The sequence below is a fragment of the Sycon ciliatum genome, chromosome 8, assembly GCF_964019385.1.
Source record: "Sycon ciliatum chromosome 8, ocSycCili1.1, whole genome shotgun sequence".
NCBI lineage: Eukaryota > Metazoa > Porifera > Calcarea > Leucosolenida > Sycettidae > Sycon > Sycon ciliatum.
The window spans coordinates 31,256,227-31,397,619 of NC_088650.1; the positions used below are offsets into that span (position 1 = coordinate 31,256,227).

General features: G+C 48.2%; 9 protein-coding genes and 1 long non-coding RNA gene across 11 annotated transcripts in view; 8 read left to right on the forward strand and 2 right to left on the reverse strand.

The window, feature by feature from the left end:
• Window positions 1-3,746: 3,746 nt before the first annotated feature.
• On the forward strand, window positions 3,747-12,937 carry LOC135822733 (uncharacterized). 2 transcript variants are annotated; one of them, XM_065335559.1, is made up of 5 exons: window positions 3,747-4,538; window positions 8,762-9,007; window positions 10,233-10,289; window positions 11,258-11,293; window positions 11,934-12,937. In XM_065335559.1, the coding sequence occupies exons 2-5, from the start codon at window positions 8,806-8,808 to the stop codon at window positions 11,954-11,956; spliced, it is 318 nt and encodes a 105-aa protein (XP_065191631.1). In that variant the 5' UTR covers window positions 3,747-4,538; window positions 8,762-8,805; the 3' UTR covers window positions 11,957-12,937. The 2 variants fall into 2 exon arrangements, with proteins under 2 accessions (XP_065191631.1, XP_065191633.1); XM_065335561.1 differs by lacking the exon at window positions 3,747-4,538 and adding an exon at window positions 8,468-8,552.
• Window positions 12,938-17,412: 4,475 nt separating this feature from the next.
• On the forward strand, window positions 17,413-24,288 carry LOC135822722 (uncharacterized). The gene is made up of 2 exons (XM_065335548.1): window positions 17,413-19,143; window positions 21,988-24,288. The coding sequence occupies exons 1-2, from the start codon at window positions 18,687-18,689 to the stop codon at window positions 24,243-24,245; spliced, it is 2,715 nt and encodes a 904-aa protein (XP_065191620.1). The 5' UTR covers window positions 17,413-18,686; the 3' UTR covers window positions 24,246-24,288.
• A 479-nt stretch (window positions 24,289-24,767) lies between these two features.
• On the reverse strand, window positions 24,768-29,305 carry LOC135822728 (vacuolar protein sorting-associated protein 26C-like). Its single transcript, XM_065335555.1, has 5 exons — window positions 28,958-29,305; window positions 28,110-28,307; window positions 27,249-27,413; window positions 26,252-26,485; window positions 24,768-25,511 (listed from the first exon to the last, which is right to left on the reverse strand). The coding sequence occupies exons 1-5, from the start codon at window positions 29,162-29,164 to the stop codon at window positions 25,425-25,427; spliced, it is 891 nt and encodes a 296-aa protein (XP_065191627.1). The 5' UTR covers window positions 29,165-29,305; the 3' UTR covers window positions 24,768-25,424.
• A 297-nt stretch (window positions 29,306-29,602) lies between these two features.
• On the forward strand, window positions 29,603-39,735 carry LOC135822719 (filaggrin-like). The gene is made up of 8 exons (XM_065335545.1): window positions 29,603-29,995; window positions 30,159-30,389; window positions 32,509-33,840; window positions 34,547-34,657; window positions 34,951-36,248; window positions 37,353-37,526; window positions 37,772-38,139; window positions 38,521-39,735. Exons 2-8 carry the CDS (start codon window positions 30,223-30,225, stop codon window positions 39,247-39,249), a joined length of 4,179 nt encoding a protein of 1,392 aa, XP_065191617.1. The 5' UTR covers window positions 29,603-29,995; window positions 30,159-30,222; the 3' UTR covers window positions 39,250-39,735.
• A 2,267-nt stretch (window positions 39,736-42,002) lies between these two features.
• Window positions 42,003-53,141, forward strand: LOC135822735 (uncharacterized). The gene is made up of 11 exons (XM_065335562.1): window positions 42,003-42,023; window positions 42,350-42,487; window positions 43,659-43,882; window positions 44,807-44,991; window positions 46,078-46,340; window positions 47,606-47,801; window positions 48,370-48,514; window positions 49,425-49,582; window positions 50,621-50,690; window positions 50,885-51,065; window positions 52,450-53,141. Exons 2-11 carry the CDS (start codon window positions 42,361-42,363, stop codon window positions 52,743-52,745), a joined length of 1,845 nt encoding a protein of 614 aa, XP_065191634.1. The 5' UTR covers window positions 42,003-42,023; window positions 42,350-42,360; the 3' UTR covers window positions 52,746-53,141.
• A 2,467-nt stretch (window positions 53,142-55,608) lies between these two features.
• LOC135822736 (mucin-2-like) lies at window positions 55,609-79,019 on the forward strand. Its single transcript, XM_065335563.1, has 17 exons — window positions 55,609-56,360; window positions 61,303-61,403; window positions 62,088-62,235; window positions 65,417-65,504; window positions 66,779-66,855; window positions 67,411-67,602; window positions 68,854-70,069; window positions 70,752-70,879; window positions 71,405-71,492; window positions 72,081-72,257; window positions 72,714-73,150; window positions 73,598-73,690; window positions 73,985-74,087; window positions 74,286-74,311; window positions 74,631-74,935; window positions 76,096-77,267; window positions 78,041-79,019. Exons 1-17 carry the CDS (start codon window positions 56,322-56,324, stop codon window positions 78,172-78,174), a joined length of 4,524 nt encoding a protein of 1,507 aa, XP_065191635.1. The 5' UTR covers window positions 55,609-56,321; the 3' UTR covers window positions 78,175-79,019.
• A 1,407-nt stretch (window positions 79,020-80,426) lies between these two features.
• On the reverse strand, window positions 80,427-82,625 carry LOC135822737 (transcription initiation factor TFIID subunit 5-like). Its single transcript, XM_065335564.1, has one exon. The coding sequence runs from the start codon at window positions 82,420-82,422 to the stop codon at window positions 80,854-80,856; it is 1,569 nt and encodes a 522-aa protein (XP_065191636.1). The 5' UTR covers window positions 82,423-82,625; the 3' UTR covers window positions 80,427-80,853.
• A 3,871-nt stretch (window positions 82,626-86,496) lies between these two features.
• LOC135822738 (uncharacterized) lies at window positions 86,497-88,022 on the forward strand. Its single transcript, XR_010554536.1, has 2 exons — window positions 86,497-86,849; window positions 87,465-88,022. It is a non-coding gene; the product is annotated as an uncharacterized LOC135822738 (long non-coding RNA).
• Window positions 88,023-90,119: 2,097 nt separating this feature from the next.
• LOC135822739 (D-threonine aldolase-like) lies at window positions 90,120-99,635 on the forward strand. The gene is made up of 4 exons (XM_065335565.1): window positions 90,120-90,438; window positions 93,943-94,319; window positions 98,106-98,292; window positions 98,529-99,635. The coding sequence occupies exons 1-4, from the start codon at window positions 90,216-90,218 to the stop codon at window positions 98,999-99,001; spliced, it is 1,260 nt and encodes a 419-aa protein (XP_065191637.1). The 5' UTR covers window positions 90,120-90,215; the 3' UTR covers window positions 99,002-99,635.
• A 25,752-nt stretch (window positions 99,636-125,387) lies between these two features.
• The window catches only part of LOC135822740 (phospholipid-transporting ATPase ABCA3-like), a gene marked incomplete at its 3' end in the record, with an annotated part of 60,521 nt that continues 44,515 nt past the window's right edge, over window positions 125,388-141,393 (forward strand). The window contains 7 exon segments of the mRNA XM_065335566.1: window positions 125,388-126,358; window positions 130,623-130,696; window positions 131,360-131,391; window positions 131,825-131,923; window positions 133,323-133,541; window positions 133,865-134,039; window positions 134,498-134,641. Of these exon segments, the coding sequence (XP_065191638.1) occupies window positions 126,305-126,358; window positions 130,623-130,696; window positions 131,360-131,391; window positions 131,825-131,923; window positions 133,323-133,541; window positions 133,865-134,039; window positions 134,498-134,641 (797 nt within the window).

A 141,393-nucleotide genomic window follows, 5' to 3' on the forward strand; every position in this document is an offset into this window, starting at 1 on the left:
CCAGAGGTCATATTCGCTGCTTGAATAACGACTTTCTGGGCTTTTGACAGCTATTTCAAGTACCTGTCACGTCAGTCAAGTACAATCATGTACATGTACATGTACATGTACCTGTCATGCAGAACGGTACCAGAACCTATGGTGATGGATATTATTTTTTAAAGGCACACATGCAAGAAAATGCAGCCAAGGGGGCTTTTTCTTCCTTTTTATTTTGCTTCAAAAGTGTTGGATTAACCAGCACACCTACATGCATGTAGTACATGATTGTACAGTAATCATCATACATGTACATGTCTCGGGCCCTGTAGATGGCTCAAAAAGGCATACTTTTCAATTGAATTTTTAGTTCCTTTCAACTGCAATATGAAAATAAAGTACACATTGACATAGAGCAAGAAAAGAGCTTGATTTTGATATGCATATCATACTATACAAAATATGGGTTCACATACATTCAAATGGGACTTCGGGTATAAGGACACTTCGCGAATAAGGACACTTTTCTGATGCCCCGCCGAATGTCGTTATTGGCGAAGTTGACTGTAGATCTACACTGTCTGTACTTGATATAAATGCATGGTGGCTATTTTGAAGTACAGTGTACATGTACAATTATATTAAATGTTTGTGCTTTTCCAGTGCGCGGCTGAGCGTCTCGTACTGCCGAACTAACACTGTGTTCGCTGTTGTGCTCTTGATACATGTAACTTAAGTCGCGCACCCGATCTTGAAGACGAAATTCGGTAGTGAGAAAAATAGCACAAGTGCTTGCCGGGAGGCAGGCACAGTGGGTTGGTCAAAGACCATGATTGAGATACGAGAGGTACCTGGTTCAAGTCCTGCCTGGGAGCGGTTTTTCCAGCCGTGCTGCTACCCACAGTCAACTGGGATAGGAACTTGTGCATGGATGCAGCTAATGGGGTCGTTTTCGGCACTTGTGCCAGTGGCTGTGAGACTTATCCACTCACCCCACCGTTAGGTGCTGCATCTGCCGCTAGGGTTTATCGGGTGTAAGCGGCCGTCGTGAGTTCCCTTTGGGAACGGACACGATAATTTACTTTTTTTTTTACTTGCCGGGAGAGGGAAAGAGAGGCATGCAGACGCGCTGGCAGCACAGTGGCTGGTTCTTCAAGTGTTCACCGGCAGTGCCATCGACAGGACGGACCGTCGGCGCTGAGGTGGCTCGTGAAAGGGCGTTGGTGATCGGCGACTGTCACGGTGTCGGACCAGTCCAAGGGTCATCTGGAACGTGGACCGGGATTCACTCCAACGACAGGAAAACTCACGCGGCAAGAGAGAATTTAGATGTTGAGACGTCCGTGGAGAGGATGGTCTTCACCCTCAGATGGCAGCAGACCAATCCTCAGGGCGTAAACTTGCCACAGACTGAGAATGAGCCAGCACCGGAAGTCAGAGCTGATAAGAAACTGCACATACGGAAGCTACTATGCCGCGTGCGCATCTGCGGTGATTTCACACGGCTCAACACTACAAAGCAGTCAAACAGGAACGGCACATTCTCCCCACCACGGACCATCTTCTCGCTCGCATCGGTGATGCCAAGGTGTTCTCCAAGTTGGACGCTAGCAGCGGGTTTCACCAAATTCCTTTGGCGCCCGAGTCGCAGCTTCTAACTACTAGTACCTTAGTCACGCCAATCTGCAGATTCTGCTATACACGGCTCCCCTTTGGCATCTCCTCGGGCCGGGATACCTGATGAAGGCTGATTCACTCGCATCTTCTGCTACATGTACTGTGTCAGTGTGAGAAAGAACTTTGAAGAAGACGAGTTCGAGCATACAATACTGTATTGCCATGATTTCTACCCTGCTTTTCATTGAAAACACTATCCGCATAACCTCCGAACCCTTTTAACCTTTACCATGCAGACCACCAGCACTGATCAGGTGCATTGTACACAATGGTATAGCCTACATACTAGAACTGTGGTATAATCGTGTAGTTATGCTCCTACCTCCTAGAGGATGCCAAATTATGCTCTACATTTTCAACCACCAAATTATGCCAATAATTATGCCGGCATAATCCGCCGGTGCCTACTCAGTACTCTTGTCAGTTGTGTGCCTAGTTATTGCACTTTCTGACTGTATAATTTTATTATAGTATCCAGTTACAGTGATGGAGAGTTACTCTTAACTCGTATCCTTATGTCCTTTTCCTTTCTAATAATAACCAACCAACCAACAATTACGTGTACATTACGTACAGTATAATGTACCTCGCCATGTTCTCCGATAATCTGGCACTCACAATGTCACATCGATATTCTTGGATGCATGCCTATTGTAGTGCTAGTAAGTAATAGTTGACTGCGTTGCATGGCTACATTTGCCACGGTTTGGGCTTTGGTATTTTGGGAATTATTGGATCCCCCGGGAGGATGGAGAGATGGTTGCGCAATGGCTTCCATGTACATGACTCATGTACATGTACATGGTCGGGGACAAGAGAACTGGCTCAGTGGCTGCAGTGCATGTGGTTGTACTCGTCTTGTAGGCTTGTAAGTTGTACTGTTGTAGTTGTACGTGCAATGCCACAGAGAGGTGAATAGGCATTTTTTCAAATACTTTTACGTACCGTTGCCGTGCATGGGCTTTGATGTGGCATTTATTCTTGAAGGCTTCACGTGCAGGACAAGGAGCATTCGCGAACGATTGGCCAACCGCTTGATATTGAGCTGATGTTACACGTAAAAGTCGTTGCAAGCGAAAACGTGCCGGCTGTCCAAGCAAGCTGTTAGTCCATGTCATTAGATAGTATTATACCGGTGCATGTGCCATTAATTTGGCAGCTGATTTTGACAGGACGAGTTGACCCGTACCCGTGTGGACATCATAGACTGATGATAGAGCACAATCGATTGGCAATGACTTTAACTTTGGAGCGTTTGGAGAGTTGGGGAAACATTAGTCTATGCTTCGTCGTAGATCAAGAAGTAATTAGTTGTACGTAGGGGAAGGATTGCGGTTTCTCCGTGAGAGCTGACGGATGGGACTGATCGACGGTCTACCGGACACAACCTACATGTACATGTACACATGATGTAGTACTGAAGTAGATCTACCTGCCGCGTAGAATGAGCGTTCACGTGGTGCAGAATGCACAAAATGCACGGTGGGCAAGTGCGTGTGCTAAGTTGGATAGAAAGAGAGGTGGAAAGGGCAGAACATTGTGAATGTCCTCTACTCTAGCTAGCTATGGGCAATGTCTAGCGGTAGATCTACATGATATCGTAGCGAGTGTTGTGGATCAACCGTCCAACACATGCCATCAAGTCCTGGATTTTCGTGGATCACAAAATCCACTATTCCTCTTACAGCGCAGGCAGGCACTTCAATCTTCATTCCAGGACCGGCGGCTGCCCACCGTCACATAGCTTAGCTTTCTGTTGCTCGAAATCACCTCACATACTACTACTAGTACTAGTATGCTTGCTTGTCCCGCTCTCCAGACTGTCTCAGTTCATTTCGAGAAGATAGCATGTACCGTTAGTACGTGTAGTCACTGTCTGTACTATAGTGTTCATGGTGTTTGGTATGACCTTTATCGTGACTGTCGACAGGTCATTGTCGGCATGATACATACCGTACGCGGTAGCCATTCCTCATTAGGTGCCTCCACCATTTTTTCCTGGGCAGTATTAACCGAACGCAGACCTTCTATTCCCGTAACCTACTCCACTGAACCGGACGGTAGACTACAGTCATAATAAAGTGTATCAGAATCAATAATATTATCATCAGACCCTGACCCTCAGCTCAGCCCCTGTGTCACTGTCAGGTCAGCAGCAGCATCAGTAAACAAGAACACTCTCCATTGACAGACTCAGTCAGTGGATTTGATCTAATCTGAGAGTAGAGTCTTGAAATAGACTAATGTTGAGTATAGCTTGCTGGACTGTTAAACTTACAGTCAGTGTAGCCACCCTTCGCATCACCCCTTTTACCTCTTACTCGAGTCTAGCCCCCAAATCCAAAGCAAGACTGGGTCACCCACACTTTTCTATTCCACTGGCACTGCTGAAGACGTGAAGTAGATCTACCAGCTAGCTGACGACGAGTGACGTGACTTGGTGCACTCGACTGGGCCGGCCACGAACGCTCTGCACCCAGATACCTAGGCTATAGTAGGCTATACTAGTACTAGCTGTTGCTCTTCACCCAGAACTGCATGTGTATTCCGTGCAAGTACTGGGTGCCCCTCGGCATCACACAGTTGTCAAGGTCGTTCACAGCTCACTGTGAGGTTCCCCGTACCGTCAGTCGAGGGAACTAGTGAAGCAGGAGTTGCACTGAAACCATCTTGTGAACGTCTTGCGCCCCACACTCCTGCCGTGCAGCCTCTAACGGAACAGGCAGGTTTCCACCCCAGGCGGGCTGCTGGAAAGACGACCCGACAATTGGATCGTTCCTGTCCCTGCCGTCCGGGTTTGCTCCGCATTCGCCACCTGGTGCGCGGTGACGACGAGGTTTGCAACGACGTAGATCTACGTGGATTGTGAGCGGTCTAAACAGGTAAGTACCACCTTAGGGATTGACATTCATGGTTTGCTTAGCTTTCCAAGACAAGATCGGGGGACCTTATTATGCAAGTTACTAATTAGTTTCTTTTGATTCTGAGTGAATCGGGCACCACGATGCATGATTGCACTGGAGGAAGCGCACCCTCCGCATTTTGATCCCGTGTCGTTGTTGCCGGATTCATGACACGACTGTTGGGTGGCTCAGGCATGGCGGTGTATCGGTAGTGGACACTACATAGCCCGTGTACAGTGGTGAATGTCTGCCTTGTGGGTCCTCCGAGTCCCGACTGGAGTGTTGAAACAGTACGACTACGTTGACGTTGACGGGTCGCGCGTTCCGAACAGCATTACTTGCGGCAGTTCTCCAAAAGGTCCTGTACTGCTGTAGTGCAGGTTTGCCGGCTCCTTGTGCACCATCCGCTCAGGAAACGGAAATGGAGACTATCGCCGTATCGGTGCCGCCCGCCGACTGTCCCGAGTGTACAGTGTACTACTACTAGCATTACATGTGCTGCAAGACGGTGTCGGTTTGTGGAAACCTTGCTCTAGAGTCTAGTGCCGTAGTGGTGTTGGCAGCAGTAGTAGTGCAGTGCCTGTTGGCCTGTGATAGCATTGTGTGCGCCAGATTGGGTATCGCCTTGCGTGTCGATGGTAGCAAAGCTACACATCACTATCACTATTACGTTGTACTTCCTACCATTACAAGTCCTCCCTCGACGTTAGTAGATAATCTCTGGGCCATGAAAAAAGTTGTCTTGTAACGAGACTTATCTTGTAACACTAACAGGACTTGAAGCTAAGCCTAAAGGTGAAATAGGTACTAATTCGTACTTACCTTGGCTACCCTGGATACAACATTATAATTATTGTCGACACTTCAACTCGTTATAAGGTAATCTCCAACAAAGCTCTTTCTTGGAAGCAAAAGATGGTGAGATGGTGAGATGGTGCATATCTACGACTACATGGATATAATAAGTTGTGTCTTTCTGTTTTCTGCTATGTGTTTTGGCCTTGGTCCTGAATGGTCAATATTATCTTATACTGAGGGTTTGGCACTCCGGGGGGGGGGGGGGTCCTGAGCAAAGGGTCGTTATAACGAATTTGATGTACTATTAGTACTACTACAGTACTAACGGATTATGTTGTAACCTGACCTGTAAACAGTTGTATACTAGTAGACCAGGGGATTTCCGATTTCTATTTACTATCGGGTTTTACTATCGGTGTTTATGTGCTATTAAACCGTACTCGTTATAATGAGGGAGGACTTGTACATTGTCCACATGCGGATACTAACACACTTTAATTTCTGTGTAATTTTAATTTCGGTAACTTCGGTAGAGAAACCAGGCACCTAATTATTTTAGATTATGCCTAAAAGGCGCTAGAGTATGCACTGTATATGAACGGTAGGCTGGTCACCTAATTCTACATTACACCTGAAACCTGGCAGGTCTCTGACACCGACATTTTAGTACACCTAAAAATTACATGTCATACACTAGTAGTAGCACAAAGTGACTTTAGCCGTGTACATACATGTAGTTGTGTACTTCAGTAACAGGAATGCATGGTTGTGATGAGAACGATAGAGGATAATAAAGCCTTTCAAGGGTGATCTGTGGAAAATCCCAGAGAAGGATGCATTGCTGCCCTTTGGCTCCAGTGTTGACTAGCTTTTAGGGTGAAAGATAGCCATTGGAGAGCTGGACAAACACTTGAAAACTCAAGCTACTTATAAAACTGGGACTTCCTCATCAAGCAGCATTTTACAGAAGTAAAGAGCAAAATATCAGCAGATATAGATGTACAGTCATGTACATGTAGATGTGCCCTGTCTTATTGGCAGTTAGTAGAACATGGTGTATGGAGAGGAAGCAAGGTGGCAGTGTTGTTCAGAGTGCTAGAATGCCTAGAGGGTGGGGTGTTGCAGAATACAGCACAACGGTGGACCAAGGTTGTGTTGGTGCAACTCTGTGTGTTATCAGGGGCGTTGGAACCGGTGCGGCAGGTGTCCAAAGCCGTACCAGTAAAATCATATTGTGATTTTGAAGCAATAAAATACGGGCTATTTGGGTCTAGTTTTCCAATTTTTTTCGGGGGGGGGGTGTGGCGGAGCCCCCCCCCCCCTCCATTCCCGCCACACACACACCTGCCACTTCATGACCCACAATGTCGAATACCTTCTGACGCCCCTCTTTATGCTCATAATGCAGTCTGAGGTTTAGTACCAAAGTACGTGCAATGTAAATTATAGCATTAGGTAATGGAGCATTTATGCACAGAGGGCTAGGCTGCAGTTCTGGCATTCCGGATCTTTGATGCGCCCAGTTTCAATTATGTCCAAAGGAAGGAGCAGGTGTTTATGTAATAGTAAAAGATGATCTTTGCAGAATGACGTTTAGCATGCCATTGCATGAATGCGGCCTTGTACTTTATCCGTTTCAAGTGTCTGCATGATCATAATCTCCCTAAGCTACTTCCACGTCTAAGTGCCAGTGTTCCAGATCAATGGTGGACATTTTCTTAGTTAGGGATCATTCACAACCGAATCCACAACTGAATGCCAATATTTTCTAGAGAAGATATGATTGGCTCATTGGCTGTGGGCACTGTGCAAGCATGGCGTTGATGACCTACATGTACATGAAGTGAAGGGCGCCCTCCTGAGTATGCCCCAGCAAAGGTTGTGCGACCCTAGCATTACTCTAAACTCTAAAGCATAGCTTAGTTTCTAGGGTATTGCTCTAGCAGCAGGCCTGTCTCCCAACCACATTCCAGATCATAGCCCTAGGGTACTATAGCCTAATAAGGCATACACTCAACTCAACTCACTGATGCATGGGCACTTGACTTGAGCTTTCAACATTGACTTGTTGAATCCATGGTCTTGTCCAAGGAGACTGAGTGAATTCTCAGTTTACAACGTTGACTGGGATAACCAGGCCGGCATCAGAGTGGATCATGGTTGAAGTTTGTTTAGAAGGTACGGTACTGAGAGCACAGACGGAGAGCACATTAATAACACAAGTAGTCTGAGTACTCACGCTCCAGTATGCTTTGGCTATAGTACAATGCAGTAGTAAGTGTTGCAAGAACTGCACAGCAGGATGTCCTGACAACTTAGTTATTAGTTTGTGTGTTTGCTGGTATGGTATGGCATCATTCATGAGAGGTCTGGGAGGGCTTGGCGCTGTTTCGCCACTTCTGCCAAGAGACTCGGTGATTGTTCTTTGATGGGCAGTTCATTGCATCACCTTGTGTCCACATGTCCACACACACACGCATACACACACACACACATTATCATACCATGGCATGTTGTGCTGCACCATGCTGGTAGCACAGAGCAGGTGTGGACTGTGATGTAAGCCAGCACTAGCTGGCAAGCAATGCTATGGATCCATCACAGGCTTCACTGTTTGCCATTCACAGGATGCATTACTGTAATAGAACACTTCCATTGGTGCAGTCTGGTTTGCACTGGTCTTGCCCAGCATTAGTCTTGACACTCCAATCTACAACAGAAAGTGCTGGAATGCCTAGCTTCCTTGAGCTTGAGGTGGATGGAGGGGGGGATATGCAAGTACTGGAATACCAAAGCTTGGTAGTGATGTAACAATAGCTTTTGATCATTACACCAAGAGCCGATTCATACAGCTCACTTGTATTTCGGTGTTGCAAAGGTTAAGAAACCCATTCAGACGTTGACAGTCCCCGGACGACACGGTCAATAAGACCATTAGAGGAAATGCAGCCAGATGGCCTCACTGACATCATTACGGTTACCGCACAGCATGGCACACTACGAGTACAGTCCTGAATTGCATCCCATCATGACGGAGTCTTAATACCAACATGTTGACAGGTCTAGTCTAGGGGTCTGGAACGGTTCGGTGGCTATTAGTCAGGCTAAGATATAATCTATTGGCACCAGGTCATGCAGTGACAGTCCACAAAGCCACCAAGGAAGACCACACTGGCGAATTGTTTGCCTGACCGAGTAAGCTGGACCATAACAATACTTGCTGCATATTGTGTATAGTACGGTACATGCATATACACGGTGTTGACTTTCTCTTGTGCTGTATTTGCCATATGCAGGAATTAATTGTTTAGAAGGCTCGATGAGAGCATCCAGCCGCAGTGCTTCTACGTGATATTCACTGTGTTGTGTTGTGTGTGTCCATTCTCTTTACTTGCTCCTTGCAGACAAACAGCAGCGTGTTGGTACGGGCAAGCTATTGACGAAGAGGATGGCACTCACGTTTGGATTTGTCCCGGCCTCGGTGCACCGCAACGCCCTGGAGCAGCAGTCGCGCCGGCAGCAGGAGAAGATGCGAATGTCGGCGGACATCAACTCTTCCGTTACCATGTCCTCGTCCGATGCAGAGCGGAAGAGACATGCCAAGGTCAACCCCAGCACCCCAGGCTACAACGTGTCGAATGTTGTCGGAGGTACGGGCACTACTAGGCAGCAGACCAAACAGAACCTGAGAATGCCACATGAATCTTTCACAATACACAACAGGACCGCCAGAAACGGTTTTTGATTGGTCCGGTAGTCACATGACAGTTCATACTTTGTGTATGAGATGACGGGCACACATGACCTCCTCAGTAGAAACATGTGCTGGTGGCCGAATAGTTGGTCCGTCAATAACCTGACCAACCGGACCGGTTCCGGCGGGACAGTACAGTAGAACAGAGTGGTAGACCAGGGTTATAGTTTGTTGCAACTCTCAGCAACACCTCCGCTGGCTGGGCCCTCTGTTCCTTGTACATACACCAGCATGATCAACACCATCTACCATGTCAGCAGCGGATCCAGCCATCTCTACTGGGGGGGGGGGGGGGGGGGGGTTCCAGTTTAGTCAAAACTGAATATCTGATACATGTACACGGTCACGCGTATGGTTGCCAGTAGTACATTTACGAAATTTAGGGCGTTCTACGGAACCCCTGGAACTCCTCCTGGATCCGCCCCTGCATGTCTGATGTTGATTTATGACTACGCTAGGAGCATGTTACTCAGAGTCACCCTGTCTGAACAGCAAGATAACCCTGGTAGTGTACACTGTAGTACTGTGTGCGATGCTCCTCTGCCTTTGCCATGGCATTGAGCACTCTCAGCACGCCACCGTGACTGGGAACATCCTGTGTGTCTTTTCCAATACTTCCTCCGCTCGGAAAAATTAACCCTTGCCATTTTTGTATTCACGTTCTAAGAAGCCGCAATGCTCAAGAGATTCGGTTCAGTGGAACAAAAACACTTCGGGACAAAGAGTTGATGCACTTCTTTGAAGTTTGTTCACTATTGTACCCCAAAATTTACACCGCTTGAGTCTCACTCAGATTCTTCATTGCTTGATTCCTCAGAGCTTGATTCACCAGAACTGACAGGTCGATCAAAGTCATGAAGTTGCTGTTTCCGAAGAAAGTACATGTATGCTCGTTCTCTTGACATCTAGCTGTTTGAACTTCATCGGACCTCAGAGTGATTGGCCGAATATGTGCAATAGCCCACTACTTCAGAGCATGATTGTGGCTGTTTGTGCATGTGTGTGTGTGTGTGTGTGTATGTGTGTGTGTGTGTGTGTGTGTGTGTGTGTGTATGTGTGTGTGTGTGTGTGTGTGTGTGTGTGTATGTCCTCCCTGTACTGTCCCGTTTTGCTCTGTATAGCTGCTGTGGTATCTGGTGTGCGTGCAATCGCCAAAGACAAGCCGCTGAAGGGACCGGGTACGTATCTCCAACCGGCACCATCCGGTAGTTGTGTATGCTATGGTACTCTGATATGGTACTCTGATGCATTGCATCTCACTGAGTTGTGTGTACCGTAGCAGCAAGAGTCCACTATCCCCGCACTGTGCAGGGGGCGTCGGAAGGTATTTCGACATTGGTGCGGTCATATAAAGAGGCAGGGGGTCCGGGGGCTATCCCCAGGATTGTTTTGAAAATTGGGCCCAAATAGCCCATATTCGATTGTTTCAAAAGTCCGAAGATGAAATTATAGGTGCGGCTTTGGCCGCACCTGCCGCACCAGTTCCGACAGCCCTGCTGTGCAAGGGGGTATCCCTACCATCTGCAATGGGGTTCTCTCTCTCTCTCTCTCTCTCTCTCTCTCTCTCTCTCTCTCTCTCTCTCTCTCTCTCTCTCTCAGAGTCTCTCTCTCCCTCTCCCCTCCCTCTTTTTCTTGCAAGCTCTAAGAAGATGTGGTCCTAGGAAGGTTTTGTACAGCCACCTACCTGTGCCTATATATTTGGCATAGTGTACCCATATGTAATTTGACCCCGCTTCCTATTTCACACCTTCGCGTACGCACATGCACCTCGTATGCACCAGCGGTAACTGTTGCGTGCCTGTGCTGTTTACATGCCTACTCTGTCCCTGTGTTCTCGACTTCTCCTTCTGTCTTCATCAAGTATAGTTTGTAATTCCTACCCGGGAGTGTGATGGTTGTGTTGGACTGAGAGAGTGTGCATGGGCATTTATCCTTAGTGCTGTTGCAGTAACGCAACGCTTGGTGTCAGAAGTGTGATTGAAACCCACGCCCACCTACGTGGACCAGAGGTTGTAACTCCTCCCCTCCTGCCCCATTTGCTTCAAGCGGTATTTGTGCTAATCATAGCGGGTCTGAACAGTCCCTTGCAGCAAACCCAGTCATGCTAACATAGTATTTGTCTTTGTTTTATTCTGTGTGTGTGCAGATGTAGGCTCGGATGGTTTCATAATCGTTTCCAATCGTAAGTCAAGTCAGCTATTGTGCTGCCAGTACCAGTGCTTCTGTCCATCCATGTGTTTAGTAGTTACACTTGAGTAGTACTACTAGCAGTATCTTGTAACACTGCTTGAACTCCTACAAGGTTGTGTATGTTCAGTGTTGCTCCACTACATCCGATAAGCAGAGGTCTTCAAGGATGCTCCCTCTGTTCATCCGTGGTGTACCAGGCGCGTGCGCCGGTGCCCTTCAAGGGGGGTTTCCGGGGGACCTCCCCCGGGAAAATTTTCAAAAAATGAAGCAAAATCCTGCATTTTGAGCGAAAAAAGGGAGGTTCCGGGCACCCAGGAACCCATACGGGGCGCGCGCCTGTGTACACCGTACCGTTACTGAGACTGCACACAGCTATTTGTTGCTGTTACACACTGGGAGAAATAGAGGCTAAGCTTTCTTGGAACTCTGATCCTTACGTTACCTCGTGACCATCAGGCAACTCAGCTTCCTCTCTTTCTCTCATGTGGAAGACTCCGTCTGCCCTGGGGTATTGAGCACTCTTCGAGCAGTGGAGCCCTCTACTAGGGTATGTCTGTTGCTGCTTTGCGTGTGGTAGTGATACAGTAATCAATCACACTGCTCTCTCGTTGTTTTCTTCATTTTTGATGCAGCGTTCTTCGACGATGATGACTAATCAGGATGTGACTGCTAATCTCCTGCTCACGACCAATGCACTTGCCCAGGCTCCCTGTATGCACTCCAATCTGTAGGCCGGGAAGATCAGTTGACAGGTAACCTGCAATCCATGTGGGGTAAGCTGGTAAGATGACGTCATAGCTGATCCGCCTTCAGTTGAGTCCCTCGCGTGGTGACAACTAAGCGTCTTCATTGGCGGGCGCAAGAGGATCACTCTTCACAATGCTGCTCATGATATCTGCACTCGTATACTTTTCACCGGGATAGAAAAGCATCCGAGAGAAGACGCGCTGGTACAATCCACAGATTTACTAGATTGGGTAGTATGGTGGCTAGCCATACCTCAATTTTTGAACTCATAGATAGATGCGTCTCTTCACAGTTGCTGGTCATTATGAAAGTAGTGCTACCAACAGATGCCGTCCTTTAGACATGTGGACAGCTAGGACATCCACCCTGGGTCCCACGTGCAGTAGTACTAGTCGTGTAGCAAGCTGTTGAGTTTGATAACTTGGTTAAACGTGCTCTGATTCTAAAATTGATATTTTCTTGACGCAGTTCTAATTCTAATTTCTAATTTGTAACATTATAATTCATTCCTTGCCGCCAGTCAAAGATAAAAATTTCATAACTTAAATGCTGTGTACTTAGATCTGAAATACTCATTTCCAGGTTGATAGCTTTTTAACACACTACGTAGCACATGCTGCTACTGAAGGTAATGCTCATACAGCACTGCTCGCCTACTCCAGGTACTGCCGTCTTGGGGGCACCTCTTTGATGCCTCTTAGGTCACACAAATGACTTCAACGAGAAGCGATACCAATTATTTTTAATTGTCGTAAAACATGTTAACTTCCATGCAAACAGTATGTGTTTTAAATTCGGGCAGCTTCCATTCACAACGTCCCGGGTTATGGGACATTGAAGTTCTACCGTAATACGTCACCGAGGTGCCTCTATCCTAAGTTACACCCTGCTTGATCTTTGTCACTGAAATAGGACTGCATCGCCAGGAGAACTGGGAGATGGTTGGCGGTGTTGCAGTTCAGGGTATACCTGGTGCTTGCAGCGGCATGGCACAGTGTGTTTACACAAACTAAGCAACATGATACTGAGCACCTGGGGTTCTGTTGAAAGGTAAATTTTAGCGGGGAGAAATTTCAAATTTTAGTGCTTTCTGCATCTGAATCAATTCGCGATGAACTATTTAAGCGATCCGAGCTTCAGACTTAGTGCGAGTTTCAGACTTAGTGCGAGTTTCAGACTTAGTGCGAGTTTCAGAGTTTAAAAAAAATATGACCAGAACTGTACTGTTCATGCAAAAATTTAAGCGAGAACACTCCATTCACTAAAACCGCTAAAATATCACTGGCGCTAAAATTTGCCGTTTCACGTAATGTAGAGTGTATTGTGTTGAGACTGCGGTAGCTGGATGATTGTGATCTAACGTGAAACTCAGAGTCGCAACATGGCTTCCTCTCTCTCTCAGTACCGTGTGGGACTAGCAAATTGTGTTTGAGTTGCTGAGGGGCCCCGGTTAACTGCTGCCCGTGATGGCTGAACTGTAGGGAATAGAATACTACACCGTCTTTGAAGAGCGGTCTTACCAACCAGGTTGTAACTTGGCTGATACTTCCTGCAAATCACAGTCCCCAGTGGTTGGTGCCTTGGTGGTAGTTGTCTCAAATATTCTGGTTAAAATTCACTGCATCCATGTTTTCCTTGTGCCAGGCCACGAGTTCCCAATTAACTGTGGGTCGCAGCACGGCTGGAAAAAATCCTTCCGCTTCCAAACAGGACTTGAACCTGGTACCCGTTGTTTCTCAATCATGGTCTTAGACCATCCCACTATGCCTGCCTGAATGGGATTTTCGGTCTTTGACCACTTTGCTGGTGGGTCTGATCTACTCACCTCCCACGAGGGTGGTGTCGTTCCTGGGGATGTGGAAAACTCGGCATTTGGCCGAGTCTCACGCGAACCGTGAAATGTTTTAATTTTTTCTGGTTATAATAGGGACGTGCAGTAGCGTACTGCCAAGACAAGAGCATACTGAGCTCTCAGCTGCTAGCTGTGAGTTTATAGTACTTTCAATACTGCTTGGAAGTAGGATGTAGTATTGAATACAGTGGGACACCATACCCAGCCACACCTAGTACCTCCGCTGGTCCAACTGGTACTAGAACTACGGCATTTTCAGCACCAAGTCCTTGACACTGTGTGACACATGGGTTTGCCCTTGACTCTTTTAAAAAATATTATTATGTTGACATAAGAGGCTATGTACGTGCAGCTCCTAGATCCTGCTGAGGCTCGGCTTTTGTGCTGAGTTCTTTGTTTTGGTAATCAATACTTCAAGTTGATATTAGGTACTGTGACATGTGCACGGAAATCAGTACCATGAGGTATTGCATGTGCTAAACTAGCCATGCTCTGTAGTCCTGTGGCAGCAAGTCAAAGGCCACCGCACTCAGTGCTCGGGATGTGCCTGCTACTTCTAGAAGTTCTACACACGTGTAAGAATCAGGGAAATTATTCTTGGACGCACTGTACCACCTTGTGTGGACTAACTCTGCTACCTTGGGGATTTGCCGGGAAACCTATCTACCGTGGACCAGTGCAGCCTGTGCTTTTGCCTATTGGGAATAGTAATGGCGTTATCTCTTGCGGAATGGGTGTGCAGCTATATCTATGTGGCATGGAGTATGCTCTAATCAATGATCAACCATCATAGTAGTCACTGATGCAGTGATGGGACTGAGGCATGCAGGGTAACTCAGGGGCACAGTTATAACTGACTCAGTCACTCAGCTGGCTTTTGTCTTCTTCTGTGTCAGTTGCATGTACGTACATGTTACAAGTACATGATTGTGTTACATTGTACATCATTCAGATAGAATACCCATACTATACTATATAAGTGAAGCAACTTTATAACGCGTATGTGTTCATATATTGTGATGCTCAGCAGCTGACTTGGTGTTATCTTTAACCCTTACTCACACAGCATGGATTTCAGGCTAAACCCTCTCTACTCCGAAGTGGCATGCAAACGATCCAATCATCAGCGGACTAAGCTTGACTATAAAAAGTATTAAAGAACAAATGAGAACAAAGGAAATAATAATTATAGCAATCAAGGTAGGGTCCGCAGGTTGAGTACAATGACAGCACTAAAATACCAAGGTGTGATTTCTCACAAAAGTGTGCACAACACAAGGGTATGAGAACTAAGCGTGGCATGAATCTTCTACAGTTGAGGGAAGAGAATAATCATTGCGAACATATTCATTATTTACGCTGCAGACAGACAGGTACTAGCAACTTGTTTCGGGGCCAATGGGGCCTCATCAGTGCAGCTGGGAGCTGAAATGGAGCTGAATTACCAGCCATGACGCCGGGCTGTAGTGCTAGAGCCAGGTTCAGTGTGTGTAGTACATGTACATGTACATGTACATGTATATCGTATGATTTTAAGAGTGGACTGCAAGTTCAACTGCAACTCAACTAAATTACTTCGAAGTACTTAGATTAGAGTATCTCGAGTCGCCACTGGCACTCATGCACTACACAGTCAGAGCGTCTCAGCCGTCACGATTCGCGGCCTGTGCCCATGACTAACATTCTGTATGAAACAATCACAACAATACATGTATCTGTTTTTAGAGGTTTGCAATGGAGGGGCAAAGGTTTCCTCGAAATACTACTGCGATGGTGTCTCTAGTGTACAGCTGACTGTATAGTGTTGCAATCATCCCGGGACTCAGCCTGCGTGGCAATCATCCCGGAGCTCAGTCTGCGTGGCAATCATCCCGGGACTCAGTCTGCGTGGCTTGCAGACCCAACACAACAGTGTCTTCACATAAGCCAGGAATATTCCCTCCTCCGCCATGCAGACGGTGGCCCACGCATGTATGCACTTGGTATGATATAACCTAACATTGGGTAAAAACCAGTATCAGGAGTAGTCTCCTAACCCCCTAGCATAATGAGGGTCAGAACCGGGTGCGATACCCATATGGTTCAAATGGTCCGCAGGGACAGGGGCTCTGCCAACCATGGAAGGTTAATGTATGCACTTGCTTGCTGTGATAATTATGTCAATTGTATTGGGCAAGCAATCAATTGATGGTTCGTGTTTTGCTCCCTGGGCATCATGGTTTCCATGAACTTACTTGGCTAGCCCGGCTACGTTTTCACGGTTTGGTGAACCCCCTCTGACTGTTGTCTTATATTCTAGCCCCCCCCCCCCCCCCCCAACACACACCACACTGGGACACACACACACACCTCACACACACACACACACACACACGCACACACACACACACACACACACACACACACACACACACACACACACATGTCACCCACTGTCAGTAATAATAATAGGGCGTCATTGCAGCAACTAGGGCTGAGCCGGGTAGCATTTTCTTCGGGTATTGGGTAATTTTACACGGGTAGCATGGGTACCCGATCGGGTAATGTTTCCATGGTAACACCACAATGTCCCCCTTCCCTTACACACTGGGTGGACATGCAGAGTATTACATGAATTATTTGTACACGTGCACTGTACATAATGTCATCTAGGACTTCGGGTTTTCGGCCCTACCCGTCTACCCCGAGGTCCTCATATCACGGGTAGCACGACCAGGTACCCGTGCACACTAGCAGCAACCATTGCACTACCCAGTAACATAGCAGCTAGTAAGTACATGCAGTAATATTAATACATCATGGTCTACCATGGTCTACATACAGGCCCCACCATCTGGCACTTACACATTCACTTCTATTAAAACTACAACTAGTAGTAGTACAAGTACAACAGAGTCAGTGATTATGACAAACAGCCATGTGCAATTATTATGGTGGCCTTTCAGCACACCGGCCAGGGTGCATTCTTTGCCTAGATCAGAACTTTTTCAAATAATTAATTCCCTCACTACATAGACAACTACTCCCTGCTACATACATGTACATTCACTGCTTGTAGGAGACGGAGTAGATCTACCGACAAGGCGACAGTCTGTTGCAGTGTTGGTGGAAACTGAAAAGGCAACCTGTCAACAACCCATGGCATTGGTATGCAGCGAGTCACTGCACTGTGATCCAGTCAACGATTCCACGCGTGTGATAATCCAATAAGGCAATAATTATGGCAATAAAATGCCGTGACTGCATAGCTAGCTACAGTGCTGGCAACTGAAATCCGACCCCCTTGGTGGGGCGGTGCGCCGCCAAGGGGGTCGGATTTCAGTTGCCTGCACTGTAGTTGGTGCCTCACAACGGCGTGCGTGCGTGCGTATTGAAAACAACGCAGGCGGTGCATGTCTGGATCAACAATGCGCAGTTCCATTTTATCCAACTGCAAGAGTGCAACACTCACTCACCAGGTCGACTCTGACTTCAGACTTCAGTTCAGCGCTAGCGGAGTTCACACACACTCTCTCGACGAGAGGAGCACACTTTCTATTTTTGCCCAGCATATCTGCATACACACTCGGCTCGCGTGAGCGAGTTCAAGCGTGAACGACGTCCTCATCCGCAGGATCCGCAGCTTGTTCAGGTTGATGTGTGGCAGGAAACGCTTCTCCAGTACAACACATAGGAATTCTACGGCAAATGAGTGCCGGTTCATAGAAAATCATGGCAAACGGTGTCAGTTTATCCTATCGCACCATGCCTACGTACGTTGTCGCATACTCTTTACCCTGCCATGCCACCCTCACACACTCACATTATGCACAATCTATTTCCTCGGCAAGCTGCAAGGCACGGACGGCCCTAGCTAGCGCACTTTGCACTTGCACCGTTGCGAGGACATGTGCCAGAGGAACGAGGTGCTAAGCGCCGTCGTCACTGCAGGCGTAGATTCTGAACCTGGTCGAGATAGAGTGGGTTATTGCACTTCGCACCCATACCACGCGCCGATGAAAATAGTCACAATTGCCATTTTCGTGAAAATTCCGCTCCGCTCGCGCCGTGGTGTGCCAAGAAGTGCATGGTGTTTGTTGGAGTTGGAGACAAGCTCGCTAGCCTTTACTTAGGCATACTACTGGAAGTCATGATAGCGGCCGAGAATAGTGTGCTGGTATCTGCCATGTAAATGTCAGCGTGGCATGCAATTGTGGATGTCAATATTCGTGTCCATACGAAACCAGTGTCATTTGGCGGTCAACAGAGACTTCAGGCAGGGACAGATGGAAAATATGTGCTAAGCCCCTGGCCTGCCGAGCTGATGTTGGATTGATAACCGCCGTGGTCCCAACGTCGGTAGATCCTGAGCTAAATGGAGCAACGACTGATGTAATACTGCAATACTAACATCAGCAAGACGATGTGTACTCGCTTCATGTAACGTTGGTAAAGTGGCTGTCAGGGCGCAGGTCACCCTGAACTCTGTGAACAGTGCGGAGGACGCCCGGGCTGCTGCTGCGGCACATCGTCCGCGTGAAAACCTGGAGTGAGTGTTGGACTACGCTAGGCCAGTGATCTGACCCGAACGCTATGCGCGGAATGATCGTCAATCTCAGACGAAATTCCGCCCATCAACAAAAATAATTGTCCAGACTCTTCTGCGCAGTAGTTTCTGGGAGTTGTTGGCAAATGGATATGGATTTGGCGGTTGTTTGCCAAGCAGTACGGAAGCAGCTCTGCTGATTATAATAATTATTAGTGCTATGTGACGCTGAGGCGCCTGAAGTCTGTCATCTATCTGGATATGCTTTTGGTATTCCAGCACGGAGCTGTGAACTCCTTTCTCTGCTGCTGCTGCTGCCGACATCAGTTGACCTCTGTGTGCACCCTTCTCTTAGTGTTTGTGCTAGCCGACGGAATGCTGAATCTTGGAGCAATGAGCGTGGACGCTGCGCCGGTGTTGTCGAACGATGCAGGAGTTGATGGCTGGGATGTTAACCGGCTTGCAGACATGTTACACCTCCTGAGAAGAATACACGACAGTGGTGCTGTAGCGCCTACCGTGTCCACTGCTAGCCACCAGAGTCATACAGAACTGCTGCCGGTAATAGTTGAAGCATTCGGCGTAAGGTCTGCAGGCATCGAGCGTAGTTCAGACGCCAATGGACTGTTCGATACACTGAGCAGCGTGGTGAAAGCGTTTGGCGCGGCGGGCGTGAAGCGGGTTGGCGCCCACCACAGACGTATGGTCAGGGCTGCAGGTATGTGACAGCTTGTGCAATATGTGAATTATCTACTGTATGCAATCATGTGCTATGCCTTAGTTGTCTCAGGTACATGTTTTGCTTTTAACCCGCAAAGGAGTTAAATTCCATTGCATGGGGCCCAAGTCGACCTTTAAATCCTTTCAACTCTACACCAACTGTTACACTTCTTTTTGCACCAATAGTGCTTTCTGTTAAAGACGCGTAGTTCCATACAAAGTGAAGTTCGCTACATCCCTCGCCTACTCAACAATGTACATGTAATACATCTAGTGGACTGGTTTTGTTGTTGTAAGGATTTTTTGTAAATGGAAGGCACCATACCGGTAGAAGTTTTGAAGAACAAATGAAACGGGTGGTGTCGAGTTCGGGGATGTCACAGACTGAGTTATTTAGGGAACTGCTGTAAGCGGAATGCACCATAGGAGTGAGTGATCTGCAATGGCTGGTATCGAGTTGAGGATGTTACAAACGCACTGTATTGTGTAAGGAAGTATTTGCTGTATGCGGAAGGCACTACAAATGTACAGGCGTGGAGTTCACATACAAACAGGCGCAGTCTTGGGTGCACATACAGTTATTTGGGATACGGTGGATTCGGGCGTGATTTTCCTGAGACCAGTCTATTATTAGGCTGTGGTGCTGTCATGCTCTGACATCTCAGATTTTAAGAATGCACTGCGTGATGTGAAATAGGCTGACCACGGTCTCGTTGTAGTCAACTGTTATCTCTCTTTTCTTTTCTTTTTCTTCTTCTTCTTTTTCTCCCTGTGGTTGGTTCGTCACGCTCACATCCTTATACTGGCCATGTTATGTGCCATGAAATGATGAAATATAGTGATAATGATCACGTTGTATCAGCGTAGTGCAGTGCTGTGGAGCTCCACTCCGGCACTGGTGTTCATACAACTGACTGGGTGGGACTTACATGACTGCAGTCCTGGTCAACCGTACATGACTACGGTAGTTACTCGCGTAGAGAACATGTAGGCAAACAGTGATACCGGGAAAACATTAGCTAGCATCAGAACTGATACCTACGATAAGGCTGAAAATGCACACACACACACACACACACTACAATATACACTAAAACACACACACACATACACAGATACACACCAGTGTGTGTGTGTGTGCGCGCGCACAGGTGTGCGTTTGCGTGTGTGAACTTGAGCCGTCAGCTCCGCTATATATCAAGAAAAATGTAGGAAGCAGTATAGAGCAGACCTGAACATGATACAAGTAGTACATGTACTTTCAGTTTGTATGCAGGACACTGGTCACAAGTTTTGTCTGCAGCAAGGAAAAGGATGTAACCATCCTGCCACTCCTGCTCAGTCCTGTAGGACTAGGTAGGTTGCAAGTTCCGTGTGACATGTGCGGGGGACTAACGGTTATCCTGTGTGCAGAAAGTCATGGCATTGTTGCTGTAGTGTAGTAGTAGTAGTAGTATTAGTAGTAGTAGTAGTAGTAGTACATGTGTACCTAGTTCAACACTGCCCTGTGCCACTGCAGTCCATGCATACGTAGCTCCAGGGCACTGGCTGCATGGGGCGGCTGGCGACCCGACCTCCGTGTTGCAACCCGGGGACTTCCTTTAGTGTTGCACAGCATTGCCTGGACAACTACATATGTACTACAGTGTAGTAGTAGTATGACTTCCTTGGGAGATTATAATAATTATTATTGCAAATAATGCTGAGTAATTACACTAAAAACCAGCATTTGCCAAATGGAAGGAAGAATGAGGAACGAGCGGGAATGAGGTTGGGAGATGCTTGATAAAAATCTAATCATGACTCGTGACTCCACACAAAGCTAGTGCTCATGATCAAGGATGGCATTGGGGACGTAGTCAGCAGTACCGGAACGGCCCCCGGCAAATAAACTGTCAACTGGGTTGGACTTCTGTCCATTGGTTTTGAACACAAGCATGTTGTTTGGCCTCTAGCTCTGTCGTGGTAGGGAATTCCACTCCCGCTATAACCGGAAGATAGCGATCGGTTGGGTAAATACCCGGCAATTGCCCCTTTTATTGTTGTCCTGAGTTTGTCCTCATGGACTTGCAGAGGTGTGAAGTTGGTTTCAATAGAGTCATTGGCTACACTTCCAACCTAGTAGTTCCCATGAACCGAGGGGTGTGTGAAGTTAGGAGGCACATGTTTCCCGACAGCTGCATTGCATGATGCAGGAACTACTGTAAGAGTTGAAAGTGATGCGAGTAAATGTAGCTCTCACAATTTAAAGTTTAGCTATTTGCTACTTTTTCGGGCATAAAGTTTACAAACCCTGCCGGCACATGTCCATCTTTTAGGTCTAGTACGAGGAGAGAAGAAGTGGTGTACTGGTACCGTTTCTTGAGCTATCGATGGATTTTTTTCTCAGTGCCACGTAAGAGACGTATCCATCTCGCCTGTTTAGGGAAGACAAAGCAGCAAGGTCATCCAGACAGGTGGCACAATGTGTACCCGAATGTGAAGTACTTACTCTCACAGTACAATGTACACTCAAACAAGGCCTTTGAAATATAACAAGGCACTGCAAGTCCACAAATCGTCAGCGCGTGTAAATGTCAGCCTTTACTCCCTCTGTATGTATACTGTGTCACGCTGTACCATGCATACTAATAATTCAGCCGCGCTGAATTTTAGACCCCGAAGGCTGAGGCCGGAAAGAGCCGAAAATAAATAGGCGCCGAATATAAGATTATGTTGATTTACAGTATGGAGTGGGATAAGCACTGGGAGTGTAACTCTCCTTGCGTATGGTTCAGTGTATTCGGTAAGAACTAACACAACAGTATGTACGTGCTTGCGGTGTGTGTTTTGTGCACTCCAGAAGCACCAGCCAGCGGAGCTGTGCTCAACGACGGGACAAACGTAGACAGTGAGAACGTCACAACTACTGACGTAGACACTCCAACAGAGCCGTACCTATCCAACACCACCACCGATGACATCACTACCCGTCACCTGCCCAGCAACTCCATGGCAACTGCCAAGCCGATTTCGACCGTCGTCACGGCAACCACGGTTGTGGTGAGGAGCGAGGGTGCAGGAGGCGTCAATTTGAAGGTCTTCCACCTGCTGGTCATTGTCTGTGCCGTGTTCCTCTCCGGTTTCATTGTCGGTGGTCTCTCCGTGTGGCTGATGGCGGCGAGGAGGCGCAAACGAGGCACCCGCGCTGCCAACAGTGAGGTGGTGGCCAATCCGATATTCGAGCAGTCTGCCGACGGATCACTGCAGCCACGGCACCCGTCCCTTCGAGCCCTGCCATCAACGATATCCGCAATCACGCACCGCTTCCATCGGCCCGGCTTCGAGGAAGGATACTTTGTGCCCGACGAGGGTTGGGCTGTGATCACTGCCAATATCAATGTTGAGGACATGAACATTCCCATTGGCAGTGCAGGTAGCACGACAGTTGCCGGTGCTCTCGAGCCAACGCGCGGCAGATACAGCCATCAGGGTCAGGGTATCGGGGGCAACATGATGGAGGTCGCGTCCCCCGCTCGCCGTTCGCCGGAGCCCAGTGATCGAAGCCTTCCGGCCATTGAGTACAGCGAGTCGCTACAGCGTTTGGCAGCTGCTGGCAATGTGCTGGACACACGACAATCACATTTTGTTCTGGAACCTACGCCAAGACAGTCGTTCGAGGACACGTCGTCGTTGTCCGTAGTGGAGAGGGTGACCGCGCGCAAAAGCCAAGTCTCAGTGGGCGGCCATAGAAGGTCAGCTCAAGGAAGATCCTGTAGCCTACCAGACGCCAATATTCCCGAACAGAATCTCAGCGTGCCGCTGCAAGACTTGGCATTGCCCGGTGACAACGTGGAGGCGGATGCAAGGCGGCACAGTGTGTTTAAGTCGTGCACACTACGACGGGTTTCCTCCGACAATGGCATAGCACTGGACGATCTCTACCGAGACGCCACGGGCATGGCTGGCGGACACGAGGTGGAAGTTGTGCCCCCGTCCGCGCGAGCCTCGCGCGACGCCATGGAAAGCCAATCCGAGCCGGGCAGTCCTGCAGCCGCTGCCACGGCGGCTGCAGGACGTGACATGCAACGCCAGCGCATGGACGTACACCGCACACTGGCGCCCGATCGGCAACGCCGCTGGCGCACTCGTCTCGACAGCGGCTCTGCGGGCGGTGCCTGTGTGAAGACAGCCAGCGACTGGCAGGCGGCGGATACAAACGCTGCCACTGCGGCGTACGCTCGGCCGGCTGACATGGCCGCGAAATCGCACGTGTCAGCACCTCCTGGCCTCGGCCGCGCTGCTAGTGATCACGCCATTGTGGGTTACAATGAGTTTAGCTCAGTGGCGGCAGCGCGACGGGACCAGTTCCGCTTGAGTCCAATGAACAAAGACCGCGTTCTTAGCTGGATCGAGAGCCAGGAGAACATTCTCCAGAGCGACTTTGACTTCCATCCATCGTCACCTATATCTCAATCCCAGGTCACGCCTCAACCGCACGAGCCGGCGGCCGCTAATACCGAAGACGCAGAAGTGCCGCCAAAGCGTGTCGGAGATGCCAGCACAGCGCGCTCCAAACTAGCCGAACCCGGTGTGCACTATCACAGATCGCTCGACGAGACGGTGGTAGTTGGCGAAGGTGGAGGTGCCAGAGGAGCCCCTCTCGGCGAGGAACAGCCTGGAACAACTCGGCAGCAGCCCCTACGAGAACCACTGCTCGCCAGCCAGACAGCCCAGATAATGTACTCCACGTCAACCGGGGTGATGTTCCCCGCTGCCACGCAGACACTAGAATCGATCATTGCACCGCACCCCCTCGCGTCCCCTCCAGATGAGCACGACCAGCCGCCGACTGCAGTGTCTAGTTACGAGCCACGGATACGACAACGCCAACACCAGCATAGTGATGCGCCGGCAGCAGTAGAAACAGCAGCAGCAGCAACAACAACAACAGTAGCACAGTCTGTGAGTCCCAGTCAGCGGCGCACCTCCCTTCGGCCCAGCGTCACGCGCACGGACACCAAGACAGCGCAGCGCTTGAGCATGCACCCTGTTGACGTCATGGAGCTTGATCATGGAGTTAATTATCCCACGGAAGGACCTCCAGGCACACTCGAATAGGATGGAAGGTGCAGAACGTAGGAAGTCCTGCTGCCACCGCCTCTTTGAATCCCAACCATTTGAGCGTTGATCTTTGTCCCATAGTAAATTTGCTGTGCCACGCGTACGCATAGACCTACATATACGCACACTGCTTACCACCTATGTAGACATACAAGTCAAGAGAGAGAGAGAGACACTTAGCAACAAACCTTGCTCCCCTCACACATCCAACAACACCGTGCTACTACCTGTTGAGACATGCTGCAGCGAGACAATGATTTCTTCCTTGAATGCAGAAATTTTCTATTTGCTTTTGCATACATCCCCATCCAGATCACACTGTACGATGATCTAAGCAGTCTGAAAAATATAAATTATACCGTGCGTAGGATTTTAGGATTTATGAAACGCGGCAATATCAACAATCCGGGTCTGTTGACCCTGTGCTAGGCATATCCAGATGAACAAATATTTTCTACTTTTTAGTCTTACGATGTTCTCAAAACTGAAACCCTTTTCGAGACGCGGAACAAACGGAAAAACAAGAAAAATCTTTTTTTTAAATATTTGGCAATATAGTCAAGGTATTTGCAACAGAACAACAGTACTTGTCCACTATTGAAATCGTTACCTTCTGACCAGAGCATTTGCTGTCATGGAAACATGTGGTAATGTGTGTGCGTGTGTGAGAACGGAAGTGGGGCAGAACCGTGCGTAGACGGCGTTAGAATGAGTTCACTAAAGAGTAACGATAGACTCTCTCACGAATTTCCATAGCAGCGAATAATGATTGTGAGGATTTTTGAAGAACGTTTCATCCTTGCAAGAAATCACCAGCAGGCATGAAGAAGACGGGACTGCTTCCGTAAAATTAACGTTGCATGCAGAGAATGTTTCGAATATGAAGAATAATTTCATGAAGGGAATCTCTCATTGGCTTGGGTCCGACATGCTCAGGAACGTGTTTAGCTGGGTCACTAAAGAATTGATTCTAAACGTATATCAAAAAAAGGCGGCCTTTTACACAATGCAATACAAGCCATTAGTATGAGTAGAAACTGCTAATCACTCACTTCACTGTACACACACACACCACTTGCCAGCAAGTGGATGGGTCACAGCTTCTTTCTTTCTTTCTCTCTTCCTCCAGTGCTGCATGCCCATGCCGAGCACCCAGTGCAGGCCAGGCGTGGGTTTCTAGAAGCGCAGCAGCTTGATTGGGAAGTTCTCCGTGATAAGATGGTCGTCTTGCAGAACAATGACGACGTTGGCCTCAAACTCAACCTGAACAACAGTCATACAGTCATTGAGAACAAGACAACACACTGAATGCATTCCTACTCAGCCATTACATCATCACAAATTCCTAGCAAATGGCATCATATCCTGCATGTTCAATTGAAGAGTGACATCACACAGTACAACGACCCTGGTCAGACTCAGTTGTCAAGTAGGTGCATGAAGGGATGATGGTCATGCCAGCAAGCGCTAAGCAGTCATTCAGCCAAGTGTGCACTTGAACTACAAGACCAGGATACCTGGGTAACCCCTAAGCCTAAAACGGATGCATGTAGTTCACGGGGCATTCAATAGAAAAATTCTCTCTGTTACACCAACATGATTGTATTGTTATCAGATAGTACATTTATTTATAGTGTTCAATTGCTCGCAAATTCCAGCGCAGGCATTTGCACAGCATTCGTGACTCTCCGAGCCTCTCAGTTTCTCTGTCTCTGTCTCTCTGTCTCTCTCTCTCTGTCTCTCTGTCTCTGTCTCTGTCTCTGTCTCTGTCTCTGTCTCTGTCTCTGTCTCTGTCTCTGTCTCTCTCTCTCTCTCTCTCTCTCTCTCTCTCTCTCTCTGTCTGACTGTCTGTCTGTCTGTCTCTCTGTCTGACTGTCTGTCTCTCCAGTACATGTACATGTACAATACAGCCCTAGTACTAAATCAAGACTAGCAGACTCAGCTGTACCCAGTCCAGAACATGTACGGCAACTTAGAGAATAATGACAAGAACAGTCACTGACCTTGAATGTGTTTGTTGCAATTGTCGGGCACGTGAACAGACGCGGGAAGCTCATGAAGACGGGAATTGAAACACCGCGTGCCACGTCACCGTCTGCAATCTGGATGTTCTGAATTTCAGTAGCGTCCTTTGCGTAGCCTTCAGCACATCCGCAGGTCTCGACGCGAACAAGCTGCAGCTCAATGGACTTGATTGGAATGTCGGAGTTCTCCACTCTCACATTGCCTGTCAGCGCCTGCACATCGACCACATGTGCACAGGTAGATACATAAGTGTGTGTGTGTGTGTGTGTGTGTGTGTGTGTGTGTGTGTGTGTGTGTGAGTGAGTGAGTGAGAGAGTGAGTGAGTGAGTGAGTGAGTGAGTGAGTGAGTGAGTGAGTGAGTGAGAGAGAGAGAGAGAGAGAGAGAGAGAGAGAGAGAGAGAGAGAGAGAGAGAGAGAGAGAGAGAGAGAGAGAGAGAGAGAGAGAGAGAGAGAGAGAGAGAGAGAGAGAGAGAGAGAGAGAGAGAGAGAGAGAGGAGTGTCCCACCACCCTGTACTGTACTAGTAATGGTCAGTTGCTGCCATTACTAGCACTACAGTATATACATAAACACTAAAGGCACAGTAAAATACAACCTCTCCAGATAACAGAACAAACTACAACAAGCTGAAGCTGTGTTCAGAGCTGGCGTGCGTACAAGGGAACCTGACGTTATGCGTATTTCGCAGGCTTTGGAGGCATCATGCAAACGGAAACAATTCAAACATACTGCAATGAAAATTCCAACGTTCGTATTTATGAGCGCATGTCAGGCGCACACAGAAGTACATACCAGTCACTTTCATTGGTGGGGTAAACGATTTAGAAAGCCAGAACACAGTTTTCGGCACGCATGTACTGCAAACGCACCACGTACATGTAGATGCGCCAGTTGAGAACACAGCTAAAGTCTCATGTTTCTATTGCAGGTCGAACACTTTCACAGGAAGTGGTAACCTGTATAATCAAGGTCTTACGTCCATGATCTTGCACGATACAGAATCTAGCGTTCCCTTCACGAGGAACTTGGGCACGTTGGCTCTCTCCTTGACGTTTGTCAATGAGTCTGGCGAGACAGAGAAATCCACTGGCGACACGGTTACCTTCTCCTTCTGATCACGGTACTCAAGAATGAACTCAGTCTACACAGGAAGTAGCAGCAATATCAAAATGCAAACGCACACGGGTACACACACACACAAACAACGCACGAGCAGACACAGACACAGACACACACGCACACAGAGGCTCAGATGTGCAAATTAGAGCTGATGATGATAAAAGCCCGGAAAACAGCTATACAGAAAGCAGAGACGTACGGAAGAGAACAGCATAAGCCAGAGAGCAGGAAATAATCCTGCACCGTGTCAGACAAAGTGGCAAAAGCACTGGATCAACAGCAGGGTAAGACATAGAGTTGACAGAATGCATGACAACATGCACTGTAAGGCCTACTCGGACACTAGAGACCCATTCCTACTCGTGCTGAAACAAACCCCGAGATACGAGACGAGGGCAGGACATGCATTCGTACACACGCGGCTTTCCGCAGAGACATCGAGTAGGAGCGTTTTAGTCGCACTTGTATGGGCATGCGCAAGGTCTGCATTGTCACACCTTTTAGATCAACCCACGTCTACACTGGCCTCCATCTACTAGTTTATACATCTACCAGTTTATAGCATTAAAGACACACACACACCACACACACACACGCACACACACACACACATATGCACGCACCATACACACACGGACACACTATACACACACACACTACACACTACACACACACACACACACACACACACACACACACACACACACACGATAAGTACCTGCTTGGTGAGGTCCTTAGCGAGCAATGTCCGCTTCATTTCACATTTGAGCAGGTACTGGATGTTGACAAATACGCCATGATACGTTTCATAGAGTGTTCGGTTCGGCTTAGCCTTAAGTGGTATTTCGAACGGGATCTCCGTTTTACCAGCCGGTAGCTTACCCGGCTTAGCCATTACCATACTATTGTCGACGAGCTGCAGGCAGGAGTGCACACACACACACACACACACACACACACATGTGCACAAACAGCAATACATTTAAGTATCCGCTGACCCTCCCCATGTCCTGTCCGCTCCACCTCAGGCTCATTACTTCATTGGTATTTCGTGTTTCCGCAGCACACTGTAAACAACATCTCTATATGTATTAGGATGCAACGACTTGAGCATCAATATCTGGCCATTGGCCCTCCATTTGTCACGGATCTGAAACGTTCCCGTCATGCCTGCCTCGCTTCATTTTATTCCTGTCCAACTGCATGTGGCCAATGTGGTCCAATATTGGTGTGCTGTGAGCGATCTCTGTGACTATTCTTGCAATCAGTGTTTCAGTAAAAACTGAAAAACTGAAACACAAGTACCAAACCTGTGCTTGCAATATGCATCAAAACCGCTTCAACTGTACAAGGGAAAAGCAAGTGATTAGAAGACTTGCTAAACGAACAGGTTCAGTCGAGAGCCAGACCATAACTTGGTACACGACCTTGCCACTCCATGTGAGCAAATGAACAGAAAATGAAACAGTAAAGAAATTTGATAGTCACCTGGTTGAGGAAGAATGGAAAGGGGACATCTGACAGTTCATATCAGAATTTTGAAAATGAATAATGAAGGCAACTTACTGTTATCGGCTTTAGCGAATTATAGAAAGCCTCGAAGAGTCCCACACTTCGTGCACTGAGCTGTAAGGTGACTGTGCCCTCCATGCTAAGATTGATGCCATTATGAGCTATTTCACTTTTGCTGTTTATTACCAGGACGCCAGCAATAATTTCGCCTTCTTTGAAGGTCTTGTTTGCACGCTTTATCCGAATTTCAAGAGTCGCCATTTCGCGTTCAAGGCAGCTTCTCCGCCGAGGACAATCCGAGTAAAGCAAACAACAAAGGAAAGAAAGAGATGGTCTTCTACATTCCAAAAGCAAACTGAGAATGATCGTCTTCAACAGCACTTGATCTTGAATTGAACACGACTTCTCATGGAAAAATATTTGAAGTCCAGACGATCATGTCATCGGCAGGGAGTAGTAAAATACCGGTATCTTACTACTCCCTGATCATCGCAGAAGGCCTCCTACAAAAATTGTAGAGGTTTGAGCTGGGGGTATTGACGAATTGACACGAGTTTTGTTTGATCTGAGTATTACAGAGTATTACAGCATCCGATTTTGTTGACGACATTGCAAACCGGCTACAATTTGTGGTGTTTTTCGAAACGAATTTTCAGTCAACCGAAGAAAAAGAAAGCAACCAACAAAACAAGCGTGCAAAGCAGGGAGTCGTAAAGTATTTTACGACTCCCTGGTGCAAAGAATTTTCAGTGCTGCAAGTGACCGTGGAAAGAAGTGTTTGCCAGGAAAGCAGGGGAGAGAGAGAGGGGAAGCCGAACTCTTGCATGCAACTATTACTTGAGGAGCTTGGTTTGGTAGCTGATAAAACTGTCGGTGGATTCAACCGTTGCTGTTGCTGGAGTTTGGACTGTGACCCTCAACGCGCGCACTGCTACCGGGAGGCATAAAAATATTTTTGTAAGTTTTCTGGAGCAGTTGCCCATGTGGAAACAACAGAAGCATCGTGAAGCAGGGAAGTTTTTGTGTGTCGCCAACCATCACCGAGCTTCGTTCTCCGGCTGAAAGGGGCTGGAATTTCCGTGGCTAATACGAGTAAGTGTGCAGAAGTCTGCAGTGGCGAACAGCGGTGTTTCCAGATCCATACTCACCATGTGTGCCTCTGCTAACCTCTCGCGACCGGAGTGGCGAGATTTTAGTAGGAAAGAAACGAAGATCTGTTCCCCTACTCTGCTGTCTTCTTACTTACTATCTGCAGCCAAGACCAGATCAGGTAAATTGGGTGTTCCTTGGCGGGGAAAACTTCCGCCGCTTGTCTAGCAATGGAAGCGCCGCAAGACGAGACGGAAAATACAACGAAAGGTGGCCTTCTCGATGATGATGAGGAAGAACAGCTATTGTACGAGTCGGAGACTGGAGAAGATTTACTGGACGACGGCATGGGCTTAGAGCTTCATCCAGAGAATGATTTAGATCTGCAGCCGGATGTGTAAGTGATGGTGGCCTTTGTCCTGCTAGCTATTGTCTGCTGTCAGTGGCACACCTGTAAAAATTCTCATCCCTGAGTGCTGGCTAATGAGTGTCCATGCACCTTGAGCCGTCGGTGTGGGCTAGGCGCATTACCCCAGTCGCCCTTTTTGCAGTGTGACGCAGCTCGCGGTCACCCTGCAGACAGAGTACTGCGGCAAAGGTGCGGCACGAGGAGGCAGCTGTATCAGGTTCTCAGCGCATGCTTGGGCAGTTGAAAGCGACCGAATTCAGTAATTGGCTCTACCGAGTAGCTCGCACGGGTGCAAACATCCCCACGAGAGCGAGGAAAATGGCGGAAACGATGGAAAATGACCAGATGGGTGGAACACCATGACGACTAGCGGCTCAACTCTCGATCAGTTGCTGGTGAAATGGCCGTATCAAACCAGCTGTTGGTTACTCTGCTCTGAAGTGTTATTTGTCTGTGTGTTGCACGCGTGTCCTGGGCGTTTTGCAAAGGTAAGGCTAAGCAATGGGTTGTTGGCAAGTTACAGTCAACTTCGCTTATAACGACATTCGGCGGGGCATCAAAAAGGTGTCCTTATTCGCGAAGTGTCGTTATACCCGAAGTCTCATTATAATGTATTACAGTGGTATGGGACTTTGCTCTGGGCATGGAAATTCTGTCGTTATTCGCGAATTGTCGTTATATCCGAAGTCGTTATTAGCGAAGTTGACTGTAGTTAGAGACTTATCACGGTACACTTCTCACACTCTGGTATCAATGGTTCCTTAGGCTGCCACGTGCCATGCGTTTTCAATATTGACAAAACATACAATTATACTATTTATAGCATGGCTTGGATGATGCATGGCTTGTTGCTTCAAACCTAAGGCCAGACTTGGATACTTGCCCTATGGTACAACTGTGAAATGTTTGAATTTGAACCACTCTTGGCTTGTACAAGTTTTGTGAAGATTTATTAGTCCAGGCGGAAGGCACATGCAAAAGTCTGGATTTACAATGAGGATTAGATAGCCAAGTAGCATTCTTGAGATGTTAAAAATGATGATACCCAACTCAATTATGTTGGCCCTTGGTATCCTAGAAGTCAATGGTATTCCACCCAGCTGGTCCAGCGCCATTTTTCTCGTTCCGTTCCGCTCCCTGCACGATCTGTGTGTCGCTCAAAAATACATTCGTGTCAGCCCTGTGAGGGGACGTAGAGGGCTCTAAGGGTGCCTAGAAACTCAGGGCTTCTTGTCTTTGTGTGCATCTAATCTTCTATCAAACATTGTGTCGACGTGCGCTTGCTCCAGTCTCTGGTTGTTGATAGGAGCTGGGGAATGGAGCTTGTTGCAGGACCGCGCAGCTAGCAGCGCCTTGTAGATCACGTCTGCGTGAACTGCTTGGTGCATGTACATGTAGCCTGACGTGACTTTACTTCCCTGTGTACTTGTTTATGTGACATTGTGCTAATGTGTAAGGAAATGCTGATATGGGGAGATTGTTTGCAAGGAGACAAACTCGCAATGAGACGAAGTAATCTCGCAAGCTTCAGGCTCTTTACAAGCACCATTCCAAAGTGTGCACTGGTACTTTCCTTGCCTTCTCTTCGGCTGGATACAGGCAGAAGCAGGTGTCCAGCGCATCTGTGGTGTTGTTCATCGCTAAGCACCATGAGTGTCACCTGCTTGTGTAACGTATATGTTTGAAAGCCTGTGTCCACCTGAAGAGAAAGCAATGAAAGTACTGGTGGAAACCTTGGAATGCTGACTTTAAAGAGCCTCGAGCCTGTGCTATTCCTTTGTCTGATGAGGAAATTGTGTGAACTTTTGCAAAGTAAGGAGCAGTCTCAAACCTTTCTCCCAGATCAAGTGTCTTATGCTATGGTATCGATGGTCATTCCAGACACGGAAAAAAATTCCTCATAGAGGATGATGATATTGGGGTCGCCGCAAAGGTTTATCCCATGAAGATAATTCCCTTTACGGTATCGATTTTTTTAATGATGGCAGTGACAGCACGTGCTGTATAACGCCAGCTGCCGTGGCGATTGCTATTTTCGGGTTAGGACGATTCTTTGCTGTGTGCTGATGCGATGGACTGGTGTTTTGTAATTCGTTCACTTGTCTAGGTCTAGCTCGTCATTGCCGGTCGACGAGGAGAGTGCAGATGAGAAGAGACCAGCGGCAGGTGCCACAGCAACTACAGCACCTTCCGCACCAGCAGCAGCGGCGGCGGCCGTGGATGAGGAGGATGACACGGACGGTGAGCTCCCAGACTCGGATACTGAGCAAGATTCGGCCATTCCCACGACTCCTGCTGCCGAGGAGACGGCGTTCCTGTCTCAGCGCTCCTCGCCTGGCTCCCGTCAGTCGTCCACAGATTCGAGTAGTAGCTCCAGATCGAGGGATGCAAAACCCACAACCGAAACACGCTCGCCTGACAAACGCAGACATGATGATGTCCGTGCTGGAGATCGGTCCCATCGCCGACAGCCGGAATCCAGTAGTAGCAGCGCGGTTGGTGGCAGCAAGTCAAGAAGGTATGATGAGGCTGATGTGTCGTCACGCCAAGGAAGCGTGGCAGACAGACACCGCTCGTCCAGGCATGCAGAGTCTCATTCAGAAACATCGTCCTCGTCACGCACGCGCCATTATCAGGACAAGCCACCATCGCGGCATTCCGAGGCGTCCCTCAAGCACTCGGAGGGCGGGCGCAACAGTCCCCTGCCCGACTCCAGGCGCCAGCTGAAGCCCGGCCGCAATGTTGTGATTGTTCCGAACGAGACAGCTGGTCCGTCTCGCTCCCGGGATCGCCGTGACCAGCCGACCACCGATGGCAGCTCAGCAGAGGTTCGCGCTCAACCGGATAGTCGCCATCATTCGCAAAGTAGCAGCAGCAGCAGCACTCACAAACACTCTTCTATGTCGGCCGCCAAGTCTCGCAGCACTCGCGAGCACACTAGCCGATCGCCTTCGCCGGTGGCTCGCTCCTCCGTGTCTCATCCGTCACGCGAGTCTGAACGCAGCCGCTCCTCTCATCAATCACACAACCTGGACCCGGGAAGACGCCACGAAGTCGCCGGAGCTCGATCAGGTGCTGCCGACCGTTCACCACGCCACCCTCACGAGTCGTCGAGTAGTAAAAGTCGAGTCGACGCCGGTGAAAAGTCTTCCCGGAGCTCTGGCTCGGCCGCCAATAGCCGTTCGGAGCCGTCGTCGCGGAGCTCAAAGGACGACACGGCTGCTCGCCAGTCTTCAGGTGCTTCCGGTGTTGACTCCCGTCAGCAGTCGTCTCGTCGTTCTGGTGACGATCATCGCCAGTCGTCTGGCTCCGGGCGCTCCTCCCGACCGGACGCTAGCTCATCTAGCTCAACGTCTCGCTCTGGTGAGAAGCACGCCAGCAGTCATCATCACTCTGACAAACATGCAGTCACTACTTCTAGTACTACTACTAGTTCCAGGTAAGTCTTGAAGGGAAGCTTTTTCTTTACCGTATTTAAATAATCAGTGAGGAGACAACAATTTTAGTATCGCAACAAGGTGGACTAGGACCTTATTTCTGCTGGTATCAGACCAGCCTGTCAGCTTAACAAGCAACCTTACCCCGCTAGTCTTGCATTTGGGAACTGTCCTTTATTTACCGGTATGTTATTCAAACCAGTGTTGTGTGAAATTTTGAAAATGAACATATGGGAGTGAGTAAAGAGCCTGCCTGTTATGGCTTGCCAGTGTTCAGTGATTGTTTCCCTGCAAAATCTGCAAAGGAAATGTAGTGCTGGTTTAGTGCATGCCTTGCCCGCTAGTTATCAAATTCCAGTAGCATGTTTGTGTGTGTACTGTGTGTGTGTGTGTGTGTGTGTGTGTGTGTGTGTGTGTGTGTGTGTGTGTGTGTGTGTGTGTGTGTGTGTGTGTGTGTGTGTGTGTGTGTGTTCATAATACTTTGAAGTAGAAGCCCACTGCCCTACCCTTTGGTTAAAGTGACAAAGCCTGCATAAGAGAGGAGATGAGCACTGCTCTCATCATGTCGAGTTCTATGAGACATAATGTCTCTTACACACTTCCTGGCCCGGATGACCAGAAACGTATGAACCAGCTGCACCTTTACCTCACATTGGCCCGACCCTGTTCGCTGTCGTGTTTCTCCTTCTATTTGCCCTATACACGTAGGTCTGAGCACTCATCATCAAAACATGGGACGACTACCTCTTTTGGTTCTGGTTCTGGTTCTGGTTCTGGTTCTTCAAGCAGCCGACATCGTCCAGTAGCTGAAGTAGCAACGTTAGTGCTAGCATGTCTTTGTGTAGGATCACTGTTATGTTGTATGTACTTGGTGCAGGCTACTGCGCAGCTCATGCACAGGCTCAATGTGTGCGGGGGGGGGGGGGGGGGGTATGTGTGTAACTTACGTAGGTTTGTCATCCGCCGTTCAGGTATACTATACAGAGCGAGACATCTTATCATTTGCCCTTACAGGGTTACATGTTTGGCTTGTGCACATGCTTGGTGCGTCGTGTAGGCTGTGAGTGACATAGTGTTTCTCGTCACCTTCACTTTTTTTTGTCGTGCCACAGAAGCAACAGCAGCGGTAGCTCTTCTTCACGAAAGGTTGAGTCACGGAGCTCCAGGGATGCTGATCGGCAGTCTCGCAAGTCCCAGAGTCCGCCACGGAGAGATGGCACTCACAGCAGCTCCAGTGCTAAAGGCCATACTAATCCTATCCAGAGCCGTTTATCGGCCATTGCTGGCGGTGCTACACAGCATCAAGACGATGCACACCATCAGCAGCAGCACGGCAGTCAGTCCTCACGGAAGCGACATGCCCGTAGCCGATCGCCGCCAGACACAGAACGCCCTGCAGCAGCGGCCACCGCTGGCTCTGCCGGCGCCTCGAAGCGCACCAGAGACGACACGTCGTCGCGTGCTGAGCAGGAAGAGCGTGCCCTGTCATCTGCATCGAAGAAGCAGGACAGGCGCTCCAGGGATGCTGGGCATGACCACCACGGCGGCAGTAGGCACTCGGCTGAACGACGTGCCTCCAGTCCCGAGCCCAGCCGTCAGCAAGAGCCCTCTGGTAAGACATCTAGCCTTGCCAGGAGTCCACTGCCGCCGAGCAAGAAATCCAGGACCAGAGAGACAGCGGCCGAAGAATCGCCACCTCCACCCCCGCCGCCACCTCCGCCGGCAGCAGCAGGAGGTGAACCGCGCTCATCTGCCACTGCTCCAGGCTTGCCTGCTGCTGCGGATGATTTCCGATCGCAGCGACCAGCGCCACGCAGCGTGAAGGCGGCGCGTGCAGCTGCTCGTTCATTGGACTTGCCCCCACCTCCGCCGCCCAGTGAGCCACCGCCTCCCAAGAAAAGGAAGCGCACAGTCGCCGCCTCCGCCAGCAGTCGCTCTGATGCTCCTTCGGAGGAGAAGAAGGCTGTTCCAGCCACGATGTCATCTCAATCGACATCTGGCGAGAATGGCGCAGGACAGTCGCAAGTATCCAATTCCTCGTCTCAGTCAGCGGCGGAAGTTTCGGGCAATTCTACCAGAAAGAGCTCGTCTAGCAAGAGAAGTCATTCTCCGCCGCCAAGTGTCCTTCATGCTGTGAGTATGGATGATAAGAATGAAGCTTCGGCTGATACTGATATTGTACCTGCATCTTCAGCTGCTGATCAATCCTTGCCATCTCATGCCGATGACGCAAGCAAGCAGACGGCAGAGTCTCCAGCGCCTGCCTCTGCTGACAATCAATCTGCCGATGAGAGCTTTGCATCCATGGATGATGCTGAGCTGGAGGAGGAGGTGCGGAAACGTAACCTGGACCTCGCCAACTTTGAGGGCAGTGGTGAGAGCGACGTTGACAGCGATAGCGACAGTGACCGTAAGTTGCTTCTGCTTGCATCTGTATGTGGCTTTTCAGAAACGTTTTCACACTCTGCTGATGTTAGCTTGTGAATTGATCATCTTTCTTGAAACCTGATTTTCTTTATCAGGATAACTCGGAATAGTGCCATTCGGCTGTTTCTTTTTAAATACATAAAACTCTCCTCCTCCATGGGCTCCAAAGCCGACCATTGCTACCCTCGTTAGCATTACTCACACCAATAATTTCAAACAACGAAGGGGTCACGGGTAAAACATTTCCTTCTGACAGCTGTTTCGCCTATCAACGGCTCTTCAGAGAAGGTGATGCTGGATATGGTGATTGACATGGCAAAATTACTAGTAATATTTATAAAGTATATTATGGACGCAAGAAACTAGGCAAGGTGTAACACTGAGAACGTAAACGAATATTCTCCAAGCAGCACGCAGTGCCCAGGGTTCTAGGAAAGATAGCAGGTGAGAAACTGTATTCGTCCAATCACAAGCTGCTAACATTTTGCATGGCTCGATAATGCACAGTGGTGGTGACAACGTTCTCAGTGGTACACCTTGCCTAGTTTCTTGCGCCCATAATATACCTTATAAATATTACTAGTAATTTTGCCATGTCAATTACAATATCCAGCATCACCTTCTCTGAAGAGCCTTTGATAGGCGAAACAGCTGTCAGAAGGAAGTGTTTCACCCGTGACCCCCTCGTTGTTTGAAACTATTGGTGTGAGTAATGGCTACCGAGCGCAGCAATGGTCGGCTTTAGAGCGCATGGAGGAGGAGAGTTTTTTATGTATCTGATTTTCTGTTCTGGTGCTGTTGTTGCTGCTGCTGTTGTTGCTGCTGCTGTTGTTGCTGCTGCTGTTGTTGCTGCTGCTGCTGTTGCTGCTGCTGCTGTTGTTTGAAATGTTTTATTCTCACGGTGGCCTGTGTCCACCAAGAGAAGTTGTTGTTGTTTGTTTGTTTGAATTCTTCATTCTGACGATGGCACCATTGCCAATAAGCAGTAATAACTGCAGCTCTGAAGCTGAATGATTTGTCTACATGGTAACTCCACTGTTTGATCATGTCCTTGTGTTGTTGGATAACGTTACTGTTTGATTGGCAGGAGGAGGGCGCCGCGGTGCTAATGCTGATGACGGTAGTGATGCCAGCTTCTTCTCTGAAGATGATATGGATATCCTTGAATGTGGCAAGGGCGGAAACTCTTGTAGTTCTTTCTCGTCCTCTTCGACTTCGTCGTCATCGTCGTCGTCGTCATCTTCAGGGTCCTCGTCCGAAGGTAAGACACAACATATCATTTCAATTGGCAGCGTATTGTAATGCTAGTAGTTCCTGTCAGGCAGGTGTATTCCTTTGTGTGTGTGTTTGTGCTGGCAGTTCCTACGACCCATGTGTGTTCTTTTGTATATCGTCCGGGACACGGTTTACTGATTGTCAACAGTTATGCTGTCAACAACAGCCAAGTGCCGGCTGTGTTGTGACAACACTTCATCTTAATCCTCTCTCCCTCTCTCTCTTTTTCAGATGACAGCTCATCTCGCTTCAACAGCCCACTGAGAATGGGATCGGAGTCCCGTGACAAGCAGCCTGGCTATGGTAGTGATGAGCAGCAGCATGTTAGTGGCAGTGGTAACGGTGGACGCCGGCGTTCTTCAAGTCACGCCGCTCCCGCTCGCCACACTGGTGAACGTGACAGCGAACAGGAGCGTCGTCACATGCAACGAGAGCGCAGCTGGGAACGTCGCCGCCAGCTGATTGCAGATTCTCGCCATGATGGCGGCGGTAGTGGTGGCAGGCATGAGCGCCGTAGACGCACCCCGCCGCAGCAACCTAGTCCACAGCGGTTTGCCGGCGAACACAGCCGACCCAACAAGAACGCACAGATTATGGAGGTTAGATTTTGTGCGGGGGGGGGGGGGGGGTCGTGTATATGCATACGTGTGGGTGTGGGTCGTGTATATGCATACGTGTGGGTGTGGGCGCCCTTTCCACCCTCTCTCTCGATCTCTCTCTCACACACACACACATTAACACACACACACACACACACACTCTCTCTCTCTCTCTCTCTCTCTCTCTCTCTCTCTCTCTCTCTCTCTCTTTATCTAACATCTATCCATCTCTCCGTGACTTTAAAAGTATTGGATTGCAAATGGGTATTCATGATTGGCTCGTATCCGCCGGCTGTACGCGCCATTCTTCACTTTCCTCTCAAAAGCTGGCGCACTCACCTCGTCCTGCTGCTGTCCTGTTTTTTGTACTGGTGTTTGCAGAGGCTCTACGAGGAGTATGGTGTGCAGCTGGATGAGTACCTGAACCGGGCACGGTCGCTAGAAGGTATGCACCGGCAGACACCTCGCGAGCGTACTCGCATGGTCGGGCGCCTGTGGTCGCGGCGCGCATCACGCCTACAGCTGCTCGACGAGCTCTCGCACTTGTACAAACTGGATCGCCAGGGGCGCCTGCGACCGAACAGTGGTCACCGTCCTTCGCCGAGTAGAATGCCTGGCAACAGGAGAGGACGGATGTTTGACAGCGGCGGTCCTCGACCGAGCAGAAACCGACATGACCCTCCGCGTCGATCAGGTGGATTCCATGACGGAGGTGGTGGTGGCGGTAACAGGCATGGTGCTGGTCCTCGGCATGGTGCTGGTCCTCCGCCTGGCGCTGACTTTAGGCGCGGCGGTCGTGATTCCTACGCTCACGGCTTTGATCGACGCTCACCGCCTCCGCTGCACCAGTCACCGGCGCATTTCAGGCGCGACTTTGGCCGTTCGCCACACGACAACGTACCTATGTCGCCGAGTAGGTCCGTGCGAACTGTACGCCGTGTGCAGCTGACGCCCACCAACTCTTCCGCTGGCAACGCGCGACACGGCAGAGATATGCCCAGGCACGATGCTCCTCCTCCTCCACATCATCATGATCGACGTCATTATAGATCTCCATCTCCGTCGCCACGTTCTCGCCACAAGATTGCGCCGTACGACAGGCGTCGCTAGCTTTTCATGTAAACTCTCGCCATATACTCACGTTTCTTCTGGCACGTAAAATTTCCTGCCACGTTTGGCTTGTTTTGTCTTATTTTAAAGTTTGTGAAATTTCTACTCTATATCTGTGTTATTGCTGTCCGTGAGTCCCTGCCAGGCTGACTTTTTTCTTCTTTTTTTGCTACCAGGATCTGGCTGGCGCTGCTGTTGCAGTGTTCAGATGTCCCCATGCATCGAGTGTGTGCATGTGCGAAGCCATCTGTCTGACGGCTCACTCCTTGTTTGTATGATTGTACACTCGTTTATTTTACCCTGTCCGTTTTCCAGCTTTAGATTTACGCAGTTGCCCTTCTTTTCTGACAGGGGCTTTCCTGACTTGCTTCGTGCATACATACTTGCATGTACTGAAGTATTACAATGCACTAAGTCTTGTACCTAGCACGTATTGTTTACATGTGTCAGGTCAAGTGCTCTTCGAGAATATTTTGCGTTCCACTATTTCTGGTATTAAAGACGTGCTTGCCCTACGGCCTACTAACGTTACAACGATTGTGTAACACCGAATTCCTTGTTAGCTTCTCTGCTGATGGGTGTTATAGGTGGTGTCAAGAGTCCATAACACAGTTGTTGACTCTTGGTAGTGGTTGACTGGGTCGCAGGCACCGTACATGTGTGCGCTTGTACATTGTCAAGTGCAATGCTGCTGAATGAAATCCGATCGACTGAGGTGCTAGTACGAGTGCGGAGCTGCACGCCACTGCACTCCTAGACCTGCGGACACGCAGCTGCTTACTGTTGCTGCTTGCAGAGCGCTGGCGTTAAGTCGGATTTCATTGAACAACACTGTATGGCTCAGTCTTACTCTAGTCTTAGATCTACATGACCTCTCAACTCTCAAACTACCTTATTGTGGGACCGAATTCACACATCGCTCACATAATGCATACACAACCTCCGGACAGCTGAGTACAATGTAGTATTTTTCAGGGGAGTTTTTGCAAGGAAAGAAAGTATTAGTTTGCTATTTTGCATGTGTCTGCAAACGTACACACTATCATCAAGAGTGCATAAACATTAAAGGGGAAGTATACCCTAAAATCAAATTTTCACCAGTTGTAGTCTTCGGGGTGCTGAGTCGAATGGTCTTGGTCCGAGGAAGCTGAGACGCTCCCTTCCTACTTGAATCCCAATCGAACTCACGCACTTCCACCGAAACTGGGTGACTGCGCCCTACTAGATGGGGATTTGTATGCAAAATCTCACTAAAAGCGCCATTTCGTTCTTATAAAAGCACGGATGACCGCGATTGGCCCATATGTTGTAGTCTTTTGGACGCTGAGTCGACTGGTTTTGGTCCGAAAAGGCTGCGATGTAGCGTTCCTCCTTTATTCCCAATCGAACATGGTTGAAGAAGCGGTCACGTGCTCCTGCGTACACCAGTCACCTGGTCACCGTGCCTGCAGGGTACAACTTACTAGCCTGTTTGACCTTTTTTGGGTGCACTCCTGTCACTCGAGTTGAACTCGAGTTGAACCTTGGTGTGAAAGTTGTCGCCTGCTGGCGCGGTGACCAGGTGATTTGGGCACCCAGGAGCACGTGACCGCGTGTTCAACCATGTTCGATTGGGAATAAAGGAGGAACGCTGCATCGCAGCCTTTTCGGACCAAAACCAGTCGACTCAGCGTCCAAAAGACTACAACATATGGGCCAATCGCGGTCATCCGTGCTTTTATAAGAACGAAATGGCGCTTTTAGTGAGATTTTGCATACAAATCCCCATCTAGTAGGGCGCAGTCACCCAGTTTCGGTGGAAGTGCGCGAGTTCGATTGGGATTCAAGTAGGAAGGGAGCGTCGCAGCTTCCTCGGACCAAGACCATTCGACTCAGCACCCCGAAGACTACAACTGGTGAAAATTTGATTTTAGGGTATACTTCCCCTTTAATTGTTTATGGACTCTTGCTATCATCAGTGCATGCTATTTTTTTGTTTGAAATTTGACAGGTAATAGTAGTACTATAGTAGATCTACTAGGTGCAGAAAACAAAAATAAATAATTGCATGATTTTTCAGACAGTACATGACAAGTACGAGGACTTCAAAGCAAGAAGTAATTATGTAGTTAGCCAAGTCCGGTTCTTGGCAAGCACGTAGATCTCCAGTGCTTCTTTCTACCGATCCGATCCCATCAACTTTTCAAGTACTTGTAGTAGATCTACGTACTTAGTAGTTGAACTGTTGAGTGTTCTTGCCATTCATCTAACGGGCGATACTCGCGGTGGTTATCGTTGTGGACGGGTCAGCGGCTAGGCTTTGAGAGTCACAAGACGCCAGGTACTACAAAGTAGGTACTAGGTAAGAGGATCCGGGGAGTGCGGTCGCTTGAAAACGCTGAGCGTGTGGAACATTTACGGGCATGAGCGGATATTATTTTTTGTGAGAAGTGCACATTTCGAAGTCATGGCATGCCGGCAGTGCCCATGTCCAGGACCGCCCGGATACGTGAGATATGAGTGCACATAGGAACAACAGCAAATAACGGCCCTCCAACGTCGAGGTTCCGAAATGTCAGCAATTATTTGCTGCACATTGTACTTTTGCCAGTTTGGAGATGCAGGATATTATGAGATTCCATAATCAGTTGAGATTCTTTGGCGAAGTCGCAGACTCGCGGCACAACGCTACACTTGCATTAGCGACTCACGCTGGTGACTTAGCGACTCATTTGCACATAGTGTGGCACTGCCCCCGCCATGCACGGTTTCGTGGCGGACTTCTAATGGGCACCGTAAGTATACAGCATGAGTCAGCGGATTTTCTAATGGTCGCTACGTCTGTAGCATGAGTCGCTAGTGCAAGTGCAGCGCTGTGCCGCGACTTCGCCAAAGCATCTCAAGTTCTAAACTGAATATGTAACCGCATAACCTCAATGGCCTAGTGTGTACTCGTGTATGCCCAACTTTGTGCATGGTTACTGACGTCAATAATTGATGATACAAATACTCAAATAGCGAACAATTTTAACTGATTAACGTTGTTCCTTCTGTTCTACAGTGGACCTCGCGTGATATTTGCGTGACCATAGCTGCTTGGCTTGTTGCTCATTGCATCCAGGTGACGAGAGCATGACTTGCTGGAGTGGAACGGTTCTCGCAGTACTGCTCCTGTACTGCTGTCTGTCCCAGCACACATCCCTGCTGTGCTCGGCTCGCCTGTATCAAGGAACTCCGCCGCGGGGCTGGAACAGCTATGGTAGGTTTAATATTGGCATGCATACATGCATGGGGTGGGGGAGGGGGGGGGGGGGGCACCTGCACCCCCCCCCACCCTAAAAATTTCAACCTAGGTTCAACATGGGTTCAGCACACACACAATGACCTTGAACTCATGACATGCACCAGCCATCATGCGCATAAGCGGCCGTGCACCCCCCCCCCCCCCCCCCCCCCCCCTCTCCTGTAAAAGGGGGACCAGCTACGCACCTGGCCCACCAGGCCAAGCAAAGCCTTTCAAAGTTCTGCATGAAATGGTGCAGCTATTCATTCACACACTACAAAAGAACCCACCACGAATTGCGTTGTCTTGTGCTGAAGACTTGATCCGTGCTAGCCACTGGTATCTTGCAAGCCATACACCATGTACACAGCAACACAGTAGTTCACTGTAGGCCACTGTAGACCCTATCTGTGGTAAACAGAGCCTATGGTAGTCATGGATCAGGAAGTCGTGCATGCATACAGAAGTCAGGGAGAGTATCAGAGCACGTGCAGTGTGTCTTGGCCGAGTTACGGATATTTCAAAGTTATGAGCACTGCCCGGTCCCGGACAGCACGGATACACGAGGTGTGAGCGTACTCTGTTAGCATGTACGGAATGCGTCCAGTCAGTTTGTTACAATGGTGTATGCGGATTGCTTGGAAGCGGACCCTTGGCCTAGGTACCAAGATGAAACCAGTCGCTACAACCATGATAGCCTACAGCTGTTAAGCCTGGTCGTGCGTGTCTCTGGCACTGCAAGACTAAACAACAGGATGCTGTCAGCCCTAGCTGCCCCAATTGCGACAGGAGCAGGCAGTCTGGGGAGGGAAACCCGTAATATTGGTTCACGTTCCTCTTGCCCATGCCTGTTCCTTGCTACGACCACTTGGCTTGCACTTGTCGATGCAGCATTTGTGACCTGCAGTCTACATTTACATGTAAGCAACGTTATTCATTTTCCAGCCGTGAGGGAAGCATGGATGCAGCAAATGGGATTTTTGGGTGACCACTTTGTGGTGGGTCTGATCTACTCACCTCCCACCACTTTAGGAGCTGCATTTCCGCCTTGATCAGCTTGAGGGTGTTCCTACGGATGCGGAAAACTCGGTCTCTAGTCGAGTCTCACGTGAACCACGATCTATTTCTTAAATATTCTTATTTACAGATGCTTTCACATGCACGGTGACAGAGGCTGAGGTGAAGGCGAATGCGGACATCATGCACGACGAGCTGGCCAAGTACGGTTACGAGTACGTCACCATCGACTACGAGTGGTTTCGGCCGGGCACTGGGCAGTTTTCATGCTGCGGCCGCAACCCATGGCAGGACCTGGTCGTGGACAAGTATGGCCGTGCCCTGCCATCGCCCGATCGTTATCCTTCAGCAAAGGTATATCGTCAGTCAGCCGCATATATATAATTATGAAGTACTATCTCAGCAAAAATGCACTGTAGTTTGATTGGTAAGATGCATAGTGTAGGTGTAGGTGATATGGAGTATGTGCAGTACAGGATTCACTGCATCACACAGGGTTCTAGAGTGGGAAAAATAGCGGGTGGGGAAATAGGTGGTTAACCCATTTTTTCCATTATCCAATATTGCCTTGTAAAACGAAATGCTACGCACAAGCGCAGAGCCTACCCGGAATGGTCGATATGCTGAATGCTTATGCTGAAATGTCAAGTGTGTACAAACCTGCCTTGGAGAGCAGAGTGGATGCTTGCAGCATTACAGATATGTACAGCAGATGCAGTGCATAGTAACATCAGTTCATCCAGCAGGATGTGTGCGGACATCATCACGTCCCGACAACATTTTTCACACGGTCTTTTCACAACAGAGAGGCTTAGTCGCTGCCGCTGTCGTGTGGAAAACCCAAGGTTACCGACCGGTCTGGGGTTGAGTCCCATCTGCGTCTCCTGACATGCTTTGCGCCGATGAAATAATACGGTAGACCATAGTCTGTGCCGTTTGTCCGCCAAGTGCAATGCGAGCATGGGTCCCATGATCCCATGCCGTACATGCGTTGTCCGCAGTTTGAGTGCTTTCCACAATGTACGGTGAAGAATTGTGATGGGTGACTAAACCCCTCACTCCTCCCTTTCCCAGAGACGAGGTTCTTTAACGGACGGAATAGAACATGTTACGCTTGCCTTCAGACGGCTTCAGATGTGCCGGTGATTGAGCCTCTCCGTTACCTCATCGAAACAGACACCTATCAGTGGAACGAGGCACGCGGGCAAAATCTGATAGCCTTCGAGAAAGGGACAATGCATTTATGTTAGCTTCAGCACATGTGTGTTCATTGTTCAGGACTCCACCGACACTGGCTTGCCCGGTTTCAAGCCCCTGGCTGATTTCGTTCACGGCCTGGACCAGAAGTTTGGCATACACATCATGCGCGGCATACCGCGTGTTGCCGTGGAAAAGAACATGCCCATATTTGGCAGCAGCTACACAGCGCGGGACGCGGCGGACAACAAGACCTATTGCAGCTGGTAAGGTTATGAAGTCTACTGGGTACATGTACAGGGTTCTAGCCATGCCAAAATAGTAGGCGGGCGGGCAGGGGAAACAATTACCTTGTTACCCATTTTTTTCCATTTTCCAAAATTGTCTGAAAAAGGGCAGAGGCTTCCTGCCAAAATAGTAGGCGGGCGGGCAGGGGAAACAAATGTGCCTTTGTGAAACCTCTAGTAGTAACTATCAACTGCATTTTTTGTTGAATGGCATGAAAAACATAATAATCAACGACTGAGTAGGCGATCAGCACTTTTTCACTAGGGGGGGGGGGGGGGGCGCTCAATCAGAGTGTGTGTGTGTGGGGGGGGGGGGGGGGTGTTGTCATATCCTTTGGCTAGAACCCTGATGTACATTGGTGATCAAACATGTGGTACTCACATAGATAGGCTAGAACCCTGATGTACATTGGTGATCGAACATGTGGTACTCACATAGATAGGCTATCTCGTCTGGGTACGTTCTCAACTTCTCTTGTCCACATGGATTTAGGGGAGCTGATCAAGTGCTGCTCATCACTGACTCCTGACTCCTGGTGTCCACACTGAGCTTGTCGACATACATGTACCTTGAAAACTCCTCCACCAGCTGCATGTAAACTCAGCGCCTCAGTGCAGCAGACAATACTGTTTTTTTCCCTTTAGAACTCGCCGGCGCAGCACAGAAAAATGAGGCTGAACCTAGTGATGACGTAGAATATTATTTTGAAATTCTGCTGGACCTCCAACTGTTTATAGGACAACGACTGCCTACTGAGTCCAAAGCAAGAATTTTAACCTGGCCTGAATGTAAATGGCCAGTGTTCCATCCCCAAAGGTTGAAGAGATTCATAAGTAAAGTCATCTCCCTTTGGTTTAGCTGCTGCTGCTACGGCTACTGGTATACCCACATCTTGCCCCCCCCCCCTTTCACCAATCCCCCCCCCTTCACCCATCCCCCCCCCCCCCCTTCACCAATCCCCCCCCCCCCCTTCACCCATCCCCCTTCCCCACCCCCACCTACACATACATGAACAAACATCACTCTTTCTTGTGTATGATCATCAACACCCTTATCATCATCAGGTGTGACGACATGAGCGGAATAGCCGACAATGCCGCTGGCCAGGCCTACTACGATTCGCTGATCAAGTTGTACGCCGAGTGGGGAGTGGACTTCATCAAGATGGACTGTGCCTACAGCAGCGCAACCAAATCTGAGATCCTACAGATCAGCAAGAGTATCCAAGAGTCGGAGAGGGAATTTGTCCTCAGCATGTCCCCGACGGACCGAGATACAAGCTTTGCCATGGAAATACGCGGAAATGTGTCAATGTACCGAGTTAATGGTAAGCATTGACTGACTTGTATGGTGACATCATTCTGCATGCCATTTAGTAATGATGACATCGTGCCTGGCATTATGCTGCCCGTTAGGCCTTTCCTGCTTATGCGATTGCATTTTGTCGGCACACCACTTGGCAATGATGATGTCATGCCTTACGCATGGCACTCTTTGATGTATTGCTGGCAGCTGCTGCCCGTTGTGTGAATGCCCAAATGCCTTCCCCCCGAGCTACACCTGATGTACTGGGTCTGGTAATCTGGACCATGCATCCTCCAATAAGACTTGCTGTTGAAAAGCAGAAATTTTCGGTGGTGTTTTATTTTCGGTAACTTCAGTGCCGAAATTTTTACCGAAAATAGAACGCACCGAAAACGGGTTTACCGAAAAACTTCCCTCCGCCGAACCGCCGATTTTGGAGAATACCGAAAAAATTACAGCACCGAAAATGTCTGCTTTTACAGCACGGTAGAGTGCCGATTATGTGCACCCCTAGGGGCGCGGGTTGTCTCCAGGGGGTTTGGATGAGAAGATTGTTCGGATAAGGGAGCAGTCACACGTTTATCTAAACCATGCATATGCCTGCACGTTTTCATCATTGTTCTTTCTCTTCGGCAGTACAACAGGGACTAGGCGCACGCCAGCTCCTCAAAATGACACTATCGTTATACATTTTGACTCCGACCTGTTGTAATACATCTTGTGCATCGCTTCAATGGTGCTGAAAATCAGCAAAAGCCTCGAAAAGCTGCTATGATCCAGCCTGACCTGGCGATCCGGATAATCGATCGTCCGGATAGTTGACATCCGGACAAGCGACGTACTACTGTAGCAGCAAGGAGTAGTGTTTTTATTACGACCATGCTGTCTTGGTGTCCTTAAAGTTTAATGTGCTCTAACTACCCTGGCTGGTTAGACGGATGATTGACATTGTGTTCTGCTTGCTCTTTTCTTTGCGTTGTTTTCATCACTATTGACTTCACGATCTATTTATTTTTGCCCGTACAAGTTAGTTTTTTTACTACTGATTAAACTTGAAAAAGTGGGAGTGAGTGCATGTGCTAAAATAGTAATTCTACATAACCGCTAAGCCTATGACGTAAAATAGCCGCTATGTCGTAATGTGTACAAAATACATGTACCGCATGGGTTCCCTGTCATGAATATTACCCGCGCCCTCCCCTCAGCTGAACTCTGGATCCGCCGCTGGATTTTCAAAGTATTTGCGTGTACTAGTATGTTGTTGTGTCTATGTGTACGTACTCACAGGCGATGTGTGGGACAACTGGGGCAACATCGAGTCAGCATTCTCCACCGCCGCCACCTTCCCGACCCTGATCGGCAATCCCTCGTACCCAGACCTGGACATGCTTCCTCTTGGCAAGCTGAGCGTGCGCGGCGGCCACGGCCCGGAGCGTGTAACGGCACTCACGGAAGTCGAGCAGCGCACAATGATGAATCTGTGGTAGGGTTTGGCTGCATGTTGCGCTGCTTAAAGACTACAGTATTTCTACGAATTAAGTCACACCTTTTTTACACTAAACTTCATTCCCAACAAAGGGTTGCAACTTACAATCGAGCATGACTTACTACTGAAGTGAATAATGTATTGAAACAATATGACATGGACCTGGAAGCGGGGGTGCGACTTACGATCGAGAGCGACTTACAAACAAGGAAATGCGGTACACAACTTGATGATAAATTCGTGGTACCACTTTGACACGCGAGCTTTCCACTGCACCCAGTTCGCAAACAACGGACAATGGGCCGTTTTCATCAAAGTCACCCACCCTGGAGATCGTTTCACACGCGATATCGGCGGTGTAACTGCAATCATGCACAAACTAACTGCTGTTGTAGTGGAACTCAGATATGCATCAATTCACTGCCGATGGAAGTAACTGCGTCTCCCATATGGTCTAGTGGTTAGGGTTCGGCGCTCTCACCGCCGCGACCCGAGTTTGATTCCCGGTGTGGGAACATTCCTTTTTCCTGTTTTGCTGCATACCTTTTTTCTGTTGTATGTACAGGGGCATGTTTCGTAATCCCTTGGTTATGGGTGGGGATTTGCGTTCCCTCGACGACGCCACCACGGCATTGCTGACGAATGAGGAGCTCCTGAAGGTCCAGAGCAGCTCCACTAACAACCGACCAATCACGTCCACAGCGTTCCGGGTAAGGACTGCGACTTGCTCTCGTTTTGTCTTTGTTTGTAGCTTAACATTGACAGTTCATTCATCGAGTCAAGGATTGTCTAAACGGGTAAGGGCCTGGTCAGACTGCGGCAAATTTTGGTTGCCTGACGAAAAAAGAACAGCGTCCAGAATTTGAATCGCGATCACACTACACATGTGGGGAGAGTGAAAATTCAAACTTCATTTCGAGCGTCAAGTGGTAATCTCCACGAACGACGTCAAATTCCTTCACCTTGGGGATCGCCAACACCTTCAGTGCAATCCTTGCAACCATCCTTATGAGTTTTGTTGTCCGTGGCCAATTAGCTCCTCGATATCGAGATGAAAAAATTAGTGATTATCAGCGTCAATGGCGTATCAGCGTCAAATCCTGTTTGGAGCGGAAAAGCGTGGTCCGTTCTTGCTTTTTTTTTGGAGCGTCAACTCTCGCTTTTGCCGCTCTGGCGGCAAGTTACTATGGAGTTTTGGATTATAATCCTAGGATTATTTCGATTTTGCCGCAGTCTGACCAGGCCCTAAATGAGTGACAACTAACAAACAAAAACTATGGCTGCTCGTGTGTATGTGTATTCTCCAGCCGTTTGAGACTGGTAACATGGATGCAGCTAATGGGATTTCGGTCTTTGACCACTTGGTGGTGGGTCTGATCTACTCACCTCCCACCGTTCAGGCGCTGCATCTGCGCCTTTGATCCTAGAGGGTGGTGGCGTTCCCACGGCGGATGCGGAAAACTCGGCTTCCAGCCGAGTCTCACGCGAACCGTGACATTTATTTATTTTATTTGAGACTGGTATACAGTGTAGCCTGGTGATGTAGCATTCTATGCTGCTTGGCCCTCGCTGCCGCTATCCTACTCACTATTATCGTCTTTGATCCTTTACCTGTTGCAGGTCGTATCCGAGCAAGCTATTCAGGAGGTGATCAACGTTGAGAAGTGTCGTGTGCCCACCGACCCACACCAGCAGTGGGGACACGTGTCGGCAACGACCGATGGCTCTCTACCGAATCACGCCACGTTTGGTTGCCTGACGTTGATCAACTGCTCATTGTGAGTATACTGACCACAAGTAATTCATTTCCAACAGATCACCTACATTCTGTTATTGATCCGCATGTAACAGGGATGGGCCCAGTATGCATGTATCAAGAAATCCAACCCGTACGTACCCACACATTGCGTAACCATGAGACCAAGTGTGCACTTGTTAGTCACACATTTCACCGCCCTGTCTCCTAAGTAGAGCCGGGGTGTATGTGTGTGTGTGTGTATGTGTGTGTGTGTGTGTGTGTGTGTGTGTGTGTGTGTGTGTGTGAGGGGGGGGGGGGGGGGGGAGGATAATAATGTGGCAGATCGCGTACAATATGCATTGACATTGCGCAACACATGGTTCCGCTGCTGTTCCTCGGCTAGAGATCGCCCGTACTATGCCGCGTGAATAAAGCCTCTCCAAGCTGCTCGGCCCTGGTCCATTGCGGAGAGTTTGTCAAGATGGCGCAGAGAGGAAAGGTCTGGTACATTCCTGCACGACACATCACTGTGCAGAACACCTGGCAGTGTTGCTCGAGATCGCCCTATTATTCTGCACTGGTTGATGGTGAAATAGCCACACGCGGGGGGGGGGGGGGGGAGGACTGTAGTTTATTTTCAACTGCTCGCCATGGCAACATGTGCTAGTATTACCCTCACTACTTGATGATGTCATCATCCTACTGGGTCACCATGTATGGCAATGTAGCTCTTGGAAAAAGAAAACTTACGCGTTGACACATTTTGAAAAAGACAACATCTCAACAAGACCCTGCGCAGGCATGTTCCCTGTGACTGTGTACATACAGCATGTCTTGATCTTACACATACAGGCATGTACATGTCTCTGTTGTTGTTGGTGGTGGTGGTGGTGGTGGTGATGGTGCTGCTGCTGTTGTTATTCCTGTTTCTGTTGCTGTTGTTGTTTGAAATCTTTTACTCTCACGATGGTCTGTAGCCAACTTGAATAAGAGTTGTTGTTGTTGTTGCTGCTGCTGCTGCTGTTGTTATTGTTGTTGTTGTTTGTTGTTGTTGTTGTTGTCGTTGTTGTTGTCCCAGCGTCAAGAACGCTACCCTTGGTGCGGAGAGATGTCATGTCGGCTCAGGCTGTGATGATGGTGTTAATCAGGTATGGTGCTGTTGGAACAATGTTCAATGAAAGACATGTTACTACATTTTTAAGACTAGTTGCAAACTTAACGAAGTATTCTAAATCACCATGATGAACAAATTGGCTCCTAATCGAATTATACTACATGTATGTACAGCTAACGCTGACCCCGGCCGCTCATTGCCCGTGTCCTCATTACCTATATCCTATAGGTGTGGGAAGTAGGCCGGGATGGATACATCGACACTCCCATGAACCAAGCTGTGCTGACCACCACATCCGCCACCTCACTGCCCTGCAATGTCACCGCCATGGCCAAGGACTCCAACTTGACAAAGCTGCAGCTGTGGATGAGGAACGAGACTGACAACACCCTACACCATCTAGCCACAGGTGAGACCGTCAGCTACAGTGAACTTCGCTAGGACTACAGTATTGTCGGCGCCGAAGAACGGAGTGCCGAAGAACGACCAGCCTTGAATTTCATCAAGTACAGCATACCAATGTATACACGGTGATTCAACTGTGCATAGACTGTAATACATGAAAATAAGAAGGGTCTAGGCTAGGAGGCTGACCCCCCAGTTCTTCGGCGACCAACAGTACTGTACAGTGCATTTCAAAACTATAGACGCGTAGGGTTTTTGAAATATTTCAAATTTGGCTGGAACTTTTTGAGAATAGTTTTCGGAATATTGCTCAGGATCGCTCCACAATTACTCTCATATAGTTTCTAAAGGATTGGATAACAGACGCCCAATTTGGAAAAATTTATGCACAAAGTGATCACAGATTTTATGTGGTATAGATGCTGGCATAACGGTTTTTGCCTAGGTACGCGTCTATAGTTTTGAAATGGACTGTAGTTGTGATTCTTATCCCCTCACCCCCATCGCTAGGGACTGCATTTGACGCTGGATTTACCGGGTGTTAGTGGCAGTCGTGACTTCCCTCTGTCGAACGGAGACGAACATTTACTCATGCTTTACTGTGGAGTTTTTGCATGACACAATGGGGCAAGCTACAGTTTTCTGTTGTGCAGAGCTGTAACTTGGCGTAGACTTTGCAGTGTCCATTGCCGGGCGTCCTGACATGATCACATCTGTCGCCGTGCGACTACCCTGATCTAATCATACTCATGCCAGTTGCACTACAAACAATCCACTCATGGCATCTTGCTCTAAAAGGCGAGCTGCCTGCAAGCTTGGATTCACACAAGAACCATAAGAACACGAGGTCAATCTTGGTGATCAGAAAAAAGAGAGGCTGATTAGGAACGCGCATGCCTAATTTATACGGGCCAAGATCGCGCATGCCTAATATGCGCGCGTACCATACTGCGCATGCCTATAGCCATTCAGAATATGGAAGGAGCGCGGCAAGGTCAGAAAAAGTAGGCTCTAGCACTACAAATTTATGTCTAAGTGATAATTATGGAAATTACGATCGCGTTCGCGACATCATAGCTGGGTGATGGTTGGAGTCATGCCTCGGTACTGGCACGGATGTCTACACATGGCTTTTCTCTTTCATTGGAGCTAACTGTTACTCATTCACGAGTGGACTGCACCGTACGTTTTACTGACCATTTGGGCATATCCTCAGGGCATCGTTCAGAGCAGGGAGTCGTAAAATACCGGTATTTTACGACTTCCTGCTTCAGATTGTACTAGTAGTGCATGATCCTAACATACAAGTGACTTTCCCCGACTGTGTGCTGAATCTGCTGATAGCCAATCTGCAGGTTCTTGTTTGCCCTATTTTTTTTATGCCATAGGTGGCTGCCTTACGTCCACCCTCATAGGTGGGCCAGAGGTGTTGGGCAATGACGAGGTCAGTGCTGTGGCTTGGGCAGCCAATCTAGACTCCATGGTCTACGTGGGCCTGTTCAACTTGGACGCCCAGGACACTGCGAAGGTGTCCGTGAAGTTCGCCGACATCGGCATCCGCGCAAGTATGTGCGAGCTGCGGAACATCTGGAGCAAAGAGGTGCTGCACACGCAGACCGAGATCAGTGACTACGTCGCACCGCATGGCTCGGTAGTGTACGCCATCGACCCTGCATCGTGCTAAGCTTAAATTAAGCCAACATGGTACATTGCATGTGATCAACAGTGAAAATCTACGCACAATACCGCACAGCGGCTATGCAGGTCACTCTGGCCTGGAAGATCTTACGATGACTGCCAAGGACAATGATTTGTGTGCCCACTTTCTAGTACATAGCTTGTCATAATGTGCCTTTCGATTGGCGCAAGTAGGCTTAGTTTCCCCATGCCCTGCGGCAATATGAAAGAGTTGATTTCCTTCGAAGCAAATTTTAATTTTTATGGTGCTGTGCGCCAACATACAGAGAATTTTACTATCTGAATTTTTGGGGAATTTGAATGATTTCAATTTACCCCGATAGCCTTGCTAATTTTACATAGGGCCTTCCCTATCAAAATAATAAATAATTCTACTACTACATGATGTATTGTCCTGACTCCTGAGCATGGTTGGCGGATTGCATGCTTATTTGAATTGCTAATGCCTGGGGTAGAGAGCTGGGCTCCATCCACCGCGTGCCGGCCATGTATGCAGCAGGTATCTACCAGGGAGTAGTACTCCCTGGTATCTACCTTGATCTACGGGGACCGTAAGCGACTACATGTAGCCTTTAACCAGGGAGTAGTACAATACGGTATTGTAGCGCTATGGGAAAAATAGTGTTCCTGACTGCAACCGTAACGGAGCACTATTTTCCATGCAGTGTGTCCTCTGCCTTGTAACATACTGTCACCGTGAAACATGTTCATACGGTATTGTGATGTTACTACCCCCTGCCCTGAACCAGCAGATTTGGCCTGTACAGTTGTCATAGCAATAGAGATGATTGTACAATATGTACATGGAGTGTACAGTACACATGGTAAACCGTGATTTGAATTCACTCATTATCACTCACTGAGTGAGAGTGGCAAGTGATAAACTACGTTGGCCAATGGTTTCTAAAGCGAAAAATGGCGCGACACTGCTCCAACCAGGTGTCTTGAGGTAGACAATCTCTGTGTCAGCTGACCCATGCCCAACTGTCAACTGCTCACCAAATTTTGTCACCTAGGCTACAGTTGGCATCAATGCCAAGGCCTGAGCAGAAACCCAAGGCGCGGCTACAACATGATTGCAGTGCAGCCACGTGCTTGCTAAACCGCATATTTTTTGATAATGCTGCATGAAAGGAATGCACGACTTGTACTTGTAGGTGTGATACGGTCTGCCTGGGGACAGTGAATGAAGGCTCCTGTGTGCATATGGATAGCGTGTGTGTGTGTGTGTGTGTGTGTGTGTGTGTGCGTGTGTGTGTGCATGCGGGTGTGTTTTTTAAACTCTTTAGTTTAAAAAAAAGGTCAATTCTTCAGCCTTCCAAGCTGTTGAATGGGGTAATCCCAGCACAAGTTGCTATGGCTTCTGCTGTAGCATGGGCATCAGAAGGTCAACGGTGTGTGTGTGTGTGTGTGAGTGTGTGTGTGTGTACGGTTCCTGAGCCATGGGTATTTTTTGCGGGCACCGACTCCAACCACGTTGTACAATATACTAGTACATACAGATGCACAAGTGCGACACTGCAGTGTTATAGGCTGGATTGCACCATACCGGCAATCCATGCAGCCATCACATGTTGTTCTGCATAGCGGTAGTAATGCTCCGTCAGTTCTGCTCCCTCCGGAGCTGCAGACTCACGCTTTGCGGCAGCAGGCTGTTCCTTCCTTCCCCTATAAACTATGCAGCCGGGCCTCGCCATGGTATTAGAATGGGCATAAGCAATTCAGGAGTGTGCATGGTGCCGTGTCTGCCAGCATGCAAACACGCGACAGGACACTGCATCAGTGTCCGGCCAGCGCCCCCAGGAACACGCAGCCAGCCTGAACCGGCGCAGGGTCATTGCATAATGGTATTAGCGAGGTACGTATGACGATAAGCAGTGCACACGTCAAAATGGTGCACTTCGCTTGCTGATTACAACTGTACCGCTCATAATGATCCAGTTTGATCAACTCGTACAGAAATGCATCTACAGTCCCGGCCAGAGAAATCCAACCTCACACATGCTCATGAATATAATAGTGACAGGGGGATACATGGCGCTAGCAGCACCACACACCCAATCACTGAGTCTGCGCATCAGGGTAGGTAGTATATAGCTGCATTGTACATAATTGTACTGTCATGATAATAATTATATTTATGGACGGCCCCTTACATGTACCAGTACAAATGCACTCCTGCAGTGCATGCACCATCACAGCACAGCATGACCCCACCAGTTGTTTCCACTCCAGTCCATGATCCAGCTGCGTATCAGCATTTTGGTCTTGCCTTGGCTTTCCCAGAAAGTGGTCAAATCAGAGCATAATGAATCTACCAAAATTATTTATACCTGTAATGGATTTACTTCAGAGTACCGTAGTCTGTAGCCTATAGCATAGCGTAGCTGCGTAGGTCTAGGATCAGGAGCATGGCCAGGGATAACTAATTTATTACTTCAACCGATAAGGTCTTAGTCTTATGGAGTCGACTTCCTGATCTTCATCTCTCACCGAAATCTGAAGTAACCACACTGTACAGTCTGTAGTTGAGTTACACAGACTGAGTCACTCACGAGCTCATGTCATGAGCTCAGTACGACAGTCAGTCAGTAGACCTTGCGGAGTTGCGCTACTGTACTGTATCAGATCAGATGCAGTAAATCTACACTGATGACTGTGTGTGCTGTAGTCTACTCAGACTGTAGTCTAGTACCATGCATGGTCTACATCACTTCAGTACATGCACTGCACTGAGTCTTTGCCGCGCGAGAGGTCCTCGCGCATTGACCAAACTGGGCAAAGCCTTGGGGGCCGGGATGCCGACTCCTGTACAAACTCCAGTCCAGTACAAGAGTTGCCCCATGCACGACCACCTCGTACCTCCTCAAACCTCATCCTTCCATGTTTTCAGGCACAAAGTCTGTGTTGGACATGCCGTGTTTCACAACGCGACCGATACGAGTTGTGCACATCTACCTCAGCCAGAGGAGCTAATCTGTTGTTGGCAGAGAGCTCCGAATTGGTTGTGGCTGCGCGTGTGCCGAGGGAGCTTTTGTGGAGCGATCGCGATCTCTCTTTTGTCGGGGTCAGATCACGCCATCTGAGATACAAAACGTTGATCACTACAGAACATCTATCTGCGAGCAAAGCAAGCTGCTTCTTCACCTATGACTATTGTATCTACTGTAGTGGTGTGAGCCAGTAAAGTACTGTTACTCCCTGCGTCTTCTGCACTTCGGTGTTTCAAAACTTATCGTAGTCTCTGCAGTGGAACTCACACTGTTATGGTGCAACGCCAAGGCTGCGTTCGTCACGAGATCATAAGAGGACTTGAGGTGACACAGTGTTGGTGAACTCGCGCCCAAGTGCGGCGCACTGTCGAGTTTCTTGCTCGTGTAGTTGAGGTCGTGCTTGAAGGAAGATCTGGCACTCGAGCACCCTCAGGAGTGTGTGGTTTGCCGTTCGTGGTGTTTGTGATCTTGGAAAACAGTGTGTGGTGAATTTGGAAGAGTGCCATCTTGTTGCCGTAGTACTCAGGGAGTACAATGACCTGGCAGTTCTTGGACGAACTCTGTTCGAGATGACCCCGGCTACTAGCCACGACCGGCAGCAAGAACAGGTAAGAGTTACGTCTTGCACTTCATCTTTCTTCTTGCGAGCAATGTATGCCAAGTTTGGTCAAAGTAGCACAGCACAAGTCCAGAAAAAACTTTGTGGAATCTACATGATTGCATTGCTACCGTACCTTATCAGTCGCATTTGTTTGGCGTGGTTTCGCAACACTGATCAGTCTTCAACGAACTCCACGTGTTGTTGAATTTTTTGTTTTGTGGTGGTGTTGTCGTCGCCGTGCGGGGGAGAAGTAGCAGTCATGCTGCCCGCGTTTGGTTGTCCCGCTGTGCAGAAAAGCTTGCATTGTAGCACTTCGAGCTAGAACTCTTCTCGTGCTCTCCGGAAGCATGCAATCACGTTGTATTATAATCCCTCTGGCTTCATCGTTATTTCTTGGGGTTGGAAAAATTCTTTGCCAACATTTGCGCGTGACTGACCTTCCTCGGCGGATGTGGATACCGCTTGCGCTACTAGTTTGATGAAAAGAGTCAGAGACGCGGAACGGTGTGCTGGCACTTGACCTTGTCCTTGCCAGTATGTGTGAGCGGCTGCATCATTATGACTACAATACTCACCATCTGAGTGTGTTTGGGCTCATCTTCGAAATCGTAGATCACGAGTTACTCTGGGGTATCAACTAATACTTGTCATCCCCTGGCCCTGAACCGCTAGATTTTGTTTCCTGGCAATATTCCATTTCCGTCCCTCCTTCACAATGGCATATTACCAGCAGTGAGCATTTCATTTATTAATGCTGAACCAGACTAGAGAAAAAACGCTACTTATAATTATTGTGCAAGATAGCCCTCCCAGAAAGCGACACTAGACTTAGTTTTTATATTATTATTTCATTACTAATGGGTCTGTAGTAGTATCCATAAGGCACAGTTGGGTGGCAGGGTTGGCCCTGCTTCCCATCATTATCCTCTTTGCTTTACTCCTATCCTGGTCCTCCGGCTGCGTGTTGAGTCACAGTGATAAATGGATTCGTATTAGAATGAACTGTGTCACTGTGTGATCTTCACCAAAAGCTGTCCTAGATCAACTACTTTGTAAGCTGACATTCACCTAAGTGAAGACTGGCGTAACTGGGGATGTCCACTTAGAGGTTGTGAGAGCTGCAGTATATGGTTTGCCGGAGAAGTGCTCCCCTCAGGTCTTTGAAGTTTGATGGGAATGGCGTGATGGTTCTGTGCGAGGCGTTGGCGGTGGCACAGTGTTTCACCCAGCCAGTCAGTGAAGGACATACTGCATGTGTGTGTAGATACACCAGTAATAGTCTAGTACTACAGCCAAGCAGATTTGTTTTGTAATTCGTACCTAAAGATTCTCCACAGGCCTTGACCTAAATCAAAGGAGTCCCCATAGATTAATTAACTAGTCGTGATCAGAATACAGCATGAAAGTTACTTCAGTATAAAATACTAGTCCATGTACTCTAATTTCAGAAATTTTAGTTGCTCAAAGTTGTCAGTATGAGAGCCAAAGGCTAGGCTAGGTGAACAGAAATTTAGATACAGAGAAGCAGTCCCCTATTGGACTGTGTGAGTTAGTGTTTGTTCGGTTATTGAAATTTTAGGTATGAAACGGATGCACCGAAATTAAAAGTACGCTGAAATTTTTTGAAATAGCTAGGGCTCAAACGGTCACGGTTTTACCCCTAACGGTTAACTGCTAAGCTAACGTTCGGTTTAACGGTTATAACCTATAAGCCACGGCAATCCTGCGGACTCGTTTTTAACCGTATATTTGACTATAGGGCTTGAAAGTGCTACGTCACAGCATAGCAACAATTTCAAAAATTCAAAAATTGGATCCACTTGGATCCAGTTTTTGTATGGATCCAAGCACATTTCAAGCCGTCTTACTCTCAGCAAGGTGATGTTACCAGTGAAACTGACTGATTTGACTACTGGGGGTGGGGTTACAACTGGTGGCGAAGTAAAAGTCACACCTGCATACGACATGAGTGGGTTGCTATGCACCTACATACTGAGGCAATAGCAAAGTCACACCTTAGTGGATCCAAAAATAGAAATCTGATGTCAACTTAGTACTCCCTGGCCGTTTTTGACGTCATCACTTTCAAGCCCTATACTCATTCAAAAAATGTACCCTATTCAGTACAACGCACACATGTACATTCTCTTGCATGCTCATTCATACATACTCTCACACCAAGAGACCAGATATGACCAAGTTGACAGCCCAGAAATTGCGTAGACGTGCGACAGCCTGCGAAAGTGCATACTTTGCAACGACCTGATACTTGAAATTTGACTGAAAGGTTACTGCGTAACCGTTATCTTTATCGGTTAACCGTTAATTCTTCGTAACCGGTCTGCAACCAGTTAATCGGACTAATCGTTTGAGCCCTAGAAATAACGGTATCTTGGATAGAACAGTAGTTCTATTTGTACACATGTATGATTTGCTACATGTAGTGCATGTAGTGCTACTAACACAAGGCACATCGCACCAAGCAATTTTATGGCAGTGCAGACTTTTTTCCTGGATCTATGATGTAGAGAATGGCGTATGAAACTAGTGCTCGTACTTTCCGATACTTTATGAAACGCCTACCTAGTATGTGGAATTCACATGACTAATTATTGCACTTGCTTGTGGTGTACGAGTGCATGTTGATCTATGTCCAATGGTGGAAGTTATTTCTGTTGGGTGGTTTTAATCGTGGGTCTTTGAAGTCACATGGCTACTTTCAATGGATACCAAATTGGGTGACTTGGCACAATGATTACTGCAGCACAAGTGGCCCTGTGGCACTCTATAACAGGCATATTCAGCTTGCTGGTGCCATGGCTCTTTTTAGGTTTATCAACACATGCAACAATTCTGTCATGTAGCTTATCAAGTCAGCTTGGCTGAAATTTCACATCTTGGTGGACTTGGAGAGTCTTCAGATTCTAATTTAAGAAAACCAAAAAAACCCGTTACTCTTCCACTGGTACTTTCATGGCCTTGTCATCAGGTGGAATACAGGCAGAGGGAAACTGACCAAGCGCAATGAGTTTAAAAAATCAGTGTCATGGAGCGACAGAATGCGCAGTATAGCTGTGGAGCCGGCAGCATGCTTGGGTTCTGTTGGGTCTGGTTTGTGACCGTCCTGAAGTGTTGTTATGTCTTGTGGCGCGGGCTGTCTCCAGGGGGGTTTGGATGAGGAGAATGTTCGGATAAGGGAGCAGTATCACATCCATCTAAGACATGCACATTCCCTCATGTTTCCATCATTTCTCATTCGCTTCAGCAGTTCCACGGGAACAAGACGCACTCCAGCTCCTCAAAATGACACTACGGTGATACGTTGTCACTCCAACCTGTCGCAAAATGTCTTGTGCACCGCTTGAATTGTGCTTCGGGTGGGGAAAATGAGCAAAACAATGGGTCTCTTCAAATCAATGCAAACATGCATTTTGGATCATTGATCGTTCGGATAGTTGACTTTCGGATAGTCAACATCCTACTGTATCCCATGTGAAGTCCTGGTGAGGGAGAAATGTGCTCAGGGTGTTTGTCGTGTTGTCTCTTTCGCTTTATTTTTATTGTTTGGGACCGTTTAGGGGTGAAACAATTATACCGAGTACTCGAGTACTCGCTCGGTTTTTTCAAAAATAATCGTACTCGGAATAAATCAGAGTACTCGTTCATACATGGTACATGCATTTACTACAGAAATCTGCAGTTTCAGGGCAGCAGTCGGCAGATGGAGATGTGCAGGCTGTGTGGTGAACATTTGTTCACGAGTAGAGAGAGCCCAAATGACCCACCAACCAATATACCCGAGAAAAATGACTGCTACTCGGTTCAATCAGGGTCGTATCATGTTATTTTAAAGCCCTTGGTGTGCAATTTTTGGAGGCGAAAAATACTCGAATATTCGATCGGAGAAAATCAGAGTACTCGAACTCGGGATCTCAGTGCCAACTTTCACCCCTAGGCCCCGGGTAGATACGTTTGTTTGCTAGGCCGGAATCAGCTCTTTCGGGAATTCTCGAACCTGTGTCCAGAACGTGGAGTTGAACGCATTCAGTTTGTATGAGTGTCATCCTTCCCTGGGTGCTGGTTTTCCTTGTATGGGTGTTCACGTCATGTGACCGCAAACCACAGACAGCTAAGGCCTGTGTGGAGAATCCATAATACAAATACAAAAATACAAAACCACCCATAACGTTCATACATGTACGTCACGGAGACATGGCATCTAGGGAGACAACACCGAATATCCAAAGCGGTCTGTGTGTTTGACCTCAGATGTGGAAGTTCCACTTGATCGTGGCCTATGTCTTGTATTAGCATTTGGTGTTGTTAGAGAACCTTGGTGAGTTGTGAAGTCAGTGCGTCACTGATGTGACTGGGCGAAGCGCTGCCCAACACTTTCTAAACGCTCTGTGCTCCCCGTTCGGGTAGGCCCCGCCTGTGATGCCTTAGTGAGGCAGCCCACTCGTGACATACTTGTTTTGTAGCTCGCTCGAATTCTGGTGTCTTGGAAGTGCGGGTTTGTTCGTGTTTCTTTCCTGATGTACTATTTCGTCGTGTGTCTACAATCTATGAAACATTACTCCAACACCCCAGTATTACTGGGTTACTGGGACAGTAACGGTCTCTTCACTGCGAATCGAATCGATTTGGTGGACCCTCCCCACCACCACCAGCAACTAAATTTTCAGGCCTGGTGGTACATGCAAGTGATATTGATTTGATTCACTGTGACGAGACCGTTGCTGGAATCTTGGAGTGGGGTTTCGTAAATATGTGTAAGTGGCGCGTTGGGTTTGCGGCCATTTTATGCCTTTTATCTCCTCGACGTTTGTTCACGATCTGCTTGCATCAATATAGACAAAGGTGTGTGTGTGGTGAAAAACCCGTACACAGAACACGATTTCCGTCAACTCACTTTTCTATCTTACTTTATTGCTTTGCGTCCTGGATAGGCCTTTCCATTATCACAGCACACTGTGACACGGCGCAAGGCTGTTGGCCGCAACTTCCGGGTCGGCGACAAGATCGAAGCCGAGGACAGCCAGAAGAAATGGTAAGGAGATTTAGCTGCCACCCTACCCATGGTGCATGTAAATCTAGTCTCTAAGTCTTTCTGTGCACATGCTGGATGTGTGTGTTTTATGTAGGTTGCATTGCGGCCGGTCTCTAGGAGCAGGTGCTCCCTTATTGCAGTGTTGGCTGGGCTTACAGGGTTTACCCTGCTTGTGCACAGTGTAACCTGTGTAGGCTGGCTGCACTCCCCCCCCCCCCCCCCCCCCAGCCCAGCCGTGCTCCTGGTGTATAGGTCACCCCCTATGCCATCACATATTACTAGTCATTGTAGTACTGGCCCGGCGGAACTGGTCCGATTGGCCCGGCGGAACCGGTCTGATTGGCCCGGCGGAACCGGTCCGGTTGGTCAGGCCGTGGCCGGACCAACATTTTCACCACCAACATGGCACACTGCGTTTACTGCTGAGGTCATGTATACCCTCTTTATCATACACAAACTGTAGGAAAGGCTAGGGTATGGCCGGACCAATCAAAAACTGCTTCCGCCTGTCCTGTACTATTAGTGGAAGTGGTACTCATTAGTCTTGGCTCGGACGATCCACTATGGTCGATCGTTTCCTTATCAGACTGGTCCCCTGGATGAGTTCCTTATCAGACTGGTCCCCTGGATGAGTTCACTCTAGTCTTTTGCTCGTCTGCTCGTGTTTTCTCACCTATGCTCCAGGTACCCAGCTCGTATCCTGCAAGTAGATGAGGAGGATAGCTGCGTTCTGATTCACTTTGACGGCTTCAGTGCACGCTACGATGAGTGGATCGAAATGGCCTCTCCGAAGCTGCGCATGCCGATACGGCGAGGCCGAGACAAGACGGCGGTGAGTGCTGTGGTGTGAAAATCTATGCTGTTGTGTTTTGTTTTGTTGCCACCTCGTCTTTGTTTGGGATGTGGATTAGTATTGTGTGAATTGTAGAAGAGCCAGCACTCGAGCAGTGCAAGTACACGCTGGGTTGTGTATGATGTGTGCTGTGTGTGTAATCGGGAGTACACAACCCTGCAGGACAGCCTCTACTTCACACCACGTGACTTGGTTTATAGGTTACACTGGGATACAGTGCTGAGTGGCCGCCAGAGAATTGAACCCAAAGCAGGATTGCGTGCAACCAAGAGTGCTGTCGTGGACACTGAAGTCCGATGGGATGTCCGGGGCTGGCGCCCTTACTGCTTTTAGCGCGTACGTGCACTGTAAAATGGACCAGCAGTGCGCGTAGCTGTAAGGCCAGCGCCCCATGCCCGCTAGACTTCTCAACGGATTTCTATGGCCACGACTACATACCCCCCCCCCCCCCCCCCCCAGAATGTGCATTCCACTATGGGTGCTGTCTCGACAGCATTTCAAGTTGACAGCATTGTTATGATGCAATGTGCATGGTACACGTATTAGCATACTTATCCCTGGTCCTGCTGTGGACAAATCCCCATTTGATCTTGTACAACGTAGTGCAAGGAAACATGTGTGATGCGTTGATACCTCGTACAAACGTCGTAAATCACACACACGAGGAGTGTTGCATTTTTTTTTAAATGATGGCAACTTGAAATTCTGTCGGGACACCACTCACTGTATGCGGGAGTTGCACATCCTTGGATGTTATGTACTCTTGGTACAAGTACGGTGCTGCTCAATGAAGTCCGGTCGCGTGAGCCAAGTTTGCGCCTCGCACTATTTCGCGGCCCAGTATTCGCGGGTCTAGGGCTGCGCAACGCCCGGCACGGCGCGTACTTGAGTGACTCGCAGGATTTCATTGAGCAGCACTGTACTACATATACAATCCTGCTATCTATCATGCGCAGGGTGTGAACAATGTGTATGGTTTTGTCACCGTGTCACGTGTTCTTCCGTCGCAAGCTCCATAGACTAGAGTTGAACTTGGCTGTTACTGTGTTTTAAAGTACTCTTGATCTAATACGTGAGCTGTTAGATTTCCCTAAACATATCATTATTGAATTAATTGTTCATCAGGTGTATGTGTTGTCTGAGTGCAAGTAGTTGTGGCGTTTCTGTTCGCGGCATTTGTTCATTTGTGTTTATTTGGGGGGGGGTCTATGTGTTTGTTCCTTTTAGCTTTGGTGCTTGTTGTTGAATGTTGTACCTGCTGGCCACCATTGCATTTATGGCTATCTTATCTCCTGCTTCACTTGTAGTGCACTGGTGGTGTTGTCTGGCTGTGGTGTCTTGTACGTTTTTCTCAATGCCAAACTGTGGAGTATGGTCGTCGTGATTGTGGCATGTAACGGTGTGCGTGACAATGGGGGTGATGATGTGGGTTGCGTTTTTGCTTCCCATTTTTTGCGCGTGGCCACATGCTCTTTTTTCGCATCCTCACGCCATGCCAACGTCATTGGGCTACTGAATGATGTAGCTGCTCTTTTTGCAAGCCTGCAGTGCAAGCCAAGAGTGCAAGTGCACGTTCGCTTGGCACTTGTACTTGCCTGTTTTGCGCCTTGAATGACCATGATCCACAGCACTTCTTCTTGACTTGAAGAATGGTACAACACCGTCTACGTGGACTCCGTGTTCGTTTGCCACTGACTGTGCTGTCCACGCAACTCTGTGAATTTTCTTCGGAGCACCAAGGACTCGGTGCCTACGCGGCGAGGAGAAGCACCTGTCCTTCTCCTTCCTGTCCTTGAATGCCTCCGTAGCTGGACGCGTGTAGTGTTATGCCAGCTGGCCACCAAATGCTCTCTTGCTGGCGTCGTCGTCCTCGCTTGTCTCTGCTTCGTTTGAAGCGGTAAGCGTCCCTTTTTTGAAAAGGCAAAGAAATCCGTCCAAGAACGAGTGCACGACGTGTTTTAGTTGCGTTGTAGTTTCTGTCAGTAAATTTAGTGTTCCCAAGAGCGGGGAGTATTGTCCTGAGCGTAAGCGTGTTACGTACCTCGCTGCTGATTGAGTGTCTGGGCAAAAGACACGTCGTGACTGCAAACGTTTGCTCATCACCTGTCGTTGTACAGAATGTTTGAAATCTTTCCCACAAGGAAGCAGTTCGTAGGTGTGTGTGTGTGTGTGTGTGGTGTATGTGTGCGTGTGTGATAAAGCTTCGTGCATCATCGTTTTTCGTGTGGGAGCTGCTAGCACTTGAGAATATTAATTTTACTGTTGAAATAATTAATTGGTTTTTAGTTCAGGTGCGCGTCCTATGTCACAAGTATGTGTGAAGATTCAGTGTAATGGGCGTCTGGTATCGTTTCTGTCCTAGCACATGTGTAGCGTTGTCCATTATACAATGTCAGTACTTAGTAGTTCAGTCCTGGAGATGGCCTGGATAGGACATCCGTCTGGGCATAATCATAACGCTTGTATAATTATAATTTAAAAGAATTCTGCACAGTGGTGTGAGCTAGCTATCTGGTGACTTGTCACAGTGACCTGGATATTGCAGTGGGATCTAGCCAGTTCCATTGCCTGGGCTTTGCATTGGTGTACTGTCTACTGAGTACACTAGTGTCAATGGCCTGTTCCCAGAGACTTGTGTGTTTGCTTGTACATGTACCGTTTTTAGGGGTGAAACGAGTACAGTACCGTATTTCCCCAAATATAAGTAGCACCTTTTTACACTAAAATTCAAGGGGAAAACAGGGGATGCGGATTACAATCGAGCATGACGTACTACTGAAGTCAATACATGTATATGAAATCAATATTGTTCAAACCTGAAAATGGGGGTGCGACTTATAACCGAGTTCGGCTTATAATCGGGGAAATACAGTATATCGAATACTGGAGCGAAACTAGCGAGTACTCGTTTCGCAAACTCTAAGTATCCTATATACAGTGTACAGTATGCATGTACATCAACCACTTCTGTTACTCTGACCGGTACTGATAGCCCATGCAAGCGTGAAATTATTGCTTGTCCCTACTTACCAGCAAAAGACGGCAGTTGCGACTTAGAATCGAGTGTGACTACATGTAATAAGCAGGGAAATGCGGTACTTGTAGTCTTGCTTTTGCGACGTCACTAGCTTGTGTTTTTCTCATTTGTGTATTCCTGTAGCTTCAGCATCTTCGAGTCGGAGAGTCAGTATTGGCTCGGTGGACAGATGGGAAGTTTTATCCAGCGCGTATCACGGAGATATCAGAGGGTGAGTACATTTTGAAAACCTGTAAAGGCGACCACCTGTCCTACAATGTAGAGGACCACTACAACTAGAAACAAGAGTATATACCCCCCCCCCCCCCCCCCCAGAGTGTGCAACTCCACTATGGGTGCTGTCCCGACAGAATTTCAAGTTGACGTTATTTTGATGATGCAATGCGCATTGTACACACATATTGAGATGTATCCTGGACCTGTGGTGGACAAGTCCGGCTTGATCTTGTGACAAGGAAACACATGTGATGCGTTTACACCCCGCACAAACATCGTAAATCACTCGTGCGAAGACCATTGCATCGTAAAAAAAAAATGACGTCAAGTTGAAATTCTGTGGGGACAGCAGGGTATGTGGGAGTTGCACACTTTTGGGGATTATGTACTCTTGCTAGAAACCCAGAGTGTGCGACTCGGGGTAACTCCAGTTATGGTGTCTGTGATGGCAGAACTTCACATCACGTGACAAGCCCGTGCACATTATTTGCACCCTGTGCTTGATTGACCCTGCTTTGGGTTCAACACTCTGCTGGTCGTTTCCCACTGTTTACCGGCATAAACGTTTGAACCATGTCACCTGATCAGAAGTTCTGCCATCGCCGCACTGTATAGGTTGTGCAGGCAGTTGCACACTCTTGGGGGTTATGTACTCTAGCTAGAGCCAACTGGTGTCATTTCCAGTCAAATGACCCTAGATAAGAAGACCACCTGTACACGGGGACCACATTTGTAAGGTCCCTTGAGCGGTCGGTTTACATAGGTCTCTCTGTACTGTAACGGTATGTGTTACTATATTATCACAGTAATGTTGGCATAGCACGGCATGCGTTACCGTGTTTTCTGCTTGTTGGATGGTTCTTATACCATTGGCACTGGCTGGAGCCTATAGCACAAATATTGGTTATATCCATAGATGTGATCCTTGCTGTGTGTGGAGGGTGGATCTCTCTTCTGCTCTCTCTCTCTCTCTCTCTCTCTCTCTCTCTCTCTCTCTCTCTCTCTCTCTCTCTCTCTCTCTCTCTCTCTCTCTCTCTCTCTCTCTCTCTCTCTCTCTCTCTGCACGCGTACGCGAGTGCCGCACGCACACACACACACACACACACACACACACACACACACACACACACACACACACACACACACACAAAGTGTACATTATTTAGTCAGAGTTCCTTTGGCTGCTATTTTTGAGGCGGCGTGCAGCAAACAAGAAAGACGGTGGTCGAATTGTTTATTTTTTTATTGTTTGTCACGCTTACTATCTAGAGTCGTATCGTGTGGAATTCTACGACGGCTATTCACGCACGCTGTCCCCGAATCACATTCGCCCTGCTGATCCAACAGTAAGTATTGTTATTTTTTTAACTTGGTAGTGTGCGTGTGTGTGTGTACTTGTGTGTGTGTGCGTATGTATGTATGTGCGTATGTATGTATGCTGTAGGCATTGCCTTGTTAATGACTGGCTGAATCTTCTTTGTCGCTTTCATTTTTTTTGGTTTGTAAAACTGTGTATATCAGTCACAATGCTGTGCCTTGATAGTGTGTAGAACTGTGCATCTTATGCACTTGCAAGTGTTGTGTGCACTATGTCTTGTTGGTGGGTTCTAGTGTGCCTGTGTGATCATTGTCAGTTCGATTACAGTACTGTCGGTCGCCGATGAACTGGGGGGTCAGCCTCCTAGCCTAGACCGTTCTTATTGTCATGTATTACAGTCTATGCACAGTTGAATCACCGTGTATACATTGGTATGCTGTACTTGGTAACAATTCTAGCCTGGTCGTTCTTCGGCGCTACCCGACGACGGTACTGTAGTTTGTTTGACCTTCTTTGTTTTGCACCCTCCCCTGGTCTCAAGCTGGACTGTTCCTGTGTGTCTTGTTGTACTTTGCCGTTGCAGCAACAGCAGCGAAGCCGTGCTCACTCCCGCTCCGGGTCCAGCGGACGGTCTTCAGGTGATACAGCCAACACACCGACCGCTGGCTGCGCAAAGCAGCTGGTGAATTCGCGCCGGCGATCGCGCAACTCGTCGGCCGTGTCATCTGCAGCAACTACCCCTGCAAATTCTTACCCAGTGTCGCCTGCTGGCAACGTAAGCTATCATTAAACCGGCACTTTGGGAAGTTGGCGGTCAGGGCATTGACAAAATAGCACTTTTAAAGATAGCGCTAGTAACTACATATTTGGCGGTCAGAGCATTTACCAATTAGCACTTTAAAAGATAGCGCTCGTGGCTCCAACTACATAGTGAAACCATGAGTATAACTAGTAAGTGAAGTCTTTAACATGGCACTCATTCTCACTTCACCATTCAAGCGTGTGCGTGAAACAAATCTCACCTTGGTGTGCTGGAGGCTGTGTACATTGCCAAGCTGAAGTCTGAACTGTGTGTGCAAAAAGAAGTTCATGTATGTGTGAAAGTTGTCACTGTTTTGACATTGTAGTACCGTGGTCCCCACTGTTGCTTGATACTAGTAATATTCAATTTATTATTCGTTGAGTTCTTTGTCCATTGTTGTTCTCCCATTTTGCTGATTGTAATAAAAACATTGTGTCGAGTAGTGTTCATTAGAGAGGTTCCGGAGTACGGTTTTCCGTGCCAAAATTCATATGGGCGCTACGGATTTTTCCAGGCGTGCTCCATACGATTTTTCGGCATGGAGAATCCGTGTGGACTGGCTTTCATGCGAACCATGTTTCGTATGGAGATTTTGCGTTCGCGTACAAATTTGGTACGAGAAACATCGATTTTCCGCGGGAAGTTTTGATTTCGGTACAAATTTTCAAAATAAAAACGCATAGCGCGGGAATGTGACGTGTTTGCGATCGTAACCTAGGCAATGACGGCAAACACATAAGTTCCGTACTCCGGAACATTTCACTGCTCGAAAACGACGTATAAAAAATCCGTAGCGCCTCTGCGGATTTTGGCACGAAAAATCGTACTCTGGAACCTCTCTATTGTTTCCCTATGTAGGTGGTGCCACTAGCGCTATCTTTAATCTTTTAAAGTGCTATTTGGTCAATGCTCTGACTGCCAAATATGTAGTTGGCGCCACTAGCATTATCTTTTAAAGTGCTATTTTGTCAATGCTCTTACAGCCAAAGAGCGGTTATAAGGACATGCTTGCTACCTTGTTAATCACCATTGCATTCGACTTGAAAAGTAATGGTACGAAAGGCCTAGTCTAAACTATATGGCTTCTGTGCTTCGTGTGCTGATTTCCTTTCCTCCAACCAGGAATCTATTCCTGCTTGTCCAAGCGCACCCCTTTCTTCTGGGCGCATCCCAATCTCTGCACATGTATACTGATGTGCACTCCTGTTTGTCTGTTACACCCAGGGCGAGCACACTCCTACCAACGGTCTTTCTCAGATTTCTGTCTCTCACCAGTCTCTCAAGTTGTCGACGAGGGTGTCGTTTGTGGCGGAGCAGCAATTGCCGGCAGACTTGCCATTGTGCTCGACTATCCTCAGCGAGTGTGTAATGTCATCGCCGCCTTTGCTGGCTGCTCAGGACCCTGAACCTCTTGGCAACAACAGCAGCAGCAAGCATAGTGGCAACGGAGGCAGTGACCGTCCAAGGCACGTTAACGGGAACGGTTCAACCAGTCACGCAATAGTTACGAGCACTTCCCCTGGCACTGGCTTTGCTGTACCGCCGCACACAACAGTTGAAGCCAACGGCAAAACGTTTGGTTCAATTATTTTGAGCTCAGCGTCCATTCTCGAGCGGCCGCCAGCATCAACAGCAGTATTTTCAACAGCATCTCCAGCTGTGGCACAGCAAACGGCGGGTACTACGACTGTCGCTAGTTTGTCATCGTTGACAAGGCAGCACAGTTCCAGTGGTACTCAGAACGGATTTCATCTCGACTCCTCGTTGTCCACAGGTGATCGCTCTGCTGCAACAACAGCAGCAGCAGCGCCGACGGCCTCATCTGACATGTGTCGCGGTGCCAGCCCAGCCGTGAGGAGCGAGTTCTCCCCTGATATGACAGTCGTCACGCCGCCAAGACTGCCTGAGTTCACGCCCCTGTCGCCCAACCACTCACCGCACCATCACGCTGCTCCTTCCTCGCACCCCGCCGCCACCATATCGCCGCTGGTCGGGTGTGCCCCAGCGACGACAACACACTCTACGTCGTGCGGTCTTGTCGGTACTGGTGTTGATATCGGTGCTGCTGTTGGTGTCAACTGTGCGTCTGTAGCCAATTGCCCGTCGCCAACATCCGACGGCGTTGTTGCATGTGAACCGCTCGTGTGTCCAATGGATACAAGTATGGCATCCCCCACGTGCACTGCGCCCACGTCTGTTGTTACACCCAACGACTCGCCAATCGTTGCTTCCGCGGTTGCAGTCTGCCCGGTAACGGTCAGCACTGCGTCTTTCGTGCAGTCTTCCCCTGCCACGGAAGATGTGTCCATGGCTATGGAGTGTGCGAGAAGGCACGAAGAGGCGCCTGCCCCGGACGCTCAACCACCTGTGCCTGTACGGCACCGCACAGACTCCGAGACATCCAACTCGGGCAGATCCAAGCGGAAGAAACTGGACGGAGGTAAGCTAATCAGGGTGATAGGCCGTGCATGATGGCTGCGCTATCAGTGTGTGAGCATTGGCATTTGCTCTCAGCTTGTCGGGCATTGCTTTTATTATCGTTTCTAGTTGGTGACTTGGTCCTGATGATGTTTCTGCATGTGCTCGATGTTTTTTTTTGCATGGGCACACACTCACAAAGTCACCCACTCTGTAATTGCAGGTGCAGACGTTAAGATCGTGTGCCCAATTCTATCTGGACCCAGAGGAGAATCCATAATTATCACCTTTGTGGTATAAAGTTTCCTCGGAGACAAACGTGCTATTACCGTAAAGTACCACCAGAACGTCGTATTGTGGAGTGGGTCTCCTGTCTGTAGGTCATACGGCACGAACTTGTACACATATTGCACGTTCTGCAGACAATCTGTGCCTTCGAGCGCACACGAGCTCCACACTAAAACCTCTCCCCCCCCCCCCCCCGTACATTTAGAAGTAATGACAAAAAGGTGCAAATGTGAAGATATCTAACAGGCATGACATAGACTGTGTCAAAATTAGTAATAATGTGAAAGTCTGAAATTAGCTTACGTGACCGCAAGCACTGCTTTTTGCAGGTGACGGATGGGTATTTCCCTTTTCCTGCTGTATCATGATTTTGTGTCTAATTTTTATTTGGAACATATCTCTGTGCTTTGCTGCAGTCCTTGCTCCTCCACCGGCTAGGATTGCGCCGAAAGAGGTGATTGCAGTTCAAGATCACAATCCGTACAAATGCAAAGTGTGCGAAAAGACCTTCCGAAAGTGGCCTTTACTGGAGTCCCACTACAAGGTACTGTGATGTCACAATTGTTTTGCACTTTTATTTTCAGTACTTTTCGGTGCATCTGTTTCATACCTAAATTTTCAACACACCGAACAAACACTGACACACGTAATCCAATAGGGAACTGCTTCCCTGTACCTAAAATTTCTGTTCACCTAACTTGCCTTTTGCCCTCGTACCGAAAATAATGAGCACCTAAACTTTCTGAAATCAGGGTACCGGTATGCTCCATTCGGAAACTTGTTTCTGGACATTTTGTCCTTGATTGTGTGCGTGTACATTCAGACAACACCTGATTGGATAGGGAACTGGAGACGCTTTTAAAACCTGTCGCCTGTACGCTGATGGTGCTCGTCTGTCGGCTGTGATTTTGAATGTGTCTAGCTAGGTATTGATGCTTGTGTGTTCCTTGTTGCTGTGCGTGTGAGTGTCTTTGGTGTGTGTGTGTGTGTGTGTGTGTGTGTGTGTGTGTGTATGCTGCTGCTGCTGCTGCTGCTGCTGCTGCTGCTGCTATCTTTCCCTGTTGCTTAGCACTACCATCCTGATAACCAAAGAGACTTGCAGCAGGCTAAGAAAGAAAGCGACAAGCGGCCGTCACTACCGGCTGTAACTGGCAATGGTCAGTCTTATCATATGCTGCGATATGTAACATCAAGCGTCCGTAATCCCCCAGAGTGTGCACCTTCACTGATCAGATCTGGGACGGCGAAATCCGTGGTGGACCGCGTCGACAGAGTGGCGCGAGTCCGACCCAAAAAACGACGTACATCACGAATTACGCCGTCCACAACCCCATCCCAGTTGTGCACTCTGGGGGGATTGTGGACTCTTAGTAACATGCTGAGTTCTTGTTGTTTTACAACTGCGCTGATGCTCATGTTTGTTTTACTGCTGGTAAAGGCTATGTTTCTGACTACTCTGGGGTTCTGCTCGTGTGGTGTTGCTCCTATCGCTCCTAGTTACCATGGAAGACATGACAACCGCCATAAAGAGGAAATTTCTGTTTGGGATAGTGGTGCCGGCAGACCTCAACTCGAGATGGCTATTTAGTCCCTTGAAGCCTCATCACTGGAGATAGATTTGGTTGAAGAGAGTGAATCTCCTGTAGGATACGCCGGCATTGGCGTGAATTGTAAGCGCTGTCTACCAAAAAGCGTTGTACCTTGGCATCACAGAAGTCTGCTATATGTGTGTGCTTTGCTTACAGATGCTGATCGAATGCTGAAGTTAGCACAAAAGAAGCGCAATACATCAAGTAAGTCTGTGTCCGCAACAGCGATGTCCAGCAGCACAGCAGATGTACCGCAGCCCAGTGTCACGCGCCAGCGCTCTACGTCCGCAACCACTGCTTCTGCTCCTCACAGCAAGAGAAAGGATGCACCTGGTAGGCATTTTGTGCCTTGATTGTTTCCTATGCTACTGAGCTGGTTATGGTCCGTGTGTATGTGTGTTTGAGTCTCTCTCCCCTCTCCCGGGGAGACCCACGAAACTAATTTTGGCAGTGAGCAAGGACAAGTGTTGTCGTGTGTGCATGCGTGTGTGCATGCGTGCACTGCGTGGGCATGTTCTGGTTTCTCCGTTATTTGGATTGCGGTTTGTTCCTTTTCTGCACTCTGTGGTAGATTTTAATTTGGATTGCTATTTGTTCTGTCTGTACTCTGGTAGATTTTTCTCATGTTTTTCTGGTGGTTGTAGTGTGGGGCAGGGTTCTTCTGGACACTTCCGTTGCCACTCATCTTTGCTCTGCGAAAAGTTCTCTAAGTAGTGTACATTCTCCTGTGATGCGTGTATGTGTCTATGTGTACGTGTGTGTCTGTCTGTGTGTCCTTGCATTTTTCAGATGTGGTAACGCAGCGCCAGTCCTCTGCGCCGGCGTCACTCAACTTTGACTCTTTGAGCTCGCCGATGACACCGGACATACCTACGTTCACCACTTCGCTAAGTAGTCCTGCGGGCGACTCTGCTGCTGCTGTGGCCTCTGCCTCCACGCAGTCGCTCCTGCCCAGCAGCCGAGGCAAACGGAAGTCGAGTGGCACCGACGGGGTCCCGGCCAAACGTGGCCGTCCGCCGTCATCATCGCTATCCACGGAGAGCACTCCGCGTCTTCCCATGGCACTTGGCAAGGGGGGCAGCTTGGCCAGCAACACTGGTAGCGAGAAGTCAAAGTCAAGTAGGGACAGTGCGCCAGTGCGAGTTCCCAAGTCCAGCAGGCGCAGCCTGAGTTTCTCGTCTGATTCCGTCTTTGTTGAATTGAGTCCGGAGGCGGATTCTCCCAAGGTGGGTTGGTGACCGACGCGGTAGACTTCACAAGTTTGGCTTCTTGCTGTGTTTCTCTGTTGTGTTTGGGTCTTGGAAATCGCCTGCAGTTGCAGTAGCAGCTAAGCTGCTCTTGCAGACACCTGTCATGGTTAGACCCCACTGCGCTTACACACACGCACGTGCTGGATTTGTTTAGTCTTGGCGGTGCCTGGCTGTTCATGCATGGCATTGGTGCTTGTCCGTTTTATCTCCCTTTTTTTGTGTGTATCCAGCAATAGTTAGCTGTTCACTGCTGTGAAACGTGAACTGTGTTTGTTAATTGCTGCACTTCGTAACAACATAACATGGTCTATAGAGGGTTGGTGCAGGTCATGTCTGGTGATTGTTACTGGTCTGTGTGTGTGTGTGTTTGGCTATTGACTGCCTTGTGCTAACTGTGTTCTATATCTCCCGCTGTCCTGGCAGGTGAAGACGGACGTGGGGTGTGTTGAGGTGCCGGCGGACGCCGTGATCTGCTGCCCGTGTCGAGACCTGTCGTTCCGAGGCACTCTTGTTCGGGTTAGTGCCTCCTGGTGTGTGTGCGTGCGTGTGTGTGTGTGCGTGTGCATATGTGTGGTGTGTGCATGATCAAATGTGCCGCTTCCCATTTTGGTTGGCTGCACTACTTCTGTAGCTGTCGTCATTCTGTGCAGATAACTTGTGCTGCTGTTGTCTTCTGTTGTACTATTTCAGCTGCTGCTGCTGGTGGTGGTGGTGGTGCTGCTGCGGTTGGTGCTGCTGCTGGTGCTGGTGGTTTTTGCTACGTTCTTTTGACTATCCTGTGTGGTTGGTGCTTCTTGTGTTGTTGCACAGTGTACGGGTTGCAGGACGTACCAACATCTGATCTGTCTCCCAGTTGCTACGATGCAGCAGTCCTGGTTGAGATATCAGTGCCGGGCATGTACGCACCCATCTGGTGAGTTCTTTCGCTGGCTATTCTTTTGTCTGTATGTTTGCTTTGCTTCTGCTTTGGTTTTCCTTGCAAGTGTCTAGTCTTTATTCTCGTGATAGCCAGTGGCCAATAGGAGGTTATCATCCATAGCAGCCAATAGGAGGTTATCATCCATGTTGTAATTGACCAGGCTCTACTGTGTTGTTTTGCTGTTTCCCGTAGGCAAACGGAGAGGTGCTCGCGACAAGGTAATTATTTCCTTGTCCTCTTGCTGAACGTAGATCACTGTTGTATAGGCGCTCAGACCTTCATTATCAGTATAGGTCGAGTCTTGCTACTAATAACAACTTCCGCCCAGAATGTGCTGCTCTCACTCCTGCTCTGTGTACATCTAAATTCCTGATCTACCTCATTACTTCCTGTTGGATATCAAAAGCTCTAAGTCTGTAACCGTGTTTGCTTGCTGTCCTGTGGAATGCGATTTTTGGCCTTTGGGGAACACTATGTTTGCATATGGCCAACATTGGTGTGGTGTGCTTGCTTTTGACATGATTTCTTGCTTTGTAGCTCCCAGCTGACTGGTTCTGTTCACAATCGCTGTGCCGAAACCCTGCACCTCTGCTATCGCAACTTGAGACAGCATTGCCGGCAGATGTGAAGCCGTTCACAGGTTCTGCTCCTGTCGCCACTGCTGCGCCGAGAGTGTTATCGTCACCACCGGCAGCACCGCCACGAACGAAACGGATTCTCTCCAGCGAGCGAGAATGCTTGCTGGCCGCAAAGTTTGTCGACCTGCAGCATGCGGCCAGCCAGGACATTCTCTCTGTGGGAGAGGTCTTGTCGGCGACGAAGAAGCAGCTCGATGTTATCAAGTAAGAGAATGCATGCAATGTACTACTAGCTTTTCGTCGTTGCTACATATACTGCCTGTATGCCATGTATCACAGTACGCAGGTGTGTGGTATGAAGCTGCGTGCTCTTTGCTGTAACAATGCAACTGCCTGTATGCCATGTATTGCAGTATGCGGGTGTACTGTATGAAGCTGCCTGGCTCGCCTGCTGGTACATGTGTGCAAGACTCCAATCCAGTCATGTCCAGTTGCTTGTGCATTGTACAGCTACCAAGTGGTAACATGTGACCGGGCTGCTTTGCCATTAACTTGCCAATTAGAGAGGGGGGCAATCAACGGTACTTTTACGGTTCCAGTATCCAATGTGTTTCGGGGAAACCCTATAACAGGGCTGTGTTTACGTGAGAATTTTCAACCCGGGTTGAAAGTCTGTACAATGGAAAACAATAGGTGGGTGTTTACAATGCGCCTTGATCCTTGAAGGGTGGTGGCGTTCGTACGGATGCGGAAAACTCGGTCTCCAGCCGAGTCTCACGCGAACCATGAATTTTTTGTTTTTTTGTTTCACATGAAGACTGTTGACCCGGGTCAATTACTGATTTGCAGCCGAAAGTCTATTTCTAGAGTCCTGTATGGTCACGTGAATGCTTTCGCGCGAAATTTGCCTGTACAGTGCTGTTCAAACCTGGCACGAGATACGCACAGGAGTACGGTAGGACGATTTCTCGCTTTCAAGCCTGGTCAAGTCGTACTGATATTTGGCTAAAATGGCATGGCAATACTGTTTTAGACGGACATTCAATCAAGAGTACATAACCCCCAAGAGTGTGCAACTCCAGCTATGGGGTCTGCGACGGCAGAACCTCACATCACGTGATGAACCCTTACACATTATTTGCACTCTGTGCATTATAGATACAGGGTTGTACACAGCCCAGCTTTGGGTACAACTCTCTTGTGGTCACTTTGCACTGTTTGCCAGCATAACCTTTTGAACCATGTCACGTGATGTGAAGTTCTGCCGTCGCAGCACAGCATGGAGGTTGTGCAGGCATTTGCACACTCTTTGGGGTTATGTACTCTTGATTCAATGCACAATTTCCCTGTCTGGTGGCCACCTATTATCTGTCAAAGCTGATCCCAATTGGTCTGTCTGTCTGCTCCTTTCTCATGTTATGTAGGCACCCCGAGAAGCCGTTCAACTGCTCTGCTATCAACCGCCTTCTCCCGCCGATGCCCAAGACTGATGCGAGTCTAGTGTCACCGATCAGCATTAATACGGAGCAGATTGGAGGCACCAAGTTGAAGCACCCGGCGCATACACCCAGTCGAGAAGCAAGGGCAATGGCGGCAAGTGGCTTGTCGTTTGCTAATCATCTGCGCTCACCCGGCATTTCGCCAGATACAGACGTCAACAGCATGGCTGCCGTTGCGCCACTGCATGCCGCGCTACCACCATCGCTGCATAGAAGTGCCTCTGACGGTGCCAGGCCGATGACTGGCATGGCGTCTGCACGCAATTCCATGCCACTCGGCGGTGCGGCAATGCGCTATCGTTCCCACAGTCATGGTTCACCTGTGGCGGGTGGCGGTGGCTCGGTCGTACCAAGTATACAGCAGCTTGTGGACGGTCCTGGCTTGTCACACTTACCTTCCACCACGGCACCCGTGACGACAACTAAGCCATTGTCACCATCATTAGTGTCCGGATCCAGTACTGTAATATCTCCACAGTCCACCGCCTCGTCGTCTGTAATGCCTTCGCCAACAACCGCAAGGAGTTGTGAGTCGCCTCTACCGGCCACCTTCAATGTCTCACCGCATTCTGAGTTTGGCGCACGACCCGCAACTCTGCTCTCATCGAGATCTGTGCCGTCCTCTCCATCACTGAGCCGCAAGCACAAACAGCACCCTGCTGCTGCTGCTATCTTCGCTTCAGGCCAGTATCCTGCAGCCACGGCCGGATCTCCCATGTCTGTGCATACGCCAACGCTGAGCAAAGCAGCTGCTGAGCAGATGTTCTTCAACGGTGCACTCCTACCCAGGTCTACTAGTGCCTCGCCCATGTCCAGACCTGTTGATGATATGCATCTAGCCGACACTTGCCAAACGTTGTCGTCCGCCACTAAGTCTCTCTCGTCGGCACCATTTGCACGTCCTGGCTCTGTCAAGCAGAAGTCCGCCGGTCTAACAGCGGACTCTGGTAAAGGCAACAGGCGCTCATCTGCCGTGGAGTCTGAAGCAGAGCGGAACCTGCGCGTCCAGGCTGCACAGACTGAGATGCTATCCCGTGTTCGCGAAATACATTCGTCGGTTGGACGGCGCCTCAATCTTCTCGAGGAGCTGGTTTTCGGTAAGTGTTGATTACTAACCACCTGTCAAACACATGTTAACGTGTATTTGCAGTATCTTTTTTTGTAGGGCTGCAACAGGTAGGGGTTTGGTCGGGTAACGAGTTCAGGTATTTCTGTCCTGGTTGCACGGGCACCCTATCGGGTATTTTTCATAGTTTGTACAGTGAGTGTGCACTTGCGCTTCGTAGAAAGTGTACAGTAAGCACATTGCTGTGCTTTTTGCGTGCACCGTTGCAAAAACACCATACTCCAACTACCAGATCGGGTTGGCAGGAGCAAATTGCTACCTTGCTACCCCATCTAATGACGTGTAGCACGGGTACCCTACTACCAGTTGACACCCCGTATTTTTGTCCCTCGCCCTGGGCATATCTTTGACTCGACTTAGTGGATTTCTGCAGTCTATGACAACCATTTTACTCTCCTTCATCGCAGAACGCTGTTAAAACTTGTGGACTTGTGACGGCTGAAAGTCGACTCGTCCCAGCACAAAACTCTTTTGTAAACACACCACAGCTTCATCTTGGGGAGAGGCGACAATACTTGGTGCAACTTGGAGAAGTCTATGGCGCAGATTGAGCACTTCTGACTTTCCCCCGTGTATTGTGCTGACGATATCGTTGCTGTCTTCTGCGTACCTCTCTTGTATGATACTACGAGTGAGTCACTGAGCCCACAGCACGAACTACTGCAATGTAGGTGTTGTGCCAGATGCCATTAAATAATTATATTTGTTTGCTCTTTTGCTTTGTTCTGTGTACTGCCTTTGTAGATTTAGAGTCAATGGAGGCAAGCTTTCGATCTGAAGGTCCACTCAGTAGTGACTTTGCAACGCAGCAACAACTGGTCCTTTTCCAAAGTTTGTTCCATGCAGTCGACAAATTAGAACATGTCACACCGCCGTAGATGTTGGCAAGCCTGTGTGCTCGTAGCTTGGTTGCTGCTCTTTTGTACGTACGTTACCAGCGCTTTGCGTGTGTGTGTGTGTGCGTGCATGTGTGTGGGTGTGGGTGTGTGTGTATGTGTATGTGTGTGTGCGTGACATTATAATATTCCTTATTCCAGGTGTGTGCGTGTGTGTGTATGTGTATGAGTGTACATTAGCCTGTCTGCGTTTGTGAAGTTGGCCATTGTCCGAATGTTTCCATGCTGCGTCCAGAGGTTTGTGTGACCTGCTGTCGAGTCATTATTTCGATCCTCCTGTATTTCTCCTCTTTTTGATTTGACAAGAATCCTTGCTGAGCTCCTGCTGTTGCTAACCATGTGCTGTATCGTACCATTCTCTTTCTCCTCTGATCGCTGACCCACGGGTCTGTGGCTCGATGGGCTGTGGACTGGTCATTCTGCTGTTCTATACGACGATGCATGACAGTTCGATGTATCTACATGCGCTACTACTACATCTTACCAGCGTTCTGTTCTGTAGTGTCATTGTGCATCGCCAGTAGACCTATCCTGCTTTCTCTCTCTTCCAGACTCTTTCCGGTCGTCCCGCTGTCTCGCATATTCCTTTTCTAGCCTGCGTTGCTCCTGCTGCCTTGATGCCCTGTTGTTCCCGCCTCCCTTCGCCAATTGAAACGATGATGCTTTTGACATCCTGACAAACGACGTGTTCTCTGCGTTGTCTTACTGCTTGCTGCGACGCTGTCTAATTCCCTGCGTGCTGTGTACAAATTGACATTCTGTATGTTCGCTCTCAGTATGCTTATGCAACCTCACTGAAAAGAAGAAAAAGTATAGTGAAAAAATAACCCAACTATGAAACAGAAACGAACAGCGATTCCGTCGATTCTCTTGATTACATGTACAGTGTACATTGAATAGCGGTGTACAGGGATCCCTTTATAATCCGCCACCATTTGTGCTTCGGAAATTCTGCTGGATTACGGAGCGTGCTGGATTGACAAATCTGATTTCTGCTGCAATATGCATGAAAAGGTCATTTTCAAATTTTGGTTGCTGAAAATTATGCTGGCTTTTAGAGGGTGCTGGTTAATAAAGTGCTGGATTAAAGATGGCCGACTGTACTGAGAAAGTGTTATAATCATCGGATAGCCACAATGCACATCTACAAGACTACAAAGTAGGTCCTCAGTAGGACGTATTATGCCTATAGTGTCCGTAGACAGTATTAAAACACAATAACTTCAATACAACTGCCCTGACCAGGACGTCCCTAATCTGGTCACGTCCGTCTGCCTGGCGTGCACCTTTCTGACCCATCTAGTCTAGAGTCACAGAAAATGGCTTTTCGATGAAAAACAGCCCCAGCAGTCATATCAAAAAATATTTTCTAGCATGCAGTAAGTATACGTACGAGGTAAGTTAGTTCTGAGTTACGGGCAGTGCTCGGTCCCAACCTGCAGCCCGGATCTGGGCAGGTTTACTGTACAATCAAGAGTATGATTATAACCTCCCATATATTATGTGATTTATGTCCAAAACAAAAACAAATAAAAAAGTGTTCCATTTGATAAGACTAGAATGGCATTTATTGGAAGAAGTCAGAGACACCCATTCCTCCAGTATGACCACACTCACGCATTCTTCATCATTTGTGAGAACTAGACCTGGTCTAGTGAGAATGCATTCCCCCGCCTGTTATTCTGGTCAATCTGGTGAAGTTAAATAACAACAACGCATGCACCCCAGCCGTATAGCCCTGTTGAGAACGGGACGAACACGTACAGTCAACTTCGCTTATAACGACAATCTGCGAATAACGACAGAATTTCCATGCCCAGAGCAAAGTCCCATCCCACTGTAATAATGAGACTTCGGGTATAACGACACTTCGCGAATAAGGACACTTTTTCTGATGCCTGCCGAGTGTCGTTATAAGTGAAGTTGACTGTATACGTTTCATCAGGCATTTGTACGTGACAATATCCGGCCGCCGTCTGTCTGCACTATGCACCCTCCCTTGACATGTGCAAACATGCATGAACCCAGGCGAATCTCCATAGTCTGAGAGTCCCAGAGCTAAAAAAAGGCCATACCAACCAGCCGCGAAGGTCTGAGAGAAAACTACATCGAAACCATGCAACGCTCACGCATAGAGAAGTTCACAGGCCTACACCGCTCAGTGCTTGCCCATGTTAGTGTATGGAGCACGGACTGCGGCCACCAGCACAGTGAACAAAACCCATACCGCCAAGCAGAGGAGAAGAATGATGTATTACAGGGTCTTCCATTTCCAGTAGAGTAAAGATAACATCACCAGAAGGCAGAGCACAGAGAGACAGACCGAAGAAGAAGAGGAAGAAGAGACCGAAGCGGGCCGGTACCACAACACCGAAGACTTGTGGTGGTTGATGGTTCGTGGTTGATGATTGATGATGATGATAATGATACGGTCTAATTTTACTATAACTTAAAGCCATCACTGCTCGTGTAAAGGGCAGTGGGGAGAGACACTGGCACAGCCAGAAGGTTGCGTATGAGAGGGTGTTTCGACTCTCGTCCTTTTTAAGAATATAAAAACGGATGAATAAAAAAAATATCTCTGATAGACACCGAGCACCTATATTTCTAAAATAATTAAGCCCAGCGGGAAAGAGTTCAGTTGCTGAGCTGTCCAAAGTTCTAGCTAGTCCCTATGGATACACCATGTACTGCTATCGTGTCCGTGCGCCAAAACGTAGCACCTAAGAGTCGCACGCCGTCCGGGCAGTGGACGTCGGAGAGGCGCGGGCGAAAGTCCGCCACGTTTGCGCGGTACTGTCGCCAAATGCCCCCGGTCGCCGCGTCGCCCACTAGCCGAGGCTGCGCAGGTGGTGCGACTGCGGGTGGTGGTGTTGCTCGTGCAGTAAGCACGGACCGTTGCACGCTTGCCAGTGGTGCTGAGTCCGGGGTAGAGTTGAGCAGCAGGGGGAAGTCCCACAGGCGAACGTCATTGTCGGCGCCCGTCGACAGCAAGTACTTGCCATCGTCGCAGAACAACAGTGACCATAGTCTGCCGCGATGTGCATGTGCCACCGACACCACCAGCTGACCGGAGCCGACCTCAAACACGCTCAGCACATGCTCACGATCGCCGGCCGACGCTAGATAGCAACCGCACGGCGAGAACGCCAAGCAGTCCACTGACGCGCGCGGCGCTGGCAGGAGTGTCCGCGACGCCTTGCCGCGCGTGTCGTGCAGCATGACCATGCCGTCCGCCGAGCCAGTCGCCACGTAGGTCAGCGATGGGTGGAACCTAGCACGGTTGACGTCGGCCGAATGCCCGGCGTATAGCCGAATCTGCCGCAGCTCCGTGGAGCCTTCGCTGATCTGCCACAGCTGGGCAGTGCTATTGGCCGAGGCGGTGAGCAGCACGGCGGGCGCGTTGACCTGATCCGGACATGTTACGTCCCACACGGGACTATTCATGGAGGGCGACGTGGACTTGAGCGCTCCACTCGCCAAATCCCAGAGACGCACAGTACCATCGTGTGAGCACGTTGCCAGTAGCTCGTCATCCGGGCAGAAGCACAGTCCCGAGACGGGGCCGGAGTGGCCACGCAATCGCGAAATACAGTCCGCCGCCGTGCCTTGCCAATCACCGGCCGATGGCGGTAACGGCGCATCACACGTGCCACTGGCACCTTCACCCTGCTGCAAATCGGGCGGCAGCGTCACACGCTGAACGCGTATCGAAGAGTCCGAACAGCCCACTGCCATACACTGCATATTGGGTGATAGCGCTGATGCCAGTGGCTTGGCATCCCCAGGCGTTTCAACTTGAAATAGAGCCATGGATGGTATCCGAGGCAACGCGGCCATGCACTGAGCGGCATGTTCTAGGATATGTATGCCGTCGTAGCAATCTGCACTATCACCGTCCTCCTCTTCTTCTAGCTTGCACTGACCCTCTCCATTAGTGTGTGCTGGCCACGGCCGAGCATGACGTAACGACTGTGCGTCCGCTGAGCTAAGTCCAGAATGGTTAACAGTGGAGCTGCTATTCGAATGAAGTGAAGGGCCTAAAGGTGAAACCGGTACTTCTGCAGGAGCTGGTGGTGGTCTGGCACGAGCATGAACATGTTCACTGCAAGGCAGCACTTTAGTTTCAGTTTGTTTGCTAGCTTGACAGTTGGTATGCCGATCGAAAGGAGAAGCCAAGTTACACTTATTAGTGATGGTGCCTACTGGACAGCAAGCAAAGCCTGCCATTGCGATGAATGTCCTCAATTCACCTTTTTCAACAGCGAGACTAACTGTTCCATGCCAAATAACTCCACCAGGAGCGCGACCAAACAACACACAGCTCTCTACCAATAGTATGCACTAGCATGTATTTATCGAAGGAGCAATTCGCCCAATTTCAGAACTATAATGCAATGAGCAAATAAAGCAATACGTACATGTGCATACAATCTAAAATGGAATAATTGAAAAGAATGAAGTGAGCAAAATTTCGCCGACACACACACACACGTGTACATGTACTTGATGTACGTGCATAGCGCATATGCTGCTGCGCTGCATTGTAAAAAAGCACCGGATGGACCGGCCGGACGTAGACCAAATCTATCTGGCCTGGACGTGTGCATTGTGTTCTACGGTACGGGTACGCGGGTGCATGTATGAGCGCTGAAGCTGGAGTCGTCAAATACCGACTCCCGTGCGCGCTCATCCCGAGCCTCGATCTCTACTCGACCTCCACAGGCACAGGCTCCAGTCCCGGCCCGCATCCCTATAAATAGCACATGTACTACAGAGGATTACTTATTATTTTTTAAAATTATAATGACATCTGGCCCATGTCCATGGATTGCCAAACCCTCAGTATAACTATAAGATCATGCTGTCCATGCAGGACCAAGGTCAAAGCACACATAATAAAGCAGAAAGACGCAACGACAACGCGTTTTGAGTGTGTACGTGTGTGTGTGTGTTCGCCAGTTGTGTGGATTAGACAGTTATCTGGCGCAAGTCTTGATCTGTCTCATTCAGATCTTGTTCGCAATAGTTGCTATAAGAGAAAATCTGGGGGTGCACATCCATTGCATTTGCAGATTTGCGTGCTTCTCTTGCGACGGGCGTATACATGGTACATGGCGTGTGTGTAGAAATATACGATCTTTTGCATCTGAGGAATAGCCGACATAGCACAGCCGTGTTGGGGATTTTTCAATTATCTATTAAAGTTTGTTGTAATAACGAATTGAAATGCTGATAATTTATGTTTGTTTTGAGGGTACCCCAGAATCATAAGTACGAATCAACGCTTCTTTCACCTTCAGTTGCAAGACCTGTTGCAAGGTAAGTCTCGTTAGATTATCTACTAACGAGGGAATAGTAAATGATAATTAAATAGGCGGCGAGGCGGCAATAGTTTCGGAACCGCAATCAATAGGATCAGCTGGGTGGACATGACAGTTACACGGGTGCATTATTGAGCTAAGAACAGAGAGATGAGGAACTCCGGATATGACGGACAAGAAAAGTACTAAGTCGGGAGGAGATGCATTATATCATTGGAGTACACAACAGAACAACAAGGACAATCAAGGCTTGTTTGCTGCTACTTTAAGTTTCATGCTCACGCAATCATCAGGCAACTATCATTGGAGTAAGTAATCGAGTAAGGACAAAGATAATAATCAACTATATTTGGATGACCCAAAGGCTGGTCGCATAGCAAGTGGCTAGTCTCATTGCAGGATAAGTATGTGTTCAAATTAGTAAAGTATATAGCTACAAGAAAATAGGAGAGCACGAGATAGCGCTGTTGCACACTCGGAGGGGGATATGGGCGCTTGTGTCAAGGTAGTTGTGAGATAAGCTAAAATATCTCACTTGCACAGCGCTGCGGTTAAACTAAACACACGTGTGTCGAAAGCAAATACTGTTCACAGAATTCGGAGAAGATTCTGAAAGAAAAGAAACGAGTAACAAGTCATGAAATACGTCAGAGAAGGGATGGCTGGCAAGCCGTACTAAGCAAATATTGTCGGTATTGTTGTCAACAACAGCCATGCACATGTTGTTGTGTAAGTCAGTTGCATGGTGTCCAGAAACCAAGGGGCTAGCTCACCTCAAGTTCGGGCCGCCGGGTTCATTGGACATTTGCATGATGCTTCACGGAAGCAGTAAAACTGCCTATCATCTGTGTCCTCTCTACCCAGGTCGAGTACACTGTGTTATTCTGCTGCATGTACACACTTATATCAGTGCTCGCGCACACAGTGTGCAGTACTTAGGTAGAGCCACAGTTATCCAGTACACTAGCGGTAGAAAACGACACCAGAGGCGCGCGTTGCTTCATCCCATGTCGGTGACTGTAGAGACGTTACAAGTAGGATCCATGCCAAGTTGCTCAGATATCTAACGAACAGGCGGTAGAAAACGACACCAGAGGCGCGCGTTGCTTCATCCCATGTCGGTGACTGTAGAGACGTTACAAGTAGGATCCATGCCAAGTTGCTCAGATATCCAACACACAGGCGGTAGAAAACGACACCAGAGGCGCGCGTTGCTTCATCCCATGTCGGTGCCTGTAGAGTCGTTGCACGTAGGGTCCATTCCACTGGCACCGGAGTCGCGTTCTGATCGTGCCGGAGAGACGGGTGATGGCACAGCGCATGCGTACGCCTTAGCAAAGGCACTGCTGTCCTGGCCGACCGTCGGATACGGCATGCTACCGGTATGAGAACAGCGGCACGGTGTCTGCTCGCCGTTGATAGTACTCGTATCGTCATCTGGCGCGTCCCCGTTATTGTAGCTATGGCAACAGTCAAACGACTCGCTCGCTTCCATAGCATGCGGCGGGGTACAGTACTGGTGGTGTGATGACCTAGCATGTGCGTCTCCCGGTGCCGAACACACCCGACTTTGCGCACACCCAGTGCAGCAGGGCTGTTCAGTACCGTCTACGTGGTCTCCACATTGAAACAGATGTGACGGATTGCATGCACACCGCGAGTTATAGACCAGGGATTCGTACAGAGCTAGTCCGCCGCCGCCATTGCACGCAAAGTAAGCGCACAGCTGCGCTACGGCGGAAATCGGCAACGACAAGCGCCACGGGATGTGCCGGTGGAGTGGACCTCTATTGCTTTGCGACTCGGCCGTTCCGGCGGTGAGAGCTGCATGAAGGTGAACCATCTCCTCTAGGTCATCCACCGTCACATCCTCAGCATGCAGGACGAAGAATTCACTGGCGTCTGCAATGCGCGGCGATCGTGTTAGTTCAGTAAACGTGAAAGCAAACGCATGTCGGACCAGTTCAGCCTTCAAGCGTTGATACCCTTCGAAGGTGGTTGAAACGAAGTCCCGAAAGTCATAGTACTGCCCCACGCACAACTTCAGGTCTCTGTTAGCTGTGCAAATTGTGCTCAGGCTCACACTTTGTGCTTCGTTCATGAGCATTTGCCTGAGGGCGTGCTGGGGAAAACTCACTGATGACGAAAACTTGATACGTCCTTGCGTAGGGCCAGAGTGACATTCGCCCCCTGCGATTGGTGTCTCACTGCGAATCCTTTCCTCTGGGGTAAGAGGGTTATGCTGGTTATTACTATTCAATGTACAGTCAATAGTGGGAGTTGCTGTTCTACTAATTGAATCAACCGAGCAGACATTCGCAACCCCTCTATCTACACAGTCCATCGCAAAGCGCGCAAGTGCTGACACCAGAAAATGAATGAGCAAGAAAGGTCACAAAGACTTTTAAGTAATCATCACCTTGTCGCACGACAACCATTCCGCTTCTCAACTGCATTCGATCCAAACACAGGTCAGGGTCAACATTGCGGAAATCAATACGTGATCCCAAGACTGGCAAGAGTTCATCTCTTGGGTTCTCTTGGTGATCCTCGTTTACGTACCGGGGTCACTTGGAGGTGTGTGTCGTACGAGATCCTGCACTTCTCTTCCTTTGCCGACTGACCCAAGCCAAGGCAGGTGGAAGGTGCAGTGGAGCACGGTCAAGTGGCAACCCGGCAAGAGTACATGAAAACCGGTTTTCATGTACTCTTGAACCCGGTAACCCCTCGATCGAGGCCTGCGACATTCCGGGCCCGTGATCGGGTATCGGTGCGCGGTACAGGGTTGCCGCGCCGGTACGGTACCAGTACTGCAGTAGACCCACGTCCACGCGATAACGCAAGTGCGACACGTACACCTCGAGCCGGCCAGGGATCCGGGAGGTGATTCGGCTTTTTTTAACATTTTAAAATTAATTAATTTTGGCATTTTTTAACAAAAATTAATGTGTAAAATTTGCTTTTCTTCTGGCTGTTTCTCTGCCAGGCGAAGCGCCAGCACCCCAAATCAAGACTTTTTTATTTTCCGTGGCGGGAAATCGAGCTTTTCCAGGTATCTACAGCCTGTAGAAATTCAACGCTGAGAATTTCCAACTATTGTCCGGCTTTGGTCCTCTGCCACCGACCTATCCTTTGAAGGAGAATGCTGAAACCAGTTGGTTGCTCTTCAGTAGTTCTTTCTCTATCGTATACATATTTTTGTATGTCGACACATGCCGTGTGCGACGACGTAGACACTTCTCAACACTTGAGTGACTTGAATTTGGCCATGATGACCGAATGTCATTGGACCGTGGAGTCGAGTAGAGGGCTCAGGCTCGATCGGCACAACGGGTACGTATAGCACAAGGGTAGGGCTAATGATATATCAAGTTGTTTGCTGTGCACAACCTTGGGGCGGAATTCGGCACGAAATTCTCTGCTCACCAACTGTTGTCTTGAGTATACCATGCAATACGTAGGTTTAAACTCATATTACAGTGCTATCACGGTTGCAACCCTCTTTCAAATGGTGACATAGCCAACAACCACATAATCCATATCAAAGCTTGCCCCTTGTTTTCTTTCTAAGTGTGAATAATAGAAATAATACCAGTCCTAATCATTGGAAAATGCAAATCACGGTCTATTATCGACACATCGTACTGTCGCGGACATGGAAATCCAGTCGATTGACCGGGGCCGGCGCCCTCAGCGCGTACAGAACGTTGCATGCAGTGCACATGTTGATCCAATGCGACCATCAGCAGCGCATGATAAACCGTGCTACGGCTACATGGCCAGCGCCCTGGGGCCGCTATCCGTGCGACCTGATTTCCATGTCCACGACAGTAGTACCATGCAGCCTGGTAGTGCATTTGGAGCAGGAAAGTGAATGGTAGCACTGCGGTGGTGAACACATGAGCTGATGACAACCATCGTCGTCTTGTTGGTTTGTGTTGTCTCCAGTTCATTGCAGGTTGAAGGAGGAATGAACGTCTACTCTTTCTTTCCAAAACTGGCTGGGCACACGCCAATGAGACGGAAGCTAGTGCCAAACCAGTCCTTGGAAGTTTTGTTGTGCTGCTGGACTTTCAATCATCATGTAAAGTATATTCCGGTTTCTGAGTCTTCGTGTGCGCCTGAAGAGCTACACTGTGTAGAGATGTTGGAAGTTTATCCTGCTCACGACACTGCACCAAGTACAAGCACTTCCTCGGCACTGCCTGAGCCCTGTTCTGTGTTTCCTGTGACCAGGAGAAGCAACTAGAAATTGGAGCTTGAGCTGGAACGCTGGTGCTCTCTCTCTCTCTCTCTCTCTCTCTCTCTCTCTCTCTCTCTCTCTCTCTCTCTCTCTCTCTCTCTCTCTCTCTCTCTCTCTCTCCGTCACGTTCTGCCACTGTCCGAAACCGGTGCATGTGCTAGCATGTCGAAGCGCATTGTGTCTGAGTCACGTACTCACTCTCCTGCTCCTCCCTCATATGCCCAAGACAGTATGACCAACTGTGAATACAGTTCATGCCCACATGTGAACGTGTGTGATTCTCTTGTAGTAAGCTGCCACGTGTGTACTTGCACGTGTTGTGTACATGTGTGTGTGTGTGTGTGTGTGTGTGTGTTTGTGTGTGCGCGTGTGTGTGTATCTATGGGACTGCGTTCTCCTATTCTCTCTCCGGTGCCTTCGAGGCCCACGCAACCCTTGTGGCAGTGGCTCGACAGCACAGGGCAGGTGTGTGTGCGCGCGTGCATGTGTATATGTGGGTGTGTGTGTGCGCGCGCGCGTGTGCATGCGCATGTGTGGGTGTGCGCGCGTGCATGCAGATGTGTGTGTGTGTGGGGGTGTGCGCACGCTGATGCTCAGCTCTCCAGAATTATGTCCGTGTGCGTAGCCAGTGTATGGTGGCAACATAGCCTTCCTTCATGTATATGTGTATGCGCATACTATTTGGGATGCTTTACTGTTTTTGGTGGGATCCAGTTACATAGTTTTCTGTTCAATTATTTATGTTTATACAGCTGCTGTATTTGTAGTGCAACTTTATGTCTTTCTGCTGGTCAAATTGTCGTCTTGATGGTGTTCTAATACTGATATACGTAGAAAATATTACCCTCAGAAAGTATGCTCGTTGTGAAGTTGTCCTTCTTTGGGCTCAAACCATTGCTCGTGTATAGGTAGATACATATCAGTGGGTTCGATTGGTGGCGAGAGGTCAGCCTAAATTGTTTGGGGCGGAATTCGGCACGAAATCCACGCTGAGTACTTTTTGACGACGAGTTGCGTCGGTCTTGAAAACTCTGGCGAGAAAGCGAGGAAAATGATGTCGCTTGGAGCTTTCCGCGAAACTGAGGGCAGCTAATGCCCGCACCTTCCCAAACATTGCCTCGGAACAAGACGATACCACCAGGGAAGCTCTTGTGAGCAAGGGATAAAAAATAGTCTCTTTTGGCGATATTGAGCTGAGTTTCAAATTTCCCGGGCCTGGGGTCGGATTTGGAAAATAAAAGTGCAACTTTTAGGGCTCTTTTTCGGTGCTGGCGCTTCGCCTGCTGCTCCGGATGGCTGGTGGCAAATGAGAGCCAGTTTATCGTAGTCATTGACCAGAACATTTGGTGCATATAATTTAATTCTCCCTGCCACGTCGGTATAACTAGTGCGGTATGGTGGTATGGTGGGTGCTTTGCCATTTTGTGTAAAATGAGCCCCTGAATGGACGAGGAGGGCAGTGAATTGCTTCCGCAGGGCCTTTGGACGACGTCAGGCGGTCTTGCCATCACTAAAGACAGTAATGAAGAACAGTAGGTCACGGATACACTCTGTGAGAACGAAAACATGGCTGCGATGCTATGCTACCTATCCAATTCCACCGTATACCACAACCACTAGTTACAACTTACAAGTACAAAAACACGGCTTTCGCAGCATGCAATGCAGTTCACTCCTCTGTTGACAGATGAATTTTCATCCACTAGCAATCCTTGAACTGTTGAAGTGATATCTATCAACTAACATTGATGACCGATTATCCCAGTTTGTGATGCCATTTTACAAATTTGTTAAAAAATGACACACCAATTATTTGAATCCTGAGAATACTATGAAAGTAGGACATGATTCAAGACACTTTCCAAAGTGGGATCATTCCTATTTTTGGACACAACGGGCATGAAGGATATCACTTCCACTTGCTGCAATGCAACAATTCATTTGGACGTAGCTTGTCTAGAAGTAATTTGGCCCGCTGTTGGAATATCGTGGGAAAAAAACAACAGAAAGAATAATATCGGATTCGTATACGCGTATACCTGTATACGATACATAAAATTATGCGGTCCGCGGTAATATCCTACGAGCAAAGCTTTCTGTACGGGTACGACTACGAGCGTTCGTACTCGTAGCTTGGAGCTAGCTACGTAGATCTACGTACATCATGTACATAATATATGTACATGTAGACGTCGCGCACGTCGAACCTACTTTTAAAGTTTTATAAATTTTGTAATTATTTATTTTCCATATAAATAATAGTTTTTAATTTTTTCAAAACCAAACTTTTATTGTTGTACTCGTAGTCGTAGTCTACGATCGTATGTACCGGTACGCGGTATATTATACATGTGCTTGTACTATACGAAGACTCAGAAGAGTCCATAAACTCTTGGTACTACGCGCTTAGTTGTAGGGTCTTTCAATTATTTCCACACTTTTGACACAAACTCTTCATGCTTCTTGGGCTTCAGAGAAGGTTCTTTCATCAAGCGGCTGTCATGGCTCAGTCTCCCAGGAAGTATTTTGCTAAGGACAGCTCTGTCGCTTATACTGACGTTGCTGGGTGCTTGAGCAAAGATGCTCTCGAAGGGATTGACACTCCAGCTTTGCTTGTGGACAGGGCAGCACTGAATCACAATTTGGCACTCTTGGAGAAATGCATGGCGAAATTTCCAGGTCAGTACCGTGTCTGTAAATCCTGGCAGCATAGTAGAATGTTTTTTAACAACTGTCTGCAATGCATGCAGTGCTCAGGCCTTTGAAATATTTCGCCATCTGACACCCCCCCCCCCCCCCCTCCCCCCCCAACACACATACATGTAGAAGACATGAAGGGAATAATAGAGAGGTTCCGCACTACGTAAAGTTGAGCAACTTTACGTTAGTGGGCGGGGAAAACCCGTGAATTCGCGAGTTTGCACTCCACTTACGGAAAGTTGTCTACGGAGAGTATGTAGATAGGGCTCTGATAACGTAGCTGGTCCGTAAGTGGATTGGGGTACAAATTTATGACTCTCTCCCCAGGTCGATCTGGTCGTACACTGCCGCGTTCGGAGTTGCCAAGGGCAGCTACGTGATTTGAAAACTCCGTATGGCGGAACCCAGATGCGCATGCAGTTTACGTAAGACTTTCCGTAGATCGACTACGTTTTTTATTAACGTAATTACGTTATGCGGAACCTCTCTATTATATAATTATGGCTACAAATACTATCAAGAGTCCATAAACAAGAATATACAACCGTGGCTATGGTTCCGTGCGCGGCGCGCTGCCTTCATTACGTAACTTGCCTCCGTAACGCTCTGAAAGCATGCACTCAAACCCTCTCGTACCAGCACTTCTTCCGTTTTGCTCGATTCGTTCGAGTACTCACAAGACCTCTACATTTGTGTGTGTGTGTGTGTGTGTGTCTGTGTGTGTGTGGCCGTTTTATGCCGATGTACTCCTGGACCAGGTGTGCATTGGTGGTCGATTCACATGGCTTCGCCAGTTGTGTGGATTAGACAGTTATCTGGCGCAAGTCTTGATCTGTCTCATACAGATCTTGTTCGCCATCGTTGCTATAAGGCCACACCATTTTTTTCTATGTTTCGCGTCACCTTATTCGATGAAATCAATGAGGGAGGGCGAAAAAAATAAAAAAAGCCATCCAAAAAAACAGTGTACGTCAGTGCATTTGTGTACAGTGAAGCGACGCGGCACTGTTTATGTACATTATGTACATTAATTGCATTGACATGTACATGAATACATGAGTGTATCCCCTCTACCATGCTTGTGGTCCAAACACAGGCGGCATGATGATTGTGTGACTTGCGGCCCAGCTTATTGCACACACATGTACATGATTGTACATTTGCAGATTTGCATGCTTCTCTTACGACGGGCGTATACATGGTACATGGTACGTGGTGTGTATGTGTGCCTGTATGTGTGTGTGTGTGTGTGTGTGTGTGTGTGTGTGTGTGTGCGTATGTGTGGCCAGCTAGTTCGGTTGGTGGGTACACTAATGCCTGATTGTGTTGGGTCTGTTGCCAACAGGCTCGGCTGCTTGAATGTGTGTTGTTGTATCTGCCACCCTTGTTGGTTTCAGGGTTCATATACTTTCTATTTGAAGTATACATACCCGTTAACTATGGACTGCTTCTGGCTAGATTAGCTCTTGTGTAATCAATGGTGCTAGTGAAGCTTGTATCAGATCCACTCTGATTTAGCCACCCACACTAGTAGCAAGTATTACCTTCACTGGGGGCAGGGGTAACTGCAATTGGATCCCGGGTCGGATACCCTGATGCCGTCAATCCTTTTTCTGCACCTTGTCCTCACCCACTTACTGAGGTGTGGTGAGCCCATAAGTGGGATCATTTTGAAGTCCACCCAGAGTTTTGGGGATTTCAGGGGGTGTCGGCCGTTGGGCGGTTCAATAGCCGATTGAGTCATCTTTCCAAGATTCCTTTTGAGTCTCTCTCCCCTCTCCCGGGGAGACCCACGTGACTAGTTTTGGCAGTGAGCAACAAGTACAAGTAAGTGTGTGTGTGTGTGTGTGTGTTCGTGCGCGCGCGCAAGTGTGTGTGTCTGTGCGTGCACATGTGTGTGTACGTATGTGTATTTGTGTGTGTGTGTGTGTGTGTGTGTGTGTGTGTGTGTGTGTGTGTGTGTGTGTGTGTGTGTGTGTGTGAGTTGCTGTGTCCAACATAGCCGTTCGCTATCATCGCTTCCGCGATGGGCAGGTCTGAGGTCTGAGGTGTGTGTCACTGTGTGCCGGTATGTGTGTGTGCCTGTGTGTGTGCGTGCACGTGTGTGTGTGCACGCGTGCACGTGTGTGTGTCTGTGTGCGCACATGTGTGTGTACGTATGTGTGTGTGTGCATGTGTGTGTGTGTATGTGTGTGTGTGTGTGTGTGTGTGTGTGTGTGTGTGTGTGTGTGTGTGTGTGTGGATGTGTGTGTGTGTGTGTGTGTGTGTGTGTGTGTGTGTGTGTGTGTGTGAACTCCAGTTCCATACGAAAGTTCGTTTCAAACCAGAGCGAAAGTGTGGTGTTTGATTTGCTGCAGTACGCGGAGTGCAGCTGAATGGTGTAATGAAGGCAGCGCGCTGCGCATCTGGTCCATAGAAAAGAGATCACAGTTGCGTACTCTTGTTTATGGACTCTTGATACTCTTAGGATGCTGCACAGCTTTAGCGCCCAGGACTGTTCTGGAGCATCGGGTCGGCTGGTTTTACAATTTAGGACTGGCATACCATGGCACAACATGGTTTATTATGGGAAAGCAGATCCCAAACATTCATTGGTTTGAGGGAAAGATGCAAACGGGGAAAGTCTGATGAAACAAATGACGTCACCACCAGGACTTAAACCAGGGGCCTTCCTAAACGAGAGTTTTTACTTTGAAGTGGGTTTTGATCGTCAAATCCGGCGAAAATCGGGGTTTCGGCGCAGAGTCGAAATATTTGGACCGGGTAGGCTGCCGGTGATGATCGTTTGCGAATTGTACTGTAATTCAGCGAGGTATCTTTTTTGTAAACTGCATACGAGTACCAGGCAACTACCCAGTCGTTTAGGTGCAACATTATTACATGTATCAACAAAACTGTGATCGGTACCAGTCAGAAGGAAACTTTTACCCGTGACCCCTTCGTTGTTTGAAATTGTTGGTGTGAGTAATGGCTAGCGAGGGTAGCAATGGTCGGCTTTAGAGCGCATGGAGGAGGAGGGTTCGTTTGTTGTATCATTCATTACAATCATGTACATGGCCTATTTCCGAGCCCATTCAATGGGGGAATTGGCCAGACGGTACAGTCAACCTCTTGAATAACGAAAACTCGAGTGGTAACACTTACTGTATAAGCAGAAATGTTCGTCTGGAATTTAATTTCGTCTGTTTCGTCCAAGTAGCTTTTGGACTAAATTAAATGTAGGACTAATGTCGATTTGCCCAGCTTTTCTATACACTCTAATGATCCATGGACGAAATTTTCAACCGGACGAACTCCTGTTCTTTGGAGTTGGACGAAATTATTGACCGACAAAATTTTCTGCCTCTACAGTACCAGTTTCTCGCGAATAACGACCCAATCTTCAGACTTAGTCACCATTTGACTGCATAGTTTCAACTTCACGAAAAACGACAACTCGGCAATAGCGACGCTTTTTTTTGCGTGCATACCTTCTCCTTGCAGGTATCATGGTACGACCACACGGCAAAGCCCACAAGAGCGGTCAAATGGCACAGCTCCAAGCGCAATCCCACTCCGCATTCAGCGGTATCTGTGCGCAGAAAGTTACCGAGGCGGAGACCTTTGCCAAGCTGGGAGGTGTTAAGGACGTGTACGTTTCCAACGAGATTGTTTCACGCAAGAAACTGGAGCATCTGGCAGAATTGGCAAGTCTACCTGAGGTACGGATTCGTCTGTGCGTCGACAATGCCGACAATGTGCGTGACATCAGCTCAATTGCGGCCAGCGCTAACGTTGTGTTTGGCGTGGTGATTGACGTTGACGTCGGGCAGAAACGCTGTGGTGTTAGCAGCCCCAGTGAAGCCCTGCAGCTGGCTGAGGTATGTTAAAGTAGTACTACGATATTGATGTGCCATGAGTGAAGTGTGTATGTGTGCTGTGTGTGTATGTGTGTGTGTGTGTGTGTGCTGTGTGCTGTGTGTGTGTGTGCTGTGTGTGTGTGTTTGTGTGTGTGTGTGTGTGTGTGTGCCCCCCATCCTCGTCACGGCCCGAAGAAGAGGTGGCGAGATGTGGTGTCGACTGACCTGGCGGACCTCGGCGTGACCACCTGGCTTGAGAGTTGCCAAGATCGTCCCGGCTGGAGACGAGTTGCGAGTAGCACTCCACCGCCACGGCCCGCTCCTGATCCTCTTCTATGTGTCTGTGGACGCCCGTTTCGTCGACCAGGAGACCTGAAACGACATGCCAAGTTCTGCGCTCGTGTTCTCACTTGAACTTTCCGACATTCGCTATCATTGCGTACGCAATGGGCAAGATCAAGGTCAAGGTGTGTGTGTGTGTGTGTGTGTGTGTGTGTGTGTGTGTGTGTGTGTGTGTGCGTGTGTGTTGGAGTGAATTACGAGGGGACGCTCGGTACTGAACCTGGTCAGCTCAGGGTGACTTGCTGTAAGTACGGGTACTGTACAAGAAGTTTTAGTGTTACCCGGCGCATATGCATGAGCTGAGATTTCATCATGAATGCACTCTAGTAGTATAGTATTCCTGAAGAGCTGTAATGCACCTTTTTTAAAAGTTTTTTTCTATGACACTACAAGTAGTCAAGTGGTGTGCTTCACTGTCCGAAGAGTGCTCAATACCCATGTAGGGCAGAGCCTTGTACACAAGAGAGAGATTGGAAGCTGTGTCAGTTGCCTGATGATCGTAGTAATACTGTAGAGGCAGAAAATTTCGTCGGTCAATAATTTCGTCCAACTCCAAAGAAAAGGAGTTCGTCCGGTTGAAAATTTCGTCCATGGGTCATAAGAGTGTATAGAAACGCTGGACAAATCGATATTCGTCCTACATTTAATTTAGTCCAAAAGCTCCTTGGACGAAAAAGACGAAATTAAATTCCAGACGAATATTTCTGCTTATACAGTACGTGAAACTCAGAGTTGTAACAAAGCTTCCAATCTCTCTCTTGTGACACTACAAGTAATTTTTTCTATTGATTGCTCATGCTTGTTACGCAGCTGCTCCTCTACGCCCACTGTACACGTGTAGTATTTAGAAAAGCGATCCTGTCAGCTTTTCTATTATGGTGTTCACAATGTAAGAGTTCCTACAGTACTGGCAACTGAAATCCGACCCCTGGAGCGGTGCGCTCACACTGCAAACACCCGGCAGAACGGGATTGTAGCACTGCGAAATAGAGACCGCAACAATGTAGAACCGGTGCTGCACTCGAGCATGAAAACCAGGGGTCGGATTTCAGTTACCACCGGTATAGATCAACCAGTTAGTGTTACTTTGTAAAGCTACCTAATTTGGTTAATCCCACATCAGGACCGACTTATTATAAGTTATTAGTGATTTACTGCACTTTTTCTTCAAGTGCACATTCCATGATGTAATGGAGTGCGCTGCAATGGTGATGTTCTGCTCTACGTTACGGGAACGCAGCGTGAAGAATCCCTGGAACACTCATCGCGTTCCCGTAGCGTAAAGAAAACTTGTTCTGCTCTGCGTTCACGTCAAGAAGTCACGTGGAATGAGTACTGGGAATTTACCTTCCGAATTTGGCAGTTTTCTGCCTGATTTGAATTGATACCCAGCAGATGTGTACACCGTAGAGAACCTTATCTCCGCGCGTAGACATCTTGACCTAAAACACGTGTTAACAGGCGAAGCCCTCAAACCCTTTCCTTTCTTTCCCAGGCCCTGCTGGAGTGCTATAGTTCTTGTGTTCTGATTCGTCCTTGGAAGACTCTCTCTCTCTCCCCCCCCCCCCCCCCCCAGCTGTAATTAATATTATTTGAGTTATGTGTTCATTGGTAGTTCTATTCCCGTAACCAGTGCGGATGTGATCGAGCGAGAAGTCACGTATTTAAGGTATTTTATTCAGAGATTGTTGTTTTCCACACAATGTGAAGAAGAGGTTGGTGTGACTTTGGCGATACTTAGGGAATTGTGTGGTGCTCCCTACATGGGAGCTTGCGCTTTTCCTGCCGACTTGAATCTCACTTGTCTGACTCACGACTGCCATCACACACGAGAAGTCTATTGAACCTTCCACTCGGAAAGATTGTTGTTTTCATCAGTTTCACTCCTGGACTGATGTGTGTACTGAATTAAGGGGCCATCTGGCATTATCGATAATTTTCACAGAACGAAAAAGTTTAGTTACGACCCCCCCCGCACACACACCCTGGAATGAATGATAGAGAGGTTCCGCATAACGTAATCACGTTAGTAAAAAATGTAGTCGATCTACGGAAAGTCTTACGTCAACTGCATGCGCATCTGTGTTCCGCCATACGGAGTTTTCAAATCACGTAGCTGCACTTGGCAACTCCCTGTCCCTCCAGAAACTTGCGGAGACATTTCGGAAATATCGCGGAAAAAGTTGCGAGGTAAAATGCCACAAATTGCGGGGAATATTGCGGATTTTGTCAAATATTGCAGGATTATTGTGGTAAAATTACGGAAATTGCGGCCAATTTTGGTACTTGAACTGTAATGCGGTGGAATGTACAGCATAAATTATGCACGTGTGCTGCGCTGTACTCGATTGCGACTGTGTTCAACTGCCTGACATGTCGACAGGAGCTTACAAGACAGCTTTCCTCTATCCTTGGACAACACTCGACGCGAGCCTTATTTTTGGACTTTTCAGCCGCTGATTTGCCCAGAAACTTCTCCATTCTTGTGTGGATCTCTCAAGTAAACTGCTGACGAGCTTGAAGAACTAAACAACATCGAAGGAAGACTCGGATATCGCGGGTGCTTTTCGAAATAATACCGCGGTGCTTTTCAAGTATCAAGGGCAGTTTTCTACAATATCGCGGATGATTTTTCAAATATCGCGGACTTTTGTTCAAATCGCGGAAAACAACGCGGCCGCGGAATCGCAAGTTCCTGGAGAGTGAACTCCGAACGCGGCAGTGTACGACCGGATCGACCTGGGGAGAGAGTCATAAATTTGTACCCCAATCCACTTGCGGACCAGCTACGTTATCAGAGCCCTATCTACGTACTCTACGTAGACAACTTTCCGTAAGTGGAGTGCAAACTCGCGAATTCACGGGGTTTTCCCGCCCACTAACGTAAAGTTGCTCAACTTTACGTAGTGCGGAACCTCTCTAATAATTTGACTTGACAGCTATATGTACTTCAAGTAGAATGGATTGATTCTTCAGCTATCAAGAAACTCTCCTCGACCCACCCACCCGTAAACGAAACTTTTTCGTTTCGTGTACTTGATCGATAATTATTATGGACGGCACCTAAGTTCAAATACTGTTTGTTCACTTCTCTCATTCGTGTTTGTGCCTCCTTGTAAGCTTACCTATTCTGTCGCGCTACACCAGTATGATGAGCGTAGCGCAGTTGTCTCCTTTTTCGCGTGCTCGTCAATTGGTCTGGACACTACATGTGATGGCGGTGTTTTGTTTTTTTGTTTTTTTGGCCTTTCGTTTATTTTTATTTTTTACTTCGGTAGCCCAACAGAACTGAGTACCGGTAGTTCTAAAAGAGCCCAGACCCCAAGAAAATGAAGATATGATAGAACTCAGAGAAAGAGGAATGTAAAGAATATGTTGTTGCTGCTGCTGTTGTTGTTGCTGCTGCTGTTGTTGCTGCTGCTGTTGCTGTCGCTGTCGCTGCTGCTGCTGCTGCTGTTGTTGTAGCTGATCCGTAGCTTACCTGGCGTTCGCTTTGACGGCATTCAGGCATACCATGGCCTGCTGCAGCACATTCGTGTGCAAACCGATCGCAAGGAGGCCGTCTCCAGCATTGCTGCACAGGCTAAGGAGGTTGTTGACGTCCTGAAGGCTGCCGGCATCGACTGCGAGGTTGTCACGGGTGGTGGCACGGGTAAGTGCCGTGCTTGCGTTCACGTAACGTTACCACTGCTACTAGAGGTTATACGAATGACGTCACGACGAGCGTCTGTGTTGCCTGTCTGCACGTGATCCCATTCTCTATTATTCCGTGGCTGAGCTGTTGTGCTGTTGTGTTGCTAATGCAATGCCAGTAATGTGTATGTGTATGTATGTGCGTGTGTGTGCATGTATGTGTGTTCGTGTGCATGCATGTGTGCGTGTGTTCAGGCACATTCTACCTGGAAGCGGAGACGGGCGTGTACAACGAGGTGCAGCCCGGCTCCTACATCTTCATGGACGCAGCGTACGGCCGTGACGAGTGGAATCTCCCGATCAGCGGTGAGTCTTGGCGTCACAGTCTGTACGTGCTGACTACTGTAGTCAGTAGGAACGAGGAACGGCGCCTGGCCGTAACGGATTCCGGCACCAAGGCAATCTCGCTGGACATGGGCCCACCGCTGGTTCACGTGAGCGGCATGCAAGGCTGCTCAGTTGCCACATTCTCAAGCGGTGGAGACGAGCATGGCCTGGTGTACATGGACGAGGGCAGCGCTGTGCCGGCAGTGGGCAGTGTTCTGACCCTCGTTCCCGGTCACTGTGATCCCGCCGTCAACATGTATGACAAGATGATTATTGTCAACACGGACGACGGCACGGTCGAGGACACGTGGCCCATCTCTGCTCGCGGGCCTGGGCATTAGGTGCGGTTCTGATCGGCGTGTCCGCGTACCCGTGAGTTGACGCCCAGATGTGGTCGCCATCGTGCTTTGCTCACAAATATCTGATGATTATCGATTGGCTTTCCCACTGTTGCAGTATTACGGCTAAACTTCTGTGCAACTGCATCGCCTGCTGGCCTTGCAGCTGTGTTGTGTGTTTGCCTTCTTCGTTGGTTTGTTCACATTGCAAGCCTGTCTCTGGTTCCACCTTTATCGGCTACTGAGTTCCTCGCTAGCTTTTTAAAATATGTTTTCGGATCTGGCTTGCCTCTGAAGCCCTTACTTTAGCACTGTTTTATCTCAGCTAGATTTCTGCCAAAATGTTTAGTTTTGCCTGGCCGGATCCAGGTTAGTTCTTTAGGTTTTCACATTTTTCTAAATTCTCGCACAAGGTTGCGTTTATTTTTAACATGTTCTTGTACTTACAAGTATTTCCTTTGAGATGAGTGTTTGACTGAACCCAGCTGGATTGTGTGCAAGCTCCCACAGCGAAATTTAGTCCAAACTCCAAACTCCCGCTGCTGCTTGCTCTCCCCGCTGTCACGTACCCGCAACGGACGGAGGGTTTTTGCCAAGGGGCTTCACGGTTCTCTACCACGTTATCCACGTGCTTTGAGTTTGGTGGTTGTTTGTGTTCCTGCTTCCTGTTTGTGTTCCTGCTTCCTGTTTGTGTTCCTACTGTACCAATATAGACCCTCATCAAGAGTACATAACCCCCCAGAGTGTGCAACGCCGATCCAGTTCTGCATAGGGTCTTGGTCGAGCGGAATTGGATCTTCTGATGTCATGCGTACACTCCACACCAGGGCAAGGCCGGTCTCGAGGCAGGGCACCGTTGTTTTTGATCTCTTGCCCTCATGCAACTGAGGTTGAGTACTAGTACCAAGAGTACATAACCCCCCCCCCCCCCATGTACTCTTGCTAGTACTAGTAGGCTGAGGAAGGTCGAGTACTACAGGGGTCGTAGCAGCCGGTCCGGCCGGACCACTTTTTCAAAAAATGCCCAGAATGCAGGATTTGCACCCTAATTAAAAAATTTCCGGAGGGGTGGCAGTCGTGGGTCAGTCAAGTGTCATGTCAGGTCGGCGGGAAAAGCGGAAGCTCCAGTGTGGGAGCAACCACCTTTTGGGCAAAAGCAACACAATGATGAGAAACCAGGGTACAATAGGAAGATAATATTAATAATAGTACACTGCAGGTGTGGCAAATATGTCTCCGGAATGGCAAGAGTTTTACACTAAAACACAAATGGTTTTAGATCCGGCTTTCAACCACCGCCAGCTCCCTGAGCTCGTTAGCTGGACGATGGTATGCCGACCGAGACCCACGGACACACATGACCGGAGCAGCGCGAAAGACTCTGTGACAGCCTGCAGCGCACATATGCAACATGGTGTGCATAGGGCATGCTGGAATCAGCCCTAGCAAGCAAGCCACAGAGGCGCTTAAGGAACCTTTCACATTCAGGGGAGGCAACACCAGAAGTTGACAACACCAGCGGGCTGAATGTGCCATGATCCACATTGAGGATTCGCTCTCCATACTGCAGTTTCTTCTGGCGCTCGTGCTGAAGCAGTATGGCATCCAGTGGTTGGGCCGAGTAGGACGCCGCATCAGGATGGAAGACGCGTACGTCAAAGAAAGCATCCTGTGCTCGGGTCCAGAAGCCACGGGCACGGACATCAGCGCGGGCATCCTCGGCGGTGTTTGCCGATGCAGCCGTAAACACCTCTCGGAGGCTCTCCAGAGAGCGGGGCTAGCTGAGGCTCGATTGCCACTGCGTGGCAGACCTCCGTGAGTACCATGTCACGGACTTCGTTATGGCGGATTGTAGGGAAGCCACCCCGGGGGCAACACATGGCATGAGCAGTGGAGAACAGAACTCCGCAGGCACACTTCGTGGGGACATCGAGGAGAGGCCAGTCATACCGCAGTGCAAGGCCGTCCCTGAACTCCTGCTTCGAGAGGTGGAACCCATGTTCCTTGAGAGGAAGAGCAGTGAGCCAGGAAGAGGGGCCTTTGCGGGACAGCTCATCCATACGACGGGCCAAGGGGCGGTCCGCAGCTTCTCGGAGAGCAGCGAAAGAGGCAGCACTAGCTTTCTTGGAGGACTTGGCGGCAGATGCTCTCTCACGGCGGGCTAGCTGATCCACAAAGTCGCAGGAATGATGCTGCCACTCTCGGTCGTGCTGGTGGATGATCTCGTCAACCTGGCTGCTCGCTCGTGATGACTTGGGAAGCCTGCAGTTGGGAGGTAGCGATTTCTTTGAAGTATGTCAAACCGATTCCACCGAGCCGGCAAGGTAGCCGTAGAAGAGAGAGGTCATCCGCCGTGAACGTGCGTTTCCCTGTCAGAGCCGGAAGGAAAAAGAGCAACCACCTTTTACTTCCTTTTTAAAAGTTTATACAATGTATTAAATCGCTGAGGTCGCTATCAAAATATTCATTTTCGTAGTATACTGGCACGTGATATGGTATGGCCAACGCGCTAGCGCGCCCTTGCGACTACATGTACCAAGACACGAGTACATGAAAACCGGTACACGTTTTTTGCCCTTTTTCAAAATGCGGTGCAAATCTCACGTTACGTGTAATTTTTAGAGGTTAAGTTACACGTGCGACGTGACGTGAAATTTTGCCTGGCAGGATTCGGGTTTAGTTCGCACAAATATCAAATCTTCCAACAAACTAGATAAAACTCGATAAAATTCCGGAAACTCACACAAATTCGGTCGGAATAACCAAGCGAAACTTCCAAAAACTCACGTCATGAACTAACGTGCGGGACAGTCAACTCACGTAAAACACGTCAAATTTTACGTGAGTTTTTTCACTTTTGACGTAAAAGTTCACGGACGTAAGACTTTTACGTGAAACTTAACCTCTCTATTGTCATTTTTCTTTTACGTACTCAACAACAACAATAATTATGCAATGTGAAGAAGAGGTTGGTGGGACTTCGGCGATATTATGATTAGGGGAAGATTGTTGTCCCCAGCGCGGGCTTGCGAATTAGATGGTTTGGAGGCAACAACGTTGTGAATGGCCAACGGTCCTCAGCGCTTGTTCAGTACCTCCATGAGCGACACTCACTCCCGTTGCTGTCTGGTGTTCACGAGGTGTTTGTCGCGCTGGAAACGGAGTCACGAGTACGAGTGTCTCTGTAAGTTTGTATCCCTGGTGATGTTTGTGCCTGGAGACGCGGCACTATAAAATAATAGTGGTGCTCTTCAGGCACAATCTTCCTCAGCCTACTAAAACTCAACTGATGAGGGGTGAATTCCCCGAAACACTGTGTATTGAGCAGAGAGTGGTGCTTTCTTGCAGGTTTGCCGAGTGGACGGTTCGTGGACTTCTCGTGTGCTCTGGATGGCAGTCGTGAGTCAGTCAAGTGAGAATTCAAGTCGGCAGGAAAACCGCGAGCTCCCATGTAGGGAGTAACACACTCTTCCCCTACTATCGCCGAAGTCGCACCAACCTCTTCTTCACATAATGTCATTGCATGTGTGAGGCGTGGATAAATAGGTCAGCATCAGCTTTCGGCAGCTTTCGGCCGGTGCATGTGTGTGACTTGATAATAATATCATTGTATCAACCTTTTCTATGATTGGTGCTGGGAATGGATTATGGATCTTGCACTATTATGTCCGTTGCCTTTTCCTTCTATTCTTCCTTTCTTTCCCGTCTTCTTCCTATGACCTACAAAGTAAAGACCAAGCATAGTGTGAGGTGACTGAGGTCCAGCTCTCTCGGCAGTGCCGCTAATCCTGAGCAGCAAGACCGCCGTGGACTTGGGAGCGCTAGAAAAAAATCAGACATAGATCCGCGACTGCAGAGAAGACATCCATGCCTATGGAAGGAGCCACGAGCATGGGTTTCAGTCACCGCCAAAATAGGCCAAGTGCTCTCCACCTCACATGACTCCGGTCCCTCCATTTCTTGAAGAGAAGGGAGCGACGTGCGCGTTGACTCTTGTGGGTCTTGAGTCACTCTTGACCAAACAAATTCCGCAATACAAAGTTGATCAACGCTGCAGAAACTGGATTGGCTGCAATGATGCTTGCGCTTTCTTGCCGAGATGCTATACTGACCATGTACATATATTATGTACATGTACATTATGTATAATGTATATGTACGACAAAACACCGCTATTTGTGGACAAAAGCCGACTCAGGCCAAGATTATAGGGTACCTCACTTCAAACTCTCCAACTACGGTCTCTTCGCTGCATATGTTCACTTCACTTCCAAAAAAAACAAATAATATTAGATATAAATTGAATGCACCAAATTTTCGGGCATGGCCCATCTTCAGGGTGAAAAAGAAAACCATTCAACTAAAGCCAACAAAAACTGAAACGAGTATATATGCTGTGTGGTGCGGTAGTGCTGGAAATCTTTGTATGTGTGAAGGGTAGCAGCAATGGTGAAGTGTGTTGGTAAAAAGGGAAGGAGCGAAAGAGACCAGTGGAGAGCTGTGTCTGTAAGTGTGAATATGTGTTAGTGCGATGTGAAGGGAAAGCACGAGAAGTGTGGTTACCAGCAGCAATGGTGAAGTGTGTTGGTAGAAAGTGAAGGAGCCAAGTGGAGAGCTGTGTCTGTAAGTGTGAATATGTGTTTGTGACATGGAGAATAGAATGCAAAGCATCAATGTAGTTGGGTCCATGGGTGTGAAGACAAAGATGACGACAACTATTTGCTAAGCACTATATAACCATATAACCAGCTAGCACACATAAACATCAAATATCACATATTATCATAATATATTCGCAACATCACAGTCTACCACAATTTACAACACCAGCATCTAACACAATAATTTCACACAGCATATATACTCGTTTCAGTTTTTGTTGGCTTTAGTTGAATGGTTTTCTTTTTCACCCTGAAGATGGGCCATGCCCGAAAATTTGGTGCATTCAATTTATATCTAATATTATTTGTTTTTTTTGGAAGTGAAGTGAACATATGCAGCGAAGAGACCGTAGTTGGAGAGTTTGAAGTGAGGTACCCTATAATGTGTGAATGGCTGCAATGGAGTCTGCGAGTGCTTAGAAAAGTCAGGCCAAGATTGCTAGCAAAATAACATTCCAGAACCTTCGAAAGCAGGGCTTCGCTGTGCATGGGCGGTGAGTCCCGTGACGCGGAAAAGTACCCATGTTTTGAGGTTTTCAATCACTACAATTTGTAAAGTCAAAAGTAAAGTGGTGAACGGTAGCATTCGGCTGTTTAATATTGCAACAATCTCTCCTCCTCTTGTCCTCCATGTGCTCTCAGCCGACACATGGCTACCCTCAGGCTCAGTAGCCATTACACACTCACCAATAATTCGAAGCAACGAAGGGGTCACGGGTATCCAGTATTGTTACAGATAATATTCCTTCTGACAGCTGTTTCGCCTACCAAAGGCTCGTCAGAGAAGGTGATACTGAATAGACGGCTCGACAATCACAGCACAGATACATTCTACGAGCGTGTAAATACGTAACTGATCATGGAAAAGAAAGAGTTTTCAATCGCAACTGAGAATTAGAGCCGGGGCCCCGGGGGTGGACGACTTTGCATGGTTGTGGACATAGTTGCGCAGGTAAGGTTGCGGAGTGCGAACTCAAACAAAAACATTCCCGGCCTTGGTGCAGACCGCTTTAAAATGCGCTTCCCGAATCCCTTCGCACTAATCATATCCCCAATTCATTTCGCCAGGAACTTACCACATTCATTCATCTTGGGCACCCTGTAAGAAGACCTTAGGGTCTGTTGGGAATGCCCAAGCAAAATAATAAATAATAAAATACAATACATGTACAATAAAAAAACGATAGTCCATTCTTGTCTCAAAAAGTCCAGAGCGACTGAACTACACGGTATAGTACCGGTACTACGATACGGGGACGATACGGTGCTGTCGTCCTGCTGGGAACACACACACGTACACGCGGCTACCCCGTACGACATGCGTACACACATACCGTATCCCGTACACACACATACGCGGCCCAAGGCACAGTGGCAAAGGTTATCAGCAGGGAGTAGTACAAAAGGTATTGCTCTACTCCCTGGTCATCAGCCTCTCTTTTTCCTCTAGACGGTCAATGTGCAACTGGTTGACCTTCGCCCAAGACGTCCAGTGTTTGCCTCTTCGACGAGCCCGAGCTTCTTTCCAAGCGAGTAAACTCATCTTTGCTTCTGACCTTTGAGATAAGCCAACAGCATTGAGGCGAATCTTGCTGGTGGCGAGTAGTCTGTTGGCGTCTTCCGGAGGAGCGAACAGGGCAAGCTAACGCTTTGTTGCGACGAAGAATAGGCTATCGCTCCGTCCGTGTTGGCGAAACACTCTCGCTCCAGCCAGGAATCAGACCACCCTTGCAGTTTCATCAACGACAGCTCAAAACGCTAGAAAATAATTATGCCGTTGATGGTCAGTATGCTGGCCGAGAAGGCAGCCGCTCATCACAACAGCATTGCCGCGCTGGGAACATCCAAGCTCGGTGACAGCGGTATCGAAGCGCCCTCTACCCGACATATATCAGCTCTCTCTGCTGAAACTCCGACCTCCAACGCTCACGCCACAGCGGGGAAACCCCACACTGGCAATTTCCCGATTACTAGGAAGCAGCAACAGCAAACTAAAGTCGACACGAAAGTAGCGAACAAGAAGGACATGATGTTCCTGCACTACCACTTCGACGACCATCTGGTCATATTTTAGACTCACCTACACAATCACACTCTCCTCTATCCGTAATATTCTTAGTTCTCATTCCTGTCTTGTCTATAAAAAAAACCCATAAAATACGTGAAATCCCAGATCAAAAACCAAGCTCGTGCTTTTGCTGGCAGTGAGACTTAACACATGCCCAATTGCCCATGGCCATGTACACTCCTGATAGGCGTTAGCCTTTGGGGTAATCCTGAACATTGGTTAGGGTGAACCGTGAACACAGGCATTACCTGACAAGGGTTTGTTGCAGCAGCACAGGGCAGTTACATGGAAGCCTTTTCTTTCTTGGTACGTGCTTGCATGGCCCACACCAGTCTTGCGCTTGACAGTGACGACATCAGAAGTCTAGATGAAGACCCTGCGGACTGGTGGAACGAGAGAGCTTGAAAGCTCAGGGTCCTCGCTATGCTTTTCTTGCCTCTATGTAGGGCATCATGCATGCAGCGCATGTTATTCGAGCTGATTGAAACGCTTTTGCAATCTTTATCTAAAATGTAGGCGATGATCGTATTGCAAAAAAATGTTTCCATCAGCATGATGACTTAGGCAAAAAAAAGCATAGCGGGGCCCTGGGCTTTCAAGCTCTCTACTTTAACGGCAGGAGTCCTCCTCCTCCTGGATGTGGCAAATGGGATTTCGGCCTTTGGCCTCCGGTTGGTGGATCTGATCTATCTTCCCCCGCCATTTAGGAGCCGCATCTGATGCCTGACCAAGGAGATACCCTCGACAGGCCTAGAGCCTTTGGGTAATCTTCGACACACCAACTCACCCATCAACCTGTCCCTTCACAATTTCAACCAACTACCCCCCGACCTGCGTGAAACAAATAGCAAGCATGCGTTTAAATCAATGGCGTCTAGCCTCATTCTATCATCCATATGCTCCTGTAGTAGCTCAAACTGCACCCCATCGTAACCCCACCCCCTGCAATGTGTTGGTTTCCTTACTTGCTAGACTGATGTTATATGATTCTGGACTGATTTGAATCATATTATCTTCCTTATTGGCCATGGGCCATCGTGGAAATAAAGAATAATAATAATAATGATAATAATAACCTACGTGGAGATAATAATTTTAATATAGCTATGAATAGGATGAAGGCCGCAGACATCACGCAACTACGTTACTTGTTTGACATGTATTACTGTGTATTTTATAACAAAAATATTATTGAAAACCCAGAATCGATTTTCTCGTTCCTATCATCAGTGGGAAAAAACGGAACTAAGGATACAACCAAAGAAACTGAAGTTAAGTACTGTAAATAGAAAGGTGAAAAAATAATAATAATCTTTGAAATACAATAAATGGAGTATTCTGTTCTCGATGTTTAAGGGGTGGTGGCGTCCCACGGAGGAAAGGTGGTTATTGACCTGCCCCGTACGCGAACCGTCTAGTTTTTCTTTCTCTTTCTACTACTAGTAGATCTGCCCGTGGAAGGGGGAGCCTGCTTCGAGCTCTACGGAAACATGAACAACTTCCCTTGCATGCGTCTGTTCCAGGCGGACATTTTGGTGACGGCAGATCATCACGATTCACCCAGCTACAGTAGTCGTTTCCTGCAGCCCATAGCGGAGGCGTTGATAGTACAAATTGGCGTGAGATGTAACGGCCAAAATGGCGCATCCCACGTTGCAACGTGAGATTTCAACCCGACAGAGGACCATCTCATGGTGAAGAAAGGCGATTCAACGCACGTTTTTTCTCACGTCCGAAATTGAAAAAAACGTGAAGCGTAAACTCCGCCACACCTTTCGTCATTTTTACTATCCCAGGTTGCCACGCCTACCTATGGCCGTCGTGAGTTCCCTTCGGAAACGGACACGATAATTTACTTTTTTTACTTTTACATACAATGTAACTATGTTCAAGCGCAGAGCTCTGCTCTACACTACATTGTACTTCTTTATCCGGGGATTCCCCTTCTTTGTTAGCGGACATCATAGCATAGCTTGTAGTTCCTTGGTCCTTTTCTTCACCAAGAGTACATAAACCGGTTTACAGTTGCATGATGATTACGAGAGCATGAAACTTGAAGCAGCAGCAAACACGCCTTGATTGTCCGTGTTGTTCTGTACTCTTGATACAAGATTCCTCCGATTTTCTGCCCGGGCATTATCCCGCGCCCAGGCTTCTGAAGATGCCTCGAGATTTATCTGAGATAAATGATCATCAAAGCACAGTGTCAACTGCTTATACACAATCATGTACATTGCATATGGTCAGAAGGGGTAGTGCCTGCCGTACACCATTCGTGTGTGTTTGTTATCGAGGTTGCTATTCGCGATGTCGAATGTACATGTACATGTACATTTTATACTCATTTCTGTGCTCATTCAGCTATTCATTTGTCGAGGGAGTTGAGAAGGGAAAAAGTCCGAAGAATAATATTGACTATCACCACCAGGACTCGAGCTAGGGAGGGACTTTCCCTTGAGGCCAGCGATGCTCTAACCACTGAGCTATTGGTATTGTCAAGAGTCCATCACCCCCGTGGACTCTTGGTATTGTGTAGCTAGCTGTCGTCCCAGCAGAGACCGTTCAACATCAATTTTTCTTCAGACTTCGAAACTCACGCTTCCTGTGACATTACACGGGTTGTGTTCAGTCTGGTACATGTATGCTATTACGATCCTCTTTGCTTTCCCCTACTGTGAATGGCCGGCAGTGTTTAAGAAAAGTCAGAACCTTTAAAAGTTCCTAATGTCGATGAAAGTAAAGTGAGTGCACTCATACTGTGATATAAGTACATGTATGTCCGTTTGTTCAATACATCCCTCAGAATAGTATTTTTGTTTCGATAAGTTTACCAGTGCTTCACACGCCCTTAGCCTTTACAGCCTTTATCATATTTCGGTGCGCGTCAATTTGAAACTGTTTACTAGTATTCTTTTGTTCCGGTGCATCCATAGCGGAACCTGCAGCTCTTTGCTTCAAGAAATCTTTACCAGCCGCTGCTGTAGCTCTCACACCACTGCCACTACGAGATCCCAGGTGTCTTTTTCTTTGGCATTACCCCCAGCACATAGTACGGCTGGCTTTTCTCGGATTGGCTATCTCGCTGCTGACCGGTGGAATATGCTGCCTTCCACTGTTCGTACTTGTACAGACTGCCGCTCATTTATTCGCTCATGCTTTAACCTTCCTAGGGGCTCCCGTAAGAAGACCATACAATCATGTAGGTCTGTGGGAAACACCCTAGTAAAATAAAAGTTAATAATTATAATAATAGATTAAAATAATACCACGAGAACAATGGAACAATATGTTATGATTTGAACGTCGTTTTCTCGTGATAAAGATCAGAATCGCCATCACACTGAGTAGGACTACAAAGGAAAGATATTTTATGGTAGATCTACCATAAAGTGAACATTATTAGATTCTCCGTGTGATGACGATTTCAGATGATTATCACATGAAAACGACGTTCAAGTCGTAAAATATTGTTCCATTGTTCTCGTGGTATGTATGAGTGCCCTCACTTACTTTCATCGATATTTATTCAGGTTTCTTGTCTCCACGCCGACTCTAAAAGGTTTCGTCTTCGACCTTTTTACATGTACATGTACATGTATGTACTGCCCTTGATGCCATGGCGGCCTGGCCTGGGGTTACAAGTGGTAGTGTAGTAAGTGAGTTTGCAATTTGGTGTAGCCATAGCATGGAGTCGTATACAAACCCGTTCAGTCTACTACATGATTCATGTTCTGGAACGAGTATTATGTATGAACTCAGGGTTGTGTATCGGGTGTATTGGCCACAGCGGCGACAGCACTGGCGGCAACGGCGATACGAGCTGTAGACATGCATATTCGGCGTGTCGTGCTCGTATGACTACTGCACTGCTAGCATATCCAACCCACTAGAACAAAGCGAGCTATTCCATGGAACACAGGTCATACTACGGGAATTATATCCCTCCTGGTTTGTTGGAACCAAACGAGTTCGTTGCTGATAGTAGAGGGTTTTCTCGGATCTAGAATTTGTATCGCATGCTTTCCAGCAAGATCAGTTGATTTCGTTCACACTGTTTATCCGGAAAATGTCATCTTTCTTGTTACTAGTGCTAGTGGGTGCTGTGTCCGGTCGTGCCGTGGATGTAGGACGGCGAGTCGTTTGGTCTTATCTCTCGTCGTCCTACAAGGCGGACGAAAGTAAGCAGCCTCGATACGTTACGCCCTACCATCTGCCCAATCACCGGCCTCAGCACGCATGTGAGCACCATCGACAACTGTATGCAAGGACGGTACCCCGCGGTGCCACTGCTGTCGCAACGCAAGACAGCCTTCACACAGTTTGCCAGGACCAGCACATTCTAACCACAGCATAATGAGGAATGCAGGCGAGGTGAATGGTTCCGCTATATCGGCGAGTGTCAAGAGAAAGAAGATCGCACTATGAGAGGTAGCCCTTTCCCAAAGATGCCATAATTTTTCACAGCTTATGCTTTTCGCAACCGTGTCAAACAAGTGCAAGTTGCTGAAATCGCATCCATATTTTCAGTAAAAGCTCAAAAGTTGCCTACATCGCAACTTGAAATGAGTTCTTGCGCGTGCAGTGATGCCAAAACAACCAAAAAGGCGAAAAAAAGGAGCGGAAATAGCAGAAGTGCGGAGACAGCAAACTCTTTACCCCTTCCTGCTGTGAACTATAACTTCACACAGTGCAAGTAGCCTGTTGCACGCATCCTCCATCATTTCAGTGCTCGCAAAAAGGGAATGCACATATTAAACGCTACTTCCGTAGATCTACCGTTTCTCTGAAATGAGTCTGAATGCACACGAGAAATGAACGAGCATGCATTTGTCCGACATGTACATGATGTAGTCTAGTCTGTGATTTGACCTTTTGACGCCCATGGGCCATGGCATGCCATTGGGCCAAGGTTGCGAAAATGTTGCGAAGTAGTTCGCGAAAATAAAGAAAGTTGCGAAAGTTGCGATTTCTTCCAAACCCACGAAAAGTTGCGGAAAAAAGTGGCTAGCATCTTTGGGACTTTGGGAAAGGGCTAAAAAATAAATAATGAGAGGTGTGGCGGGCGAAGTGTGCAATTGTCTGAGCTAAGGGACTCCAGTACGAGTACAGTCTAGTAGATCATTCGTCCGAGCATTGTATAATAGTATTAGTAGTAAACTTGGCAGATTCTGCTGGAAAAACAGTAAGTGGGCAGAACCTTGCAAAGCTTATGACGGGCAATTCCTCGAGCTCTGCTCCTCTGCTTTATCCATATCTACTGATCCAAACATGCATGAAACAAACCAGAGAACTTACTATACCACATTTCGCTGCGCTCACCTTCTGCATGATTGTAAACATGTGGGACCTGTCACACCCTCATTGGTCTTGCCATAACGTAAACCTTCCGAGCTGGAAGGCTGTTGTAGACGTGTTAGAGCTGGGCCTGAGGTCGTTGAATGTCTCAGTAGCCTGTCAGTTTTGTGCCCTGTTATCGCACTTTCTGACAACTTGTTATCTTGTTACGGTCGTGGATACATGTACATGTATTTTGGTTCATAACTCGTTTCCAAGTGATTTCTTCTATTTTAATTCTATTTACTGGCTCAGTATACCATATTCTGCCGATATTTCTGTTGGAATTACCTATGAAGGCCAACTGAAAACGCCTCGAGATTCATCTGTTCAGAAAGTGGTGGACATCACGCAACTGCATTGTAAAATTAATAAAAGGCGGTTTGTCAACTGACAACCGCTCTATTTAGTTGCTATTCACTCTTTAGATGACAATTATTTTGATGTGGAAATGTTATTGACGTTTCGGGCCAGTCACCCATCGTCAGAACAATGTACAAGGAGCAAACCTGGCCTTTTATAACGAAAGCAAGCGAGAGCGTATGTACTGTATGTCCATGTACTAAACAAACTAAACACACAATACTAGTACCGTAAAGTACCGTTGATCCGCCCCCACGCCATGTCGCTTCCCAGCTGAGTTTTCGGCAGGGGGGCGGGAATTAGATCAAGGCTGTCAAGTGCAGTACGATGTACAACAACGTAGAGGATCAGACTCAATGTGCTGGATTGTGCACATTTTGATCCTGGATTGGCAAGTATTGTGTACAGCAGTGCATGCGTCGGTTCAACATCGTATTTCGTTGTATACGCCGAAGTCGCTTCACAAGGAGAAAATTGACAGGGGGCGGGAATTAGAGAGGGGGCGGATCAACGGTACTTTACGGTAGTGAGATTTATCTGAAAAAATCACGATCCGCGTGAGACTCGGCTGGAGGCCGCGTTTGCCGCATCCGTAGAACGCTACCTCGCCATCAATAGGCATCATATCAACGAGCAACTCTGGTTAGCGATCATTGACTGATGCATGAGTCCCGTATGATTTGTTTATGTGGGCAATATGCGACCTGTTCATATTATTATTATTAGAACGCTACCATGCCACTCTCTATGGATCAAGGCGCAGATGTTGATCCTAAAGCGGTGGGAGGTGAGTAGATCGGACTATTCCATTATTATTATTATTAGGCCACACTGAAGTACACACAGGAGTAATACTGCTTGCTTTCGTGGCGTGTGGCTGGCGAACTGTTCGTGCTGTGATCTGCAAGCGTCGTGTGGTCTCGTCGGGTCAAATGAAAAGCCTGTCATGACTATCCCATTATCTGAGACGTTACTTGTGATCAGTAGATAGTGCCGTTACAGTTTGTTATCCGAGGCTGTTATTTGTGATGTTGACTGTACTTGTACTTGTTAGATTGACAGCATGTAACAAGGTGGAGGATACTGGGTTCGGAAACAGTGTGACCTTACTACAACCATCCACGGTTGGCAGAGCCCAATGGTTGTAGCGAGGTCACTGTTTTCGAAAAGTGTCCTCCACCTTGTTTCATGCTGTCAATCTAACAATATGCGTATAACTATAACAAGGTTTATCTAATACTGGTTTTGAACCAGTATTAGATAACTAGTATATACATGTAATATGTAGATGATTGTATTAGTCTTTTCTGTGTTTTCGTTGAGGCCAGGGAGCTCCGAATGGAGCACCACTCTACCGGCTGTGAGGTTTTGGAGATGATGGTGGGCAGGACAGTGCCCTTGTATTTTCCTGGGGGGGGGAGGGTTCTCTCGTTTTTTTGCGTTTTTTCATTGATTTTGATGTTAAAAGGGGGTTAGGGACTCTTGGATCTTTCCCCTACCAAATGGTACTGTTTACACATACAATTGTAAGAAAGGGTTTGCTCCACACACACCGGAGCTCGCGCTATTCCGCCGACTTTACTTGACACTTGACTGACTCACGACTGCCATCCAGAGCACACGAGAAGTCCATCGAACCTTCGACTCAGAAAACCTGCAAGAAAGCACCACTCCCTGCTCAATACACAGTGTTTCGGGGAATTCACCCCTCATCAGTTGAGCTTGAGTAGGCTGAGGAAGATTGTGCCTGAAGAGCACCACTTATATAGTGCTCTCCAGGCACAAACATCACCAGGGATACAAACTTACAGAGACGCTCCGTTTCCAGCGCGACAAACACCTCGTGAACACCAGATAGCAGCGTGAGTCAGTGTCGCTCCTGGACGGTGAGACAGACGTCGAGGACCCTCGGTCATTCGCAACGCTGTCACCTCCAAACCAAGTGTCAAGTAAAGTCGGCGGAATAGCACGAGCTCCGGTGTGGGGAGCAAACCCTTTCTTACAAATCATCGCCGAAGTCGCAACCACTACTTCGCACACATACAATTGTTTTCATTTTTTGGTGTTGTGTTCTAATCATTCGCCATGCCACTGTCGATTGTATTCTGTTTGTCCGAAAAAGAGGCCTTATGCACTACTCCCTGATTGAGGCATAATGGGCCGGTCTTGAATGTGTAGTGTTACATGTATCAGTACTTGTGCTGTGTCAGTAATTCGCAAATGCATATCCCAGTTCGTACAGGATGGTAGGCATGATAGAAATGTGATAATATACGATGCATACTGCAGCATAGCATACGGCAAGCATGGTTTTAGCCGCTATAAAAGGTCAGATCCGGGGACTGATCAGCGACCGACTTTGCCCTTCTTTACTGGGAATCAGTGTTGAAGGAAAGTCGGAGCGCTAACTTCCATGATGCGTTTCTTCTTCGACCTATTCACTTCCCTTGTGGTCAAGGTCGCCCAATACCAGGAACGTGATTATCTCGTCAAGGCGGCTAGGGTTGACAGCCGCCCTATGAAGATTGTGCAGAGAGTCCCAGTATGGGAGCCAAGAGGATGGCAGCCCAGGGCTCCTACCCCTGTTGAGAGGGCTAAGGAAATGGCGAACCAGCTTCACATTCCCAAATATCACTAATGTAGTGCTCTCTCGCCTGCATGGAAAATTTCTACAAGTTCTTACTTAGCTTCAATAAACTATTTTTGCTCCATCAAAGAATTTTGGTTGAAATGCCTGGTCGATGATCGACTTTGAGTTTCTCTGGCCAAGGCGGCCAGGGGTGACAACCGCTATAGGAAGGTGGTGGAGAGAGCCTCGGAATGGGAGCCAAGAGGATGGCAGCCCAGGGCTCCTACCCCTTTTTGAGAGGGAAAAAGGAAATGGCGAACCAGTGTCATTTTCCTGAATACGACTAGATAGATAGATGTAGAGCTCTCTCGCCAGCGTAGCGACGTTATATAATTTCGTTTCCGAGTAATTCTCAAATTTATTTACGGCGCTCATGGCCTATAACCGCTATAAAGACACATGTTAGGGTCCTGATCAGAGACCGACTTTGCCCTTCTTTATTGTGAAGGTCAGTGTTGAAGGAAAGTCGGAGCGATAACTTCCATAATGCGTTTCTTCCTGGCAGATCGGTGGTTGTCGAGAGTTACACTTGTACAGGACTGTGATCACGGCGCTCATGGTTTACAACCGCTATAAATGCAATCATGTAGACAGACACGTTGGGGCCTGATCACAGACCGACTTTGCCCTTCTTTACTGTGACTCAAGGAGTCGAAGGACGTGGGAAATTTGTGACAGTTTTCTTGAGCTTAACGGGCTACATTCGAAGCTGGTTGTGTTGTGAAACACGGGATCAAGCCTGGGTTGTTACGCATCAGAGAACTTCAATCATTCAAGTTAGGTAGAAAGTCGGAACCTTCATCTACGCTGTTAAAACGCGTTTCTTCTTCGACCTCTTCAATTCCCTTGCAGTGCAAGCAGCAGCCAAGGCCGTCTGGGATAGGCTCCGGCGGATTATGCTCGCGAAATCATGGAATTATGCTTTCATGGATTCTCGCACTATGCTCGCCAAATCCTCATATTATGCTTTGGCACGTGGGAACACATATTCCCTTTGTTGTACTTATGGAGCCTCAAACTTCGGAAAATTTAAGCCTTTTCGTACTTGCAAGTGGCCATTAGTACAACAAAATACATGAATATCCCCATACCAAGATGACCATGCATGCTAGAGATCAACATGGAAAGGAGAAAACATGACTTCTTCTAATCATTAGTTGATTTCCTTTGTAATTTTCATTGCCAAATTGTTTTGAGTTACCTTTGAAAATTATCATGTTCAACTGTCTTCGTAATTGTCATACTCGTCCAACCGATGTCAACCTGACCCTGGGAATAATCCGCTCATCTCTCCCGTAGCTCCACCTCTCCTTCCACCATGACCGAACATCAACTATGCCTCATTTTTTTAATTATTAGAGCAAAATCCATAGCTTGCACAGTCGATGGTCTCCTCCAGCGCGCTTCTTTGCACACCTTTGCGGAAAAGTTGCGCAGTAGTTGTTTGTGAAAATGAAGAAAGTTGCGATTTCTTCCAAAACAACGGAAAGTAGCGAAAAAAATGGCGAGCATCTTTGGAAAAGGGCTACTCCGAACCCTTTACCATGCAGACCACCAGCACTGAACAGGTCACCGTTCAGTTGCATTGTACACAATTGTGTAGCTTACATACCGGTCCTAGAATTGTGGTACAATCATGTAGTTATGCTCCTACCTCCGAAAGGATGCCAAATTATGCTCCAAATTTTCAACCACCAAATTACGCCAATAATTATGCCGGCATAATCCGCCGGTGCCTAGTCTGGGATCGTGAAGCGCTCGCCAAGGCGGCCAGTGGTGACAACCGCCATGGGAAGGTGGTGGTGAGAGTCTCGGAATGCAAGCCAAGAGGATAGCGGCCCAGGGCTCCTACCCCTGTTGAGAGGGCTAAGGAAATGGGAAACCAGTGTCATGTTCCTGAATACGACTAGAAGTAGTCAAGTGGTGTGCTTCACTGTCCGAGAATTTCCCACCTTGCTCCCCCTTATGTTCTGGCTGCCCGTTTTGGATCCATCAGTTGCCTGATGATCGTAGTAATACGTGAAACTCAGAGTTGTAAGCTTCCAAACTCTCTCTCTTGTGAATATGACTAGATAGATAAAATGTAGAGCTCTCTCGCCAGCGTAGCAACGTTATATAATTTCTTAACTTCGTTTCGTTTCCGAGTAATTCTCCTCCAAATTGGTTTCGGTGCGCATGCCCTATAACTAGAGTAAGAAGACAAAAAAGACAAGTTAGGGGCCTGATCAGAGACCGGCTTTGCCCTTCTTTGCTGTGAGGGTCAGTGTTGAAGGAAAGTCGGAGCGCTAACTTCCATAATGCGTTTCTTCCTCGACCTATTCACTTCGCTTGAGGTCAAGGCCGCCCACGCCTGGGAACGTGAACATCTCGCCAAGGCGGCTAGGGTTGACAGCTGCCCTAGGAAGATTGTGCAGAGAGTCCGGCAGTGGGAGCCAAGAGGAAGCCGAAGAGTCCCAGGATGGGAGCTAAGAGAATGGCAGCCCAGGGCTCCTATCCCCGTTAAGAGGGCTATAGAAATGGCGAACCAGCGTCATGTTCCTGAATATGACTATAATTATAGATGTAAAGCTTTCTCGATCTCGCCAGCTTTTAGCAAGTTCTATAATTTATTAATTTCGCTTCCGAGTATTAAATTCTCCTGCGCCTATAACCGCAATCAAAAGACAAGTTAGGGGCCTGATCAGCGACAGACTTTGACCATCTTTACTGTGAAGGTCAGTGTTGAAGGAAAGTCGGAGTGCTAACTTCCACAATGCGTTTCTTCCTCGACCTATTCACTTCGCTTGAGGTCAAGGCCGCCCACGCCTGGGAACGTGAACATCTCGCCCAGGCGGCTAGGGTTGACAGCTGCCCTAGGAAGATTGTGCAGAGAGTCCGGCAGTGGGAGCCAAGAGGAAGCCGAAGAGTCCCAGGATGGGAGCTAAGAGAATGGCAGCCCAGGGTTCCTACCCCTGTTGAGAGGGCTAAGGAAATGGCGAACCAGCATTATGTTCCTAAAGTATAATATAACTAGATTTAGAGCTCTCTCATCTTCCTAGAAAACTGAAACGTTCTATAATTTAGAAAAGCGATCCTGTCAGCTTTTCTATTATTGTGTTCACATGGCAAGAAAAACGACACCGCTATGCTACGTAAGTTTCTACGTAAGGTGCTCGGTATTTCACTTAGGCTACGTAAGTCTCTACGTAAGGTGCTCGGTATTAGATCTACCAACGGGTGGTAGCCGCCTGCTGTGCACGTGCACGGCAGACATAATCATTGTGTTGCAGTGCAGTCCGTGTTCGGATGTGCATGCGCGAGGAACTTCCTCCTTTGGAACTGCTTCTTGTATGAGCTGTTTTGGATATTTCGTCTCCTGGCCTGGCTTATTTCGTTTCGGCGCTGCTGAGACCTCCTTTCGCGGAATATTACTCAATGACAGGTGAGTTGACCAGTTCCCTTTGATTCATTTGCTTGTGTTGACTCTTTCATTTACGAAAAGTGTGCTGATTTTGGGCGGAATGCAATAAATAATGGAAAAGCTGGCAGGATCTCTTTTCTAAATTTAGCTTTTCCGCTGCCGAGGACTCCTTTTACGGAATACTCGATGACAGGTGATCTCTGAGTTGACCGGTTTCCTTCGATTCATTTGCTTATGCTCACCCTTTCATTTACGGAAACGTGTGCTGATTTTATTCGGATTTAGATCCATTTTTATCTCTTTGCCCTTGTCCACAGTGTGCGAAGAACGCGAGTTCACCTTCTTGACGGTAAGGCTTATGTTAGATGTGTTGTCGAAATACTCATGTATTCATTGTACATTGGTACGTTACAAGTAAGGCACTGGTCAGTGGCATACTATCGTTGGCAGTTCCCAATCTGGAGGGAAAGGTTCAGGGACCCATTGACCGAGTTTGCAAAATAAATTCGCATATCAGGGGAAATCTCCATTGTGGAGAGGTTCAGTAAACTTGTTTGCTTCATACGAAACAAGCCAATGCAATGAATGGGTGCAGTCTCGTCTCGTGAAGATCTCGTACTTGTATGATTGGATTTGTTTACTCGAGTCTGGGCTGTTTGATTTATTATTTGTGAGTACCGCCGAGATTGCACTGCCCCAAATAAAGTTTCGTGCCGCCAAAGCAAGAATTACGATTTGCAAACTGTTTGTAGTACCTGCAAGAATGTGCTCTCCATGTACAGTATCGTACTTACTCTGTTGCTGTTTCAGTTGCCGTCATGTTGCTAAAGAAACGATCAGTAGAGAGGTTCTGCAAAACGAAAGTTCGAACGAAGTTTCGCGACAGTCCTTGCGAAAGTGTGTACGAATTTTTGCACGAACTTTGCGTTCTGCACATTTTCGTAGTTTTCGCGGGCCAAGTGCACGTACGCCATAACCCGATGTCACGAAAGTGTGTACGACAGTTCATTTCGCGTTCCCTGCAAGTTTCGCGTCCAAAGTTGCGAAAGTTCGTGCGAAGTTTCGCACTTCATGACGTAGAACGAAAGTTTGTACGCATTTTCGTTTTGCAGAACCTCTCTAGTGACTCATTTGTTTCATACGAGACGAGTCAATGAGTTGGTGTGGCTTAGAATCTTTCGCTGTAGAAGAAATCTATTCGTATGTCTATTGGAGAAATAATTGTATTCACTGGTTATAAAATAGGTTAAGACATACTCACAGAATAAATACCATCGGTCCCTTGGTGTTCGTCCTAAAGAGGTTCGACTGGATATCATTAATACTCACCAAAAGATGTGTAAGATTTTATTATTATGGAGTGCCGTTTATCTCTCAGTACCTCCAACCCCTTGATAGGCGACAAGCCTCTGGGTCATCCTAATAAAGATATTATTATTATTATTATTATTAACCATGGCCTTGCCCCTTTTATCCCTAGTAAAATAAATAAAATAATAATAATAATAATAATTCTCAGGATCAGTGTAGTTGTTGGAACGAGGTGTCGGACTCAGCAATGTATTTGTTTACATTTTAATACATGTTTATTGTTCCTCCTTTGCTGTGTTGTTTTAGAAAATCGTGGACTAACAGTTTGAAGTCATTGAACTACTTCCAAAAGTTGTATCGACATCAACAGGATTACGATTTCAGTGCAATATGATGCAGGATGACCTTATCACGATAACCCATGATTATAAACCATTATAAGCACAGAATCAACAAAAACATCTGCGACACGCACCTGGTTACATTTCTCAAATATATCTGATCGAGGGTTGGGAAATCTGAAATATCTGAAAGGCAAGACAATTTTATGACAGAGTCATGAAATTCTGCTACAGCAACATGGTCAGAATGACGTCCGTATAAAAATAATTTAAAAAAAGTATCACCACGGCACGGTCCACCACTACTCACATGTTTCCCTGCAGAAGAACATGCTAGTGCCATTTTCTGCAAGAAAAGGCTTGCACATCAATTCAATGTGTATAATACGGTTTTGATATGATGTGAAGGCCATCATTTACATGTACATATTGATATAGGGCATTCCATTGATTGGTGACAGAAAAAACAAAAGAAATTATAGCAATAAAAACTGCTTTATGGCAGTTTTCTAAAAAAAGTTATTGTGTTCTAGTCCATGGACCCCGTCTAAAAAGTAAGAAATTAACGAAATGTGATAGCCGAAAATTAAAAATTCACACAAAACCTCACAATAATTACACACAGAATGAAAAGCTACATGTAGAAGACCTTTTCCCCTCGTGATCCTCTTTCCTATGCATGCATGACTGCATGTTGCCAATTGTTGGTGCAGTACAAGTTTAGTGTCGAAAGCAGCATTTCAAGTGTTGTGATTATTGTGAGGTTTTGTGTGAAATTTTAATTTTCGGCTATCACATTTCGTTAATTTCTTACTTTTTAGACGGGGTCCATGGACTAGAACACAATAACTTTTTTTAGAAAACTGCCATAAAGCAGTTTTTATTGCTATAATTTCTTTGGTTTCGACAGGTTAGGATCAGCGACCGACTTTGCACTCGACTTCTTAACTGTGGAAGTCAGTGTTGAAGGAGAGTCGGAGCCCTAGGTTTCATATTGCGTTTCTTCTTATACTTGTTCATTTCCCTTGCTGTTAAGGCCTCTTGGGAAGGGGAACTTTTCGCCGACGCGTTTATGGGTGACATCGCCCTACAATGTTAGTGGAGAATGTTTCCAGAATTGGTCTTCAATCAGCGAAGAGGTCTGTCCGCCGCTGAAAGCTTGCAGCTGACCGAAGCAGGTGTGCTTACACATGTACCGTGCTAGATGGTTCCGTTTTAACTTCTAGTTATACATGTATCAGCGATTGAGAAAATATGCATGTGCCGGTTTGCGTGTGTGTGCGGCGGTGGGCGAAGCGCGCAATGACAATGTCTGAGGAATAAGGAAGGTGATCAGGTACTAGTACTGTCTGTACGTGCATTCGAGTGGGCAACATGCAGGTCGTTTTCCGTGCATTGAATATGTCATGTAATAGGTCTGTGGATGATGTCAGAAGTTCTAAACAAGAACTCTAGAATGAAAGCGCATCAGAGGTGTAGGCATGAGGCCTGAGGGGCATCATTGCTCGTAGATAAGAAGCGAACGCAGCGCGGGCTGTTGTGTCCGCGGCTGAAATCTTGCAGCGGACCGAAATGCTCTTCTATCCCCCGATCGCCACGGGTCTTGTACTCTCACGGACCCTCTAACTTTCACAGCACACACCATGCAACTGAGAACTGGCAACTGGGAGGCGGCATGCAAAGAATCACACAAGCCCACTACGATGTCTCTCTCTCTCTCTCTCTCTCTCTCTCTCTCTCTCTCTCTCTCTCTCTCTCTCTCTCTCTCTCTCTCTCTCTCTCTCTCTCTATCTCTTTGTGGTCGTGAGCGACTTACCATGCTATTGAAGCATTCTCATTTCTTACACCTGCCTCACACGAGGTTAGACGGCTATTTGCAGCATGTTGTGGGGAAAAGTTGAGCCTCGATGCTTCCTTACCCTGGGCCCTATCCCAGTGGCGGATCTGAACCGGGGATATCATATTGTCGCAAGAAGATCGATGAACAGTGGATGGAGCAACGTCGCAAAGTGTGCAGTGGTGCCATTCCGCAACGGTATTGACAAGAACCAACTATTTCGCGCCACGGAAAAGAACTATCGCCTTTTCCTCCTCCTAATACTTATTGTACTGCATTGGCACGTTTACATTTTCACCAAAGCCCGAAATGTTCCGATTGGATTCACCCATTTTTAGCTGGGTTGCTTCGATTGGCTAGTTCTCAAAGCATGTACTTCACAGTTCACTGGTGTGCAGGCTAGCTAGTTCGGTGAAGAGCTTGTGAAGGAATCCCACCACTCCTGTACTGGATAGTACAATATCGATGTTCAAGCTCAGCAAATTATTCAATGGAAAAAGTCAATAGTCAAGACCATGCCATTCAGGAACGGATGATGATCTTTTATATCGTGGGAAGAGAAGTGGAGTACATTAGTTTACTGCTCCTGCTTTTGATCGATGATTGGTCGTCCATGATGGATCCAGGCAGGGCCCCAGGAGCTAGCTACGGTTAACCGGTTCTACACTAGTATAAGACTTAGTGTCAAGCACAACTTACATGTAGTAGTGTAGTCAAAATTAATACATGTAGATAACACGTACATGTACATGTACGTGGGCACTTGCAGCGTCGGAAATACAGTCATGTGGATAACACGTGGGCACTTGCACACCGCTAGCTCTAGAGCTCTGGCGACTAGACTCGCTGTTCAAGACATGATCACACAACACCCTGACCCTGAGTTGCGTAGCCCATCACTTCTGCCATCACAAGTACAAATACTTGAAGCAGTAGTAATGTGCACGTGAAAAGCATCATCGACATGACTGATTCAGTGATTGTCTCCAGACCGGCCAAAGGTAATAGACCGTCGCGTCAGAGATCTAAGATGAAAGGGATCGTGGAGGCAATAATATAAAACAACATTAAACATTCAACATGGCTCTTGAACTCGAGCTCTTGAACTATTTAAATACGACCAAGAAGCATGCGACATCTGCCCAGACAGTCATCCGATGATGGAATATCCCATGTTTTAAAGGCCATGAATTGATCAAGTCAATGTTTGATTAGCATACCGGCACGTAAACACAACCACACTCACTAGTAGAAAGAAAGAATTTACTTCGAAGTACATGTACATGACTGCATACAATCTGCGGACAGAACGGTTTCGTCCTTTGTGGACTCATCAGCGCAGCACAGAGGAAATGAGGCTGAACCTGAAAGCAATCAAAAATAAAATTTCCAAAGCCAGGCCCAGATTTAAACCAGGCCCGAACGTACCTTGCCAGAGTACTCAAACTGACAATTCTTACATGACACGTGATCGTTGCCGGGGCCATGGCCAATAGGCGATCTTCCCGCCGCGGGCATAATCAGGCCATCAGGACCGTTTGACGTCATTTCGGGAGTTTCAGGACCGTTTGACGTCATTTCGGGAATGTCAGGACCGTTTGACGTCATCTCGGGAATAATTTTTCGACCTTTCGACCTTTGACCTTCCCTAATATGTTGTTTCGCGCTGTAAGAAATCAAATCAAGCACGCTCTGTCTGTCATGATGGCTGAATCTTGCCCTTGCCTGCAGCCTCGTTATCGGGCCTACGGCCCTTGGGCCGGCTGCAGGCTCGGGCAAGATTCAGCCATCATGACCTCCTGAGCGTGCTTGATTACATACGTCAGTGAGTTCTAGGGCTTGGCGGATAATGCCGGCAGAAAAATTGGCAGAATTCGGTACTTTTTCTGGTAAGTTTCATGCATGTTTGGTATGTGGATAAAGAAATGGAGCAGAATTCGAGGAATTGCCCGCCATAAGGTTTGTATGGTTCTGCCAATTTCGGTGCAAAAAAAGCAGAATCTGCCACCTTTTCGAGCATTATCCGCCAAGGCCTAGTGAGTTCTGCATAACGCAAACAGCAAAGGCACTACCCCACATGACTACTGTCATGAGAGTGCTCAACAAATACAGTCATATACATGTACATCTACATGTACATGTACCCGGTACATTGTATGTTGCACATCCGAGTTTCACGTTATGCATGATCACCAGGCAAGCTGGTGGTCCAAAACAGGCAGTCTGAGCATAAGGGAGGCGGGGATGGGACAACATTAGCGCTCCTTAGTAATAGTAGCCCTTCTTGAATATAGCCCCCCCCCCCCGCCCGTACCAGTGAGGAAAAAGAAAGAAGGAAAGAGCAAAGATAAAAATGGTATGGTGCCCATGGTGACAGGGATACTAGTACATGTACTAATAATAAGTCTTGTACTTCTTCTGAAGTAGACAAACACGGCGGCCATGGCTGCGACAGGCGGAGCGACAAAAGATGGATGGATACCAGGGAGTAGATGGATACCAGGGAGTAGATGGATACTACTGAGTAGATCTACTGGTACCTGTAGTAGATCTACTAGTACTACTAGTACTTGTAGTAGTAGAATGTTGTTCGCTAGCCAGCAGATTTGTTCAGTCTACCATCTGTTCGCGCAGTCAGTAACGGTTACATCAGGTAGAGGGGACGGTTTCAAATAGGACACCGGTTGCAAACCGGAACGGACTCAATATTCACTTTCTCTCTTGGTATTTTGATTAGAAAACATATGTCACAGTGAGACTACTATGTGTTTAAATAATATACTCCGAGCCAAAATTTCATGGCTCTGCGATGACCAGAAGCGCCATATCAAGCAGGTGAGTTTTTGACGTGTTGCTTCGCACTGCGACTTGAGTTTTACGACTTTCGAAAAATCAACTTCTTGTCGCAGGTAAACAGCGGCTCGCCTCTCGCCAATAAAGCACCGCATACCAATCAAAACTAATGGAAGCACACACAAGGCTTATTGTTACTCTGTACTGGCCGTCGTGGAGCGATAGCAATTACCTAATTTCAGACCCAGAGTGAATTTGACGTGCACTCTAAAACGTGTCCGGTTTGGAGCCACCTCTGATTTGAACTTTTTTGAAGCGAAAAATTGGGCAACTTGGAGGCAATGGGTCACCACAAAGGAGTGGCTCAGTTCGATTGACTCTGGCCCCAGAGCAAACTTCAACATGCCAGTTTCCTTCCACAAACATATTTCGAGTGAAAAATCAACGCTGATGATCGGTTTGGGTCTATACAAATTTGGCTGTCAAAACGTCCCGGTATCGAGCCGTCTCCTCTACATGTAGTATAGGTCTACATGGACTGCACTGCTGTAACATGATCCATCCTGAGCTGATAGTAATATCTGATCCGGACAGTGAGACAGGCTTTCGGAGTTCCCTTTTCACACTCTGCTCTTCGGACTTTGCAGACTAGACTCCGCCTCACATGACCTCACGCGCCAGGAAAACATTGTTGTCCACGGCGCTCTGCGATCCGATTGATTTCGAAATCCTTCCTGCAGCAGCAGCTTTGCTTGAAATCGTGTCGCGCTGCTGAATAGATCTTGCCAACACTGGCCAGCACGAAGTGGCACACGATGAAACTGCCTAGCTCCCGCTCTGCGAACGACGTTACGTGCATCGTATGTCACATGTGCATTTTTGACGGATCTGTCGTTTGGCACGTGAAGACGAGAGGAAGCGGCATACGCTAAGGCTAGGCGCCTAGCTAGATACTACTACTAGTATTACTAATACTAGGCCTATGCCCTCTCCCTACCTATGGGCTATGGCAATGCATCCACAGGATCCGGACATATCCATGATATCCATGCCATCCTACTGCTACATGTACTAGTACTAGTCCTAGACCATGTACTAAAAAATGTAGACCTTTTTAGTCTTCAGCCTTCACCATGACTTGTATTGTTCGCCCTCCATACCACGCGGGGACTCGTGAACATGAAACTTTGAAAGGGGTTTCACGAGGCCCAACTGACTAGTGCTGTCCTGACGTCAACACAACACTCGCACTAGGCCGTGACCGTAGTCGAGTCGAAGCTCTGCGCGAGACTACAGAAAAAAATCTACAGGTACAGTAGGTACCTACTGACTGTAGCCGTACTTCGCGTCATAACACGTGAAATGCTCAGAGCTTTCTTGACGTCACGCAGCACCAATTCAGTCTTCAGCTCAGCCGCAGCCTCCACAGGCACAGGTACTAACAGTACTAGGTCAAGCCGCAGGGCTAGGGGCTAGGCTGGTCAATGGAGTGGGTGGAGATTCCTATCATCGCTTCCTAACGTTGGTTCGGATCGGAGTCCTAGTCCAGACGTATTTTGGTTGGCAGACTTTATAGAGCACGCCAGAAAATCAGCCTATAAAAGTATAAATACCGCGTACCAGTTGACTTTGAAAGAGCACTCCAGCACCTCAGTAGTGACAGTACAGATTCGGTGACTCGGAACAGGTGTTTGCAAGTCGGCCAGCTAGGCGTGCTCTGCTCGTGTACTACGTGTACAGGCAGTGGGTTCCTCTGGTTCATTAGGATCCCGAGGAGTCAAACCCCGCCAGTACTGCAGTAGACCCCGAGTCACCTCCAACCACTTATTTAGGTTATTAGTATTAAAACCAGTTTTCTTCACCATTCTAGGGAGAAACTGACTTGACTGAGCAGTGATCTCGCGACTGTATTGCCAAGTACTATCTTTTTTACCAAGGACCATTACTAGCTGCTTACTGTCGTGTTGACGATTTTATAATAATAATTTTCGTTGCTGCATTGCATACACACACACGCAGTGAGTGCTAGTGCCAGTGGGCCACTTGTGTCACGCCGATTCTGTTTCACTCCACGACCGGGGTAGATCTACGCTTCAGTCCTTCTGTCGACACATGTCGCCTATTGTCGGTGGTTTACAGTCAGCACGAAAATAGAGTGTGAAAGTTGACATTGGAAGTCACGCACTCAACACGCATGTATATTCAGTGATTTTACAAGTCATTTGATTTGCACCCCGTCAATTAATTTCCTGAAAAGGTTGAAATTGCTGGCAATCGGTTTTCAGTTCTTGTTCATCAATATCGATAACGGTTGCGTCGTGTTGTCCGCGGAGTACGAGTAACAGGAACGCTGGCTGAAGCGGTGGAGGCCGCTGACCCGTCCCGAACCGACGGCGCAAGCCAGGTGCACTCGCTATCGTCACAGGTCCAGCAACAGGAACGGGGTAAAAATTTGGACATTGATTGCGAGCGCAGGAAGATAGAAGCGTATCGCACTTCCATTGGCGAATCTTCCCGAGTGCGTTCGCTGTGGCAGCGCCTACGGAGTTCCTACCACGGAGGCAACGGCATGGGGAAGCTGCGGCAACTTCGCCTCCTACTATGGAAGAATTTCCTTTTACAGGTGAGGCTTTTTTGATAACCTGTTCCAGAGCTTATGATCGGTCCCTGGTGTACATACTGGAACTGTGATGACAGTAGTGACTGTGCCACGGCCACAGAGTCAGTGTGAGCTAAGTAACAGTTACTTGAAAGGTGGTGAAACATGGAAACGCATGGTGTGCAAGGGTACTGCCCAGACATATAAACAAAAGTGCAATGGGAAACAATCACGAAACGTTCTAGAGAAGTGGATATAGCAGCGCCTCTAACAGTGTAAAGCATTGGTCAAAACGGCAAATCAGTTGTGCACGTACATGTCCACGATTGTACACCAGTGCTACATACATAGGGTAGTGTCCAACGAGACGCTGAACCATTCTCGGACACGCCATCGCGATTTTCCACCGATTTGTTACGCAGTGCTGCAGTACGCCGACAGCTGAAACCGATGCAGAGTCCGTATATCACTCCCTACAAGCATAGAGTGCACATACTCCATGGTGCGGGTTTGATGGGGGGGGGGGGGGGGGAGGGGGAGGGCTGGGGGCGGACCCGATTTGTCACCACAGCGATGCAACAAACACGGGCGGCTGCCATTTCTGTTTTGAAGCCCTGTGTGTGTGTGGGGGGGGGGGGGGGTATTCTTCTGCACTTCATGCTCGATTGAATTACGTGCAATAACATTACCAAGTGCATATACAGGAACCAAAATTCACTAGCTATTTTGACTTCCAAGCTGCAGAAAGGATGCTCATTTCACATCATTTGCTTCCCGCTTGGAATGTGTGTTGACGTAGTCCATAGTTTGATAATATGTTATTGTGTATGCTGTCTCAAGCAAAGAAGTTTCTAAGTCCAGCTGTTATGGCCTTCTTGATGTAGCTAAAATATGTTGATTGGTGTAAATAGTCCAGGAAATACGTTTCCAGCAGCTTCTGTTGTACTGGATGATGTGTGGGCTAAGCGTACAGTGGAGAGCTGCTGGCTCGGGTACAAGGTCATGTGTGCCATGGCAACGAGTGCTGTAGTCTGCTGTCGATTAGTTGTGCACTCGGTGCTGGCGAGGAAATAATGTGCCAGTGACTTGTTGCCAGCGCCTGGACTTGTTGATACTGTATTGGGGGGGGGGGGACACATCCATGGCTGAATGGTTAGCTACGGCGCTCTGGGACAGAAGCACCGGGTCGCAGGTGAACCTATCCATCTTCAGAAAAAGAAGAAAAAGAAAAGATTTTTTCGTCCGCCTCTGTTGGGGTTCCTGTAAGATTGCCAATTGCCTATCTATGTGGGATGCCCCCCCCCCCCCCCCCCCCCTGAAGCAAAAGGAATGCTTGTTAGTCATATTACTGTAGTAGTATAGATACACTGTGGCATGTATGTGCATACGTATACGGTCACGTTTGCAAAAATGCATGGCATTCCACGAGTGTGTGACATCATATGGAAGACTATGTTCAATGATTTCGTTCACTAGCATGGCGTAGCGTCGGGTTTTCTGACTGTATTCGTTGCCGCACTGTGTACTTTATCATCAAACGTTGAGCTGGTTGAGCTGTACTAGTAATGTTACTGTTATGATTATGAAATAGATAAGTCTTCCTTTCAAAATGCCATGTAGGTGGGATGATAGGCAGTTTGGGTGCGTACATTCTGTCAACGTTTGAATGAAAATGTAGGAAATCAAAGGTAGTTTGAAGAATTTCCATCGTCCTGAGGCACGACTCTTTTGTCCGTTTTGAGTAACTTGGCATAAGCTAGTGATGATGGAACCTGTTTGGATCTTCAGTGTCATGGAAATGGATGTCCATCCAAATCTTTTCTTGGAAAAGGCATCGTAATCATTCGAGTTGCTCCAGTTTGACTCCTTCCCCTTTGATTAGCTACCTTATTGGGGTTGTTGGAAAGGTATTACGGAGTGCATGTGCCTGATGCTTAGGTACTTTGTGTGTCAACCCACGCAAGCCCTGTGTGGGCTGCACGCAAGCCTGTGTGGGCTATGATCCGGCACAGCGCAGGTGGGCTTGACTCTGGAGTGCTTGCACAACCACTCCTAAACTTTTAATTTTTAATTTTATTAGCTATTATGTTAGGAACCACCACTCAGTGTAGAGGCTGTGGTGCCCAGTCAGACACGTAGGCATTGCAAAATTACCTACCTACTGGCCCTCTTGCATGCATGATGGGACACTCTCAAGGATGTTGTGCCATGCCAGAAGCAAGATAGTGGCTTATAATAGTCTGGCAAGACACTCACGCTGACTCTGACCGACTCACAGTCTCAAGAAGCATGGTGGACCATGATTCAGATTTCTAGTTGCTCCCATATTGAGAATTGTGTTTTAGACTTGGTTGGTTTAGGGGATCTGTTTTGTACTCCTTTTTTCTCTCTTCGAAACAAAGCGATTTTGTTGCCTGTAGACTCTGTTTCCACTTCAGAGAATCTTGCACCTGCATAATACATGTAACTTAGTGGCTTTTTCTTCCATTTACGAAAGCCGGTGGTGATGTTTTCCTCTTGTAAAAAGGTTGCGGATGGTGCTATGTATTTTTCGTACTTCAAGTAATTCAAACATTTGGTGACATCTGTTACTTGTGAAGGCCATGACTGTTTTGTTGGGAGGGTTTCCTCCTTTTCTTTGACCGGATCCTGGGAGTGGAGTGAGGGGTTATGGCGTAACTGTTAATGGGTATCTTCGGAGCAGAGTGAGAGGTTGTGGTGTGAAGAGAGTAGCTAGGTGAGTCCCTAGGTTGGACAGATGGTCTGCAGATGTGCCTGTTCTGGACTCAGGTTGACTCACAGTAAAGAGGAAATCATTCGGCTCCATAGTGTTGGTACAAGTCAAGTATGTAGTGGCACAGTGTACTGTAATCCCTTCCAGCCAAGCCTGAAACAGGGACTCAGAGAAGCTATCTGCTGCCTAATACTGAACTAATGCTAAAGTAATAGTAATGCCTTCTCTTGCTTGGGACTCGCCAAAATGCTGGGTCATGATTGCGCGCAACCTTACTGAAAGGTCATGGCATCACTACTTGGGCCTTGAAGTAATTTAGTTAGTTGGGGTTGCATTGATAATGGGATGCAGTGACTGACTGACTGTATGGAGACTTGAGGCCCTGTACTCTGTAGGCTGTATGGCTAGGAGGAGTATGGGGCAACACACATGGTCCTGATGGTCTGGGCCTGGGATGAGTATTTGATGGTGCCATACTGTGGCTGACAGTGACACCACCCTCTTCAACCCAGTACCTACTAGTATACTGGCAGGTACTGCATGCACTGTACTAATTTCATAAGTGTGTGGAGTACACACGTGGCTAGTTGTGTCATGTCATGTGAGCTTTCAATTCACACTTCATGCACACTGCACACACCACACACACACGCACACACACACACACACACACACACACGCACGCACACACACACACACACACACACACACACACACACACACACACACACACACACACACACACACACACACATCAGTCATCTTCATCAATAAAGTCATCATCATGTCTTCACTTCAGGTTCAAGTGGCCTGCAGTACAGTGCAGGCTAGCACCACACAACACAGTGTCATCAGCACATGGCTGTGTGTGTTCTTACTGGAATGTCACATGTTGACTTTGTGCCACTGTGGCCCAGTGTGGGGCCAGTTAGGTACCTGGTTGAATGGGGCTAGGAGTAGGTAATGAGTGTTGCCAAAAGAAAGAGTGCACAGTAATGCTAACTGGTACATGCATTACATGGAGAGTAAAACTTCAGTATAAAGTACATGCACTTTGGATATAACAATCTTTCTCTTCGCATTGGACATTACGTATTTTCCTGGGGACTCTGATTTTGGCGATCAGCAGCCCGCCAGTTGTGGTTCCAGTCACTTCTAAAAGGGATGGGATTGCGGCAGAGGCCCGTGATTGGAGCAGTAGGGTCTGAATCCAGTGTGCGTATGGCACGGCTGACGATGATACCAAATTCCTATCCAGTTCATTCCTTATTCACAGCCACCTCACACTGACACTTGGTGTGGTGCTCCATGGCAGTTTACTGGTCAGAGCCTTTCCCACTAAGCGGAAAATGCCCATCCGTAATTGTCTCCTGTTCCATAGACACAGTCGTCATACATATCCAAGACAACGGTCATGGTGTTGGTCCGTTTCTGAGCATTGCGAGTTGCTTGAACTGCAGTGCAAGCGAGGCTATGCTACCACTGTCTTTGGAGACAGGCGTTTTCGACGTGTAGCCACTGTCTTTGAGTCCTGTGTTTCGATTGTCTTTGCAGATCCGTCGGCCTGTTGGCGCGGTGGTGGAAATTCTTCTGCCCATCCTGGCATGTGCTGTCATGATAGCAATAAGGTAAGAATGAGCAGGCTATTTAAACCGTGAAGACGTCCTGCCCTTGTACCAGTTATAGGCTGTGAAATCAGACGGGCACTTAAAGAATAGGGAATGCCATTTTGCCGGCATGCCATGCACCTGACCTTACCCCCGGCCCCCCATTGCCCGCCTGTATTGGATGGCAACCCCCCCCCCCCCCTTTGCCCTGTATTGGATGGCAACTTCCCACCCTCCCCCCTTGCCTTGTATTGGATGGCAACTCCCCCCCCCCCCCCCCCGGCCCCCCTTGCCCTGTATTGGATGCCCCCCGGCCCCCCTTGCCCTGTATTGGATGGCATTTCTGTTGACCTGGGTACTCTCAGGGTCAGTAGACCTACTAGTGCATGTACCGGTTTTAAGTTTCCCTGAACTAGACCCGAGAAATGTTTTTACAGTGTACGTGTGACATGTACCTGCTGAACATGGTTGTTCAGGTGCTGGGAGTCATTCTGTGTATTTACTGGCCAAGCACACACACACGCACGCACGCACGCACACACACACACACACACACACACACACACACACACACACACACACACACACACACACACACATACCTTGAAATATGCACGCAGATGTACATTCGCGGAATCCAATGGGACATTCTGTCTATCTGCATGTGCGTCTCTTTGCTTCTAGGCAAGTCATCAAGCCTCAGGATCGCTGTTTCCGTAAGCAAGCTGTAACCGCTACGTGGAAGTAGAAAGATGTGTTCTATATGAATATTAGTCACAGCAATGCGTGGGGCCTTTGCATTCGAATAGGTGTTTGCGGGGCCTTTGCATTCGAATAGGTGCTACCCATAATGATGTAATTGTACCTAGGATTGTGTAGCCACATCCTGCTTGACTCCATGTGTGCTTTTTTGGGCACTGGGTGCCACTCACAAGTACGTATTTACAAATTTCAATATTTACTTATCTAGTCATAGCTCATAACAATTTTTGTCCTTCCTTTTATCCATGATTACATTGGCACAACATCTGAGTTTAACATTTTCTTATTGCCCGTTTTGTTTTGTGTGCCGTCGAGCACTTCACTCTGCCTTCTTTCCGAACACACTGTTGTCTGTGATCATCCTGTTCCGCCTGCTGTGCTGTGCAGGCAGCTGCTCGGACATTGACCTTCACTACCGGGCGTCGCGTATCAATGTGCTCAACTCTTCTGCGCCGGTGGTCGGGTACTATCCGGACACACCGCTGGGTAAGCACTGCTCGCTCACAGTTGCCTTTGGGTTGAAGAGTTTATGCCAGACCGGACCCACACAGCGGACAGAGCACTCTCCTTTCTGTTTATGTCTTGTGAGTATGAGGTTTGTTGAATGGAATCAGGCGTGTAGCCCGCATGGAGCACATGCACCCCCTCCCTCCCCCCCCCCCCTAAAAATTTCGACCTAGGTTCAGCATGCACGTAAATGACATGATGACCATGAATGACATGCACCTGCCATCCTACACATTGCAGTCGTGCATCCGCCTAAAGGGGGGATCAGCTACGCCCCTGGGAATTAACCTTATGGATAGTAAGATGCAGAGCTACTACGTTGTCGCACCCCGGCACCATAAACTCTAGTCTTTACACATTCAGACGTGGCGCAACAGTTTCATGAGGTCAACATCACTGGACAGTACTTTGCAGCGTTGTTCATGGGATTGTAGTTAAAGCCTCTTGTACAGGCAAAATGAATTGCACATATCATCAAACAAATTCAAATTCAGTTAACTACTTTGCAATACGAAATCAATTTCAATGCTAGTAAATCAGGATCAGTCGTAGATGTAGATGTCATCGTGAATACATTGTCCGAGGTAAGCATGCAGTCACTCCAGTCTTTCCGGAGGCATGGGTTCATATCCCACCACCGCTGCCACCATCGTAACACCCATACTCTCAAAGGCTCACAGCTACGGTTTAAAAGTTGCCCATTCTGCAAGGAGGAGAAGAAGACTAAGGCAATGCTTACTGTAAAAGCAGAAATTTTCGGTGGTGTAATTGTTTCGGTATTCTCCAAAATCGGCGGTGCGGTGGAGGGACGAATTCGGTAAACCCATTTTCCAGGTAAGTGTACTAGTACTACAGTGCTGGCAACTGAAATCCGACCCCCTGAGCGGTGCGCTCAAATCTCAAAGAATGTGAACCCACCGCTCAGGGGGTCGGATTTCAGTTGCCAGCACTGTAGTACCGAAATTTTCGGTGCGTTTTATTTTAGGTAAAAATTGTCGGCACCGAAGTTAGTGAAAATAAAACACCACCGAAAATTTCTGCTTTTGCGGTACCATGAATACCTACGGAGTGCTATTCATGCGTATACTATTTTGTAATTACGTGTGATAAAAAGGTACCCATACAGTCAGACCACCCATAGGCGAGCACATCCGTTTTCCACAAAAAATATCCGGATAGGCGAGGGAACCGGATAATCGAACACACATACTGTATGTATGCATGGCATATGCTGTAAATCGGTAACCAACGATTTTCTTCCGGATGGCGAGGGATCCGGATAAAAGAGGAGCGGACAAGCGAGGTCTTACTGTGCTACACATGGATCATGTGGTTGTTGTTACTGCATGCACTCTGTTTTATGTCCTGTGTTGACCAGCCCGTCGGATCATGGAGACGGCGAGTTGCATGAGCAGCGGAATGTACGTTGAATACAACTCTTCGTTCTTCAACGAGACGGTCACCAACGAGACGTTCTTCACCATAAACAACACGCTCAATTTCCTCGGCCAGCCGTTTCAGATCCGCGCCTACAACAGCTCGACCTTGCTTGAGCGGGATGCGACCGTGTCATTGGATCAGACAGATGTACTGGGAGGTATGTGCTAGGTGTTGCGTGAGTTGTTGTTAAATCCGAGGTTGTTATTCACCAGTCGTTGTATGCGAGGTTGGTAGTCACGAGGGTTTCTGTACATCTCATGGAAATTGTGGGCTGCTTGTTTTTTTTGTACCTGTGTTGTGTCTTAATGCCATCCTCTGTCACAGGCATGTGCGAAGCGGCAGGTTGCATACTAGGGGCTGTTGAGTAGAATGTCTTGCAGGAAATCTAATCTAGCTGGGTTATGCTTGTGTGTGTGTGTGTGTGTGTGTGTGTGTGTGTGTGTGTGTGTGTGTGTGTTTGTTTGTTTATGCTGAGTTCAGGTATTGTATTTGAGGACATTGAAAACAGTGCGACGGTGACGAGGCTACCCCGAAACATGGAGTACGCTATTCGCTTGCGCCCGTCAGCCGCTGGAGGACGAAATCAGGACGGTCCGTCATGGAGAACACGCCGCCAAGAGCCGGTCTTTGAACGCACCGGAGTAGTCCGCTATGTGTACGTAATATCTAGCACGTGTCCTATAGTCTATCTATCCCATAGCCTGTATCCTATAGTATTTTCCCGTATTTTCCAGAATATAAGCCGTACTGGAGAATAAGCAGCACCCAGATTTTTTTAAACTCATGCCATGGGTGTGTCTCGACCTTCTGGTAAAAACTAGTCAGGCTAAGAATATGCAGTAGTAGCTCTCTGTTGGATTCCTAAGCACCCATTGTGGAGATGGTGATGTAATCGTCAAGTTGCAGTTCATAATCATTATGCTGATAGTCTTCACTGTGAGCTGTGTCACACAATAACCTACTCCTTACCGGTGTCATCTGTCTATTTGTGTGTGTGTGTGTGTGTGTGTGTGTGTGTGTGTGTGTGTGTGTGTTTCCCTGGAGTGCGAAAGTTTGAACCAGCTGAGCATTTTCTGGCTGTTTTCTCCGCTTCATTCTCTTGCATCCGCACAGGGTGTACGACGTTACATTTGCACCGCTCCAGTACATTATTGACCAGGCCATTGTGCGCACTCAGGTGGAAGAAGGCGGTCAGTGCAAGCTGAATAGCACGCAGTGTCCGGACGTCTCGCAAGTCACCACAACCTGCACTTTCACGTAAGCCGATATCGTGGCTCTCAGTCACGACCACCAACGCATGCACCGCTACTTGTGCAGAGTGATCACCCGAGTAGCAGACTCGGGAAGACTGACTGTATGTTCTTTTGACATGACACCTGAGCACTACAGTACCGTCGGTCGCCGAAGAACTGGGGGTTCAGCCGCCTAGCCTAGACCGTTCTTGGTTTAATGTATTTCACTCTATGCGCAGTTGAGTTACCGTGTATACATTGGTATGCTGTGCTTGGCAAAATTCTAGCCTGTTCATTCTTTGGCGCCCGATAGTACCGTATGCTTCCTTGCATCATATCCGATTAAAATTGTCATCCAGCAAATATCAGCGGTTGCTCACCAACTGATTGGTTGTTACTCCGAGTAGTACCGTGTGTGCGCAACTTTGAACTGTTGAGTGGGAGAGCTTGTATAGCCACGCACAAATACGTCTTGGTAACTCAAATATGGAGTGGTTCCGGTTCACGGAACGACATTGCACTTGTTACTTGAAAGGATTAGGTGACTTGAAAAAGAGTGTCACCAGAAAACCTTATTTGAGACAAGGTCTAGTTAGTTGAGACAAGTAGAGACAAGTGAAGCATGCAAAAAGGGAAAAGGCAGCAAAAAAAGGAGCCACAGGCTCGCTGCGCATGCTCCGGGCTGAGAGCTGCAAAACGGTGCACGCGATGCGTGCAGCAAGACATCAGCATGACGTCAACATGATGTAACACATAAACAAATAAAGACATAATGAGCGTAACGCGGATTCGTGATGCATATTCACGACACTCCCCGGGCATTGGCCGGAGAACAGAATTAACCATAATTAATAACAAGGAGAAATTTCACACAAAACACGTGGAAAGATAACTGAAGAGCATAAAGAATGCGAGAGCAATGAGAGTAATGAGAGCGAGTGAGCGGGCGCGCGCGCGCGCGAGAGAGAGAGAGAGAGAGAGAGAGAGAGAGAGAGAGAGAGAGAGAGAGTTAAACACGGCCGTCGGCGATCAAATCCTGCAAGTTGGACTGAAAATTGCTGGCAGCGGCTCGTGTCGGTCTTCGTACGACTGCAACGGGAGTGCTAGTCTTCTGAGCTGGGGTAGCTGAGGATTCTGAGGAACTGCTGGTCTCCTGAGCTGGGGTACCTGGGGATTCCGAGGAACAGCTGGTCTCAAGCGGACACAGTAAGCTTACTGGCCGCTTGATGGTACGTTTGTCCGAAGTGAGGACGGTGGCAGAGCGGATGTTGCCATCACTGCTGGTGTGTACTTCTTGGATTCGTCCAAGGCGCCAGTGGCCGCGAGGCAATTCCTCCTTGATGAGGACAACGTCAGCAGGCTTCGGAAACGTTGAGGATCGAGTCCTTGACTGCTTGAACGAAGACGTGTGGGCTTCTCGCAGACTGAGGAGGTACTCGTTCCTCCAGGCGAGCCAGAACTGATCAAGATGTCGTTGGCCCTTCTTCCAAAGGTCCAACAGGCTGTCTGCAGAGGAATTGATAGGCTGGTAATCCGGGTCGGTTGGGTCGTTGCTGACCGTGAAGAACCCCTGTGTGGCAGACAGGCTGATGAAATGACCAGGCGTCAGGACTGTGCACTGTTCTTCGTCGACATAGACTAGCGGCCGAGAATTGACGACAGACTCAACTTCTGGCAGGAGAGTGGCGAGTTGGCTGGTTGTGAGGAGGCGTCTCCCGATGGTCTTGCGCATGGAGCGTTTGACAATACCCACAAGCCTTTCATACATTCCACCCATCCACGGAGAGTTGGCAACGATGAAGTGCCACTGGATCTGATGGCGGCTAATGTAGGACGTAACACTGGTGTCCACCACAATGTTGCTCCAGGCGATGTCAAGAGCGGACTTGGCCAGCTTAAATTGGGGAGCGTTGTCAGACACAACTAGCTCTGGCGTGCCACGGCGGGCGACGAAACGTCTCAATGCGAGCAGAAACTCGGCAGCTGTCATGTCGTGGACTGGCTCCAAATGAACAGCTCTGGTCACCATGCACGTGATCAGGCAGACCCATGCCTTAGCGGTTTCTGACTGTGTACGGACGAGGACTGGGCCAAAGTAGTCCAGGCCGATGTGTGAGAATGGTCGCGCTTGGGTCACTCTGGTAGAAGGTAGCGGACTCATCTGAGGTGTCTTGTATGGCGCGCCTTCGTAGCGAATGCACGTCTGACAGCGGCGCACGAGGGCCTTTACAGCTGATCTGCCTTTCGGGATCCAAAACTGATATCGGACACGGGATAGTGTGTGCGCTATGCCGCCATGCATGACCTTGAGGTGGCAATCACGTATGATTAGGTTGGCAATGGCGTGTTCCTTGGAGATCAGGACGGGAAACCTCGATTTGGAGCAGAGGTCAGCATTCTCCAGTCTTCCACGGCATCTCAGTACTCCGTTGTCGAGCACTAAGTTGAGCTTAGTTGCCAGCGGATGTTGCTTCCCACTGGACAGAGCGGTGATCACATCTGCATAGTGTGCAGACTGGCTGTGGCTGATCCAGACTTGCTCTGCTGCTTCGATTTCTCTAGGCGTGAGAGGTCCAGATGGAGTCGGTTTCTTCCGCAGCCTACAGAGGAAACGAAAGCAAAGTGCAGACACACGCACTAAAGAGTCGAACGACGAGAAGTCGTTCACAACAATGCCATATGGGAATACATCAGATTTTTTATTTGTCTGTGAACCCTGACCAAATGGCTGACCCCCCGACCCCTTTGAGGTGACTTCCGGAGGACCCTCCGCCGGCGCAACAGTGACGGTTGCTGCAGTGGTGCCTTCAATCGGCAGGCTGGGGCCGTTCCACCAGGTGTCGCATTTTAACAAGGCTGCGGCGCTCAATCCACGGGATGGCAGGTCGGCTGGATTCAGCTTTGTCGGGACGTAGTGGTGGAGAACGTCTGGAACGGCTGCGATGGCGTTGACGCGGTTCTGCTCAAAGACGGGGAGCTTCGTGGACTTGAGCCAATGGAGTACAGTCGTTGAGTCGGTGTACAGATGAGTGGTTTGGAACTGGAGGTCCAGTTGCTTGCGTAGGTACACGATAAGGCGAGATCCTAGGCTTGCCGCCATCAACTCTAACCGTGGGATCGTTTGACCCTTGACGGGAGACACCTTCGTCTTGCTGAAGATGATGTGCCGCTGATTCTTGTCACCGACAGTGCTTTCTAAGTACGCAACGGCAGCATAGGCGATCGCTGACGCATCGCAGAAGACGTGCAACTGATACGACGGACTCTTACATGTGGGTACACCGACGTAGCGCAAGATCGGATAGCTGCTAGACTCGTCAAGGTCGGCGGCTATTGGGTGCCAGCGACTGAGGACGTCGGAGGGCAGTGGGTCATCCCATGACACAGCAAGCTTCCAGATATCTTGCATAAGAACCTTCGCTCTGATGGAGACGGGGGCGAACAAGCCAAGCGGGTCGAAGAAGCGAGACAGTGCCTGTAGAACCTGGCGTTTCGTAGTGACAACAAGGTTAGCTGCATTAGGCGACTGTACGGACAAGACATCCTCTCTGGGGTCCCAATGGAGACCAAGGCATTTCTCGCGAGCGCTTCTTGAGCGATCGTGTTCTGGGATCTTGTCCAAAACCTCGGAAGAGTTTGATGCCCACTCTCTAAGGTTCATGCTGATTGCGGAGAACGTCGCCTTTGCTGATTGATAGTGAGCGACAGCATCGCTGATGGTGTCCTTGCCCAGGATGATGTTGTCTACGTACGTGTTTCGGAGAATGTCGTCTGTCTCCGGTGAACAGGTCTGCGTGAGGTGGTACTTGATTGTTGCAGACAGCAGGAAAGGGCTGGAAACAACACCGAAAGGGACTCTACAGAAACGCAGAGTTTGGAGATTGCTGTAGTTGACTGGTTGGTTGGGGTCATCCAACCACAAGAAACGAGTGACATCACGATCGGCTACGTTCAAATTCATCTGTAAGAACGCTTTCTCGATGTCACTACAGACGGCAATAGGGTGCATGCGGAAACGCAGGAGAATGCCACAGAGATCAGGGATCATGCACGGCCCAGGGTACAGACAATCATTGAGACTGGGCGAAGTCTTCGATACACGAGCGGATGCGTCGTACACGACACGGATCTTAGTGGTGCTGCTGGACAGCTTGAGCACACAGTGATGTGGCAAGTAGTGTATTGGATGCGAGTTGTCTCTCTGGCTGGGACAAGCAACCCGTTCGATGATACCAAGTGACAGTTGCTCTTCAAGTACCTTGCTGTACTTGACGAAGGTATCAGGCTCGTGACGGAGACGTTTAATGAGTGACTTCAAACGTCCGAAAGCAAGTGGAAAGTTGTTTTCCAAAGGCGGATGTTGTTGTCGCCAAGGCCACCCGACGGTGTACCGTCCGTCCTCAAACACAACTGATTGGAGAAAGTCGTCATACGCATGATCGTTGCTGGGGCGTGTCGCACTGAGAGAGTCGAAATCTTCAACAGCCCAGAAGCGCTCAAGGTCAAACGAGGGATCTTCACGTCGATGACTTGCTACGGCTAAAGTGGTGTTGCTCTCGATTACCGAACAGGCGTGCTCAGTTGCTACTGTGCCGGCGCAAACAAAACCAAGTGACGAGTCCAAAAGCTGCAGGCCATCGGGAAAGGAGATGCGGTCAGTGCCCAGGATCTTGTAGTAGTGATCAAGACCAATGAGGATGTCGATACACAGGCGATCGTTGGATGACGTGAGCGGCTCCGCAAGAGGAAGGGTGTTGAGGCTCGGGTGTCTGTTGGTGTCCAAGGGGACGCGCCATATCGGTGAAGTGATTTGGGGAATCACATTGGCGGACAATGGAAGGATAGAGTCATTCTTCAGTTTGAGATTGACCTCAACGCGTGGGTACTGAGACGTGTTCCTCGATGCACTACCGAAAGTAGAGAGGGCAATGTGATCTTGACCTAGAACACTGAGGTTGGCTTTCGCCTGGAGCGCCTGCGTGACGTACGACCGGCAAGAGCCACTATCGAACAGTATACGTGCAGACAGCGTGGTCGGGGTACCGGAAGAGTTGGACACTACATCTGCAACTGCGGTTTGCATGATGACGGACTGGTTGTCGCCTGCGACTGTGGTAATGGCAGGACGTGGCTGGAAAGGTGCCGCGTTGGCACACATTGCGGAGCTTGGTTGTGCACCGAATTTCACGGGACACAAACTGGAGTGATGGTCAGGCTTACGACAATAGAAGCAAGGCTTCTGCAGACTACACGAAGAAACACTGTGGCCTGGCCGTAGGCACCGTTGACACTTGTCGCCTAGGCGTGGTTTCCTTGTTTCAAGAGTGCTATACTTGGAACACATGTCAGAGTAGTGGCTTTCCCTGCAGAAAGCGCAGACTTTCTTTCTTGGCTGTGACTGGCGACTCGACTCGCCAACAAGAAGTACGGACGACTTATGTACGGAAGACGGCTGTTCATGTTTGCTACTGGCGGCATGACTGGACTGGCGCTCGGCTGTCTCCTGCGCTACTATATACGCACACAACTTGACTCTCAACTCGGCGACAGACCACGGATCGATGCCTTTCTGCAACTCAAGTTGCGCAAGCACGTGACGCGGAAGCTTGCTGGTCATCAGTGAAATGAAGATTGGTTGGTCAGTGTCTTCTTCAAGAGCGTTGAGACTGCGTAGATGTAGTTCTACCGTATCGTACAGCTTACGGAGCGAGGACGGCTTGTTGGTTGCCGGTGGAGTTTCCATCAGGGCGACATGGTGAGCATTAACCTGCACCTGCGTGTTGCCATAACGCTCGTCGAGCAGGCCAAGAGCAACAGCATAATTTGCATCTGACAGAGACAAACCAGAAATGGTGTCGAGTGCATTGTGTGTCACATGCTCCTTTAGGTAGGAAAGCTTCTGTACATCGCTTAGTCCAGTGTGTTTGTGTACGGATGCCATGAACATGTCGTGGAAAGACTTCCATTGCAGGATGTCGCCATTGAATTTAGGTAAACCTAACTTTGGTAAATTGACAGTGGACTTGTGAGATGCTTGAGTGGTGAGTGATTCACTATGCTGTTGTAGCAGAGTTTGAGTTTGTTCCTGTGTTTGACGATGAATGGTGAGTAACTCTTTCATCTGGCTTTGCATTAGCTTGACAACTGAGTCGTCGTCCGATTTGTTAGTACTCGACTCTGGAGAGGTCTGACAATCTGCTGTTGATTTCAGTTGAGAAATTCGGAATTTGAGCTTTTTGATCACGCTCATAGCTTCAAACTGGAAGTCCAGATTATCGTCTGCTTCCTGTTTACAAGCAGCTTCGTCAGAGCTCTCCAGGGCGGAGGAATCAACACAATTTGACAAAAGCTCACAGACCTCATCAAATGCTACGACATCGGACTCTAAAGATGCACATGTTTCACTTAGCTTTTCTGCTGTTGCAGATGAGGGAGCTCCAGACAATAATGCATTGCCGTCATCGAGGCATTGCTGGATGCTCTTCCGCAGCCGAAGTATCTTGCCGCGATACCGCTTAGTTGATGCCGGATTAGGAGCATCGGCACTCGAAGCCTTTTTTGGTGGCATTCCCGGGTTTCGGCACCAAGTTTGTGCGCAACTTTGAACTGTTGAGTGGGAGAGCTTGTATAGCCACGCACAAATACGTCTTGGTAACTCAAATATGGAGTGGTTCCGGTTCACGGAACGACATTGCACTTGTTACTTGAAAGGATTAGGTGACTTGAAAAAGAGTGTCACCAGAAAACCTTATTTGAGACAAGGTCTAGTTAGTTGAG

What these genes read in the sequence shown, in the direction of transcription:
- LOC135822733 (XM_065335559.1), top strand. Translation starts at nt 8,806, where the DNA reads ATGGCACTCACGTTTGGATTTGTCCCGGCCTCGGTGCACCGCAACGCC. An exon ending in CGTGTCGAATGTTGTCGGAG is followed by an intron (nt 9,008 to 10,232) that starts GTACGGGCACTA and finishes TGCTCTGTATAG; the next exon opens with CTGCTGTGGTATCTGGTGTG. An exon ending in CAAGCCGCTGAAGGGACCGG is followed by an intron (nt 10,290 to 11,257) that starts GTACGTATCTCC and finishes GTGTGTGTGCAG; the next exon opens with ATGTAGGCTCGGATGGTTTC.
- LOC135822722 (XM_065335548.1), top strand. Translation starts at nt 18,687, where the DNA reads ATGCTTTTGGTATTCCAGCACGGAGCTGTGAACTCCTTTCTCTGCTGC. An exon ending in ACGTATGGTCAGGGCTGCAG is followed by an intron (nt 19,144 to 21,987) that starts GTATGTGACAGC and finishes TGTGCACTCCAG; the next exon opens with AAGCACCAGCCAGCGGAGCT.
- LOC135822728 (XM_065335555.1), bottom strand. Translation starts at nt 29,164, where the DNA reads ATGGCGACTCTTGAAATTCGGATAAAGCGTGCAAACAAGACCTTCAAA. An exon ending in ATTCGCTAAAGCCGATAACA is followed by an intron (nt 28,308 to 28,957) that starts GTAAGTTGCCTT and finishes TCCTGCCTGCAG; the next exon opens with CTCGTCGACAATAGTATGGT. An exon ending in TTGCAACAAACACATTCAAG is followed by an intron (nt 25,512 to 26,251) that starts GTCAGTGACTGT and finishes ACTGTTGTTCAG; the next exon opens with GTTGAGTTTGAGGCCAACGT.
- LOC135822719 (XM_065335545.1), top strand. Translation starts at nt 30,223, where the DNA reads ATGGAAGCGCCGCAAGACGAGACGGAAAATACAACGAAAGGTGGCCTT. An exon ending in CCAGTAGCTGAAGTAGCAAC is followed by an intron (nt 34,658 to 34,950) that starts GTTAGTGCTAGC and finishes GTCGTGCCACAG; the next exon opens with AAGCAACAGCAGCGGTAGCT. An exon ending in AGAACGCACAGATTATGGAG is followed by an intron (nt 38,140 to 38,520) that starts GTTAGATTTTGT and finishes TGGTGTTTGCAG; the next exon opens with AGGCTCTACGAGGAGTATGG.
- LOC135822735 (XM_065335562.1), top strand. Translation starts at nt 42,361, where the DNA reads ATGACTTGCTGGAGTGGAACGGTTCTCGCAGTACTGCTCCTGTACTGC. An exon ending in GCGGGGCTGGAACAGCTATG is followed by an intron (nt 42,488 to 43,658) that starts GTAGGTTTAATA and finishes TCTTATTTACAG; the next exon opens with ATGCTTTCACATGCACGGTG. An exon ending in GTCAATGTACCGAGTTAATG is followed by an intron (nt 46,341 to 47,605) that starts GTAAGCATTGAC and finishes ACGTACTCACAG; the next exon opens with GCGATGTGTGGGACAACTGG.
- LOC135822736 (XM_065335563.1), top strand. Translation starts at nt 56,322, where the DNA reads ATGACCCCGGCTACTAGCCACGACCGGCAGCAAGAACAG. An exon ending in CAGTGTCGCCTGCTGGCAAC is followed by an intron (nt 67,603 to 68,853) that starts GTAAGCTATCAT and finishes TGTTACACCCAG; the next exon opens with GGCGAGCACACTCCTACCAA. An exon ending in ACCGGCTGTAACTGGCAATG is followed by an intron (nt 71,493 to 72,080) that starts GTCAGTCTTATC and finishes CTTTGCTTACAG; the next exon opens with ATGCTGATCGAATGCTGAAG.
- LOC135822737 (XM_065335564.1), bottom strand. Translation starts at nt 82,422, where the DNA reads ATGGCAGGCTTTGCTTGCTGTCCAGTAGGCACCATCACTAATAAGTGT.
- LOC135822739 (XM_065335565.1), top strand. Translation starts at nt 90,216, where the DNA reads ATGCTTCTTGGGCTTCAGAGAAGGTTCTTTCATCAAGCGGCTGTCATG. An exon ending in ATGCATGGCGAAATTTCCAG is followed by an intron (nt 90,439 to 93,942) that starts GTCAGTACCGTG and finishes TTCTCCTTGCAG; the next exon opens with GTATCATGGTACGACCACAC. An exon ending in TGTCACGGGTGGTGGCACGG is followed by an intron (nt 98,293 to 98,528) that starts GTAAGTGCCGTG and finishes GCGTGTGTTCAG; the next exon opens with GCACATTCTACCTGGAAGCG.